Here is a 144179-nt window from a genome sequence, read left to right as displayed (position 1 = left end):
GCCAGTCGACCAGATTCTACCAGATCCGCCAGTCGACCAGATTCTCCCAGATCCGCCAGTCGACCAGATTCTCCCAGATCCGCCAGTCGACCAGATTCTCCCAGATCCGCCAGTCGACCAGACTCTTCCAGATCTGCCAGTCGTCCAGACTCTTCCAGATCTGCCAGTCGACCAGACTCTTCCAGATCTGCTCGTCGTCCAGACTCTCCCAGATCCGCCAGTCGACCAGATTCTCCCAGATCCGCCAGTCGACCAGATTCTCCCAGATCCGCCAGTCGACCAGATTCTCCCAGATCCGCCAGTCGACCAGATTCTCCCAGATCCGCCAGTCGACCAGATTCTCCCAGATCCGCCAGTCGACCAGATTCTCCCAGATCCGCCAGTCGACCAGATTCTCCCAGATCCGCCAGTCGACCAGATTCTTCCAGATCTGCTAGTCGACCAGGATCTGCTGAAACCGCCAGCCAGCCAGGTTCTGGTAGTTTCTACTACCTGCCTGGGCTTCCTCTCAGTGCTGAGCTTCTTCTCAGTGCTGAGCTTCCTCTCAGTGCTGAGCTACCCATCTGTCCCGAGTTACCTCTGTCCCGAGCTGTCCCTCTGTCCCATGTTATCATTGTGGTGGGTAACCTATTTAGGGACGTTTAGGAGGGGGATTAAAACTGTCATTGAGTGGGGTCCACTTCCAGCGCCAGAGCCGCCACCGCGGACAGATGCCCACCCAGACCCTCCCCTATAGGTTCAGGTTTTGCGGCCGGAGTCCGCACCTTGGGGGGGGGGTACTGTCACGCCCTGACCATAGTTTACTTTGTATTTTCTATGTTTTGATTGGTCAGGGTGTGATCTGAGTGGGTATTCTATGTTTCATGTCTTGTTTGTCTATTTCTATGTTCAGCCTGATATGGTTCTCAGTCAGAGGCAGGTGTTCGTCATTGTCTCTGATTGGGAACCATATTTAGGTAGCCTGGGTTTCACTGTGTGTTTGTGGGTGATTGTTCCTGTCCTTAGTGTTAGTTTGCACCAGTTTAGGCTGTTTCGGTTTTCATTACGTTTATTATTTTGCACTGTTTGTATTTAGATTCGTGTTGCTATAGTCAATAAACATGGATCGTAATCTACACGCCGCATTTTGGTCCGACTCTCCTTCACATACAGAAAACCGTGACAGTCATACTATAATTGAGAGAGTAGATCTAGCTGGTCTGTCATAATATAATAGAGACAGTAGATCAAGCTGGTCTATCATAATATAATTGAGACAGTAGATCTAGCTCGTCTGTCATAATATAATAGAGACAGTAGATCTATCTTGTCTGTCATAATATATTAGAGACAGTAGATCTAGCTGGTCTGTCATAACATAATAGAGACAGTATATTGAGCTGGTCTGTCATAATATAATAGAGACAGTAAATCTATCTGGTCTGTCATAATATATTAGAGACAGTAGATCTAGCTGGTTTGTCATAATATAATAGAGACAGTAGATCTAGCTGGTTTGTCATAATATAATAGAGACAGTAGATCTAGCTGGTCTGTCATAATATAATAGAGACAGGATATCTAGCTGGTCTGTCATAATATAATAGAGACAGTAGATCTAGCTGGTCTGTCATAATATATTAGAGACAGTAGATCTAGCTGGTCTGCCATAATATAATAGAGACAGTAGATCTGGCTGGTCTGTCATAACATAATAGAGACAGTAGATCTAGCTGGTCTATCATAATATAATAGAGACAGTAGATCTAGCTGGTCTGTCATAATATAATAGAGACACTAGATCTAGCTGGTCTGTCATAATATAATATAGACAGTTGATCTACCTGGTCTATCATAATATAATAGAGACCGTAGATCTAGCTGGCATATCATAATATAATAGAGACAGTAGATCTAGCTGGTCTGACATAATAAAATAGAGACAGTATATCTTGCTGGTCTGTCATAATATAATAGAGACTGTAGTTCTAGCTGGTCTGTCATATTATAATTGAGGCAGTAGATCTAGCTGGTCTGTCATAATATAATAGAGACAGGAGATCTAGCTGGTCTGTCATACTATAATAGAGACAGTATATCTTGCTGGTCTGTCATAATATAATAGAGACAGTAGATCTAGCTGGTCTGTCATAATATAATAGAGACAGTAGATCTAGCTGGTCTGTCATAATATAATAGAGACAGTAGATCTAGCTGGTCTATCATAATATAATAGATAAAGTAGATCTAGCTGGTCCATCATAATATAATAGATACAGTAGATCTAGCTGGACTGTCATATTATAATTAAGGCAGTAGATCTAGCTGGTCTGTCATAATATAATAGAGACAGGAGATCTAGCTGGTCTGTTATAATATAATAGAGACAGTAGATCTAGCTGGTCTGTCATAATATAATAGAGACAGTATGTCTTGCTGGTCTGTCATACTATAATTGAGGCAGTAGATCTTGCTGGTCTGTCATAATAAAATAGAGACAGTAGATATAGCTGGTCTGACATAATATAATAGAGACAGTATATCTTGCTGGTCTGTCATAATATAATAGAGACAGTAGATCTAGCTGGTCTGTCATATTATAATTGAGGCAGTAGATCTAGCTGGTCTGACATAATATAATAGAGACAGTAGATCTAGCTGGTCCATCATAATATAATAGATACAGTAGATCTAGCTGGACTGTCATATTATAATTAAGGCAGTAGATCTAGCTGGTCTGTCATAATATAATAGTGACAGGAGATCTAGCTGGTCTGTCATAATATAATAGAGACAGTAGATCTAGCTGGTCTGTCATATTATAATTGAGGCAGTATATCTTGCTGGTCTGTCATAATATAATAGAGACAGTAGATCTAGCTGGTCTGTCATATTATAATTGAGGCAGTAGATCTAGCTGGTCTGACATAATATAATAGAGACAGTAGATCTAGCTGGTCCATCATAATATAATAGAGACAGTAGATCTAGCTGGTCTGTCATAATATAATAGAGACAGTAGATCTAGCTGGTCTGTCATAATATAATAGAGACAGTAGATCTAGCTGGTCTATCATAATATAATAGATAAAGTATATCTTGCTGGTCTGTCATAATAAAATAGAGACAGTAGATAGAGCTGGTCTGTCATAATATAATAGAGACAGTATATCTTGCTGGTCTGTCATAATATAATAGAGACAGTAGATCTAGCTGGTCTGTCATATTATATTTGAGGCAGTAGATCTAGCTGGTCTGACATAATATAATAGAGACAGTAGATCTAGCTGGTCCATCATAATATAATAGATACAGTAGATCTAGCTGGACTGTCATATTATAATTAAGGCAGTAGATCTAGCTGGTCTGTCATAATATAATAGAGACAGGAGATCTAGCTGGTCTTTTATAATATAATAGAGACAGTAGATCTAGCTGGTCTGTCATAATATAATAGAGACAGTATGTCTTGCTGGTCTGTCATACTATAATAGAGACAGGAGATCTAGCTGGTCTGTTATAATATAATAGAGACAGTAGATCTAGCTGGTCTGTCATAATATAATAGAGACAGTATATCTAGCTGGTCTGTCATACTATAATTGAGAGAGTAGATCTAGCTGGTCTGTCATAATATAATAGAGACAGTAGATCAAGCTGGTCTATCATAATATAATTGAGACAGTAGATCTAGCTGGTCTGTCATAATATAATAGAGACAGTAGATCTATCTTGTCTGTCATAATATATTAGAGACAGTAGATCTAGCTGGTCTGTCATAACATAATAGAGACAGTATATTGAGCTGGTCTGTCATAATATAATAGAGACAGTAAATCTATCTGGTCTGTCATATTATAATAGAGGCAGTATATCTAGCTGGTATATCATAATATAATAGAGACAGGAGATCTAGCTGGTCTGTCATAATATAATAGAGACAGTATATCTTGTTGGTCTGTCATAATATAATAGAGACAGTAGATCTAGCTGGCATATCATAATATAATAGAGACAGTAGATCTAGCTGGTCTGTCATAACATAATAGAGACAGTATATTGAGCTGGTCTGTCATAATATAATAGAGACAGTAAATCTATCTGGTCTGTCATAATATATTAGAGACAGTAGATCTAGCTGGTTTGTCATAATATAATAGAGACAGTAGATCTAGCTGGTCTGTCATAATATAATAGAGACAGCAGATCTAGCTGGTCTGTCATAATATAATAGAGACAGGATATCTAGCTGGTCTGTCATAATATAATAGAGACAGTAGATCTAGCTGGTCTGTCATAATATATTAGAGACAGTAGATCTAGCTGGTCTGCCATAATATAATAGAGACAGTAGATCTAGCTGGTCTGTCATAATATAATAGAGACAGTAGATCTAGCTGGTCTATCATAATATAATAGAGACAGTAGATCTAGCTGGTCTGTCATAATATAATAGAGACAGTAGATCTAGCTGGTCTGTCATACTATAATTGAGGCACTAGATCTAGCTGGTCTGTCATAATATAATATAGACAGTTGATCTACCTGGTCTATCATAATATAATAGAGACCGTAGATCTAGCTGGCATATCATAATATAATAGAGACAGTAGATCTAGCTGGTCTGACATAATAAAATAGAGACAGTATATCTTGCTGGTCTGTCATAATATAATAGAGACTGTAGTTCTAGCTGGTCTGTCATATTATAATTGAGGCAGTAGATCTAGCTGGTCTGTCATAATATAATAGAGACAGGAGATCTAGCTGGTCTGTCATACTATAATAGAGACAGTATATCTTGCTGGTCTGTCATAATATAATAGAGACCGTAGATCTAGCTGGTCTGTCATAATATAATAGAGACAGTAGATCTAGCTGGTCTGTCATAATATAATAGAGACAGTAGATCTAGCTGGTCTATCATAATATAATAGATAAAGTAGATCTAGCTGGTCCATCATAATATAATAGAGACAGTAGATCTAGCTGGACTGTCATATTATAATTAAGGCAGTAGATCTAGCTGGTCTGTCATAATATAATAGAGACAGGAGATCTAGCTGGTCTGTTATAATATAATAGAGACAGTAGATCTAGCTGGTCTGTCATAATATAATAGAGACAGTATGTCTTGCTGGTCTGTCATACTATAATTGAGGCAGTAGATCTTGCTGGTCTGTCATAATAAAATAGAGACAGTAGATATAGCTGGTCTGTCATAATATAATAGAGACAGTATATCTTGCTGGTCTGTCATAATATAATAGAGACAGTAGATCTAGCTGGTCTGTCATATTATAATTGAGGCAGTAGATCTAGCTGGTCTGACATAATATAATAGAGACAGTAGATCTAGCTGGTCCTTCATAATATAATAGATACAGTAGATCTAGCTGGACTGTCATATTATAATTAAGGCAGTAGATCTAGCTGGTCTGTCATAATATAATAGAGACAGGAGATCTAGCTGGTCTGTCATAATATAATAGAGACAGTAGATCTAGCTGGTCTGTCATATTATAATTGAGGCAGTATATCTTGCTGGTCTGTCATAATATAATAGAGACAGTAGATCTAGCTGGTCTGTCATATTATAATTGAGGCAGTAGATCTAGCTGGTCTGACATAATATAATAGAGACAGTAGATCTAGCTGGTCCATCATAATATAATAGATACAGTAGATCTAGCTGGACTGTCATATTATAATTAAGGCAGTAGATCTAGCTGGTCTGTCATAATATAATAGAGACAGGAGATCTAGCTGGTCTGTTATAATATAATAGAGACAGTAGATCTAGCTGGTCTGTCATAATATAATAGAGACAGTATGTCTTGCTGGTCTTTCATACTATAATAGAGACAGGAGATCTAGCTGGTCTGTTATAATATAATAGAGACAGTAGATCTAGCTGGTCTGTCATAATATAATAGAGACAGTATATCTAGCTGGTCTGTCATACTATAATTGAGAGAGTAGATCTAGCTGGTCTGTCATAATATAATAGAGACAGTAGATCAAGCTGGTCTATCATAATATAATTGAGACAGTAGATCTAGCTGGTCTGTCATAATATAATAGAGACAGTAGATCTATCTTGTCTGTCATAATATATTAGAGACAGTAGATCTAGCTGGTCTGTCATAACATAATAGAGACAGTATATTGAGCTGGTCTGTCATAATATAATAGAGACAGTAAATCTATCTGGTCTGTCATATTATAATAGAGGCAGTATATCTAGCTGGTATATCATAATATAATAGAGACAGGAGATCTAGCTGGTCTGTCATAATATAATAGAGACAGTATATCTTGTTGGTCTGTCATAATATAATAGAGACAGTAGATCAAGCTGGTCTGTCATATTATAATTGAGGCACTAGATCTAGCTGGTCCATCATGATATAATAGAGACAGTAGATTTAGCTGGTCTGTCATAATATAATAGAGACAGTAGATCTAGCTGGTCTGTCAAATTAGAATAGAGACAGTAGATCTAGAAGGTCTATTATAATATAATAGAGACTGTAGATCTAGCTGGTCTGTCATAATATAATAGAGACAGTAGATCTAGCTGGTCTGCCATAATATAATAGAGACAGTAGATCTAGCTGGTCTGTCATAACATAATAGAGACAGTATATTGAGCTGGTGTGTTATAATATAATAGAGACAGTATATCTATCTGGTCTGTCATAATATATTAGAGACAGTAGATCTAGCTGGTCATTCATAAAATAATCGAGACAGTAGATCTAGCTGTTCTGTCATAATATAACAGAGACAGTAGATCTAGCTGGTCTGTCATAATATAATAGAGACAGTATGTCTTGCTGGTCTGTCATACTATAATTGAGGCAGTAGATCTTGCTGGTCTGTCATAATAAAATAGAGACAGTAGATATAGCTGGTCTGACATAATATAATAGAGACAGTATATCTTGCTGGTCTGTCATAATATAATAGAGACAGTAGATCTAGCTGGTCTGTCATATTATAATTGAGGCAGTAGATCTAGCTGGTCTGACATAATATAATAGAGACAGTAGATCTAGCTGGTCCATCATAATATAATAGATACAGTAGATCTAGCTGGACTGTCATATTATAATTAAGGCAGTAGATCTTGCTGGTCTGTCATAATATAATAGAGACAGGAGATCTAGCTGGTCTGTCATAATATAATAGAGACAGTAGATCTAGCTGGTCTGTCATATTATAATTGAGGCAGTATATCTTGCTGGTCTGTCATAATATAATAGAGACAGTAGATCTAGCTGGTCTGTCATATTATAATTGAGGCAGTAGATCTAGCTGGTCTGACATAATATAATAGAGACAGTAGATCTAGCTGGTCCATCATAATATAATAGAGACAGTAGATCTAGCTGGTCTGTCATAATATAATAGAGACAGTAGATCTAGCTGGTCTGTCATAATATAATAGAGACAGTAGATCTAGCTGGTCTATCATAATATAATAGATAAAGTATATCTTGCTGGTCTGTCATAATAAAATAGAGACAGTAGATATAGCTGGTCTGTCATAATATAATAGAGACAGTATATCTTGCTGGTCTGTCATAATATAATAGAGACAGTAGATCTAGCTGGTCTGTCATATTATATTTGAGGCAGTAGATCTAGCTGGTCTGACATAATATAATAGAGACAGTAGATCTAGCTGGTCCATCATAATATAATAGATACAGTAGATCTAGCTGGACTGTCATATTATAATTAAGGCAGTAGATCTAGCTGGTCTGTCATAATATAATAGAGACAGGAGATCTAGCTGGTCTTTTATAATATAATAGAGACAGTAGATCTAGCTGGTCTGTCATAATATAATAGAGACAGTATATCTAGCTGGTCTGTCATACTATAATTGAGAGAGTAGATCTAGCTGGTCTGTCATAATATAATAGAGACAGTAGATCAAGCTGGTCTATCATAATATAATTGAGACAGTAGATCTAGCTGGTCTGTCATAATATAATAGAGACAGTAGATCTATCTTGTCTGTCATATTATATTAGAGACAGTAGATCTAGCTGGTCTGTCATAACATAATAGAGACAGTATATTGAGCTGGTCTGTCATAATATAATAGAGACAGTAAATCTATCTGGTCTGTCATATTATAATAGAGGCAGTATATCTAGCTGGTATATCATAATATAATAGAGACAGGAGATCTAGCTGGTCTGTCATAATATAATAGAGACAGTATATCTTGTTGGTCTGTCATAATATAATAGAGACAGTAGATCTAGCTGGCATATCATAATATAATAGAGACAGTAGATCTAGCTGGTCTGTCATAACATAATAGAGACAGTATATTGAGCTGGTCTGTCATAATATAATAGAGACAGTAAATCTATCTGGTCTGTCATAATATATTAGAGACAGTAGATCTAGCTGGTTTGTCATAATATAATAGAGACAGTAGATCTAGCTGGTCTGTCATAATATAATAGAGACAGTAGATCTAGCTGGTCTGTCATAATATAATAGAGACAGGATATCTAGCTGGTCTGTCATAATATAATAGAGACAGTAGATCTAGCTGATCTGTCATAATATATTAGAGACAGTAGATCTAGCTGGTCTGCCATAATATAATAGAGACAGTAGATCTAGCTGGTCTGTCATAATATAATAGAGACAGTAGATCTAGCTGGTCTATCATAATATAATAGAGACAGTAGATCTAGCTGGTCTGTCATAATATAATAGAGACAGTAGATCTAGCTGGTCTGTCATACTATAATTGAGGCACTAGATCTAGCTGGTCTGTCATAATATAATATAGACAGTTGATCTACCTGGTCTATCATAATATAATAGAGACCGTAGATCTAGCTGGCATATCATAATATAATAGAGACAGTAGATCTAGCTGGTCTGACATAATAAAATAGAGACAGTATATCTTGCTGGTCTGTCATAATATAATAGAGACTGTAGTTCTAGCTGGTCTGTCATATTATAATTGAGGCAGTAGATCTAGCTGGTCTGTCATAATATAATAGAGACAGTATATCTAGCTGGTCTGTCATACTATAATTGAGAGAGTAGATCTAGCTGGTCTGTCATAATATAATAGAGACAGTAGATCAAGCTGGTCTATCATAATATAATTGAGACAGTAGATCTAGCTGGTCTGTCATAATATAATAGAGACAGTAGATCTATCTTGTCTGTCATAATATATTAGAGACAGTAGATCTAGCTGGTCTGTCATAACATAATAGAGACAGTATATTGAGCTGGTCTGTCATAATATAATAGAGACAGTAAATCTTTCTGGTCTGTCATATTATAATAGAGGCAGTATATCTAGCTGGTATATCATAATATAATAGAGACAGGAGATCTAGCTGGTCTGTCATAATATAATAGAGACAGTATATCTTGTTGGTCTGTCATAATATAATAGAGACAGTAGATCAAGCTGGTCTGTCATATTATAATTGAGGCACTAGATCTAGCTGGTCCATCATGATATAATAGAGACAGTAGATTTAGGTGGTCTGTCATAATATAATAGAGAGAGTAGATCTAGCTGGTCTGTCAAATTAGAATAGAGACAGTAGATCTAGAAGGTCTATTATAATATAATAGAGACTGTAGATCTAGCTGGTCTGTCATAATATAATAGAGACAGTAGATCTAGCTGGTCTGCCATAATATAATAGAGACAGTAGATCTAGCTGGTCTGTCATAACATAATAGAGACAGTATATTGAGCTGGTGTGTTATAATATAATAGAGACAGTATATCTATCTGGTCTGTCATAATATATTAGAGACAGTAGATCTAGCTGGTCATTCATAAAATAATCGAGACAGTAGATCTAGCTGTTCTGCCATAAAATAACAGAGACAGTAGATCTAGCTGGTCTGTCATAATATAATAGAGACAGTATGTCTTGCTGGTCTGTCATACTATAATTGAGGCAGTAGATCTTGCTGGTCTGTCATAATAAAATAGAGACAGTAGATATAGCTGGTCTGACATAATATAATAGAGACAGTATATCTTGCTGGTCTGTCATAATATAATAGAGACAGTAGATCTAGCTGGTCTGTCATATTATAATTGAGGCAGTAGATCTAGCTGGTCTGACATAATATAATAGAGACAGTAGATCTAGCTGGTCCATCATAATATAATAGATACAGTAGATCTAGCTGGACTGTCATATTATAATTAAGGCAGTAGATCTAGCTGGTCTGTCATAATATAATAGAGACAGGAGATCTAGCTGGTCTGTCATAATATAATAGAGACAGTAGATCTAGCTGGTCTGTCATATTATAATTGAGGCAGTATATCTTGCTGGTCTGTCATAATATAATAGAGACAGTAGATCTAGCTGGTCTGTCATATTATAATTGAGGCAGTAGATCTAGCTGGTCTGACATAATATAATAGAGACAGTAGATCTAGCTGGTCCATCATAATATAATAGAGACAGTAGATCTAGCTGGTCTGTCATAATATAATAGAGACAGTAGATCTAGCTGGTCTGTCATAATATAATAGAGACAGTAGATCTAGCTGGTCTATCATAATATAATAGATAAAGTATATCTTGCTGGTCTGTCATAATAAAATAGAGACAGTAGATATAGCTGGTCTGTCATAATATAATAGAGACAGTATATCTTGCTGGTCTGTCATAATATAATAGAGACAGTAGATCTAGCTGGTCTGTCATATTATATTTGAGGCAGTAGATCTAGCTGGTCTGACATAATATAATAGAGACAGTAGATCTAGCTGGTCCATTATAATATAATAGATACAGTAGATCTAGCTGGACTGTCATATTATAATTAAGGCAGTAGATCTAGCTGGTCTGTCATAATATAATAGAGACAGGAGATCTAGCTGGTCTTTTATAATATAATAGAGACAGTAGATCTAGCTGGTCTGTCATAATATAATAGAGACAGTATGTCTTGCTGGTCTGTCATACTATAATAGAGACAGGAGATCTAGCTGGTCTGTTATAATATAATAGAGACAGTAGATCTAGCTGGTCTGTCATAATATAATAGAGACAGTATATCTAGCTGGTCTGTCATACTATAATTGAGAGAGTAGATCTAGCTGGTCTGTCATAATATAATAGAGACAGTAGATCTATCTTGTCTGTCATAATATATTAGAGACAGTAGATCTAGCTGGTCTGTCATAACATAATAGAGACAGTATATTGAGCTGGTCTGTCATAATATAATAGAGACAGTAAATCTATCTGGTCTGTCATATTATAATAGAGGCAGTATATCTAGCTGGTATATCATAATATAATAGAGACAGGAGATCTAGCTGGTCTGTCATAATATAATAGAGACAGTATATCTTGTTGGTCTGTCATAATACAATAGAGACAGTAGATCTAGCTGGCATATCATAATATAATAGAGACAGTAGATCTAGCTGGTCTGTCATAATATAATAGAGACAGTAGATCTATCTTGTCTGTCATAATATATTAGAGACAGTAGATCTAGCTGGTCTGTCATAACATAATAGAGACAGTATATTGAGCTGGTCTGTCATAATATAATAGAGACAGTAAATCTATCTGGTCTGTCATATTATAATAGAGGCAGTATATCTAGCTGGTATATCATAATATAATAGAGACAGGAGATCTAGCTGGTCTGTCATAATATAATAGAGACAGTATATCTTGTTGGTCTGTCATAATATAATAGAGACAGTAGATCTAGCTGGCATATCATAATATAATAGAGACAGTAGATCTAGCTGGTCTGTCATAACATAATAGAGACAGTATATTGAGCTGGTCTGTCATAATATAATAGAGACAGTAAATCTATCTGGTCTGTCATAATATATTAGAGACAGTAGATCTAGCTGGTTTGTCATAATATAATAGAGACAGTAGATCTAGCTGGTCTGTCATAATATAATAGAGACAGTAGATCTAGCTGGTCTGTCATAATATAATAGAGACAGGATATCTAGCTGGTCTGTCATAATATAATAGAGACAGTAGATCTAGCTGGTCTGTCATAATATATTAGAGACAGTAGATCTAGCTGGTCTGCCATAATATAATAGAGACAGTAGATCTAGCTGGTCTGTCATAATATAATAGAGACAGTAGATCTAGCTGGTCTGTCATAATATAATAGAGACAGTAGATCTATCTTGTCTGTCATAATATATTAGAGACAGTAGATCTAGCTGGTCTGTCATAACATAATAGAGACAGTATATTGAGCTGGTCTGTCATAATATAATAGAGACAGTAAATCTATCTGGTCTGTCATATTATAATAGAGGCAGTATATCTAGCTGGTATATCATAATATAATAGAGACAGGAGATCTAGCTGGTCTGTCATAATATAATAGAGACAGTATATCTTGTTGGTCTGTCATAATATAATAGAGACAGTAGATCTAGCTGGCATATCATAATATAATAGAGACAGTAGATCTAGCTGGTCTGTCATAATATAATAGAGACAGTAGATCTATCTTGTCTGTCATAATATATTAGAGACAGTAGATCTAGCTGGTCTGTCATAACATAATAGAGACAGTATATTGAGCTGGTCTGTCATAATATAATAGAGACAGTAAATCTATCTGGTCTGTCATATTATAATAGAGGCAGTATATCTAGCTGGTATATCATAATATAATAGAGACAGGAGATCTAGCTGGTCTGTCATAATATAATAGAGACAGTATATCTTGTTGGTCTGTCATAATATAATAGAGACAGTAGATCTAGCTGGCATATCATAATATAATAGAGACAGTAGATCTAGCTGGTCTGTCATAACATAATAGAGACAGTATATTGAGCTGGTCTGTCATAATATAATAGAGACAGTAAATCTATCTGGTCTGTCATAATATATTAGAGACAGTAGATCTAGCTGGTTTGTCATAATATAATAGAGACAGTAGATCTAGCTGGTCTGTCATAATATAATAGAGACAGTAGATCTAGCTGGTCTGTCATAATATAATAGAGACAGGATATCTAGCTGGTCTGTCATAATATAATAGAGACAGTAGATCTAGCTGGTCTGTCATAATATATTAGAGACAGTAGATCTAGCTGGTCTGCCATAATATAATAGAGACAGTAGATCTAGCTGGTCTGTCATAATATAATAGAGACAGTAGATCTAGCTGGTCTATCATAATATAATAGAGACAGTAGATCTAGCTGGTCTGTCATAATATAATAGAGACAGTAGATCTAGCTGGTCTGTCATACTATAATTGAGGCACTAGATCTAGCTGGTCTGTCATAAAATAATCGAGACAGTAGATCTAGCTGTTCTGTCATAATATAACAGAGACAGTAGATCTAGCTGGTCTGTCATAATATAATAGAGACAGTATGTCTTGCTGGTCTGTCATACTATAATTGAGGCAGTAGATCTTGCTGGTCTGTCATAATAAAATAGAGACAGTAGATATAGCTGGTCTGACATAATATAATAGAGACAGTATATCTTGCTGGTCTGTCATAATATAATAGAGACAGTAGATCTAGCTGGTCTGTCATATTATAATTGAGGCAGTAGATCTAGCTGGTCTGACATAATATAATAGAGACAGTAGATCTAGCTGGTCCATCATAATATAATAGATACAGTAGATCTAGCTGGACTGTCATATTATAATTAAGGCAGTAGATCTAGCTGGTCTGTCATAATATAATAGAGACAGGAGATCTAGCTGGTCTGTCATAATATAATAGAGACAGTAGATCTAGCTGGTCTGTCATATTATAATTGAGGCAGTATATCTTGCTGGTCTGTCATAATATAATAGAGACAGTAGATCTAGCTGGTCTGTCATATTATAATTGAGGCAGTAGATCTAGCTGGTCTGACATAATATAATAGAGACAGTAGATCTAGCTGGTCCATCATAATATAATAGAGACAGTAGATCTAGCTGGTCTGTCATAATATAATAGAGACAGTAGATCTAGCTGGTCTGTCATAATATAATAGAGACAGTAGATCTAGCTGGTCTATCATAATATAATAGATAAAGTATATCTTGCTGGTCTGTCATAATAAAATAGAGACAGTATATCTTGCTGGTCTGTCATAATATAATAGAGACAGTAGATCTAGCTGGTCTGTCATATTATATTTGAGGCAGTAGATCTAGCTGGTCTGACATAATATAATAGAGACAGTAGATCTAGCTGGTCCATTATAATATAATAGATACAGTAGATCTAGCTGGACTGTCATATTATAATTAAGGCAGTAGATTTAGCTGGTCTGTCATAATATAATAGAGACAGGAGATCTAGCTGGTCTTTTATAATATAATAGAGACAGTAGATCTAGCTGGTCTGTCATAATATAATAGAGACAGTATGTCTTGCTGGTCTGTCATACTATAATAGAGACAGGAGATCTAGCTGGTCTGTTATAATATAATAGAGACAGTAGATCTAGCTGGTCTGTCATAATATAATAGAGACAGTATATCTAGCTGGTCTGTCATACTATAATTGAGAGAGTAGATCTAGCTGGTCTGTCATAATATAATAGAGACAGTAGATCTATCTTGTCTGTCATAATATATTAGAGACAGTAGATCTAGCTGGTCTGTCATAACATAATAGAGACAGTATATTGAGCTGGTCTGTCATAATATAATAGAGACAGTAAATCTATCTGGTCTGTCATATTATAATAGAGGCAGTATATCTAGCTGGTATATCATAATATAATAGAGACAGGAGATCTAGCTGGTCTGTCATAATATAATAGAGACAGTATATCTTGTTGGTCTGTCATATATAATAGAGACAGTAGATCTAGCTGGCATATCATAATATAATAGAGACAGTAGATCTAGCTGGTCTGTCATAATATAATAGAGACAGTAGATCTATCTTGTCTGTCATAATATATTAGAGACAGTAGATCTAGCTGGTCTGTCATAACATAATAGAGACAGTATATTGAGCTGGTCTGTCATAATATAATAGAGACAGTAAATCTATCTGGTCTGTCATATTATAATAGAGGCAGTATATCTAGCTGGTATATCATAATATAATAGAGACAGGAGATCTAGCTGGTCTGTCATAATATAATAGAGACAGTATATCTTGTTGGTCTGTCATAATATAATAGAGACAGTAGATCTAGCTGGCATATCATAATATAATAGAGACAGTAGATCTAGCTGGTCTGTCATAACATAATAGAGACAGTATATTGAGCTGGTCTGTCATAATATAATAGAGACAGTAAATCTATCTGGTCTGTCATAATATATTAGAGACAGTAGATCTAGCTGGTTTGTCATAATATAATAGAGACAGTAGATCTAGCTGGTCTGTCATAATATAATAGAGACAGTAGATCTAGCTGGTCTGTCATAATATAATAGAGACAGGATATCTAGCTGGTCTGTCATAATATAATAGAGACAGTAGATCTAGCTGGTCTGTCATAATATATTAGAGACAGTAGATCTAGCTGGTCTGCCATAATATAATAGAGACAGTAGATCTAGCTGGTCTGTCATAATATAATAGAGACAGTAGATCTAGCTGGTCTATCATAATATAATAGAGACAGTAGATCTAGCTGGTCTGTCATAATATAATAGAGACAGTAGATCTAGCTGGTCTGTCATACTATAATTGAGGCACTAGATCTAGCTGGTCTGTCATAAAATAATCGAGACAGTAGATCTAGCTGTTCTGTCATAATATAACAGAGACAGTAGATCTAGCTGGTCTGTCATAATATAATAGAGACAGTATGTCTTGCTGGTCTGTCATACTATAATTGAGGCAGTAGATCTTGCTGGTCTGTCATAATAAAATAGAGACAGTAGATATAGCTGGTCTGACATAATATAATAGAGACAGTATATCTTGCTGGTCTGTCATAATATAATAGAGACAGTAGATCTAGCTGGTCTGTCATATTATAATTGAGGCAGTAGATCTAGCTGGTCTGACATAATATAATAGAGACAGTAGATCTAGCTGGTCCATCATAATATAATAGATACAGTAGATCTAGCTGGACTGTCATATTATAATTAAGGCAGTAGATCTAGCTGGTCTGTCATAATATAATAGAGACAGGAGATCTAGCTGGTCTGTCATAATATAATAGAGACAGTAGATCTAGCTGGTCTGTCATATTATAATTGAGGCAGTATATCTTGCTGGTCTGTCATAATATAATAGAGACAGTAGATCTAGCTGGTCTGTCATATTATAATTGAGGCAGTAGATCTAGCTGGTCTGACATAATATAATAGAGACAGTAGATCTAGCTGGTCCATCATAATATAATAGAGACAGTAGATCTAGCTGGTCTGTCATAATATAATAGAGACAGTAGATCTAGCTGGTCTGTCATAATATAATAGAGACAGTAGATCTAGCTGGTCTATCATAATATAATAGATAAAGTATATCTTGCTGGTCTGTCATAATAAAATAGAGACAGTAGATATAGCTGGTCTGTCATAATATAATAGAGACAGTATATCTTGCTGGTCTGTCATAATATAATAGAGACAGTAGATCTAGCTGGTCTGTCATATTATATTTGAGGCAGTAGATCTAGCTGGTCTGACATAATATAATAGAGACAGTAGATCTAGCTGGTCCATCATAATATAATAGATACAGTAGATCTAGCTGGACTGTCATATTATAATTAAGGCAGTAGATCTAGCTGGTCTGTCATAATATAATAGAGACAGGAGATCTAGCTGGTCTTTTATAATATAATAGAGACAGTAGATCTAGCTGGTCTGTCATAATATAATAGAGACAGTATGTCTTGCTGGTCTGTCATACTATAATAGAGTCAGGAGATCTAGCTGGTCTGTTATAATATAATAGAGACAGTAGATCTAGCTGGTCTGTCATAATATAATAGAGACAGTATATCTAGCTGGTCTGTCATACTATAATTGAGAGAGTAGATCTAGCTGGTCTGTCATAATATAATAGAGACAGTAGATCTATCTTGTCTGTCATAATATATTAGAGACAGTAGATCTAGCTGGTCTGTCATAACATAATAGAGACAGTATATTGAGCTGGTCTGTCATAATATAATAGAGACAGTAAATCTATCTGGTCTGTCATATTATAATAGAGGCAGTATATCTAGCTGGTATATCATAATATAATAGAGACAGGAGATCTAGCTGGTCTGTCATAATATAATAGAGACAGTATATCTTGTTGGTCTGTCATAATATAATAGAGACAGTAGATCTAGCTGGCATATCATAATATAATAGAGACAGTAGATCTAGCTGGTCTGTCATAATATAATAGAGACAGTAGATCTATCTTGTCTGTCATAATATATTAGAGACAGTAGATCTAGCTGGTCTGTCATAACATAATAGAGACAGTATATTGAGCTGGTCTGTCATAATATAATAGAGACAGTAAATCTATCTGGTCTGTCATATTATAATAGAGGCAGTATATCTAGCTGGCATATCATAATATAATAGAGACAGTAGATCTAGCTGGTCTGTCATAACATAATAGAGACAGTATATTGAGGTGGTCTGTCATAATATAATAGAGACAGTAAATCTATCTGGTCTGTCATAATATATTAGAGACAGTAGATCTAGCTGGTTTGTCATAATATAATAGAGACAGTAGATCTAGCTGGTCTGTCATAATATAATAGAGACAGTAGATCTAGCTGGTCTGTCATAATATAATAGAGACAGGATATCTAGCTGGTCTGTCATAATATAATAGAGACAGTAGATCTAGCTGGTCTGTCATAATATATTAGAGACAGTAGATCTAGCTGGTCTGCCATAATATAATAGAGACAGTAGATCTAGCTGGTCTGTCATAATATAATAGAGACAGTAGATCTAGCTGGTCTATCATAATATAATAGAGACAGTAGATCTAGCTGGTCTGTCATAATATAATAGAGACAGTAGATCTAGCTGGTCTGTCATACTATAATTGAGGCACTAGATCTAGCTGGTCTGTCATAATATAATATAGACAGTTGATCTACCTGGTCTATCATAATATAATAGAGACCGTAGATCTAGCTGGCATATCATAATATAATAGAGACAGTAGATCTAGCTGGTCTGACATAATAAAATAGAGACAGTATATCTTGCTGGTCTGTCATAATATAATAGAGACTGTAGTTCTAGCTGGTCTGTCATATTATAATTGAGGCAGTAGATCTAGCTGGTCTGTCATAATATAATAGAGACAGGAGATCTAGCTGGTCTGTCATACTATAATAGAGACAGTATATCTTGCTGGTCTGTCATAATATAATAGAGACAGTAGATCTAGCTGGTCTGTCATAATATAATAGAGACAGTAGATCTAGCTGGTCTGTCATAATATAATAGAGACAGTAGATCTAGCTGGTCTATCATAATATAATAGATAAAGTAGATCTAGCTGGTCCATCATAATATAATAGAGACAGTAGATCTAGCTGGACTGTCATATTATAATTAAGGCAGTAGATCTAGCTGGTCTGTCATAATATAATAGAGACAGGAGATATCTAGCTGGTCTGTTATAATATTATAGAGACAGTAGATCTAGCTGGTCTGTCATAATATAATAGAGACAGTATGTCTTGCTGGTCTGTCATACTATAATTGAGGCAGTAGATCTTGCTGGTCTGTCATAATAAAATAGAGACAGTAGATCTAGCTGGTCTGTCATAATATAATAGAGACAGTAGATCTAGCTGGTCTGTCATAATATAATAGAGACAGTAGATCTAGCTGGTCTATCATAATATAATAGATAAAGTAGATCTAGCTGGTCCATCATAATATAATAGAGACAGTAGATCTAGCTGGACTGTCATATTATAATTAAGGCAGTAGATCTAGCTGGTCTGTCATAATATAATAGAGACAGGAGATATCTAGCTGGTCTGTTATAATATAATAGAGACAGTAGATCTAGCTGGTCTGTCATAATATAATAGAGACAGTATGTCTTGCTGGTCTGTCATACTATAATTGAGGCAGTAGATCTTGCTGGTCTGTCATAATAAAATTGAGACAGTAGATATAGCTGGTCTGTCATAATATAATAGAGACAGTATATCTTGCTGGTCTGTCATAATATAATAGAGACAGTAGATCTAGCTGGTCTGTCATATTATAATTGAGGCAGTAGATCTAGCTGGTCTGACATAATATAATAGAGACAGTAGATCTAGCTGGTCCTTCATAATATAATAGATACAGTAGATCTAGCTGGACTGTCATATTATAATTAAGGCAGTAGATCTAGCTGGTCTGTCATAATATAATAGAGACAGGAGATCTAGCTGGTCTGTCATATTATAATTGAGGCAGTATATCTTGCTGGTCTGTCATAATATAATAGAGACAGTAGATCTAGCTGGTCTGTCATATTATAATTGAGGCAGTAGATCTAGCTGGTCTGACATAATATAATAGAGACAGTAGATCTAGCTGGTCTATCATAATATAATAGAGACAGTAGATCTAGCTGGTCTGTCATAATATAATAGAGACAGTAGATCTAGCTGGTCTGTCATAATATAATAGAGACAGTAGATCTAGCTGGTCTATCATAATATAATAGATAAAGTATATCTTGCTGGTCTGTCATAATAAAATAGAGACAGTAGATATAGCTGGTCTGTCATAATATAATAGAGACAGTATATCTTGCTGGTCTGTCATAATATAATAGAGACAGTAGATCTAGCTGGTCTGTCATATTATAATTGAAGCAGTAGATCTAGCTGGTCTGACATAATATAATAGAGACAGTAGATCTAGCTGGTCCATCATAATATAATAGATACAGTAGATCTAGCTGGACTGTCATATTATAATTAAGGCAGTAGATCTAGCTGGTCTGTCATAATATAATAGAGACAGGAGATCTAGCTGGTCTGTTATAATATAATAGAGACAGTAGATCTAGCTGGTCTGTCATAATATAATAGAGACAGTATGTCTTAATGGTCTGTCATACTATAATAGAGACAGGACATCTAGCTGGTCTGTTATAATATAATAGAGACAGTAGATCTAGCTGGTCTGTCATAATATAATAGAGACAGTATATCTATCTGGTCTGTCATACTATAATTGAGAGAGTAGATCTAGCTGGTCTGTCATAATATAATAGAGACAGTAGATCAAGCTGGTCTATCATAATATAATTGAGACAGTAGATCTAGCTGGTCTGTCATAATATAATAGAGACAGTAGATCTATCTTGTCTGTCATAATATATTAGAGACAGTAGATCTAGCTGGTCTGTCATAACATAATAGAGACAGTATATTGAGCTGGTCTGTCATAATATAATAGAGACAGTAAATCTATCTGGTCTGTCATAATATATTAGAGACAGTAGATCTAGCTGGTTTGTCATAATATAATAGAGACAGTAGATCTAGCTGGTCTGTCATAATATAATAGAGACAGTAGATCTAGCTGGTCTGTCATAATATAATAGAGACAGGATATCTAGCTGGTCTGTCATAATATAATAGAGACAGTAGATCTAGCTGGTCTGTCATAATCTATTAGAGACAGTAGATCTAGCTGGTCTGCCATAATATAATAGAGACAGTAGATCTAGCTGGTCTGTCATAATATAATAGAGACAGTAGATCTAGCTGGTCTATCATAATATAATAGAGACAGTAGATCTAGCTGGTCTGTCATAATATAATAGAGACAGTAGATCTAGCTGGTCTGTCATACTATAATTGAGGCACTAGATCTAGCTGGTCTGTCATAATAAAATATAGACAGTTGATCTACCTGGTCTATCATAATATAATAGAGACCGTAGATCTAGCTGGTATATCATAATATAATAGAGACAGTAGATCTAGCTGGTCTGACATAATAAAATAGAGACAGTATATCTTGCTGGTCTGTCATAATATAATAGAGACAGTATATCTAGCTGGTCTGTCATACTATAATTGAGAGAGTAGATCTAGCTGGTCTGTCATAATATAATAGAGACAGTAGATCTATCTTGTCTGTCATAATATATTAGAGACAGTAGATCTAGCTGGTCTGTCATAACATAATAGAGACAGTATATTGAGCTGGTCTGTCATACTATAATAGAGACAGTAAATCTATCTGGTCTGTCATATTATAATAGAGGCAGTATATCTAGCTGGTATATCATAATATAATAGAGACAGGAGATCTAGCTGGTCTGTCATAATATAATAGAGACAGTATATCTTGTTGGTCTGTCATAATATAATAGAGACAGTAGATCTAGCTGGCATATCATAATATAATAGAGACAGTAGATCTAGCTGGTCTGTCATAATATAATAGAGACAGTAGATCTATCTTGTCTGTCATAATATATTAGAGACAGTAGATCTAGCTGGTCTGTCATAACATAATAGAGACAGTATATTGAGCTGGTCTGTCATAATATAATAGAGACAGTAAATCTATCTGGTCTGTCATATTATAATAGAGGCAGTATATCTAGCTGGCATATCATAATATAATAGAGACAGTAGATCTAGCTGGTCTGTCATAACATAATAGAGACAGTATATTGAGGTGGTCTGTCATAATATAATAGAGACAGTAAATCTATCTGGTCTGTCATAATATATTAGAGACAGTAGATCTAGCTGGTTTGTCATAATATAATAGAGACAGTAGATCTAGCTGGTCTGTCATAATATAATAGAGACAGTAGATCTAGCTGGTCTGTCATAATATAATAGAGACAGGATATCTAGCTGGTCTGTCATAATATAATAGAGACAGTAGATCTAGCTGGTCTGTCATAATATATTAGAGACAGTAGATCTAGCTGGTCTGCCATAATATAATAGAGACAGTAGATCTAGCTGGTCTGTCATAATATAATAGAGACAGTAGATCTAGCTGGTCTATCATAATATAATAGAGACAGTAGATCTAGCTGGTCTGTCATAATATAATAGAGACAGTAGATCTAGCTGGTCTGTCATACTATAATTGAGGCACTAGATCTAGCTGGTCTGTCATAATATAATATAGACAGTTGATCTACCTGGTCTATCATAATATAATAGAGACCGTAGATCTAGCTGGCATATCATAATATAATAGAGACAGTAGATCTAGCTGGTCTGACATAATAAAATAGAGACAGTATATCTTGCTGGTCTGTCATAATATAATAGAGACTGTAGTTCTAGCTGGTCTGTCATATTATAATTGAGGCAGTAGATCTAGCTGGTCTGTCATAATATAATAGAGACAGGAGATCTAGCTGGTCTGTCATACTATAATAGAGACAGTATATCTTGCTGGTCTGTCATAATATAATAGAGACAGTAGATCTAGCTGGTCTGTCATAATATAATAGAGACAGTAGATCTAGCTGGTCTGTCATAATATAATAGAGACAGTAGATCTAGCTGGTCTATCATAATATAATAGATAAAGTAGATCTAGCTGGTCCATCATAATATAATAGAGACAGTAGATCTAGCTGGACTGTCATATTATAATTAAGGCAGTAGATCTAGCTGGTCTGTCATAATATAATAGAGACAGGAGATATCTAGCTGGTCTGTTATAATATTATAGAGACAGTAGATCTAGCTGGTCTGTCATAATATAATAGAGACAGTATGTCTTGCTGGTCTGTCATACTATAATTGAGGCAGTAGATCTTGCTGGTCTGTCATAATAAAATAGAGACAGTAGATCTAGCTGGTCTGTCATAATATAATAGAGACAGTAGATCTAGCTGGTCTGTCATAATATAATAGAGACAGTAGATCTAGCTGGTCTATCATAATATAATAGATAAAGTAGATCTAGCTGGTCCATCATAATATAATAGAGACAGTAGATCTAGCTGGACTGTCATATTATAATTAAGGCAGTAGATCTAGCTGGTCTGTCATAATATAATAGAGACAGGAGATATCTAGCTGGTCTGTTATAATATAATAGAGACAGTAGATCTAGCTGGTCTGTCATAATATAATAGAGACAGTATGTCTTGCTGGTCTGTCATACTATAATTGAGGCAGTAGATCTTGCTGGTCTGTCATAATAAAATTGAGACAGTAGATATAGCTGGTCTGTCATAATATAATAGAGACAGTATATCTTGCTGGTCTGTCATAATATAATAGAGACAGTAGATCTAGCTGGTCTGTCATATTATAATTGAGGCAGTAGATCTAGCTGGTCTGACATAATATAATAGAGACAGTAGATCTAGCTGGTCCTTCATAATATAATAGATACAGTAGATCTAGCTGGACTGTCATATTATAATTAAGGCAGTAGATCTAGCTGGTCTGTCATAATATAATAGAGACAGGAGATCTAGCTGGTCTGTCATATTATAATTGAGGCAGTATATCTTGCTGGTCTGTCATAATATAATAGAGACAGTAGATCTAGCTGGTCTGTCATATTATAATTGAGGCAGTAGATCTAGCTGGTCTGACATAATATAATAGAGACAGTAGATCTAGCTGGTCTATCATAATATAATAGAGACAGTAGATCTAGCTGGTCTATCATAATATAATAGATAAAGTATATCTTGCTGGTCTGTCATAATAAAATAGAGACAGTAGATATAGCTGGTCTGTCATAATATAATAGAGACAGTATATCTTGCTGGTCTGTCATAATATAATAGAGACAGTAGATCTAGCTGGTCTGTCATATTATAATTGAAGCAGTAGATCTAGCTGGTCTGACATAATATAATAGAGACAGTAGATCTAGCTGGTCCATCATAATATAATAGATACAGTAGATCTAGCTGGACTGTCATATTATAATTAAGGCAGTAGATCTAGCTGGTCTGTCATAATATAATAGAGACAGGAGATCTAGCTGGTCTGTTATAATATAATAGAGACAGTAGATCTAGCTGGTCTGTCATAATATAATAGAGACAGTATGTCTTAATGGTCTGTCATACTATAATAGAGACAGGACATCTAGCTGGTCTGTTATAATATAATAGAGACAGTAGATCTAGCTGGTCTGTCATAATATAATAGAGACAGTATATCTATCTGGTCTGTCATACTATAATTGAGAGAGTAGATCTAGCTGGTCTGTCATAATATAATAGAGACAGTAGATCAAGCTGGTCTATCATAATATAATTGAGACAGTAGATCTAGCTGGTCTGTCATAATATAATAGAGACAGTAGATCTATCTTGTCTGTCATAATATATTAGAGACAGTAGATCTAGCTGGTCTGTCATAACATAATAGAGACAGTATATTGAGCTGGTCTGTCATAATATAATAGAGACAGTAAAACTATCTGGTCTGTCATAATATATTAGAGACAGTAGATCTAGCTGGTTTGTCATAATATAATAGAGACAGTAGATCTAGCTGGTCTGTCATAATATAATAGAGACAGTAGATCTAGCTGGTCTGTCATAATATAATAGAGACAGGATATCTAGCTGGTCTGTCATAATATAATAGAGACAGTAGATCTAGCTGGTCTGTCATAATCTATTAGAGACAGTAGATCTAGCTGGTCTGCCATAATATAATAGAGACAGTAGATCTAGCTGGTCTGTCATAATATAATAGAGACAGTAGATCTAGCTGGTCTATCATAATATAATAGAGACAGTAGATCTAGCTGGTCTGTCATAATATAATAGAGACAGTAGATCTAGCTGGTCTGTCATACTATAATTGAGGCACTAGATCTAGCTGGTCTGTCATAATAAAATATAGACAGTTGATCTACCTGGTCTATCATAATATAATAGAGACCGTAGATCTAGCTGGTATATCATAATATAATAGAGACAGTAGATCTAGCTGGTCTGACATAATAAAATAGAGACAGTATATCTTGCTGGTCTGTCATAATATAATAGAGACTGTAGTTCTAGCTGGTCTGTCATATTATAATTGAGGCAGTAGATCTAGCTGGTCTGTCATACTATAATAGAGACAGTAGATCTAGCTGGTCTGTCATACTATAATTGAGGCACTAGATCTAGCTGGTCTGTCATAATAAAATATAGACAGTTGATCTACCTGGTCTATCATGATATCATAGAGACCGTAGATCTAGCTGGTATATCATAATATAATAGAGACAGTAGATCTAGCTGGTCTGACATAATAAAATAGAGACAGTATATCTTGCTGGTCTGTCATAATATAATAGAGACTGTAGTTCTAGCTGGTCTGTCATATTATAATTGAGGCAGTAGATCTAGCTGGTCTGTCATAATATAATAGAGACAGGAGATCTAGCTGGTCTGTCATACTATAATAGAGACAGTATATCTTGCTGGTCTGTCATAATATAATAGAGACAGTAGATCTAGCTGGTCTGTCATAATATAATAGAGACAGTAGATCTAGCTGGTCTGTCATAATATAATAGAGACAGTAGATCTAGCTGGTCTATCATAATATAATAGATAAAGTAGATCTAGCTGGTCCATCATAATGTAATAGATACAGTAGATCTAGCTGGACTGTCATATTATAATTAAGGCAGTAGAGCTAGCTGGTCTGTCATAATATAATAGAGACAGGAGATCTAGCTGGTCTGTTATAATATAATAGAGACAGTAGATCTAGCTGGTCTGTCATAATATAATAGAGACAGTATGTCTTGCTGGTCTGTCATACTATAATTGAGGCAGTAGATCTTGCTGGTCTGTCATAATAAAATAGAGACAGTAGATATAGCTGGTCTGTCATAATATAATAGAGACAGTATATCTTGCTGGTCTGTCATAATATAATAGAGACAGTAGATCTAGCTGGTCTGTCATATTATAATTGAGGCAGTAGATCTAGCTGGTCTGACATAATATAATAGAGACAGTAGATCTAGCTGGTCCATCATAATATAATAGATACAGTAGATCTAGCTGGACTGTCATATTATAATTAAGGCAGTAGATCTAGCTGGTCTGTCATAATATAATAGAGACAGGAGATCTAGCTGGTCTGTCATAATATAATAGAGACAGTAGATCTAGCTGGTCTGTCATATTATAATTGAGGCAGTATATCTTGCTGGTCTGTCATAATATAATAGAGACAGTAGATCTAGCTGGTCTGTCATATTATAATTGAGGCAGTAGATCTAGCTGGTCTGACATAATATAATAGAGACAGTAGATCTAGCTGGTCCATCATAATATAATAGAGACAGTAGATCTATCTTGTCTGTCATAATATATTAGAGACAGTAGATCTAGCTGGTCTGTCATAACATAATAGAGACAGTATATTGAGCTGGTCTGTCATAATATAATAGAGACAGTAAATCTATCTGGTCTGTCATAATATATTAGAGACAGTAGATCTAGCTGGTTTGTCATAATATAATAGAGACAGTAGATCTAGCTGGTCTGTCATAATATAATAGAGACAGTAGATCTAGCTGGTCTGTCATAATATAATAGAGACAGGATATCTAGCTGGTCTGTCATAATATAATAGAGACAGTAGATCTAGCTGGTCTGTCATAATCTATTAGAGACAGTAGATCTAGCTGGTCTGCCATAATATAATAGAGACAGTAGATCTAGCTGGTCTGTCATAATATAATAGAGACAGTAGATCTAGCTGGTCTATCATAATATAATAGAGACAGTAGATCTAGCTGGTCTGTCATAATATAATAGAGACAGTAGATCTAGCTGGTCTGTCATACTATAATTGAGGCACTAGATCTAGCTGGTCTGTCATAATAAAATATAGACAGTTGATCTACCTGGTCTATCATAATATAATAGAGACCGTAGATCTAGCTGGTATATCATAATATAATAGAGACAGTAGATCTAGCTGGTCTGACATAATAAAATAGAGACAGTATATCTTGCTGGTCTGTCATAATATAATAGAGACTGTAGTTCTAGCTGGTCTGTCATATTATAATTGAGGCAGTAGATCTAGCTGGTCTGTCATACTATAATAGAGACAGTAGATCTAGCTGGTCTGTCATACTATAATTGAGGCACTAGATCTAGCTGGTCTGTCATAATAAAATATAGACAGTTGATCTACCTGGTCTATCATAATATCATAGAGACCGTAGATCTAGCTGGTATATCATAATATAATAGAGACAGTAGATCTAGCTGGTCTGACATAATAAAATAGAGACAGTATATCTTGCTGGTCTGTCATAATATAATAGAGACTGTAGTTCTAGCTGGTCTGTCATATTATAATTGAGGCAGTAGATCTAGCTGGTCTGTCATAATATAATAGAGACAGGAGATCTAGCTGGTCTGTCATACTATAATAGAGACAGTATATCTTGCTGGTCTGTCATAATATAATAGAGACAGTAGATCTAGCTGGTCTGTCATAATATAATAGAGACAGTAGATCTAGCTGGTCTGTCATAATATAATAGAGACAGTAGATCTAGCTGGTCTATCATAATATAATAGATAAAGTAGATCTAGCTGGTCCATCATAATGTAATAGATACAGTAGATCTAGCTGGACTGTCATATTATAATTAAGGCAGTAGAGCTAGCTGGTCTGTCATAATATAATAGAGACAGGAGATCTAGCTGGTCTGTTATAATATAATAGAGACAGTAGATCTAGCTGGTCTGTCATAATATAATAGAGACAGTATGTCTTGCTGGTCTGTCATACTATAATTGAGGCAGTAGATCTTGCTGGTCTGTCATAATAAAATAGAGACAGTAGATATAGCTGGTCTGTCATAATATAATAGAGACAGTATATCTTGCTGGTCTGTCATAATATAATAGAGACAGTAGATCTAGCTGGTCTGTCATATTATAATTGAGGCAGTAGATCTAGCTGGTCTGACATAATATAATAGAGACAGTAGATCTAGCTGGTCCATCATAATATAATAGATACAGTAGATCTAGCTGGACTGTCATATTATAATTAAGGCAGTAGATCTAGCTGGTCTGTCATAATATAATAGAGACAGGAGATCTAGCTGGTCTGTCATAATATAATAGAGACAGTAGATCTAGCTGGTCTGTCATATTATAATTGAGGCAGTATATCTTGCTGGTCTGTCATAATATAATAGAGACAGTAGATCTAGCTGGTCTGTCATATTATAATTGAGGCAGTAGATCTAGCTGGTCTGACATAATATAATAGAGACAGTAGATCTAGCTGGTCCATCATAATATAATAGAGACAGTAGATCTAGCTGGTCTGTCATAATATAATAGAGACAGTAGATCTAGCTGGTCTGTCATAATATAATAGAGACAGTAGATCTAGCTGGTCTATCATAATATAATAGATAAAGTATATCTTGCTGGTCTGTCATAATAAAATAGAGACAGTAGATATAGCTGGTCTGTCATAATATAATAGAGACAGTATATCTTGCTGGTCTGTCATAATATAATAGAGACAGTAGATCTAGCTGGTCTGTCATATTATAATTGAGGCAGTAGATCTAGCTGGTCTGACATAATATAATAGAGACAGTAGATCTAGCTGGTCCATCATAATATAATAGATACAGTAGATCTAGCTGGACTGTCATATTATAATTAAGGCAGTAGATCTAGCTGGTCTGTCATAATATAATAGAGACAGGAGATCTAGCTGGTCTGTTATAATATAATAGAGACAGTAGATCTAGCTGGTCTGTCATAATATAATAGAGGACAGTATGTCTTGCTGGTCTGTCATACTATAATAGAGACAGGAGATCTAGCTGGTCTGTTATAATATAATAGAGACAGTAGATCTAGCTGGTCTGTCATAATATAATAAAGACAGTATATCTAGCTGGTCTGTCATACTATAATTGAGAGAGTAGATCTAGCTGGTCTGTCATAATATAATAGAGACAGTAGATCAAGCTGGTCTATCATAATATAATTGAGACAGTAGATCTAGCTGGTCTGTCATAATATAATAGAGACAGTAGATCTATCTTGTCTGTCATAATATATTAGAGACAGTAGATCTAGCTGGTCTGTCATAACATAATAGAGACAGTATATTGAGCTGGTCTGTCATAATATAATAGAGACAGTAAATTTATCTGGTCTGTCATAATATATTAGAGACAGTAGATCTAGCTGGTTTGTCATAATATAATAGAGACAGTAGATCTAGCTGGTCTGTCATAATATAATAGAGACAGTAGATCTAGCTGGTCTGTCATAATATAATAGAGACAGGATATCTAGCTGGTCTGTCATAATATAATAGAGACAGTAGATCTAGCTGGTCTGTCATAATATATTAGAGACAGTAGATCTAGCTGGTCTGCCATAATATAATAGAGACAGTAGATCTAGCTGGTCTGTCATAATATAATAGAGACAGTAGATCTAGCTGGTCTATCATAATATAATAGAGACAGTAGATCTAGCTGGTCTGTCATAATATAATAGAGACAGTAGATCTAGCTGGTCTGTCATACTATAATTGAGGCACTAGATCTAGCTGGTCTGTCATAATATAATATAGACAGTGGATCTACCTGGTCTATCATAATATAATAGAGACCGTAGATCTAGCTGGTATATCATAATATAATAGAGACAGTAGATCTAGCTGGTCTGACATAATAAAATAGAGACAGTATATCTTGCTGGTCTGTCATAATATAATAGAGACTGTAGTTCTAGCTGGTCTGTCATACTATAATTGAGGCAGTAGATCTAGCTGGTCTGTCATAATATAATTGAGGCAGTAGATCTAGCTGGTCTGTCATACTATAATAGAGACAGTATATATTGCTGGTCTGTCATAATATAATAGAGACAGTAGATCTAGCTGGTCTGTCATAATATAATAGAGACAGTAGATCTAGCTGGTCTGTCATAATATAATAGAGACAGTAGATCTAGCTGGTCTATCATAATATAATAGATAAAGTAGATCTAGCTGGTCCATCATAATATAATAGATACAGTAGATCTAGCTGGACTGTCATATTATAATTAAGGAAGTAGATCTAGCTGGTCTGTCATAATATAATAGAGACAGGAGATCTAGCTGGTCTGTTATAATATAATAGAGACAGTAGATCTAGCTGGTCTGTCATAATATAATAGAGACAGTATGTCTTGCTGGTCTGTCATACTATAATTGAGGCAGTAGATCTTGCTGGTCTGTCATAATAAAATAGAGACAGTAGATATAGCTGGTCTGTCATAATATAATAGAGACAGTATATCTTGCTGGTCTGTCATAATATAATAGAGACAGTAGATCTAGCTGGTCTGTCATATTATAATTGAGGCAGTAGATCTAGCTGGTCTGACATAATATAATAGAGACAGTAGATCTAGCTAGTCCATCATAATATAATAGATACAGTAGATCTAGCTGGACTGTCATATTATAATTAAGGCAGTAGATCTAGCTGGTCTGTCATAATATAATAGAGACAGGAGATCTAGCTGGTCTGTTATAATATAATAGAGACAGTAGATCTAGCTGGTCTGTCATAATATAATAGAGACAGTATGTCTTGCTGGTCTGTCATACTATAATAGAGACAGGAGATCTAGCTGGTCTGTTATAATATAATAGAGACAGTAGATCTAGCTGGTCTGTCATAATATAATAGAGACAGTATATCTAGCTGGTCTGTCATACTATAATTGAGAGAGTAGATCTAGCTGGTCTGTCATATAATAATAGAGACAGTAGATCAAGCTGGTCTATCATAATATAATTGAGACAGTAGATCTAGCTGGTCTGTCATAATATAATAGAGACAGTAGATCTATCTTGTCTGTCATAATATATTAGAGACAGTAGATCTAGCTGGTCTGTCATAACATAATAGAGACAGTATATTGAGCTGGTCTGTCATGATATAATAGAGACAGTAAATCTATCTGGTCTGTCATAATATATTAGAGACAGTAGATCTAGCTGGTCTGTCATAATATAATAGAGACAGTAGATCTAGCTGGTCTGTCATAATATAATAGAGACAGTAGATCTAGCTGGTCTGTGTCACGTTCTGACCTCTATTTCCTTTGTTTTTGTATTTATTTAGTATGGTCAGGGCGTGAGTTGGGTGGGCAGTCTATGTTTGTTTTTCTATGTTTTGGTCTAGTTCTATGTTCGGCCTGATATGGTTCTCAATCAGAGGCAGGTGTCCGTCATTGTCTCTGATTGGGAACCATATTTAGGTAGCCTGGGTTTCACTGTGTGTTTGTGGGTGATTGTTCCTGTTTTTGTGTTTGCACCAGACAGGGCTGTTTTGAGTTCTCACGTTTCTTGTTTTTTTCCGTTAGTTTGTTCATGTATAGTGTCGTCAATAAATACAATGAACAACCACCACGCTGCGCTTTGGTCCGCTTCTCTTCCTCCTACAGACGAACGCCCTTACAGAATCACCCACCACAACAGGACCAAGCGGTGTGGTAATGGGCAAAGGAAAAAGCAGCAGCAGGAGCAGCGCGAGGAGGTATGGACATGGGAGGACGAATTAGACGGAGGAGGACCCTGGGCTCAGCCAGGAGAATATCGCCGTCCCAAAGAAGAACTGGAGGCGGCGAAAGCGGAGAGGCGCTGGTATGAGGAGGCAGCGCGGCGTCGTGGATGGAAGCCCGGGAGTCAGCCCCAAAAATTTCTTGGGGGGGGGCTAACAGGGAGTATGGCTACGCCAGGTAGGAGACCTGAGCCAACTTCCTGTGGTTACCGGGGGGCTAGAGAGACCGGGCAGGCACCGTGTTATGCTGTGGAGCGCACGGTGTCCCCAGTGCGGGTGCACAGCCCGGTGCGGTACATTCCAGCTCCGCGTATCGGCCGGGCTAGAGTGGGCATCGAGCCAAGTGCCATGAAGCCGGCTCTACGCATCTGGTCTCCAGTGCGTCTCCTTGGGCCGGCTTACATGGCACCAGCCTTGCGCACGGTGTCCCCGGTTCGCCTGCATAGCCCAGTGCGGGCTATTCCACCTCGCCGCACTGGCAGGGCGACCGGGACCATTCAACCGGGTAAGGTTGGGCAGGCTCGATGCTCAAGAGCTCCAGTGCGCCTGCACGGCCCGGTCTATCCGTCATCACCTCCACACCCCAGCCCTCCGGTGGCAGCTCCCCGTACCAGGCTGTCTCTCCGGCCCATCCGTCCAGAGCCTTCCTCCTCTCCAGCTCTGCCGGAGCCTCCCGCCTGTCCGGCGCCTCTGCCGGAGCCTCCCGCCTGTCCGGCGCCTCTGCCGGAGCCTCCCGCCTGTCCGGCGCCTCTGCCGGAGCCTCCCGCCTGTCCGGCGCCGCTGCCGGAGCCTCCCGCCTGTCCGGCGCCGCTGCCGGAGCCTCCCGCCTGTCCGGCGCCTCTGCCGGAGCCTCCCGCCTGTCCGGCGCCTCTGCCGGAGCCTCCCGCCTGTCCGGCGCCTCTGCCGGAGCCTCCCGCCTGTCCGGCGCCTCTGCCGGAGCCTCCCGCCTGTCCGGCGCCTCTGCCGGAGCCTCCCGCCTGTCCGGCGCCTCTGCCGGAGCCTCCCGCCTGTCCGGCGCCTCTGCCGGAGCCTCCCGCCTGTCCGGCGCCTCTGCCGGAGCTTCCCGTCTGCCCGGCGCCTCTGCCAGAGCTTCGCGTCTGCCCGGCGCCATCGGAGCTTCCCGTCTTCCCAGCGCCGCCAGCGCCGCCCGTCTGCCCAGCGCCGCCAGCGCCGCCCGTCTGCCCAGCGCCGCCAGTGCCGCCCGTCTGCCCAGCGCCGTCAGTGCCGCCCGTCTGCCCAGCGCCGCCAGTGCCGCCCGTCTGCCCAGCGCCGCCAGTGCCGCCCGTCTGCCAGGAGCCGCCAATGCCGCCCGTCAGCCAGGGGCCGCCAGTGCCGCCAGTCAGCCAGGGGCCGCCAGTGCCGCCAGTCAGCCAGGGGCCGCCAGTGCCGCCAGTCAACCAGGGGCCACCAGTGCCGCCAGTCAGCCCAGCGCCGCCAGTCAACCAGGGGCCGCCAGTGCCGCCAGTCAGCCAGGGGCCGCCAGTCAGCCAGGGGCCGCCAGTGCCGCCAGTCAGCCAGGGGCCGCTAGAGCCCCTCCGCCCGGAGCAGCTGTCCCTCCGCCCCGAGCAGCTGTCCCTCTGTCCCGAGCAGCTGTCCCTCTGTCCCGAGCAGCTGTCCCTCTGTCCCGAGCAGCTGTCCCTCTGTCCCGAGCAGCTGTCCCTCTGTCCCGAGAAGCTGCCCCTCTGTCCCAAGCAGCCCCTCTGTCCAGTGGGGTCATTGAGAGGGGTGGGCATGGTGAGTAAGCCACGGAGGCGGACAATAAGGCGGACTGAGACAATGGCGAAGTGGGGTCCGCGTCCCGCGCCAGAGCCGCCACCGCGGACAGACGCCCACCCAGACCCTCCCCTATAGGTCAAGGTTTTGCGGCCGGAGTCCGCACCTTTGGGGGGGGGTACTGTCACGTTCTGACCTCTATTTCCTTTGTTTTTTTATTTATTTAGTATGGTCAGGGCGTGAGTTGGGTGGGCAGTCTATGTTTGTTTTTCTATGTTTTGGTCTAGTTCTATGTTCGGCCTGATATGGTTCTCAATCAGAGGCAGGTGTCCGTCATTGTCTCTGATTGGGAACCATATTTAGGTAGCCTGGGTTTCACTGTGTGTTTGTGGGTGATTGTTCCTGTTTTTGTGTTTGCACCAGACAGGGCTGTTTTGAGTTCTCACGTTTCTTGTTTTTTTCCGTTAGTTTGTTCATGTATAGTGTCGTCAATAAATACAATGAACAACCACCACGCTGCGCTTTGGTCCGCTTCTCTTCCTCCTACAGACGAACGCCCTTACAGTCTGTCATAATATAATAGAGACAGGATATCTAGCTGGTCTGTCATAATATAATAGAGACAGTAGATCTAGCTGGTCTGTCATAATATAATAGAGACAGTATATCTTGCTGGTCTGTCATAATATAATAGAGACAGTAGATCTAGCTGGTCTGTCATATTATAAATGAGGCAGTAGATCTAACTGCTCTGTCATAATATAATAGAGACAGTAGATCTAGCTGGTCCATCATAATATAATAGAGACAGTAGATTTAGCTGGTCTGTCATAATATAATAGAGACAGTAGATCTAGCTGGTCTGCCATAATATAATAGAGACAGTAGATCTAGCTGGTCTGTCATAACATACTAGAGACAGTATAATAGAGATCTAGCTGGTCTGCCATAATATAATAGAGACAGTAGATCTAGCTGGTCTGCCATAATATAATAGAGACAGTAGATCTATCTGGTCTGTCATAATATAATAGAGACAGTAGATCTATCTGGTCTGTCATAATATAATAGATACAGTAGATCTAGCTGGACTGTCATATTATAATTAAGGCAGTAGATCTAGCTGGTCTGTCATAATATAATTAAGGCAGTAGATCTAGCTGGTCTGTCATAATATAATTGAGGCAGTAGATCTAGCTGGTCTGTCATTCTATAATAGAGACAGTATATATTGCTGGTCTGTCATAATATAATAGAGACAGTAGATCTAGCTGGTCTGTCATAATATAATAGAGACAGTAGATCTAGCTGGTCTGTCATAATATAATAGAGACAGTAGATCTAGCTGGTCTATCATAATATAATAGATAAAGTAGATCTAGCTGGTCCATCATAATATAATAGATACAGTAGATCTAGCTGGACTGTCATATTATAATTAAGGCAGTAGATCTAGCTGGTCTGTCATAATATAATAGAGACAGGAGATCTAGCTGGTCTGTTATAATATAATAGAGACAGTAGATCTAGCTGGTCTGTCATAATATAATAGAGACAGTATGTCTTGCTGGTCTGTCATACTATAATTGAGGCAGTAGATCTTGCTGGTCTGTCATAATAAAATAGAGACAGTAGATATAGCTGGTCTGTCATAATATAATAGAGACAGTATATCTTGCTGGTCTGTCATAATATAATAGAGACAGTAGATCTAGCTGGTCTGTCATATTATAATTGAGGCAGTAGATCTAGCTGGTCTGACATAATATAATAGAGACAGTAGATCTAGCTGGTCCATCATAATATAATAGATACAGTAGATCTAGCTGGACTGTCATATTATAATTAAGGCAGTAGATCTAGCTGGTCTGTCATAATATAATAGAGACAGGAGATCTAGCTGGTCTGTTATAATATAATAGAGACAGTAGATCTAGCTGGTCTGTCATAATATAATAGAGACAGTATGTCTTGCTGGTCTGTCATACTATAATAGAGACAGGAGATCTAGCTGGTCTGTTATAATATAATAGAGACAGTAGATCTAGCTGGTCTGTCATAATATAATAGAGACAGTATATCTAGCTGGTCTGTCATACTATAATTGAGAGAGTAGATCTAGCTGGTCTGTCATATAATAATAGAGACAGTAGATCAAGCTGGTCTATCATAATATAATTGAGACAGTAGATCTAGCTGGTCTGTCATAATATAATAGAGACAGTAGATCTATCTTGTCTGTCATAATATATTAGAGACAGTAGATCTAGCTGGTCTGTCATAACATAATAGAGACAGTATATTGAGCTGGTCTGTCATAATATAATAGAGACAGTAAATCTATCTGGTCTGTCATAATATATTAGAGACAGTAGATCTAGCTGGTCTGTCATAATATAATAGAGACAGTAGATCTAGCTGGTCTGTCATAATATAATAGAGACAGTAGATCTAGCTGGTCTGTCATAATATAATAGAGACAGGATATCTAGCTGGTCTGTCATAATATAATAGAGACAGTAGATCTAGCTGGTCTGTCATAATATAATAGAGACAGTATATCTTGCTGGTCTGTCATAATATAATAGAGACAGTAGATCTAGCTGGTCTGTCATATTATAAATGAGGCAGTAGATCTAACTGCTCTGTCATAATATAATAGAGACAGTAGATCTAGCTGGTCCATCATAATATAATAGAGACAGTAGATTTAGCTGGTCTGTCATAATATAATAGAGACAGTAGATCTAGCTGGTCTGCCATAATATAATAGAGACAGTAGATCTAGCTGGTCTGTCATAACATACTAGAGACAGTATAATAGAGATCTAGCTGGTCTGCCATAATATAATAGAGACAGTAGATCTAGCTGGTCTGCCATAATATAATAGAGACAGTAGATCTATCTGGTCTGTCATAATATAATAGAGACAGTAGATCTATCTGGTCTTTCATAATATATTAGAGACATTAGATCTAGCTGGTCTGTCATAATATAATAGAGACAGTAGATCTAGCTGGTCTGTCATAATATAATAGAGACTGGAGATCTAGCTGGTCTGTCATTATATAATATAGACAGTAAATCTAGCTGGTCTATCATAATATAATAGATAAAGTATATCTTGCTGGTCTGTCATAATAAAATAAAGACAGTAGATTTAGCTGGTCTGTCATAATATAATAGAAACAGTATATCTTGCTGGTCTGTCATAATATAATAGAGACAGTAGATCTAGCTGGTCTGTCATAATATAATAGAGACAGTAGATCTAGCTGGTCTATCATAATATAATATAGACAGTATATCTTGCTGGTCTGTCATAATATAATAGAGACAGTAGATCTAGATGGTCTGTCATATTATAATTGAGGAAGCAGATCTAGCTGGTCTGTCAAATTATAATAGAGACAGGAGATCTAGCTGGTCTGTCATACTATAATAGAGATAGTATATCTTGCTGGTCTGTCATAATATAATAGAGACAGTAGATCTAGCTGGTCTGTCATATTATAATTGAGGCAGTAGATCTAACTGGTCTGTCATAATATAATAGAGACAGTAGATCTAGTTGGTCTATCATAATATAATAGAGGCAGTATATTGAGCTGCTCTGTCATAATATAACTGAGACAGTAGATCTAACAGGTCTGTCATATTATAATAGAGGGAGAAGATCTAGCTGGTCTGTCATAATATAATAGAGACAGTAGATCTAGCTGGTCTGTCATGATATATTAGAGACAGTAGATCTAGCTGGTCTGCCATAATATAATAGAGACAGTAGATCTAGCTGGTCTGTCATAATATAATAGAGACAGTAGATCTAGCTGGTCTATCATAATATAATAGAGACAGTAGATCTAGCTGGTCTGTCATAATATAATAGAGACAGTAGATCTAGCTGGTCTGTCATACTATAATTGAGGCATTAGATCTAGCTGGTCTGTCATAATATAATATAGACAGTTGATCTACCTGGTCTATCATAATATAATAGAGACCGTAGATCTAGCTGGTATATCATAATATAATAGAGACAGCAGATCTAGCTGGTCTGACATAATAAAATAGAGACAGTATATCTTGCTGGTCTGTCATAATATAATAGAGACTGTAGTTCTAGCTGGTCTGTCATATTATAATTGAGGCAGTAGATCTAGCTGGTCTGTCATAATATAATAGAGACAGGAGATCTAGCTGGTCTGTCATACTATAATTGAGGCAGTAGATCTAGCTGGTCTATCATAATATAATAGAGACAGTAGATCTAGCTGATCTGTCATAATATAATAGAGACAGGAGATCTAGCTGGTCTGTCATAATATAATAGAGACAGTAGATCTAGCTGGTCTGCCATAATATAATAGAGACAGTAGATCTAGCTGGTCTGTCATAATATAATAGAGACAGTATATCTAGCTGGTCTGTCATACTATAATTGAGAGAGTAGATCTAGCTGGTCTGTCATATAATAATAGAGACAGTAGATCAAGCTGGTCTATCATAATATAATTGAGACAGTAGATCTAGCTGGTCTGTCATAATATAATAGAGACAGTAGATCTATCTTGTCTGTCATAATATATTAGAGACAGTAGATCTAGCTGGTCTGTCATAACATAATAGAGACAGTATATTGAGCTGGTCTGTCATAATATAATAGAGACAGTAAATCTATCTGGTCTGTCATAATATATTAGACACAGTAGATCTAGCTGGTCTGTCATAATATAATAGAGACAGTAGATCTAGCTGGTCTGTCATAATATAATAGAGACAGTATATCTTGCTGGTCTGTCATAATATAATAGAGACAGTAGATCTAGCTGGTCTGTCATATTATAAATGAGGCAGTAGATCTAACTGCTCTGTCATAATATAATAGAGACAGTAGATCTAGCTGGTCCATCATAATATAATAGAGACAGTAGATTTAGCTGGTCTGTCATAATATAATAGAGACAGTAGATCTAGCTGGTCTGCCATAATATAATAGAGACAGTAGATCTTGCTGGTCTGTCATAACATACTAGAGACAGTATAATAGAGATCTAGCTGGTCTGCCATAATATAATAGAGACAGTAGATCTAGCTGGTCTGCCATAATATAATAGAGACAGTAGATCTATCTGGTCTGTCATAATATAATAGAGACAGTAGATCTATCTGGTCTGTCATAATATATTAGAGACATTAGATCTAGCTGGTCTGTCATAATATAATAGAGACAGTAGATCTAGCTGGTCTGTCATAATATAATAGAGACTGGAGATCTAGCTGGTCTGTCATTATATAATATAGACAGTAAATCTAGCTGGTCTATCATAATATAATAGATAAAGTATATCTTGCTGGTCTGTCATAATAAAATAGAGACAGTAGATTTAGCTGGTCTGTCATAATATAATAGAAACAGTATATCTTGCTGGTCTGTCATAATATAATAGAGACAGTAGATCTAGCTGGTCTGTCATAATATAATAGAGACAGTAGATCTAGCTGGTCTATCATAATATAATATAGACAGTATATCTTGCTGGTCTGTCATAATATAATAGAGACAGTAGATCTAGATGGTCTGTCATATTATAATTGAGGAAGCAGATCTAGCTGGTCTGTCAAATTATAATAGAGACAGGAGATCTAGCTGGTCTGTCATACTATAATAGAGATAGTATATCTTGCTGGTCTGTCATAATATAATAGAGACAGTAGATCTAGCTGGTCTGTCATATTATAATTGAGGCAGTAGATCTAACTGGTCTGTCATAATATAATAGAGACAGTAGATCTAGCTGGTCTATCATAATATAATAGAGGCAGTATATTGAGCTGCTCTGTCATAATATAACTGAGACAGTAGATCTAACAGGTCTGTCATATTATAATAGAGGGAGAAGATCTAGCTGGTCTGTCATAATATAATAGAGACAGTAGATCTAGCTGGTCTGTCATGATATATTAGAGACAGTAGATCTAGCTGGTCTGCCATAATATAATAGAGACAGTAGATCTAGCTGGTCTGTCATAATATAATAGAGACAGTAGATCTAGCTGGTCTATCATAATATAATAGAGACAGTAGATCTAGCTGGTCTGTCATAATATAATAGAGACAGTAGATCTAGCTCGTCTGTCATACTATAATTGAGGCATTAGATCTAGCTGGTCTGTCATAATATAATATAGACAGTTGATCTACCTGGTCTATCATAATATAATAGAGACCGTAGATCTAGCTGGTATATCATAATATAATAGAGACAGCAGATCTAGCTGGTCTGACATAATAAAATAGAGACAGTATATCTTGCTGGTCTGTCATAATATAATAGAGACTGTAGTTCTAGCTGGTCTGTCATATTATAATTGAGGCAGTAGATCTAGCTGGTCTGTCATAATATAATAGAGACAGGAGATCTAGCTGGTCTGTCATACTATAATTGAGGCAGTAGATCTAGCTGGTCTATCATAATATAATAGAGACAGTAGATCTAGCTGGTCTGCCATAATATAATAGAGACAGTAGATCTAGCTGGTCTGTCATAACATACTAGAGACAGTATAATAGAGATCTAGCTGGTCTGCCATAATATAATAGAGACAGTAGATCTAGCTGGTCTGCCATAATATAATAGAGACAGTAGATCTATCTGGTCTGTCATAATATAATAGAGACAGTAGATCTATCTGGTCTGTCATAATATATTAGAGACATTAGATCTAGCTGGTCTGTCATAATATAATAGAGACAGTAGATCTAGCTGGTCTGTCATAATATAATAGAGACTGGAGATCTAGCTGGTCTGTCATTATATAATATAGACAGTAAATCTAGCTGGTCTATCATAATATAATAGATAAAGTATATCTTGCTGGTCTGTCATAATAAAATAGAGACAGTAGATTTAGCTGGTCTGTCATAATATAATAGAAACAGTATATCTTGCTGGTCTGTCATAATATAATAGAGACAGTAGATCTAGCTGGTCTGTCATAATATAATAGAGACAGTAGATCTAGCTGGTCTATCATAATATAATATAGACAGTATATCTTGCTGGTCTGTCATAATATAATAGAGACAGTAGATCTAGATGGTCTGTCATATTATAATTGAGGAAGCAGATCTAGCTGGTCTGTCAAATTATAATAGAGACAGGAGATCTAGCTGGTCTGTCATACTATAATAGAGATAGTATATCTTGCTGGTCTGTCATAATATAATAGAGACAGTAGATCTAGCTGGTCTGTCATAATATAATAGAGACAGTAGATCTAGCTGGTCTATCATAATATAATATAGACAGTATATCTTGCTGGTCTATCATAATATAATAGAGGCAGTATATTGAGCTGCTCTGTCATAATATAACTGAGACAGTAGATCTAACAGGTCTGTCATATTATAATAGAGGGAGAAGATCTAGCTGGTCTGTCATAATATAATAGAGACAGTAGATCTAGCTGGTCTGTCATGATATATTAGAGACAGTAGATCTAGCTGGTCTGCCATAATATAATAGAGACAGTAGATCTAGCTGGTCTGTCATAATATAATAGAGACAGTAGATCTAGCTGGTCTATCATAATATAATAGAGACAGTAGATCTAGCTGGTCTGTCATAATATAATAGAGACAGTAGATCTAGCTCGTCTGTCATACTATAATTGAGGCATTAGATCTAGCTGGTCTGTCATAATATAATATAGACAGTTGATCTACCTGGTCTATCATAATATAATAGAGACCGTAGATCTAGCTGGTATATCATAATATAATAGAGACAGCAGATCTAGCTGGTCTGACATAATAAAATAGAGACAGTATATCTTGCTGGTCTGTCATAATATAATAGAGACTGTAGTTCTAGCTGGTCTGTCATATTATAATTGAGGCAGTAGATCTAGCTGGTCTGTCATAATATAATAGAGACAGGAGATCTAGCTGGTCTGTCATACTATAATTGAGGCAGTAGATCTAGCTGGTCTATCATAATATAATAGAGACAGTAGATCTAGCTGATCTGTCATAATATAATAGAGACAGGAGATCTAGCTGGTCTGTCATAATATAATAGAGACAGTAGATCTAGCTGGTCTGTCGTAATATAATAGAGACAGTATATCTTGCTGGTCTGTCATAATATAATAGAGACAGTAGATCTTACGGTCTGTCATATTATAATAGAGGCAGTATATCTAGCTGGTATATCATAATATAATAGAGACAGTAGATCTAGCTGGTCTGTCATAATATAATAGAGACAGTAGATCTAGCTGGTCTATCATAATATAATAGAGACAGGAGATCTAGCTGGTCTGTCATAATATAATAGAGACAGTATATCTTGTTGGTCTGTCATAATATAATAGAGACAGTAGATCAAGCTGGTCTGTCATATTATAATTGAGGCAGTAGATCTAGCTGGTCCATCATGATATAATAGAGACAGTAGATTTAGCTGGTCTGTCATAATATAATAGAGACAGTATATCTTGCTGGTCTGTCATAATATAATAGAGACAGTAGATCTAGCTGGTCTGTCAAATTATAATAGAGACAGTAGATCTAGAAGGTCTATTATAATATAATAGAGACTGTAGATCTAGCTGGTCTGTCATAATATAATAGAGACAGTAGATCTAGCTGGTCTGTCATAATATATTAGAGACATTAGATCTAGCTGGTCTGTCATAATATAATAGAGACAGTAGATCTAGCTGGTCTGTCATAATATAATAGAGACTGGAGATCTAGCTGGTCTGTCATTATATAATATAGACAGTAAATCTAGCTGGTCTATCATAATATAATAGATAAAGTATATCTTGCTGGTCTGTCATAATAAAATAGAGACAGTAGATTTAGCTGGTCTGTCATAATATAATAGAGACAGTAGATCTAGCTCGTCTGTCATACTATAATTGAGGCATTAGATCTAGCTGGTCTGTCATAATATAATATAGACAGTTGATCTACCTGGTCTATCATAATATAATAGAGACCGTAGATCTAGCTGGTATATCATAATATAATAGAGACAGCAGATCTAGCTGGTCTGACATAATAAAATAGAGACAGTATATCTTGCTGGTCTGTCATAATATAATAGAGACTGTAGTTCTAGCTGGTCTGTCATATTATAATTGAGGCAGTAGATCTAGCTGGTCTGTCATAATATAATAGAGACAGGAGATCTAGCTGGTCTGTCATACTATAATTGAGGCAGTAGATCTAGCTGGTCTATCATAATATAATAGAGACAGTAGATCTAGCTGATCTGTCATAATATAATAGAGACAGGAGATCTAGCTGGTCTGTCATAATATAATAGAGACAGTAGATCTAGCTGGTCTGTCGTAATATAATAGAGACAGTATATCTTGCTGGTCTGTCATAATATAATAGAGACAGTAGATCTTACGGTCTGTCATATTATAATAGAGGCAGTATATCTAGCTGGTATATCATAATATAATAGAGACAGTAGATCTAGCTGGTCTGTCATAATATAATAGAGACAGTAGATCTAGCTGGTCTATCATAATATAATAGAGACAGGAGATCTAGCTGGTCTGTCATAATATAATAGAGACAGTATATCTTGTTGGTCTGTCATAATATAATAGAGACAGTAGATCAAGCTGGTCTGTCATATTATAATTGAGGCAGTAGATCTAGCTGGTCCATCATGATATAATAGAGACAGTAGATTTAGCTGGTCTGTCATAATATAATAGAGACAGTATATCTTGCTGGTCTGTCATAATATAATAGAGACAGTAGATCTAGCTGGTCTGTCAAATTATAATAGAGACAGTAGATCTAGAAGGTCTATTATAATATAATAGAGACTGTAGATCTAGCTGGTCTGTCATAATATAATAGAGACAGTAGATCTAGCTGGTCTGTCATAATATATTAGAGACATTAGATCTAGCTGGTCTGTCATAATATAATAGAGACAGTAGATCTAGCTGGTCTGTCATAATATAATAGAGACTGGAGATCTAGCTGGTCTGTCATTATATAATATAGACAGTAAATCTAGCTGGTCTATCATAATATAATAGATAAAGTATATCTTGCTGGTCTGTCATAATAAAATAGAGACAGTAGATTTAGCTGGTCTGTCATAATATAATAGAAACAGTATATCTTGCTGGTCTGTCATAATATAATAGAGACAGTAGATCTAGCTGGTCTGTCATAATATAATAGAGACAGTAGATCTAGCTGGTCTATCATAATATAATATAGACAGTATATCTTGCTGGTCTGTCATAATATAATAGAGACAGTAGATCTAGATGGTCTGTCATATTATAATTGAGGAAGCAGATCTAGCTGGTCTGTCAAATTATAATAGAGACAGGAGATCTAGCTGGTCTGTCATACTATAATAGAGATAGTATATCTTGCTGGTCTGTCATAATATAATAGAGACAGTAGATCTAGCTGGTCTGTCATATTATAATTGAGGCAGTAGATCTAACTGGTCTGTCATAATATAATAGAGACAGTAGATCTAGCTGGTCTATCATAATATAATAGAGGCAGTATATTGAGCTGCTCTGTCATAATATAACTGAGACAGTAGATCTAACAGGTCTGTCATATTATAATAGAGGGAGAAGATCTAGCTGGTCTGTCATAATATAATAGAGACAGTAGATCTAGCTGGTCTGTCATGATATATTAGAGACAGTAGATCTAGCTGGTCTGCCATAATATAATAGAGACAGTAGATCTAGCTGGTCTGTCATAATATAATAGAGACAGTAGATCTAGCTCGTCTGTCATACTATAATTGAGGCATTAGATCTAGCTGGTCTGTCATAATATAATATAGACAGTTGATCTACCTGGTCTATCATAATATAATAGAGACCGTAGATCTAGCTGGTATATCATAATATAATAGAGACAGCAGATCTAGCTGGTCTGACATAATAAAATAGAGACAGTATATCTTGCTGGTCTGTCATAATATAATAGAGACTGTAGTTCTAGCTGGTCTGTCATATTATAATTGAGGCAGTAGATCTAGCTGGTCTGTCATAATATAATAGAGACAGGAGATCTAGCTGGTCTGTCATACTATAATTGAGGCAGTAGATCTAGCTGGTCTATCATAATATAATAGAGACAGTAGATCTAGCTGATCTGTCATAATATAATAGAGACAGGAGATCTAGCTGGTCTGTCATAATATAATAGAGACAGTAGATCTAGCTGGTCTGTCGTAATATAATAGAGACAGTATATCTTGCTGGTCTGTCATAATATAATAGAGACAGTAGATCTTACGGTCTGTCATATTATAATAGAGGCAGTATATCTAGCTGGTATATCATAATATAATAGAGACAGTAGATCTAGCTGGTCTGTCATAATATAATAGAGACAGTAGATCTAGCTGGTCTATCATAATATAATAGAGACAGGAGATCTAGCTGGTCTGTCATAATATAATAGAGACAGTATATCTTGTTGGTCTGTCATAATATAATAGAGACAGTAGATCAAGCTGGTCTGTCATATTATAATTGAGGCAGTAGATCTAGCTGGTCCATCATGATATAATAGAGACAGTAGATTTAGCTGGTCTGTCATAATATAATAGAGACAGTATATCTTGCTGGTCTGTCATAATATAATAGAGACAGTAGATCTAGCTGGTCTGTCAAATTATAATAGAGACAGTAGATCTAGAAGGTCTATTATAATATAATAGAGACTGTAGATCTAGCTGGTCTGTCATAATATAATAGAGACAGTAGATCTAGCTGGTCTGCCATAATATAATAGAGACAGTAGATCTAGCTGGTCTGTCATAACATAATAGAGACAGTATATTGAGCTGGTATGTTATAATATAATAGAGACAGTAGATCTATCTGGTCTGTCATAATATATTAGAGACAGTAGATCTAGCTGGTCATTCATAATATAATAGAGACAGTAGATCTAGCTGTTCTGTCATAATATAATAGAGACAGTAGATCTAGCTGGTCTGTCATAATAAAATAGAGACAGTAGATTTAGCTGTTCTGTCATAATATAATAGGAACAGTATATCTCGCTGGTCTGTCATAATATAATAGAGACAGTAGATCTAGCTGGTCTATCATAATATAATAGAGACAGTATATATTGCTGGTCTGTCATAATATAATAGAGACAGTAGATCTAGCTGGTCTGTCATATTATAATTGAGGCAGCAGATCTAGCTGGTCTGTCAAATTATAATAGAGACAGTAGATCTAGAAGGTATATTATAATATAATAGAGACTGTAGATCTAGCTGGTCTGTCATAATATAATAGAGACAGTAGATCTAGCTGGTCTGACATATTATAATTGAGGCAGTAGATCTAACTGGTCTGTCATTATATAATAGAGACAGTAGATCTAGCTGGTCTATCATAATATAATAGAGACAGGAGATCTAGCTGGTCTGTCATAATATAATAGAGACAGTAGATCTAGCTGGTCTGTCATAATATAATAGAGACAGTAGATCTAGCTGGTCTGCCAGAATATAATAGAGACATTAGATCTAGCTGGTCTGTCATAACATAATAGAGACAGTATATTGAGCTGGTGTGTTATAATATAATAGAGACAGTAGATCTATCTGGTCTGTCATAATATATTAGATACAGTAGATCTAGCTGGTCATTCATAATATAATAGAGACAGTAGATCTAGCTGGTCTATCATAATATAATAGAGGCAGTATATTGAGCTGCTCTGTCATAATATAACTGAGACAGTAGATCTAACAGGTCTGTCATATTATAATAGAGGGAGAAGATCTAGCTGGTCTGTCATAATATAATAGAGACAGTAGATCTAGCTGGTCTGTCATGATATATTAGAGACAGTAGATCTAGCTGGTCTGCCATAATATAATAGAGACAGTAGATCTAGCTGGTCTGTCATAATATAATAGAGACAGTAGATCTAGCTCGTCTGTCATACTATAATTGAGGCATTAGATCTAGCTGGTCTGTCATAATATAATATAGACAGTTGATCTACCTGGTCTATCATAATATAATAGAGACCGTAGATCTAGCTGGTATATCATAATATAATAGAGACAGCAGATCTAGCTGGTCTGACATAATAAAATAGAGACAGTATATCTTGCTGGTCTGTCATAATATAATAGAGACTGTAGTTCTAGCTGGTCTGTCATATTATAATTGAGGCAGTAGATCTAGCTGGTCTGTCATAATATAATAGAGACAGGAGATCTAGCTGGTCTGTCATACTATAATTGAGGCAGTAGATCTAGCTGGTCTATCATAATATAATAGAGACAGTAGATCTAGCTGATCTGTCATAATATAATAGAGACAGGAGATCTAGCTGGTCTGTCATAATATAATAGAGACAGTAGATCTAGCTGGTCTGTCGTAATATAATAGAGACAGTATATCTTGCTGGTCTGTCATAATATAATAGAGACAGTAGATCTTACGGTCTGTCATATTATAATAGAGGCAGTATATCTAGCTGGTATATCATAATATAATAGAGACAGTAGATCTAGCTGGTCTGTCATAATATAATAGAGACAGTAGATCTAGCTGGTCTATCATAATATAATAGAGACAGGAGATCTAGCTGGTCTGTCATAATATAATAGAGACAGTATATCTTGTTGGTCTGTCATAATATAATAGAGACAGTAGATCAAGCTGGTCTGTCATATTATAATTGAGGCAGTAGATCTAGCTGGTCCATCATGATATAATAGAGACAGTAGATTTAGCTGGTCTGTCATAATATAATAGAGACAGTATATCTTGCTGGTCTGTCATAATATAATAGAGACAGTAGATCTAGCTGGTCTGTCAAATTATAATAGAGACAGTAGATCTAGAAGGTCTATTATAATATAATAGAGACTGTAGATCTAGCTGGTCTGTCATAATATAATAGAGACAGTAGATCTAGCTGGTCTGCCATAATATAATAGAGACAGTAGATCTAGCTGGTCTGTCATAACATAATAGAGACAGTATATTGAGCTGGTATGTTATAATATAATAGAGACAGTAGATCTATCTGGTCTGTCATAATATATTAGAGACAGTAGATCTAGCTGGTCATTCATAATATAATAGAGACAGTAGATCTAGCTGTTCTGTCATAATATAATAGAGACAGTAGATCTAGCTGGTCTGTCATAATAAAATAGAGACAGTAGATTTAGCTGTTCTGTCATAATATAATAGGAACAGTATATCTCGCTGGTCTGTCATAATATAATAGAGACAGTAGATCTAGCTGGTCTATCATAATATAATAGAGACAGTATATATTGCTGGTCTGTCATAATATAATAGAGACAGTAGATCTAGCTGGTCTGTCATATTATAATTGAGGCAGCAGATCTAGCTGGTCTGTCAAATTATAATAGAGACAGTAGATCTAGAAGGTATATTATAATATAATAGAGACTGTAGATCTAGCTGGTCTGTCATAATATAATAGAGACAGTAGATCTAGCTGGTCTGACATATTATAATTGAGGCAGTAGATCTAACTGGTCTGTCATTATATAATAGAGACAGTAGATCTAGCTGGTCTATCATAATATAATAGAGACAGGAGATCTAGCTGGTCTGTCATAATATAATAGAGACAGTAGATCTAGCTGGTCTGTCATAATATAATAGAGACAGTAGATCTAGCTGGTCTGCCAGAATATAATAGAGACATTAGATCTAGCTGGTCTGTCATAACATAATAGAGACAGTATATTGAGCTGGTGTGTTATAATATAATAGAGACAGTAGATCTATCTGGTCTGTCATAATATATTAGATACAGTAGATCTAGCTGGTCATTCATAATATAATAGAGACAGTAGATCTAGCTGGTCTGTCATATTATAATTGAGGCAGCAGATCTAGCTGGTCTGTCATAATATAATAGAGACAGGAGATCTACCTGGTCTGTCATACTATAATAGAGATAGTATTTCTTGCTGGGCTGTCATAATATAATAGAGACAGTAGATCTAGCTGGTCTGTCATATTATAATTGAGGCAGTAGATCTAGCTGGTCTATCATAATATAATAGAGACAGTATATTGAGCTGCTCTGTCATAATATAACTGAGACAGTAGATCTAACAGGTCTGTCATATTATAATAGAGGCAGTAGATCCATCTGGTCTATCATAATATAATAGAGACAGTAGATCTAGCTGGTCTGTCATAATATATTAGAGACAGTAGATCTAGCTGGTCTGTCATACTATAATTGAGGCAGTAGATCTAGCTAGGTCTGTCATACTATAATTGAGGCAGTAGATCTAGCTGGTCTGTCATAATATAATAGAGACAGTAGATCTAGCTGGTCTGTCATAATATAATAGAGACAGGAGATACAGCTGGTCTGTCATAATATAATAGAGACAGTAGATCTAGCTGGTCTGTCATAATAAAATAGAGACAGTAGATTTAGCTGTTCTGTCATAATATAATAGGAACAGTAGATCTAGCTGGTCATTCATAATATAATAGAGACAGTAGATCTAGCTGTTCTGTCATAATATAATAGAGACAGTAGATCTAGCTGGTCTGTCATAATAAAATAGAGACAGTAGATTTAGCTGTTCTGTCATAATATAATAGGAACAGTATATCTCGCTGGTCTGTCATAATATAATAGAGACAGTAGATCTAGCTGGTCTATCATAATATAATAGAGACAGTATATATTGCTGGTCTGTCATAATATAATAGAGACAGTAGATCTAGCTGGTCTGTCATATTATAATTGAGGCAGCAGATCTAGCTGGTCTGTCAAATTATAATAGAGACAGTAGATCTAGAAGGTATATTATAATATAATAGAGACTGTAGATCTAGCTGGTCTGTCATAATATAATAGAGACAGTAGATCTAGCTGGTCTGACATATTATAATTGAGGCAGTAGATCTAACTGGTCTGTCATTATATAATAGAGACAGTAGATCTAGCTGGTCTATCATAATATAATAGAGACAGGAGATCTAGCTGGTCTGTCATAATATAATAGAGACAGTAGATCTAGCTGGTCTGTCATAATATAATAGAGACAGTAGATCTAGCTGGTCTGTCAAATTATAATAGAGACAGTAGATCTAGATGGTCTATTATAATATAATAGAGACTGTAGATCTAGCTGGTCTGTCATAATATAATAGAGACAGTAGATCTAGCTGGTCTGTCAAATTATAATAGAGACAGTAGATCTAGAAGGTCTATTATAATATAATAGAGACTGTAGATCTAGCTGGTCTGTCATAATATAATAGAGACAGTAGATCTAGCTGGTCTGCCAGAATATAATAGAGACATTAGATCTAGCTGGTCTGTCATAACATAATAGAGACAGTATATTGAGCTGGTGTGTTATAATATAATAGAGACAGTAGATCTATCTGGTCTGTCATAATATATTAGATACAGTAGATCTAGCTGGTCATTCATAATATAATAGAGACAGTAGATCTAGCTGGTCTGTCATATTATAATTGAGGCAGCAGATCTAGCTGGTCTGTCATAATAAAATAGAGACAGTAGATTTAGCTGTTCTGTCATAATATAATAGGAACAGTATATCTCGCTGGTCTGTCATAATATAATAGAGACAGTAGATCTAGCTGGTCTATCATAATATAATAGAGACAGTATATATTGCTGGTCTGTCATAATATAATAGAGACAGTAGATCTAGCTGGTCTGTCATATTATAATTGAGGCAGCAGATCTAGCTGGTCTGTCAAATTATAATAGAGACAGTAGATCTAGAAGGTATATTATAATATAATAGAGACTGTAGATCTAGCTGGTCTGTCATAATATAATAGAGACAGTAGATCTAGCTGGTCTGACATATTATAATTGAGGCAGTAGATCTAACTGGTCTGTCATTATATAATAGAGACAGTAGATCTAGCTGGTCTATCATAATATAATAGAGACAGGAGATCTAGCTGGTCTGTCATAATATAATAGAGACAGTAGATCTAGCTGGTCTGTCATAATATAATAGAGACAGTAGATCTAGCTGGTCTGCCAGAATATAATAGAGACATTAGATCTAGCTGGTCTGTCATAACATAATAGAGACAGTATATTGAGCTGGTGTGTTATAATATAATAGAGACAGTAGATCTATCTGGTCTGTCATAATATATTAGATACAGTAGATCTAGCTGGTCATTCATAATATAATAGAGACAGTAGATCTAGCTGGTCTGTCATATTATAATTGAGGCAGCAGATCTAGCTGGTCTGTCATAATATAATAGAGACAGGAGATCTACCTGGTCTGTCATACTATAATAGAGATAGTATTTCTTGCTGGGCTGTCATAATATAATAGAGACAGTAGATCTAGCTGGTCTGTCATATTATAATTGAGGCAGTAGATCTAGCTGGTCTATCATAATATAATAGAGACAGTATATTGAGCTGCTCTGTCATAATATAACTGAGACAGTAGATCTAACAGGTCTGTCATATTATAATAGAGGCAGTAGATCCATCTGGTCTATCATAATATAATAGAGACAGTAGATCTAGCTGGTCTGTCATAATATATTAGAGACAGTAGATCTAGCTGGTCTGTCATACTATAATTGAGGCAGTAGATCTAGCTGGTCTGTCATAATATAATAGAGACAGTAGATCTAGCTGGTCTGTCATAATATAATAGAGACAGGAGATACAGCTGGTCTGTCATAATATAATAGAGACAGTAGATCTAGCTGGTCTGTCATAATAAAATAGAGACAGTAGATTTAGCTGTTCTGTCATAATATAATAGGAACAGTAGATCTAGCTGGTCATTCATAATATAATAGAGACAGTAGATCTAGCTGTTCTGTCATAATATAATAGAGACAGTAGATCTAGCTGGTCTGTCATAATAAAATAGAGACAGTAGATTTAGCTGTTCTGTCATAATATAATAGGAACAGTATATCTCGCTGGTCTGTCATAATATAATAGAGACAGTAGATCTAGCTGGTCTATCATAATATAATAGAGACAGTATATATTGCTGGTCTGTCATAATATAATAGAGACAGTAGATCTAGCTGGTCTGTCAAATTATAATTGAGGCAGCAGATCTAGCTGGTCTGTCAAATTATAATAGAGACAGTAGATCTAGAAGGTATATTATAATATAATAGAGACTGTAGATCTAGCTGGTCTGTCATAATATAATAGAGACAGTAGATCTAGCTGGTCTGACATATTATAATTGAGGCAGTAGATCTAACTGGTCTGTCATTATATAATAGAGACAGTAGATCTAGCTGGTCTATCATAATATAATAGAGACAGGAGATCTAGCTGGTCTGTCATAATATAATAGAGACAGTAGATCTAGCTGGTCTGTCATAATATAATAGAGACAGTAGATCTAGCTGGTCTGTCAAATTATAATAGAGACAGTAGATCTAGATGGTCTATTATAATATAATAGAGACTGTAGATCTAGCTGGTCTGTCATAATATAATAGAGACAGTAGATCTAGCTGGTCTGTCAAATTATAATAGAGACAGTAGATCTAGAAGGTCTATTATAATATAATAGAGACTGTAGATCTAGCTGGTCTGTCATAATATAATAGAGACAGTAGATCTAGCTGGTCTGCCAGAATATAATAGAGACATTAGATCTAGCTGGTCTGTCATAACATAATAGAGACAGTATATTGAGCTGGTGTGTTATAATATAATAGAGACAGTAGATCTATCTGGTCTGTCATAATATATTAGATACAGTAGATCTAGCTGGTCATTCATAATATAATAGAGACAGTAGATCTAGCTGGTCTGTCATATTATAATTGAGGCAGCAGATCTAGCTGGTCTGTCATAATATAATAGAGACAGGAGATCTACCTGGTCTGTCATACTATAATAGAGATAGTATTTCTTGCTGGGCTGTCATAATATAATAGAGACAGTAGATCTAGCTGGTCTGTCATATTATAATTGAGGCAGTAGATCTAGCTGGTCTATCATAATATAATAGAGACAGTATATTGAGCTGCTCTGTCATAATATAACTGAGACAGTAGATCTAACAGGTCTGTCATATTATAATAGAGGCAGTAGATCCATCTGGTCTATTATAATATAATAGAGACAGTAGATCTAGCTGGTCTGTCATAATATATTAGAGACAGTAGATCTAGCTGGTCTGTCATACTATAATTGAGGCAGTAGATCTAGCTGGTCTGTCATACTATAATTGAGGCAGTAGATCTAGCTGGTCTGTCATAATATAATAGAGACAGTAGATCTAGCTGGTCTGTCATAATATAATAGAGACAGGAGATACAGCTGGTCTGTCATAATATAATAGAGACAGTAGATCAAGCTGGTCTGTCATATTATAATTGAGGCAGTAGATCTAACTGGTCTGTCATAATATAATAGAGACAGTAGATCTAGCTGGTCTGTCATATTATAATTGAGGCAGTAGATCTAGCTGGTCTGTCATTATATAATAGAGACAGTAGATCTAGCTGGTCTATCATAATATAATAGTTAAAGTATATCTTGCTGGTCTGTCATAATAAAATAGAGGCAGTAGATATAGCTGGTCTGTCATACAATAATTGAGGCAGTAGATCTAGCTGGTCTATCATAATATAATAGAGACAGTAGATCTAGCTGATCTGTCATAATATAATAGAGACAGGAGATCTAGCTGGTCTGTCATAATATAATAGAGACAGTATATCTTGTTGGTCTGTCATAATATAATAGAGACAGTAGATCAAGCTGGTCTGTCATATTATAATTGAGGCAGTAGATCTAGCTGGTCTATCATAATATAATAGAGACAGTAGATCTAGCTGGTCTGTCATAATATAATAGAGACAGGCGATCTAGCTGGTCTGTCATAATATAATAGAGACAGTAGATCTAGCTGGTCTGTCATAATATAATAGAGACAGGAGATCTAGCTGGTCTGTCATAATATAATAGAGACAGTAGATCTAGCTGGTCTGTCATAATATAATAGAGACAGGAGATCTAGCTGGTCTGTCATAATATAATAGAGACAGTAGATCTAGCTGGTCTGTCATAATATAATAGAGACAGTAGATCAAGCTGGTCTGTCGTATTATAATTGAGGCAGTAGATCTAGCTGGTCTATCATAATATAATTGAGACAGTAGATCTAGCTGGTCTGTCATAATATAATAGAGACAGTAGATCTATCTGGTCTGTCATAATATATTAGAGACAGTAGATCTAGCTGGTCTGTCATAACATAATAGAGACAGTATATTGAGCTGGTCTGTCATAATATAATAGAGACAGTAGATCTATCTGGTCTGTCATAATATATTAGAGACAGTAGATCTAGCTGGTCTGTCATACTATAATTGAGACAGTAGATCTAGCTGGTCTGTCATATTATAATTGAGGCAGTAGATCTAGCTGGTCTATCATAATATAATAGAGACAGTAGATCTAGCTGGTCTGTCATAATATAATAGAGACAGGCGATCTAGCTGGTCTGTCATAATATAATAGAGACAGTAGATCTAGCTGGTCTGTCATAATATAATAGAGACAGGAGATCTAGCTGGTCTGTCATAATATAATAGAGACAGTAGATCTAGCTGGTCTGTCATAATATAATAGAGACAGGAGATCTAGCTGGTCTGTCATAATATAATAGAGACAGTAGATCTAGCTGGTCTGTCATAATATAATAGAGACAGTAGATCAAGCTGGTCTGTCATATTATAATTGAGGCAGTAGATCTAGCTGGTCTATCATAATATAATTGAGACAGTAGATCTAGCTGGTCTGTCATAATATAATAGAGACAGTAGATCTATCTGGTCTGTCATAATATATTAGAGACAGTAGATCTAGCTGGTCTGTCATAACATAATAGAGACAGTATATTGAGCTGGTCTGTCATAATATAATAGAGACAGTAGATCTATCTGGTCTGTCATAATATATTAGAGACAGTAGATCTAGCTGGTCTGTCATACTATAATTGAGACAGTAGATCTAGCTGGTCTGTCATAATATAATAGAGACAGGAGATCTAGCTGGTCTGTCATAATATAATAGAGACAGTAGATCTAGCTGGTCTGTCATAATATTATAGAGACAGTATATCTTGCTGGTCTGTCATAATATAATAGAGACAGTAGATCTAGCTGGTCTGTCATATTATAATTGAGGCAGTAGATCTAACTGGTCTGTCATAATATAATAGAGACAGTATATCTAGCTGGTCCATCATGATATAATAGAGACAGTAGATTTAGCTGGTCTGTCATAATATAATAGAGACAGTATATCTTGCTGGTCTGTCATAATATAATAGAGACAGTAGATCTAGCTGGTCGGTCAAATTATAATAGAGACAGTAGATCTAGAAGGTCTATTATAATATAATAGAGACTGTAGATCTAGCTGGTCTGTCATAATATAATAGAGACAGTAGATCTAGCTGGTCTGCCATAATATAATAGAGACAGTAGATCTAGCTGGTCTGTCATAACATAATAGAGACAGTAGATCTAGCTGGTCTGTCATAATATAATAGAGACAGGAGATCTAGTTGGTCTGTCATAATATAATAGAGATAGTAGATCTAGCTGGTCTGTCATAATATAATAGAGACAGGAGATCTAGCTGGTCTGTCATAATATAATAGAGACAGTAGATCTAGCTGGTCTGTCATAATATAATAGAGACAGTAGATCAAGCTGGTCTGTCATATTATAATTGAGGCAGTAGATCTAGCTGGTCTATCATAATATAATTGAGACAGTAGATCTAGCTGGTCTGTCATAATATAATAGAGACAGTAGATCTATCTGGTCTGTCATAATATATTAGAGACAGTAGATCTAGCTGGTCTGTCATAACATAATAGAGACAGTATATTGAGCTGGTCTGTCATAATATAATAGAGACAGTAGATCTATCTGGTCTGTCATAATATATTAGAGACAGTAGATCTAGCTGGTCTGTCATACTATAATTGAGACAGTAGATCTAGCTGGTCTGTCATAATATAATAGAGACAGGAGATCTAGCTGGTCTGTCATAATATAATAGAGACAGTAGATCTAGCTGGTCTGTCATAATATTATAGAGACAGTATATCTTGCTGGTCTGTCATAATATAATAGAGACAGTAGATCTAGCTGGTCTGTCATATTATAATTGAGGCAGTAGATCTAACTGGTCTGTCATAATATAATAGAGACAGTATATCTAGCTGGTCCATCATGATATAATAGAGACAGTAGATTTAGCTGGTCTGTCATAATATAATAGAGACAGTATATCTTGCTGGTCTGTCATAATATAATAGAGACAGTAGATCTAGCTGGTCGGTCAAATTATAATAGAGACAGTAGATCTAGAAGGTCTATTATAATATAATAGAGACTGTAGATCTAGCTGGTCTGTCATAATATAATAGAGACAGTAGATCTAGCTGGTCTGCCATAATATAATAGAGACAGTAGATCTAGCTGGTCTGTCATAACATAATAGAGACAGTATATTGAGCTGGTGTGTTATAATATAATAGAGACAGTAGATCTATCTGGTCTGTCATAATATATTAGAGACAGTAGATCTAGCTGGTCATTCATAATATAATAGAGACAGTAGATCTAGCTGTTCTGTCATAATATAATAGAGACAGTAGATCTAGCTGGTCTGTCATAACATAATAGAGACATGAGATCTAGCTGGTCTGTCATTATATAATAGAGACAGTAGATCTAGCTGGTCTATCATAATATAATAGTTAAAGTATATCTTGCTGGTCTGTCATAATAAAATAGAGACAGTAGATTTAGCTTGTCTGTCATAATATAATAGAAACAGTATATCTTGCTGGTCTGTCATAATATAATAGAGACAGTAGATCTAGCTGGTCTATCATAATATAATAGAGACAGTATATCTTGCAGGTCTGTCATAATATAATAGAGACAGTAGATCTAGCTGGTCTGTCATATTATAATTGAGGCAGCAGATCTAGCTGGTCTGTCAAATTATAATAGAGACAGTAGATCTAGAAGGTATATTATAATATAATAGAGACTGTAGATCTAGCTGGTCTTTCATAATATAATAGAGACAGTAGATCTAGTTGGTCTGACATATTATAATTGCGGCAGTAGATCTAACTGGTCTGTCATTATATAATAGAGACAGTAGATCTAGCTGGTCTATCATAATATAATAGAGACAGGAGATCTAGCTGGTCTGTCATAATATAATAGAGACAGTAGATCTAGCTGGTCTGTCATAATATAATAGAGACAGTAGATCTAGCTGGTCTGTCAAATTATGATAGAGACAGTAGATCTAGATGGTCTATTATAATATAATAGAGACTGTAGATCTAGCTGGTCTGTCATAATATAATAGAGACAGTAGATCTAGCTGGTCTGTCAAATTATAATAGAGACAGTAGATCTAGAAGGTCTATTATAATATAATAGAGACTGTAGATCTAGCTGGTCTGTCATAATATAATAGAGACAGTAGATCTAGCTGGTCTGCCAGAATATAATAGAGACATTAGATCTAGCTGGTCTGTCATAACATAATAGAGACAGTATATTGAGCTGGTGTGTTATAATATAATAGAGACAGTAGATCTATCTGGTCTGTCATAATATATTAGATACAGTAGATCTAGCTGGTCATTCATAATATAATAGAGACAGTAGATCTAGCTGGTCTGTCATATTATAATTGAGGCAGCAGATCTAGCTGGTCTGTCATAATATAATAGAGACAGGAGATCTACCTGGTCTGTCATACTATAATAGAGATAGTATTTCTTGCTGGTCTGTCATAATATAATAGAGACAGTAGATCTAGCTGGTCTGTCATATTATAATTGAGGCAGTAGATCTAACTGGTCTGTAATAATATAATAGATACAGTAGATCTAGCTGGTCTATCATAATATAATAGAGACAGTATATTGAGCTGCTCTGTCATAATATAACTGAGACAGTAGATCTAACAGGTCTGTCATATTATAATAGAGGCAGTAGATCTATCTGGTCTATCATAATATAATAGAGACAGTAGATCTAGCTGGTCTGTCATAATATATTAGAGACAGTAGATCTAGCTGGTCTGCCATAATATAATAGAGACAGTAGATCTAGCTGGTCTGTCATAATATAATAGAGACAGTAGATCTAGCTGGTCTGTCATACTATAATTGAGGCAGTAGATCTAGCTGGTCTTTCATACCATAATTGAGGCAGTAGATCTAGCTGGTCTGTCATAATATAATAGAGACACTAGAACTAGCTGGTCTGTCATATTATAATAGAGGCAGTAGATCTAGCTGGTCTGTCATAATATAATAGAGACAGTAGATCTAGGTGGTCTGTCATAATATAATAGAGACAGGAGATACAGCTGGTCTGTCATAATATAATAGAGACAGTAGATCAAGCTGGTCTGTCATATTATAATTGAGGCAGTAGATCTAACTGGTCTGTCATAATATAATAGAGACAGTAGATCTAGCTGGTCTGTCATATTATAATTGAGGCAGTAGATCTAGCTGGTCTGTCATTATATAATAGAGACAGTAGATCTAGCTGGTCTATCATAATATAATAGTTAAAGTATATCTTGCTGGTCTGTCATAATAAAATAGAGACAGTAGATATAGCTGGTCTGTCATACAATAATTGAGGCAGTAGATCTAGCTGGTCTATCATAATATAATAGAGACAGTAGATCTAGCTGATCTGTCATAATATAATAGAGACAGGAGATCTAGCTGGTCTGTCATAATATAATAGAGACAGTAGATCTAGCTGGTCTGTCGTAATATAATAGAGACAGTATATCTTGCTGGTCTGTCATAATATAATAGAGACAGTAGATCTTACGGTCTGTCATATTATAATAGAGGCAGTATATCTAGCTGGTATATCATAATATAATAGAGACAGTAGATCTAGCTGGTCTGTCATAATATAATAGAGACAGTAGATCTAGCTGGTCTATCATAATATAATAGAGACAGATCTAGCTGGTCTGTCATAATATAATAGAGACAGTATATCTTGTTGGTCTGTCATAATATAATAGAGACAGTAGATATAGCTGGTCTGTCATACAATAATTGAGGCAGTAGATCTAGCTGGTCTATCATAATATAATAGAGACAGTAGATCTAGCTGATCTGTCATAATATAATAGAGACAGGAGATCTAGCTGGTCTGTCATAATATAATAGAGACAGTAGATCTTACGGTCTGTCATATTATAATAGAGGCAGTATATCTAGCTGGTATATCATAATATAATAGAGACAGTAGATCTAGCTGGTCTGTCATAATATAATAGAGACAGTAGATCTTACGGTCTGTCATATTATAATAGAGGCAGTATATCTAGCTGGTATATCATAATATAATAGAGACAGTAGATCTAGCTGGTCTGTCATAATATAATAGAGACAGTAGATCTAGCTGGTCTATCATAATATAATAGAGACAGATCTAGCTGGTCTGTCATAATATAATAGAGACAGTATATCTTGTTGGTCTGTCATAATATAATAGAGACAGTAGATCAAGCTGGTCTGTCATATCATAATTAAGGCAGTAGATCTAGCTGGTCTATCATAATATAATAGAGACAGTAGATCTAGCTGGTCTGTCATAATATAATAGAGACAGGCGATCTAGCTGGTCTGTCATAATATAATAGAGACAGTAGATCTAGCTGGTCTGTCAAAATATAATAGAGACAGTAGATCTAGCTGGTCTGTCATAATATAATAGAGACAGTAGATCTAGCTGGTCTATCATAATATAATTGAGACAGTAGATCTAGCTGGTCTGTCATAATATAATAGAGACAGTAGATCTATCTGGTCTGTCATAATATATTAGAGACAGTAGATCTAGCTGGTCTGTCATAATATAATAGAGACAGTAGATCTATCTGGGCTGTCATAATATAATAGAGACAGGAGATCTAGCTGGTCTGTCATAATATAATAGAGACAGTAGATCTAGCTGGTCTGTCATAATATAATAGAGACAGTAAATCTTGCTGGTCTGTCATAATATAATAGAGACAGTAGATCTAGCTGGTCTGTCATATTATAATTGAGGCAGTAGATCTAACTGGTCTGTCATAATATAATAGAGACAGTATATCTTGTTGGACTGTCATAATATAATAGAGACAGTAGATCAAGCTGGTCTGTCATATCATAATTAAGGCAGTAGATCTAGCTGGTCTATCATAATATAATAGAGACAGTAGATCTAGCTGGTCTGTCATAATATAATAGAGACAGGCGATCTAGCTGGTCTGTCATAATATAATAGAGACAGTAGATCTAGCTGGTCTGTCATAATATAATAGAGACAGTAGATCTAGCTGGTCTGTCATAATATAATAGAGACAGTAGATCTAGCTGGTCTATCATAATATAATTGAGACAGTAGATCTAGCTGGTCTGTCATAATATAATAGAGACAGGCGATCTAGCTGGTTTGTCATAATATAATAGAGACAGTAGATCTAGCTGGTCTGTCATACTATAATAGAGACAGTAGATCTAGCTGGTCTGTCATAATATAATAGAGACAGTAGATCTAGCTGGTCTATCATAATATAATTGAGACAGTAGATCTAGCTGGTCTGTCATAATATAATAGAGACAGTAGATCTATCTGGTCTGTCATAATATATTAGAGACAGTAGATCTAGCTGGTCTGTCATAATATAATAGAGACAGTAGATCTATCTGGGCTGTCATAATATAATAGAGACAGGAGATCTAGCTGGTCTGTCATAATATAATAGAGACAGTAGATCTAGCTGGTCTGTCATAATATAATAGAGACAGTATATCTTGCTGGTCTGTCATAATATAATAGAGACAGTAGATCTAGCTGGTCTGTCATATTATAATTGAGGCAGTAGATCTAACTGGTCTGTCATAATATAATATAGACAGTAGATCTAGCTGGTCCATCATGATATAATAGAGACAGTAGATTTAGCTGGTCTGTCATAATATAATAGAGACAGTATATCTTGCTGGTCTGTCATAATATAATAGAGACAGTAGATCTAGCTGGTCTGTCAAATTATAATAGAGACAGTAGATCTAGAAGGTCTATTATAATATAATAGAGACTGTAGATCTAGCTGGTCTGTCATAATATAATAGAGACAGTAGATCTAGCTGGTCTGCCATAATATAATAGAGACAGTAGATCTAGCTGGTCTGTCATAACACAATAGAGACAGTATATTGCGCTGGTGTGTTATAATATAATAGAGACAGTAGATCTATCTGGTCTGTCATAATATATTAGAGACAGTAGATCTAGCTGGTCATTCATAATATAATAGAGACAGTAGATCTAGCTGGTCTGTCATAACATAATAGAGACATGAGATCTAGCTGGTCTGTCATTATATAATAGAGACAGTAGATCTAGCTGGTCTATCATAATATAATAGTTAAAGTATATCTTGCTGGTCTGTCATAATAAAATAGAGACAGTAGATTTAGCTGTTCTGTCATAATATAATAGAAACAGTATATCTTGCTGGTCTGTCATAATATAATAGAGACAGTAGATCTAGCTGGTCTATCATAATATAATAGAGACAGTATATCTTGCTGGTCTGTCATAATATAATAGAGACAGTAGATCTAGCTGGTCTGTCATATTATAATTGAGGCATCAGATCTAGCTGGTCTGTCAAATTATAATAGAGACTGTAGATCTAGAAGGTATATTATAATATAATAGAGACTGTAGATCTAGCTGGTCTGTCATAATATAATAGAGACAGTAGATCTAGCTGGTCTGACATATTATAATTGAGGCATTAGATCTAACTGGTCTGTCATTATATAATAGAGACAGTAGATCTAGCTGGTCTATCATAATATAATAGAGACAAGAGATCTAGCTGGTCTGTCATAATATAATAGAGACAGTAGATCTAGCTGGTCTGTCATAATATAATAGAGACAGTAGATCTAGCTGGTCTGTCGAATTATAATAGAGACAGTAGATCTAGATGGTCTATTATAATATAATAGAGACTGTAGATCTAGCTGGTCTGTCATAATATAATAGAGACAGTAGATCTAGCTGGTCTGTCAAATTATAATAGAGACAGTAGATCTAGAAGGTCTATTATAATATAATAGAGACTGTAGATCTAGCTGGTCTGTCATAATATAATAGAGACAGTAGATCTAGCTGGTCTGCCAGAATATAATAGAGACATTAGATCTAGCTGGTCTGTCATAACATAATAGAGACAGTATATTGAGCTGGTGTGTTATAATATAATAGAGACAGTAGATCTATCTGGTCTGTCATAATATATTAGATACAGTAGATCTAGCTGGTCATTCATAATATAATAGAGACAGTAGATCTAGCTGGTCTGTCATATTATAATTGAGGCAGCAGATCTAGCTGGTCTGTCATAATATAATAGAGACAGGAGATCTAGCTGGTCTGTCATAATATAATAGAGACAGTAGATCTAGCTGGTCTATCATAATATAATAGTTAAAGTATATCTTGCTGGTCTGTCATAATAAAATAGAGACAGTAGATATAGCTGGTCTGTCATACAATAATTGAGGAGGTAGATCTAGCTGGTCTATCATAATATAATAGATACAGTAGATCAAGCTGGTCTGTCATATTATAATTGAGGCAGTAGATCTAGCTGGTCTGTCATCATATAATAGAGACAGTAGATCTAGCTGGTCTATCATAATATAATAGTTAAAGTATATCTTGCTGGTCTGTCATAATAAAATAGAGACAGTAGATATAGCTGGTCTGTCATACAATAATTGAGGCAGTAGATCTAGCTGGTCTATCATAATATAATAGAGACAGTAGATCTAGCTGATCTGTCATAATATAATAGAGACAGGAGATCTAGCTTGTCTGTAATAATGTAATAGAGACAGTAGATCTAGCTGGTCTGTCGTAATATAATAGAGACAGTATATCTTGCTGGTCTGTCATAATATAATAGAGACAGTAGATCTAGCTGGTCTGTCATAATATAATAGAGACAGTAGATCTAGCTGGTCTATCATAATATAATTGAGACAGTAGATCTAGCTGGTCTGTCATAATATAATAGAGACAGTAGATCTATCTGGTCTGTCATAATATATTAGATACAGTAGATCTAGCTGGTCATTCATAATATAATAGAGACAGTAGATCTAGCTGGTCTGTCATATTATAATTGAGGCAGCAGATCTAGCTGGTCTGTCATAATATAATAGAGACAGGAGATCTAGCTGGTCTGTCATACTATAATAGAGATAGTATTTCTTGCTGGTCTGTCATAATATAATAGAGACAGTAGATCTAGCTGGTCTGTCATAATATATTAGATACAGTAGATCTAGCTGGTCATTCATAATATAATAGAGACAGTAGATCTAGCTGGTCTGTCATATTATAATTGAGGCAGCAGATCTAGCTGGTCTGTCATAATATAATAGAGACAGGAGATCTAGCTGGTCTGTCATAATATAATAGAGACAGTAGATCTAGCTGGTCTGTCATAATATTATAGAGACAGTATATCTTGCTGGTCTGTCATAATATAATAGAGACAGTAGATCTAGCTGGTCTATCATAATATAATAGTTAAAGTATATCTTGCTGGTCTGTCATAATAAAATAGAGACAGTAGATTTAGCTGTTCTGTCATAATATAATAGAAACAGTATATCTTGCTGGTCTGTCATAATATAATAGAGACAGTAGATCTAGCTGGTCTATCATAATATAATAGAGACAGTATATCTTGCTGGTCTGTCATAATATAATAGAGACAGTAGATCTAGCTGGTCTGTCATATTATAATTGAGGCAGCAGATCTAGCTGGTCTGTCAAATTATAATAGAGACTGTAGATCTAGAAGGTATATTATAATATAATAGAGACTGTAGATCTAGCTGGTCTGTCATAATATAATAGAGACAGTAGATCTAGCTGGTCTGACATATTATAATTGAGGCATTAGATCTAACTGGTCTGTCATTATATAATAGAGACAGTAGATCTAGCTGGTCTATCATAATATAATAGAGACAAGAGATCTAGCTGGTCTGTCATAATATAATAGAGACAGTAGATCTAGCTGGTCTGTCATAATATAATAGAGACAGTAGATCTAGCTGGTCTGTCAAATTATAATAGAGACAGTAGATCTAGATGGTCTATTATAATATAATAGAGACTGTAGATCTAGCTGGTCTGTCATAATATAATAGAGACAGTAGATCTAGCTGGTCTGTCAAATTATAATAGAGACAGTAGATCTAGAAGGTCTATTATAATATAATAGAGACTGTAGATCTAGCTGGTCTGTCATAATATAATAGAGACAGTAGATCTAGCTGGTCTGCCAGAATATAATAGAGACATTAGATCTAGCTGGTCTGTCATAACATAATAGAGACAGTATATTGAGCTGGTGTGTTATAATATAATAGAGACAGTAGATCTATCTGGTCTGTCATAATATATTAGATACAGTAGATCTAGCTGGTCATTCATAATATAATAGAGACAGTAGATCTAGCTGGTCTGTCATATTATAATTGAGGCAGCAGATCTAGCTGGTCTGTCATAATATAATAGAGACAGGAGATCTAGCTGGTCTGTCATAATATAATAGAGACAGTAGATCTAGCTGGTCTGTCATAATATTATAGAGACAGTAGATCTAGCTGGTCTGTCATTATATAATAGAGACAGTAGATCTAGCTGGTCTATCATAATATAATAGTTAAAGTATATCTTGCTGGTCTGTCATAATAAAATAGAGACAGTAGATATAGCTGGTCTGTCATACAATAATTGAGGCAGTAGATCTAGCTGGTCTATCATAATATAATAGAGACAGTAGATCTAGCTGATCTGTCATAATATAATAGAGACAGGAGATCTAGCTGGTCTGTCATAATGTAATAGAGACAGTAGATCTAGCTGGTCTGTCGTAATATAATAGAGACAGTATATCTTGCTGGTCTGTCATAATATAATAGAGACAGTAGATCTTACGGTCTGTCATATTATAATAGAGGCAGTATATCTAGCTGGTATATCATAATATAATAGAGACAGTAGATCTAGCTGGTCTGTTATAATATAATAGAGACAGTAGATCTAGCTGGTCTATCATAATATAATAGAGACAGGAGATCTAGCTGGTCTGTCATAATATAATAGAGACAGTATATCTTGTTGGTCTGTCATAATATAATAGAGACAGTAGATCAAGCTGGTCTGTCATATCATAATTAAGGCAGTAGATCTAGCTGGTCTATCATAATATAATAGAGACAGTAGATCTAGCTGGTCTGTCATAATATAATAGAGACAGGCGATCTAGCTGGTCTGTCATAATATAATAGAGACAGTAGATCTAGCTGGTCTGTCATAATATAATAGAGACAGTAGATCTAGCTGGTCTGTCATAATATAATAGAGACAGTAGATCTAGCTGGTCTATCATAATATAATTGAGACAGTAGATCTAGCTGGTCTGTCATAATATAATAGAGACAGTAGATCTATCTGGTCTGTCATAATATATTAGATACAGTAGATCTAGCTGGTCATTCATAATATAATAGAGACAGTAGATCTAGCTGGTCTGTCATATTATAATTGAGGCAGCAGATCTAGCTGGTCTGTCATAATATAATAGAGACTGTAGATCTAGAAGGTATATTATAATATAATAGAGACTGTAGATCTAGCTGGTCTGTCATAATATAATAGAGACAGTAGATCTAGCTGGTCTGACATATTATAATTGAGGCATTAGATCTAACTGGTCTGTCATTATATAATAGAGACAGTAGATCTAGCTGGTCTATCATAATATAATAGAGACAAGAGATCTAGCTGGTCTGTCATAATATAATAGAGACAGTAGATCTAGCTGGTCTGTCATAATATAATAGAGACAGTAGATCTAGCTGGTCTGTCAAATTATAATAGAGACAGTAGATCTAGATGGTCTATTATAATATAATAGAGACTGTAGATCTAGCTGGTCTGTCATAATATAATAGAGACAGTAGATCTAGCTGGTCTGCCAGAATATAATAGAGACATTAGATCTAGCTGGTCTGTCATAACATAATAGAGACAGTATATTGAGCTGGTGTGTTATAATATAATAGAGACAGTAGATCTATCTGGTCTGTCATAATATATTAGATACAGTAGATCTAGCTGGTCATTCATAATATAATAGAGACAGTAGATCTAGCTGGTCTGTCATATTATAATTGAGGCAGCAGATCTAGCTGGTCTGTCATAATATAATAGAGACAGGAGATCTAGCTGGTCTGTCATAATATAATAGAGACAATAGATCTAGCTGGTCTGTCATAATATTATAGAGACAGTATATCTTGCTGGTCTGTCATAATATAATAGAGACAGTAGATCTAGCTGGTCTATCATAATATAATAGTTAAAGTATATCTTGCTGGTCTGTCATAATAAAATAGAGACAGTAGATATAGCTGGTCTGTCATACAATAATTGAGGAGGTAGATCTAGCTGGTCTATCATAATATAATAGAGACAGTAGATCAAGCTGGTCTGTCATATTATAATTGAGGCAGTAGATCTAACTGGTCTGTCATAATATAATAGAGACAGTAGATCTAGCTGGTCTGTCATATTATAATTGAGGCAGTAGATCTAGCTGGTCTGTCATTATATAATAGAGACAGTAGATCTAGCTGGTCTATCATAATATAATAGTTAAAGTATATCTTGCTGGTCTGTCATAATAAAATAGAGACAGTAGATATAGCTGGTCTGTCATACAATAATTGAGGCAGTAGATCTAGCTGGTCTATCATAATATAATAGAGACAGTAGATCTAGCTGATCTGTCATAATATAATAGAGACAGGAGATCTAGCTGGTCTGTCGTAATATAATAGAGACAGTATATCTTGCTGGTCTGTCATAATATAATAGAGACAGTAGATCTTACGGTCTGTCATATTATAATAGAGGCAGTATATCTAGCTGGTATATCATAATATAATAGAGACAGTAGATCTAGCTGGTCTGTTATAATATAATAGAGACAGTAGATCTAGCTGGTCTATCATAATATAATAGAGACAGGAGATCTAGCTGGTCTGTCATAATATAATAGAGACAGTATATCTTGTTGGTCTGTCATAATATAATAGAGACAGTAGATCAAGCTGGTCTGTCATATCATAATTAAGGCAGTAGATCTAGCTGGTCTATCATAATATAATAGAGACAGTAGATCTAGCTGGTCTGTCATAATATAATAGAGACAGGCGATCTAGCTGGTCTGTCATAATATAATAGAGACAGTAGATCTAGCTGGTCTGTCATAATATAATAGAGACAGTAGATCTAGCTGGTCTGTCATAATATAATAGAGACAGTAGATCTAGCTGGTCTATCATAATATAATTGAGACAGTAGATCTAGCTGGTCTGTCATAATATAATAGAGACAGTAGATCTATCTGGTCTGTCATAATATATTAGATACAGTAGATCTAGCTGGTCATTCATAATATAATAGAGACAGTAGATCTAGCTGGTCTGTCATATTATAATTGAGGCAGCAGATCTAGCTGGTCTGTCATAATATAATAGAGACAGGAGATCTACCTGGTCTGTCATACTATAATAGAGATAGTATTTCTTGCTGGTCTGTCATAATATAATAGAGACAGTAGATCTAGCTGGTCTGTCATATTATAATTGAGGCAGTAGATCTAACTGGTCTGTAATAATATAATAGATACAGTAGATCTAGCTGGTCTATCATAATATAATAGAGACAGTATATTGAGCTGCTCTGTCATAATATAACTGAGACAGTAGATCTAACAGGTCTGTCATATTATAATAGAGGCAGTAGATCTATCTGGTCTATCATAATATAATAGAGACAGTAGATCTAGCTGGTCTGTCATAATATATTAGAGACAGTAGATCTAGCTGGTCTGCCATAATATAATAGAGACAGTAGATCTAGCCGGTCTGTCATAATATAATAGAGACAGTAGATCTAGCTGGTCTGTCATACTATAATTGAGGCAGTAGATTTAGCTGGTCTGTCATACCATAATTGAGGCAGTAGATCTAGCTGGTCTGTCATAATATAATAGAGACACTAGAACTAGCTGGTCTGTCATATTATAATAGAGGCAGTAGATCTAGCTGGTCTGTCATAATATAATAGAGACAGTAGATCTAGGTGGTCTGTCATAATATAATAGAGACAGGAGATACAGCTGGTCTGTCATAATATAATAGAGACAGTAGATCTAGCTGGTCTGTCATATTATAATTGAGGGAGTAGATCTAACTGGTCTGTCATAATATAATAGAGACAGTAGATCTAGCTGGTCTGTCATATTATAATTGAGGAAGTAGATCTAGCTGGTCTGTCATTATATAATAGAGACAGTAGATCTAGCTGGTCTATCATAATATAATAGTTAAAGTATATCTTGCTGGTCTGTCATAATAAAATAGAGACAGTAGATATAGCTGGTCTGTCATACAATAATTGAGGCAGTAGATCTAGCTGGTCTATCATAATATAATAGAGACAGTAGATCTAGCTGATCTGTCATAATATAATAGAGACAGGAGATCTAGCTGGTCTGTCATAATATAATAGAGACAGTAGATCTAGCTGGTCTGTCGTAATATAATAGAGACAGTATATCTTGCTGGTCTGTCATAATATAATAGAGACAGTAGATCTTACGGTCTGTCATATTATAATAGAGGCAGTATATCTAGCTGGTATATCATAATATAATAGAGACAGTAGATCTAGCTGGTCTGTCATAATATAATAGAGACAGTAGATCTAGCTGGTCTATCATAATATAATAGAGACAGTAGATCTAGCTGGTCTATCATAATATAATTGAGACAGTAGATCTTGCTGGTCTGTCATAATAAAATAGAGACAGTAGATATAGCTGGTCTGTCATACAATAATTGAGGCAGTAGATCTAGCTGGTCTATCATAATATAATAGAGACAGTAGATCTAGCTGATCTGTCATAATATAATAGAGACAGGAGATCTAGCTGGTCTGTCATAATATAATAGAGACAGTAGATCTAGCTGGTCTGTCGTAATATAATAGAGACAGTATATCTTGCTGGTCTGTCATAATATAATAGAGACAGTAGATCTTACGGTCTGTCATATTATAATAGAGGCAGTATATCTAGCTGGTATATCATAATATAATAGAGACAGTAGATCTAGCTGGTCTGTCATAATATAATAGAGACAGTAGATCTAGCTGGTCTGTCATAATATAATAGAGACAGTAGATCTAGCTGGTCTATCATAATATAATTGAGACAGTAGATCTAGCTGGTCTGTCATAATATAATAGAGACAGTAGATCTATCTGGTCTGTCATAATATATTAGAGACAATAGATCTAGCTGGTCTGTCATAATATAATAGAGACAGTAGATCTATCTGGGCTGTCATAATATAATAGAGACAGGAGATCTAGCTGGTCTGTCATAATATAATAGAGACAGGAGATCTAGCTGGTCTGTCATAATATAATAGAGACAGTATATCTTGCTGGTCTGTCATAATATAATAGAGACAGTAGATCTAGCTGGTCTGTCATATTATAATTGAGGCAGTAGATCTAACTGGTCTGTCATAATATAATAGAGACAGCGATCTAGCTGGTCTGTCATAATATAATAGAGACAGTAGATCTAGCTGGTCTGTCATAATATAATAGAGACAGTATATCTTGCTGGTCTGTCATAATATAATAGAGACAGTAGATCTAGCTGGTCTGTCAAATTATAATAGAGACAGTAGATCTAGAAGGTCTATTATAATATAATAGAGACTGTAGATCTAGCTGGTCTGTCATAATATAATAGAGACAGTAGATCTAGCTGGTCTGCCATAATATAATAGAGACAGTAGATCTAGCTGGTCTGTCATAACACAATAGAGACAGTATATTGAGCTGGTGTGTTATAATATAATAGAGACAGTAGATCTATCTGGTCTGTCATAATATATTAGAGACAGTAGATCTAGCTGGTCATTCATAATATAATAGAGACAGTAGATCTAGCTGTTCTGTCATAATATAATAGAGACAGTAGATCTAGCTGGTCTGTCATAACATAATAGAGACATGAGATCTAGCTGGTCTGTCATTATATAATAGAGACAGTAGATCTAGCTGGTCTATCATAATATAATAGTTAAAGTATATCTTGCTGGTCTGTCATAATAAAATAGAGACAGTAGATTTAGCTGTTCTGTCATAATATAATAGAAACAGTATATCTTGCTGGTCTGTCATAATATAATAGAGACAGTAGATCTAGCTGGTCTATCATAATATAATAGAGACAGTATATCTTGCTGGTCTGTCATAATATAATAGAGACAGTAGATCTAGCTGGTCTGCCAGAATATAATAGAGACATTAGATCTAGCTGGTCTGTCATAACATAATAGAGACAGTATATTGAGCTGGTGTGTTATAATATAATAGAGACAGTAGATCTATCTGGTCTGTCATAATATATTAGATACAGTAGATCTAGCTGGTCATTCATAATATAATAGAGACAGTAGATCTAGCTGGTCTGTCATATTATAATTGAGGCAGCAGATCTAGCTGGTCTGTCATAATATAATAGAGACAGGAGATCTACCTGGTCTGTCATACTATAATAGAGATAGTATTTCTTGCTGGTCTGTCATAATATAATAGAGACAGTAGATCTAGCTGGTCTGTCATATTATAATTGAGGCAGTAGATCTAACTGGTCTGTAATAATATAATAGATACAGTAGATCTAGCTGGTCTATCATAATATAATAGAGACAGTATATTGAGCTGCTCTGTCATAATATAACTGAGACAGTAGATCTAACAGGTCTGTCATATTATAATAGAGGCAGTAGCTCTATCTGGTCTATCATAATATAATAGAGACAGTAGATCTAGCTGGTCTGTCATAATATATTAGAGACAGTAGATCTAGCTGGTCTGCCATAATATAATAGAGACAGTAGATCTAGCTGGTCTGTCATAATATAATAGAGACAGGAGATACAGCTGGTCCTTCATAATATAATAGAGACAGTAGATCAAGCTGGTCTATCATAATATAATTGAGACAGTAGATCTAGCTGGTCTGTCATAATATAATAGAGACAGTAGATCTATCTGGTCTGTCATAATATATTAGAGACAGTAGATCAAGCTGGTCTGTCATATTATAATTGAGGCAGTAGATCTAACTGGTCTGTCATAATATAATAGAGACAGTAGATCTAGCTGGTCTGTCATATTATAATTGAGGCAGTAGATCTAGCTGGTCTGTCATACTATAATTGAGGCAGTAGATCTAGCTGGTCTGTCATACTATAATTGAGGCAGTAGATCTAGCTGGTCTGTCATAATATAATAGAGACACTAGAACTAGCTGGTCTGTCATATTATAATAGAGGCAGTACATCTAGCTGGTCTGTCATAATATAATAGAGACAGTAGATCTAGCTGGTCTGTCATAATATAATAGAGACAGGAGATACAGCTGGTCTGTCATAATATAATAGAGACAGTAGATCAAGCTGGTCTGTCATATTATAATTGAGGCAGTAGATCTAACTGGTCTGTCATAATATAATAGAGACAGTAGATCTAGCTGGTCTGTCATATTATAATTGAGGCAGTAGATCTAGCTGGTCTGTCATTATATAATAGAGACAGTAGATCTAGCTGGTCTATCATAATATAATAGTTAAAGTATATCTTGCTGGTCTGTCATAATAAAATAGAGACAGTAGATATAGCTGGTCTGTCATACAATAATTGAGGCAGTAGATCTAGCTGGTCTATCATAATATAATAGAGACAGTAGATCTAGCTGATCTGTCATAATATAATAGAGACAGGAGATCTAGCTGGTCTGTCGTAATATAATAGAGACAGTATATCTTGCTGGTCTGTCATAATATAATAGAGACAGTAGATCTTACGGTCTGTCATATTATAATAGAGGCAGTATATCTAGCTGGTATATCATAATATAATAGAGACAGTAGATCTAGCTGGTCTGTCATAATATAATAGAGACAGTAGATCTAGCTGGTCTATCATAATATAATAGAGACAGGAGATCTAGCTGGTCTGTCATAATATAATAGAGACAGTATATCTTGTTGGTCTGTCATATTATAATAGAGACAGTAGATCAAGCTGGTCTGTCATATCATAATTAAGGCAGTAGATCTAGCTGGTCTATCATAATATAATAGAGACAGTAGATCTAGCTGGTCTGTCATAATATAATAGAGACAGGCGATCTAGCTGGTCTGTCATAATATAATAGAGACAGTAGATCTAGCTGGTCTGTCATAATATAATAGAGACAGTAGATCTAGCTGGTCTATCATAATATAATAGAGACAGGAGATCTAGCTGGTCTGTCATAATATAATAGAGACAGTATATCTTGTTGGTCTGTCATATTATAATAGAGACAGTAGATCAAGCTGGTCTGTCATATCATAATTAAGGCAGTAGATCTAGCTGGTCTATCATAATATAATAGAGACAGTAGATCTAGCTGGTCTGTCATAATATAATAGAGACAGGCGATCTAGCTGGTCTGTCATAATATAATAGAGACAGTAGATCTAGCTGGTCTGTCATAATATAATAGAGACAGTAGATCTAGCTGGTCTGTCATAATATAATAGAGACAGTAGATCTAGCTGGTCTATCATAATATAATTGAGACAGTAGATCTAGCTGGTCTGTCATAATATAATAGAGACAGTAGATCTATCTGGTCTGTCATAATATATTAGAGACAGTAGATCTAGCTGGTCTGTCATAATATAATAGAGAGAGTAGATCTATCTGGGCTGTCATAATATAATAGAGACAGGAGATCTAGCTGGTCTGTCATAATATAATAGAGACAGTAGATCTAGCTGGTCTGTCATAATATAATAGAGACAGTATATCTTGCTGGTCTGTCATAATATAATAGAGACAGTAGATCTAGCTGGTCTGTCATATTATAATTGAGGCAGTAGATCTAACCGGTCTGTCATAATATAATAGAGACAGTAGATCTAGCTGGTCCATCATGATATAATAGAGACAGTAGATTTAGCTGGTCTGTCATAATATAATAGAGACAGTATATCTTGCTGGTCTGTCATAATATAATAGAGACAGTAGATCTAGCTGGTCTGTCAAATTATAATAGAGACAGTAGATCTAGAAGGTCTATTATAATATAATAGTGACTGTAGATCTAGCTGGTCTGTCATAATATAATAGAGACAGTAGATCTAGCTGGTCTGCCATAATATAATAGAGACAGTAGATCTAGCTGGTCTGTCATAACACAATAGAGACAGTATATTGAGCTGGTGTGTTATAATATAATAGAGACAGTAGATCTATCTGGTCTGTCATAATATATTAGAGACACTAGATCTAGCTGGTCATTCATAATATAATAGAGACAGTAGATCTAGCTGGTCTATCATAATATAATAGTTAAAGTATATCTTGCTGGTCTGTCATAATAAAATAGAGACAGTAGATTTAGCTGTTCTGTCATAATATAATAGAAACAGTATATCTTGCTGGTCTGTCATAATATAATAGAGACAGTAGATCTAGCTGGTCTATCATAATATAATAGAGACAGTATATCTTGCTGGTCTGTCATAATATAATAGAGACAGTAGATCTAGCTGGTCTGTCATATTATAATTGAGGCAGCAGATCTAGCTGGTCTGTCAAATTATAATAGAGACTGTAGATCTAGAAGGTATATTATAATATAATAGAGACTGTAGATCTAGCTGGTCTGTCATAATATAATAGAGACAGTAGATCTAGCTGGTCTGACATATTATAATTGAGGCATTAGATCTAACTGGTCTGTCATTATAAAATAGAGACAGTAGATCTAGCTGGTCTATCATAATATAATAGAGACAGGAGATCTAGCTGGTCTGTCATAATATAATAGAGACAGTAGATCTAGCTGGTCTGTCATAATATAATAGAGACAGTAGATCTAGCTGGTCTGTCAAATTATAATAGAGACAGTAGATCTAGATGGTCTATTATAATATAATAGAGACTGTAGATCTAGCTGGTCTGTCATAATATAATAGAGACAGTAGATCTAGCTGGTCTGTCAAATTATAATAGAGACAGTAGATCTAGAAGGTCTATTATAATATAATAGAGACTGTAGATCTAGCTGGTCTGTCATAATATAATAGAGACAGTAGATCTAGCTGGTCTGCCAGAATATAATAGAGACATTAGATCTAGCTGGTCTGTCATAACATAATAGAGACAGTATATTGAGCTGGTGTGTTATAATATAATAGAGACAGTAGATCTATCTGGTCTGTCATAATATATCAGATACAGTAGATCTAGCTGGTCATTCATAATATAATAGAGACAGTAGATCTAGCTGGTCTGTCATATTATAATTGAGGCAGCAGATCTAGCTGGTCTGTCATAATATAATAGAGACAGGAGATCTAGCTGGTCTGTCATAATATAATAGAGACAGTAGATCTAGCTGGTCTGTCATAATATTATAGAGACAGTATATCTTGCTGGTCTGTCATAATATAATAGAGACAGTAGATCTAGCTGGTCTGTCATATTATAATTGAGGCAGTAGATCTAACTGGTCTGTCATAATATAATAGAGACAGTAGATCTAGCTGGTCCATCATGATATAATAGAGACAGTAGATTTAGCTGGTCTGTCATAATATAATAGAGACAGTATATCTTGCTGGTCTGTCATAATATAATAGAGACAGTAGATCTAGCTGGTCTGTCATATTATAATTGAGGCAGTAGATCTAACTGGTCTGTAATAATATAATAGATACAGTAGATCTAGCTGGTCTATCATAATATAATAGAGACAGTATATTGAGCTGCTCTGTCATAATATAACTGAGACAGTAGATCTAACAGGTCTGTCATATTATAATAGAGGCAGTAGCTCTATCTGGTCTATCATAATATAATAGAGACAGTAGATCTAGCTGGTCTGTCATAATATATTAGAGACAGTAGATCTAGCTGGTCTGCCATAATATAATAGAGACAGTAGATCTAGCTGGTCTGTCATAATATAATAGAGACAGTAGATCTAGCTGGTCTGTCATACTATAATTGAGGCAGTAGATCTAGCTGGTCTGTCATACTATAATTGAGGCAGTAGATCTAGCTGGTCTGTCATAATATAATAGAGACACTAGAACTAGCTGGTCTGTCATATTATAATAGAGGCAGTAGATCTAGCTGGTCTGTCATAATATAATAGAGACAGTAGATCTAGCTGGTCTGTCATAATATAATAGAGACAGGAGATACAGCTGGTCTGTCATAATATAATAGAGACAGTAGATCAAGCTGGTCTGTCATATTATAATTGAGGCAGTTGATCTAACTGGTCTGTCATAATATAATAGAGACAGTAGATCTAGCTGGTCTGTCATATTATAATTGAGGCAGTAGATCTAGCTGGTCTGTCATTATATAATAGAGACAGTAGATCTAGCTGGTCTATCATAATATAATAGTTAAAGTATATCTTGCTGGTCTGTCATAATAAAATAGAGACAGTAGATATAGCTGGTCTGTCATACAATAATTGAGGCAGTAGATCTAGCTGGTCTATCATAATATAATAGAGACAGTAGATCTAGCTGATCTGTCATAATATAATAGAGACAGGAGATCTAGCTGGTCTGTCGTAATATAATAGAGACAGTATATCTTGCTGGTCTGTCATAATATAATAGAGACAGTAGATCTTACGGTCTGTCATATTATAATAGAGGCAGTATATCTAGCTGGTATATCATAATATAATAGAGACAGTAGATCTAGCTGGTCTGTCATAATATAATAGAGACAGTAGATCTAGCTGGTCTATCATAATATAATAGAGACAGGAGATCTAGCTGGTCTGTCATAATATAATAGAGACAGTATATCTTGTTGGTCTGTCATATTATAATAGAGACAGTAGATCAAGCTCGTCTGTCATATCATAATTAAGGCAGTAGATCTAGCTGGTCTATCATAATATAATAGAGACAGTAGATCTAGCTGGTCTGTCATAATATAATAGAGACAGGCGATCTAGCTGGTCTGTCATAATATAATAGAGACAGTAGATCTAGCTGGTCTGTCATAATATAATAGAGACAGTAGATCTAGCTGGTCTATCATAATATAATAGAGACAGGAGATCTAGCTGGTCTGTCATAATATAATAGAGACAGTATATCTTGTTGGTCTGTCATATTATAATAGAGACAGTAGATCAAGCTGGTCTGTCATATCATAATTAAGGCAGTAGATCTAGCTGGTCTATCATAATATAATAGAGACAGTAGATCTAGCTGGTCTGTCATAATATAATAGAGACAGGCGATCTAGCTGGTCTGTCATAATATAATAGAGACAGTAGATCTAGCTGGTCTGTCATAATATAATAGAGACAGTAGATCTAGCTGGTCTGTCATAATATAATAGAGACAGTAGATCTAGCTGGTCTATCATAATATAATTGAGACAGTAGATCTAGCTGGTCTGTCATAATATAATAGAGACAGTATATCTTGCTGGTCTGTCATAATATAATAGAGACAGTAGATCTAGCTGGTCTGTCATATTATAATTGAGGCAGTAGATCTAACTGGTCTGTAATAATATAATAGATACAGTAGATCTAGCTGGTCTATCATAATATAATAGAGACAGTATATTGAGCTGCTCTGTCATAATATAACTGAGACAGTAGATCTAACAGGTCTGTCATATTATAATAGAGGCAGTAGCTCTATCTGGTCTATCATAATATAATAGAGACAGTAGATCTAGCTGGTCTGTCATAATATATTAGAGACAGTAGATCTAGCTGGTCTGCCATAATATAATAGAGACAGTAGATCTAGCTGGTCTGTCATAATATAATAGAGACAGTAGATCTAGCTGGTCTGTCATACTATAATTGAGGCAGTAGATCTAGCTGGTCTGTCATACTATAATTGAGGCAGTAGATCTAGCTGGTCTGTCATAATATAATAGAGACACTAGAACTAGCTGGTCTGTCATATTATAATAGAGGCAGTAGATCTAGCTGGTCTGTCATAATATAATAGAGACAGTAGATCTAGCTGGTCTGTCATAATATAATAGAGACAGGAGATACAGCTGGTCTGTCATAATATAATAGAGACAGTAGATCAAGCTGGTCTGTCATATTATAATTGAGGCAGTTGATCTAACTGGTCTGTCATAATATAATAGAGACAGTAGATCTAGCTGGTCTGTCATATTATAATTGAGGCAGTAGATCTAGCTGGTCTGTCATTATATAATAGAGACAGTAGATCTAGCTGGTCTATCATAATATAATAGTTAAAGTATATCTTGCTGGTCTGTCATAATAAAATAGAGACAGTAGATATAGCTGGTCTGTCATACAATAATTGAGGCAGTAGATCTAGCTGGTCTATCATAATATAATAGAGACAGTAGATCTAGCTGATCTGTCATAATATAATAGAGACAGGAGATCTAGCTGGTCTGTCGTAATATAATAGAGACAGTATATCTTGCTGGTCTGTCATAATATAATAGAGACAGTAGATCTTACGGTCTGTCATATTATAATAGAGGCAGTATATCTAGCTGGTATATCATAATATAATAGAGACAGTAGATCTAGCTGGTCTGTCATAATATAATAGAGACAGTAGATCTAGCTGGTCTATCATAATATAATAGAGACAGGAGATCTAGCTGGTCTGTCATAATATAATAGAGACAGTATATCTTGTTGGTCTGTCATATTATAATAGAGACAGTAGATCAAGCTCGTCTGTCATATCATAATTAAGGCAGTAGATCTAGCTGGTCTATCATAATATAATAGAGACAGTAGATCTAGCTGGTCTGTCATAATATAATAGAGACAGGCGATCTAGCTGGTCTGTCATAATATAATAGAGACAGTAGATCTAGCTGGTCTGTCATAATATAATAGAGACAGTAGATCTAGCTGGTCTATCATAATATAATAGAGACAGGAGATCTAGCTGGTCTGTCATAATATAATAGAGACAGTATATCTTGTTGGTCTGTCATATTATAATAGAGACAGTAGATCAAGCTGGTCTGTCATATCATAATTAAGGCAGTAGATCTAGCTGGTCTATCATAATATAATAGAGACAGTAGATCTAGCTGGTCTGTCATAATATAATAGAGACAGGCGATCTAGCTGGTCTGTCATAATATAATAGAGACAGTAGATCTAGCTGGTCTGTCATAATATAATAGAGACAGTAGATCTAGCTGGTCTGTCATAATATAATAGAGACAGTAGATCTAGCTGGTCTATCATAATATAATTGAGACAGTAGATCTAGCTGGTCTGTCATAATATAATAGAGACAGTAGATCTATCTGGTCTGTCATAATATATTAGAGACAGTAGATCTAGCTGGTCTGTCATAATATAATAGAGACAGTAGATCTATCTGGGCTGTCATAATATAATAGAGACAGGAGATCTAGCTGGTCTGTCATAATATAATAGAGACAGTAGATCTAGCTGGTCTGTCATAATATAATAGAGACAGTATATCTTGCTGGTCTGTCATAATATAATAGAGACAGTAGATCTAGCTGGTCTGTCATATTATAATTGAGGCAGTAGATCTAACCGGTCTGTCATAATATAATAGAGACAGTAGATCTAGCTGGTCCATCATGATATAATAGAGACAGTAGATTTAGCTGGTCTGTCATAATATAATAGAGACAGTATATCTTGCTGGTCTGTCATAATATAATAGAGACAGTAGATCTAGCTGGTCTGTCAAATTATAATAGAGACAGTAGATCTAGAAGGTCTATTATAATATAATAGAGACTGTAGATCTAGCTGGTCTGTCATAATATAATAGAGACAGTAGATCTAGCTGGTCTGCCATAATATAATAGAGACAGTAGATCTAGCTGGTCTGTCATAACACAATAGAGACAGTATATTGAGCTGGTGTGTTATAATATAATAGAGACAGTAGATCTATCTGGTCTGTCATAATATATTAGAGACACTAGATCTAGCTGGTCATTCATAATATAATAGAGACAGTAGATCTAGCTGGTCTATCATAATATAATAGTTAAAGTATATCTTGCTGGTCTGTCATAATAAAATAGAGACAGTAGATTTAGCTGTTCTGTCATAATATAATAGAAACAGTATATCTTGCTGGTCTGTCATAATATAATAGAGACAGTAGATCTAGCTGGTCTATCATAATATAATAGAGACAGTATATTTTGCTGGTCTGTCATAATATAATAGAGACAGTAGATCTAGCTGGTCTGTCATATTATAATTGAGGCAGCAGATCTAGCTGGTCTGTCAAATTATAATAGAGACTGTAGATCTAGAAGGTATATTATAATATAATAGAGACTGTAGATCTAGCTGGTCTGTCATAATATAATAGAGACAGTAGATCTAGCTGGTCTGACATATTATAATTGAGGCATTAGATCTAACTGGTCTGTCATTATAAAATAGAGACAGTAGATCTAGCTGGTCTATCATAATATAATAGAGACAGGAGATCTAGCTGGTCTGTCATAATATAATAGAGACAGTAGATCTAGCTGGTCTGTCATAATATAATAGAGACAGTAGATCTAGCTGGTCTGTCAAATTATAATAGAGACAGTAGATCTAGATGGTCTATTATAATATAATAGAGACTGTAGATCTAGCTGGTCTGTCATAATATAATAGAGACAGTAGATCTAGCTGGTCTGTCAAATTATAATAGAGACAGTAGATCTAGAAGGTCTATTATAATATAATAGAGACTGTAGATCTAGCTGGTCTGTCATAATATAATAGAGACAGTAGATCTAGCTGGTCTGCCAGAATATAATAGAGACATTAGATCTAGCTGGTCTGTCATAACATAATAGAGACAGTATATTGAGCTGGTGTGTTATAATATAATAGAGACAGTAGATCTATCTGGTCTGTCATAATATATCAGATACAGTAGATCTAGCTGGTCATTCATAATATAATAGAGACAGTAGATCTAGCTGGTCTGTCATATTATAATTGAGGCAGCAGATCTAGCTGGTCTGTCATAATATAATAGAGACAGGAGATCTAGCTGGTCTGTCATAATATAATAGAGACAGTAGATCTAGCTGGTCTGTCATAATATTATAGAGACAGTATATCTTGCTGGTCTGTCATAATATAATAGAGACAGTAGATCTAGCTGGTCTGTCATATTATAATTGAGGCAGTAGATCTAACTGGTCTGTCATAATATAATAGAGACAGTAGATCTAGCTGGTCCATCATGATATAATAGAGACAGTAGATTTAGCTGGTCTGTCATAATATAATAGAGACAGTATATCTTGCTGGTCTGTCATAATATAATAGAGACAGTAGATCTAGCTGGTCTGTCATATTATAATTGAGGCAGTAGATCTAACTGGTCTGTAATAATATAATAGATACAGTAGATCTAGCTGGTCTATCATAATATAATAGAGACAGTATATTGAGCTGCTCTGTCATAATATAACTGAGACAGTATATCTAACTGGTCTGTCATAATATAATAGAGACAGTAGATCTAGCTGGTCTGTCATATTATAATTGAGGCAGTAGATCTAGCTGGTCTGTCATTATATAATAGAGACAGTAGATCTAGCTGGTCTATCATAATATAATAGTTAAAGTATATCTTGCTGGTCTGTCATAATAAAATAGAGACAGTAGATATAGCTGGTCTGTCATACAATAATTGAGGCAGTAGATCTAGCTGGTCTATCATAATATAATAGAGACAGTAGATCTAGCTGATCTGTCATAATATAATAGAGACATGAGATCTAGCTGGTCTGTCGTAATATAATAGAGACAGTATATCTTGCTGGTCTGTCATAATATAATAGAGACAGTAGATCTTATGGTCTGTCATATTATAATAGAGGCAGTATATCTAGCTGGTATATCATAATATAATAGAGACAGTAGATCTAGCTGGTCTGTCATAATATAATAGAGACAGTAGATCTAGCTGGTCTATCATAATATAATAGAGACAGGAGATCTAGCTGGTCTGTCATAATATAATAGAGACAGTATATCTTGTTGGTCTGTCATATTATAATAGAGACAGTAGATCAAGCTGGTCTGTCATATCATAATTAAGGCAGTAGATCTAGCTGGTCTATCATAATATAATAGAGACAGTAGATCTAGCTGGTCTGTCATAATATAATAGAGACAGGCGATCTAGCTGGTCTGTCATAATATAATAGAGACAGTAGATCTAGCTGGTCTGTCATAATATAATAGAGACAGTAGATCTAGCTGGTCTGTCATAATATAATAGAGACAGTAGATCTAGCTGGTCTATCATAACATAATTGAGACAGTAGATCTAGCTGGTCTGTCATAATATAATAGAGACAGTAGATCTATCTGGTCTGTCATAATATATTAGAGACAGTAGATCAAGCTGGTCTGTCATATTATAATTGAGGCAGTAGATCTAACTGGTCTGTCATAATATAATAGAGACAGTAGATCTAGCTGGTCTGTCATATTATAATTGAGGCAGTAGATCTAGCTGGTCTGTCATAATATAATAGAGACAGTAGATCTAGCTGGTCTGTCATATTATAATTGAGGCAGTAGATCTAGCTGGTCTGTCATTATATAATAGAGACAGTAGATCTAGCTGGTCTATCATAATATAATAGTTAAAGTATATCTTGCTGGTCTGTCATAATAAAATAGAGACAGTAGATATAGCTGGTCTGTCATACAATAATTGAGGCAGTAGATCTAGCTGGTCTATCATAATATAATAGAGACAGTAGATCTAGCTGATCTGTCATAATATAATAGAGACAGAAGATCTAGCTGGTCTGTCGTAATATAATAGAGACAGTATATCTTGCTGGTCTGTCATAATATAATAGAGACAGTAGATCTTACGGTCTGTCATATTATAATAGAGGCAGTATATCTAGCTGGTATATCATAATATAATAGAGACAGTAGATCTAGCTGGTCTGTCATAATATAATAGAGACAGTAGATCTAGCTGGTCTATCATAATATAATAGAGACAGGAGATCTAGCTGGTCTGTCATAATATAATAGAGACAGTATATCTTGTTGGTCTGTCATATTATAATAGAGACAGTAGATCAAGCTGGTCTGTCATATCATAATTAAGGCAGTAGATCTAGCTGGTCTATCATAATATAATAGAGACAGTAGATCTAGCTGGTCTGTCATAATATAATAGAGACAGGCGATCTAGCTGGTCTGTCATAATATAATAGAGACAGTAGATCTAGCTGGTCTGTCATAATATAATAGAGACAGTAGATCTAGCTGGTCTATCATAATATAATAGAGACAGGAGATCTAGCTGGTCTGTCATAATATAATAGAGACAGTATATCTTGTTGGTCTGTCATATTATAATAGAGACAGTAGATCAAGCTGGTCTGTCATATCATAATTAAGGCAGTAGATCTAGCTGGTCTATCATAATATAATAGAGACAGTAGATCTAGCTGGTCTGTCATAATATAATAGAGACAGGCGATCTAGCTGGTCTGTCATAATATAATAGAGACAGTAGATCTAGCTGGTCTGTCATAATATAATAGAGACAGTAGATCTAGCTGGTCTGTGATAATATAATAGAGACAGTAGATCTAGCTGGTCTATCATAATATAATTGAGACAGTAGATCTAGCTGGTCTGTCATAATATAATAGAGACAGTAGATCTAGCTGGTCCATCATGATATAATAGAGACAGTAGATTTAGCTGGTCTGTCATAATATAATAGAGACAGTATATCTTGCTGGTCTGTCATAATATAATAGAGACAGTAGATCTAGCTGGTCTGTCAAATTATAATAGAGACAGTAGATCTAGAAGGTCTATTATAATATAATAGAGACTGTAGATCTAGCTGGTCTGTCATAATATAATAGAGACAGTAGATCTAGCTGGTCTGCCATAATATAATAGAGACAGTAGATCTAGCTGGTCTGTCATAACACAATAGAGACAGTATATTGAGCTGGTGTGTTATAATATAATAGAGACAGTAGATCTATCTGGTCTGTCATAATATATTAGAGACACTAGATCTAGCTGGTCATTCATAATATAATAGAGACAGTAGATCTAGCTGGTCTATCATAATATAATAGTTAAAGTATATCTTGCTGGTCTGTCATAATAAAATAGAGACAGTAGATTTAGCTGTTCTGTCATAATATAATAGAAACAGTATATCTTGCTGGTCTGTCATAATATAATAGAGACAGTAGATCTAGCTGGTCTATCATAATATAATAGAGACAGTATATCTTGCTGGTCTGTCATAATATAATAGAGACAGTAGATCTAGCTGGTCTGTCATATTATAATTGAGGCAGCAGATCTAGCTGGTCTGTCAAATTATAATAGAGACTGTAGATCTAGAAGGTATATTATAATATAATAGAGACTGTAGATCTAGCTGGTCTGTCATAATATAATAGAGACAGTAGATCTAGCTGGTCTGACATATTATAATTGAGGCATTAGATCTAACTGGTCTGTCATTATAAAATAGAGACAGTAGATCTAGCTGGTCTATCATAATATAATAGAGACAGGAGATCTAGCTGGTCTGTCATAATATAATAGAGACAGTAGATCTAGCTGGTCTGTCATAGTATAATAGAGACAGTAGATCTAGCTGGTCTGTCAAATTATAATAGAGACAGTAGATCTAGATGGTCTATTATAATATAATAGAGACTGTAGATCTAGCTGGTCTGTCATAATATAATAGAGACAGTAGATCTAGCTGGTCTGTCAAATTATAATAGAGACAGTAGATCTAGAAGGTCTATTATAATATAATAGAGACTGTAGATCTAGCTGGTCTGTCATAATATAATAGAGACAGTAGATCTAGCTGGTCTGCCAGAATATAATAGAGACATTAGATCTAGCTGGTCTGTCATAACATAATAGAGACAGTATATTGAGCTGGTGTGTTATAATATAATAGAGACAGTAGATCTATCTGGTCTGTCATAATATATCAGATACAGTAGATCTAGCTGGTCATTCATAATATAATAGAGACAGTAGATCTAGCTGGTCTGTCATATTATCATTGAGGCAGCAGATCTAGCTGGTCTGTCATAATATAATAGAGACAGGAGATCTAGCTGGTCTGTCATAATATAATAGAGACAGTAGATCTAGCTGGTCTGTCATAATATTATAGAGACAGTATATCTTGCTGGTCTGTCATAATATAATAGAGACAGTAGATCTAGCTGGTCTGTCATATTATAATTGAGGCAGTAGATCTAACTGGTCTGTCATAATATAATAGAGACAGTAGATCTAGCTGGTCCATCATGATATAATAGAGACAGTAGATTTAGCTGGTCTGTCATAATATAATAGAGACAGTATATCTTGCTGGTATGTCATAATATAATAGAGACAGTAGATCTAGAAGGTCTATTATAATATAATAGAGACTGTAGATCTAGCTGGTCTGTCATAATATAATAGAGACAGTAGATCTAGCTGGTCTGTCATAACATAATAGAGACAGTATATTGAGCTGTTGTGTTATAATATAATAGAGACAGTAGATCTAGCTGGTCTGTCATAACATAATAGAGACAGTATTTTGAGCTGGTGTGTTATAATATAATAGAGACAGTAGATCTATCTGGTCTGTCATAATATATTAGAGACAGTAGATCTAGCTGGTCATTCATAATATAATAGAGACAGTAGATCTAGCTGTTCTGTCATAATATAATAGAGACAGTAGATCTAGCTGGTCTGTCATTATATAATAGAGACAGTAGATCTAGCTGGTCTATCATAATATAATAGTTAAAGTATATCTTGCTGGTCTGTCATAATAAAATAGAGACAGTAGATTTAGCTGTTCTGTCATAATATAATAGAAACAGTATATCTTGCTGGTCTGTCATAATATAATAGAGACAGTAGATCTAGCTGGTCTATCATAATATAATAGAGACAGTATATCTTGCTGGTCTGTCATAATATAATAGAGACAGTAGATCTAGCTGGTCTGTCATATTTTAATTGAGGCAGCAGATCTAGCTGGTCTGTCAAATTATAATAGAGACAGTAGATCTAGAAGGTATATTATAATATAATAGAGACTGTAGATCTAGCTGGTCTTTCATAATATAATAGAGACAGTAGATCTAGTTGGTCTGACATATTATAATTGAGGCAGTAGATCTAACTGGTCTGTCATTATATAATAGAGACAGTAGATCTAGCTGGTCTATCATAATATAATAGAGACAGGAGATCTAGCTGTTCTGTCATAATATAATAGAGACAGTAGATCTAGCTGGTCTGTCATAATATAATAGAGACAGTAGATCTAGCTGGTCTGTCAAATTATAATAGAGACAGTAGATCTAGATGGTCTATTATAATATAATAGAGACTGTAGATCTAGCTGGTCTGTCATAATATAATAGAGACAGTAGATCTAGCTGGTCTGTCAAATTATAATAGAGACAGTAGATCTAGAAGGTCTATTATAATATAATAGAGACTGTAGATCTAGCTGGTCTGTCATAATATAATAGAGACAGTAGATCTAGCTGGTCTGCCAGAATATAATAGAGACATTAGATCCAGCTGGTCTGTCATAACATAATAGAGACAGTATATTGAGCTGGTGTGTTATAATATAATAGAGACAGTAGATCTATCTGGTCTGTCATAATATATTAGATACAGTAGATCTAGCTGGTCATTCATAATATAATAGAGACAGTAGATCTAGCTGGTCTGTCATATTATAATTGAGGCAGCAGATCTAGCTGGTCTGTCATAATATAATAGAGACAGGAGATCTACCTGGTCTGTCATACTATAATAGAGATAGTATTTCTTGCTGGTCTGTCATAATATAATAGAGACAGTAGATCTAGCTGGTCTGTCATATTATAATTGAGGCAGTAGATCTAACTGGTCTGTAATAATATAATAGATACAGTAGATCTAGCTGGTCTATCATAATATAATAGAGACAGTATATTGAGCTGCTCTGTCATAATATAACTGAGACAGTAGATCTAACAGGTCTGTCATATTATAATAGAGGCAGTAGATCTATCTGGTCTATCATAATATAATAGAGACAGTAGATCTAGCTGGTCTGTCATAATATATTAGAGACAGTAGATCTAGCTGGTCTGCCATAATATAATAGAGACAGTAGATCTAGCTGGTCTGTCATAATATAATAGAGACAGTAGATCTAGCTGGTCTGTCATACTATAATTGAGGCAGTAGATCTAGCTGGTCTGTCATACTATAATTGAGGCAGTAGATCTAGCTGGTCTGTCATAATATAATAGAGACACTAGAACTAGCTGGTCTGTCATATTATAATAGAGGCAGTAGATCTAGCTGGTCTGTCATAATATAATAGAGACAGGAGATACAGCTGGTCTGTCATAATATAATAGAGACAGTAGATCAAGCTGGTCTGTCATATTATAATTGAGGCAGTAGATCTAACTGGTCTGTCATAATATAATAGAGACAGTAGATCTAGCTGGTCTGTCATATTATAATTGAGGCAGTAGATCTAGCTGGTCTGTCATAATATAATAGAGACAGTAGATCTAGCTGGTCTGTCAAATTATAATAGAGACAGTAGATCTAGAAGGTCTATTATAATATAATAGAGACTGTAGATCTAGCTGGTCTGTCATAATATAATAGAGACAGTAGATCTAGCTGGTCTGCCATAATATAATAGAGACAGTCGATCTAGCTGGTCTGTCATAACACAATAGAGACAGTATATTGAGCTGGTGTGTTATAATATAATAGAGACAGTAGATCTATCTGGTCTGTCATAATATATTAGAGACAGTAGATCTAGCTGGTCATTCATAATATAATAGAGACAGTAGATCTAGCTGGTCTATCATAATATAATAGTTAAAGTATATCTTGCTGGTCTGTCATAATAAAATAGAGACAGTAGATTTAGCTGTTCTGTCATAATATAATAGAAACAGTATATCTTGCTGGTCTGTCATAATATAATAGAGACAGTAGATCTAGCTGGTCTATCATAATATAATAGAGACAGTATATCTTGCTGGTCTGTCATAATATAATAGAGACAGTAGATCTAGCTGGTCTGTCATATTATAATTGAGGCAGCAGATCTAGCTGGTCTGTCAAATTATAATAGAGACTGTAGATCTAGAAGGTATATTATAATATAATAGAGACTGTAGATCTAGCTGGTCTGTCATAATATAATAGAGACAGTAGATCTAGCTGGTCTGACATATTATAATTGAGGCATTAGATCTAACTGGTCTGTCATTATAAAATAGAGACAGTAGATCTAGCTGGTCTATCATAATATAATAGAGACAGGAGATCTAGCTGGTCTGTCATAATATAATAGAGACAGTAGATCTAGCTGGTCTGTCATAATATAATAGAGACAGTAGATCTAGCTGGTCTGTCAAATTATAATAGAGACAGTAGATCTAGATGGTCTATTATAATATAATAGAGACTGTAGATCTAGCTGGTCTGTCATAATATAATAGAGACAGTAGATCTAGCTGGTCTGTCAAATTATAATAGAGACAGTAGATCTAGAAGGTCTATTATAATATAATAGAGACTGTAGATCTAGCTGGTCTGTCATAATATAATAGAGACAGTAGATCTAGCTGGTCTGCCAGAATATAATAGAGACATTAGATCTAGCTGGTCTGTCATAACATAATAGAGACAGTATATTGAGCTGGTGTGTTATAATATAATAGAGACAGTAGATCTATCTGGTCTGTCATAATATATTAGATACAGTAGATCTAGCTGGTCATTCATAATATAATAGAGACAGTAGATCTAGCTGGTCTGTCATATTATAATTGAGGCAGCAGATCTAGCTGGTCTGTCATAATATAATAGAGACAGGAGATCTAGCTGGTCTGTCATAATATAATAGAGACAGTAGATCTAGCTGGTCTGTCATAATATTATAGAGACAGTATATCTTGCTGGTCTTTCATAATATAATAGAGACAGTAGATCTAGCTGGTCTGTCATATTATAATTGAGGCAGTAGATCTAACTGGTCCATCATGATATAATAGAGACAGTAGATTTAGCTGGTCTGTCATAATATAATAGAGACAGTATATCTTGCTGGTCTGTCATAATATAATAGAGACAGTAGATCTAGAAGGTCTATTATAATATAATAGAGACTGTAGATCTAGCTGGTCTGTCATAATATAATAGAGACAGTAGATCTAGCTGGTCTGTCATAACATAATAGAGACAGTATATTGAGCTGGTGTGTTATAATATAATAGAGACAGTAGATCTAGCTGGTCTGTCATAACATAATAGAGACAGTATATTGAGCTGGTGTGTTATAATATAATAGAGACAGTAGATCTATCTGGTCTGTCATAATATATTAGAGACAGTAGATCTAGCTGGTCATTCATAATATAATAGAGACAGTAGATCTAGCTGTTCTGTCATAATATAATAGAGACAGTAGATCTAGCTGGTCTGTCATTATATAATAGAGACAGTAGATCTAGCTGGTCTATCATAATATAATAGTTAAAGTATATCTTGCTGGTCTGTCATAATAAAATAGAGACAGTAGATTTAGCTGGTCTATCATAATATAATAGAGACAGTATATCTTGCTGGTCTGTCATAATATAATAGAGACAGTAGATCTAGCTGGTCTGTCATATTATAATTGAGGCAGCAGATCTAGCTGGTCTGTCAAATTATAATAGAGACAGTAGATCTAGAAGGTATATTATAATATAATAGAGACTGTAGATCTAGCTGGTCTTTCATAATATAATAGAGACAGTAGATCTAGTTGGTCTGACATATTATAATTGAGGCAGTAGATCTAACTGGTCTGTCATTATATAATAGAGACAGTAGATCTAGCTGGTCTATCATAATATAATAGAGACAGGAGATCTAGCTGTTCTGTCATAATATAATAGAGACAGTAGATCTAGCTGGTCTGTCATAATATAATAGAGACAGTAGATCTAGCTGGTCTGTCAAATTATAATAGAGACAGTAGATCTAGATGGTCTATTATAATATAATAGAGACTGTAGATCTAGCTGGTCTGTCATAATATAATAGAGACAGTAGATCTAGCTGGTCTGTCAAATTATAATAGAGACAGTAGATCTAGAAGGTCTATTATAATATAATAGAGACTGTAGATCTAGCTGGTCTGTCATAATATAATAGAGACAGTAGATCTAGCTGGTCTACCAGAATATAATAGAGACATTAGATCCAGCTGGTCTGTCATAACATAATAGAGACAGTATATTGAGCTGGTGTGTTATAATATAATAGAGACAGTAGATCTATCTGGTCTGTCATAATATATTAGATACAGTAGATCTAGCTGGTCATTCATAATATAATAGAGACAGTAGATCTAGCTGGTCTGTCATATTATAATTGAGGCAGCAGATCTAGCTGGTCTGTCATAATATAATAGAGACAGGAGATCTACCTGGTCTGTCATACTATAATAGAGATAGTATTTCTTGCTGGTCTGTCATAATATAATAGAGACAGTAGATCTAGCTGGTCTGTCATATTATAATTGAGGCAGTAGATCTAACTGGTCTGTAATAATATAATAGATACAGTAGATCTAGCTGGTCTATCATAATATAATAGAGACAGTATATTGAGCTGCTCTGTCATAATATAACTGAGACAGTAGATCTAACAGGTCTGTCATATTATAATAGAGGCAGTAGATCTATCTGGTCTATCATAATATAATAGAGACAGTAGATCTAGCTGGTCTGTCATAATATATTAGAGACAGTAGATCTAGCTGGTCTGCCATAATATAATAGAGACAGTAGATCTAGCTGGTCTGTCATAATATAATAGAGACAGTAGATCTAGCTGGTCTGTCATACTATAATTGAGGCAGTAGATCTAGCTGGTCTGTCATACTATAATTGAGGCAGTAGATCTAGCTGGTCTGTCATAATATAATAGAGACACTAGAACTAGCTGGTCTGTCATATTATAATAGAGGCAGTAGATCTAGCTGGTCTGTCATAATATAATAGAGACAGTAGATCTAGCTGGTCTGTCATAATATAATAGAGACAGGAGATACAGCTGGTCTGTCATAATATAATAGAGACAGTAGATCAAGCTGGTCTGTCATATTATAATTGAGGCAGTAGATCTAACTGGTCTGTCATAATATAATAGAGACAGTAGATCTAGCTGGTCTGTCATATTATAATTGAGGCAGTAGATCTAGCTGGTCTGTCATTATATAATAGAGACAGTAGATCTAGCTGGTCTATCATAATATAATAGTTAAAGTATATCTTGCTGGTCTGCCATAATATAATAGAGACAGTAGATCTAGCTGGTCTGTCATAATATAATAGAGACAGGAGATACAGCTGGTCTGTCATAATATAATAGAGACAGTAGATATAGCTGGTCTGTCATACAATAATTGAGGCAGTAGATCTAGCTGGTCTATCATAATATAATAGAGACAGTAGATCTAGCTGATCTGTCATAATATAATAGAGACAGGAGATCTAGCTGGTCTGTCATAATATAATAGAGACAGTAGATCTAGCTGGTCTGTCGTAATATAATAGAGACAGTATATCTTGCTGGTCTGTCATAATATAATAGAGACAGTAGATCTTACGGTCTGTCATATTATAATAGAGGCAGTATATCTAGCTGGTATATCATAATATCATAGAGACAGTAGATCTTACGGTCTGTCATATTATAATAGAGGCAGTATATCTAGCTGGTCTGTCATAATATAATAGAGACAGTATATCTTGTTGGTCTGTCATAATATAATAGAGACAGTAGATCAAGCTGGTCTGTCATATTGAGGCAGTAGATCTAGCTGGTCTATCATAATATAATAGAGACAGTAGATCTAGCTGGTCTGTCATAATATAATAGAGACAGGCGATCTAGCTTGTCTGTCATAATATAATAGAGACAGTAAATCTAGCTGGTCTGTCATAATATAATAGAGACAGTAGATCTAGCTGGTCTGTCATAATATAATAGAGACAGTAGATCTAGCTGGTCTATCATAATATAATTGAGACAGTAGATCTAGCTGGTCTGTCATAATATAATAGAGACAGTAGATCTATCTGGTCTGTCATAATATATTAGAGACAGTAGATCTAGCTGGTCTGTCATAATATAATAGAGACAGGAGATCTACCTGGTCTGTCATACTATAATAGAGATAGTATTTCTTGCTGGTCTGTCATAATATAATAGAGACAGTAGATCTAGCTGGTCTGTCATATTATAATTGAGGCAGTAGATCTAACTGGTCTGTAATAATATAATAGATACAGTAGATCTAGCTGGTCTATCATAATATAATAGAGACAGTATATTGAGCTGCTCTGTCATAATATAACTGAGACAGTAGATCTAACAGGTCTGTCATATTATAATAGAGGCAGTAGATCTATCTGGTCTATCATAATATAATAGAGACAGTAGATCTAGCTGGTCTGTCATAATATATTAGAGACAGTAGATCTAGCTGGTCTGCCATAATATAATAGAGACAGTAGATCTAGCTGGTCTGTCATAATATAATAGAGACAGTAGATCTAGCTGGTCTGTCATACTATAATTGAGGCAGTAGATCTAGCTGGTCTGTCATAGTATAATTGAGGCAGTAGATCTAGCTGGTCTGTCATAATATAATAGAGACACTAGAACTAGCTGGTCTGTCATATTATAATAGAGGCAGTAGATCTAGCTGGTCTGTCATAATATAATAGAGACAGGAGATACAGCTGGTCTGTCATAATATAATAGAGACAGTAGATCAAGCTGGTCTGTCATATTATAATTGAGGCAGTAGATCTAACTGGTCTGTCATAATATAATAGAGACAGTAGATCTAGCTGGTCTGTCATATTATAATTGAGGCAGTAGATCTAGCTGGTCTGTCATAATATAATAGAGACAGTAGATCTAGCTGGTCTGTCAAATTATAATAGAGACAGTAGATCTAGAAGGTCTATTATAATATAATAGAGACTGTAGATCTAGCTGGTCTGTCATAATATAATAGAGACAGTAGATCTAGCTGGTCTGCCATAATATAATAGAGACAGTAGATCTAGCTGGTCTGTCATAACACAATAGAGACAGTATATTGAGCTGGTGTGTTATAATATAATAGAGACAGTAGATCTATCTGGTCTGTCATAATATATTAGAGACAGTAGATCTAGCTGGTCATTCATAATATAATAGAGACAGTAGATCTAGCTGGTCTATCATAATATAATAGTTAAAGTATATCTTGCTGGTCTGTCATAATAAAATAGAGACAGTAGAATTAGCTGTTCTGTCATAATATAATAGAAACAGTATATCTTGCTGGTCTGTCATAATATAATAGAGACAGTAGATCTAGCTGGTCTATCATAATATAATAGAGACAGTATATCTTGCTGGTCTGTCATAATATAATAGAGACAGTAGATCTAGCTGGTCTGTCATATTATAATTGAGGCAGCAGATCTAGCTGGTCTGTCAAATTATAATAGAGACTGTAGATCTAGAAGGTATATTATAATATAATAGAGACTGTAGATCTAGCTGGTCTGTCATAATATAATAGAGACAGTAGATCTAGCTGGTCTGACATATTATAATTGAGGCATTAGATCTAACTGGTCTGTCATTATAAAATAGAGACAGTAGATCTAGCTGGTCTATCATAATATAATAGAGACAGGAGATCTAGCTGGTCTGTCATAATATAATAGAGACAGTAGATCTAGCTGGTCTGTCATAATATAATAGAGACAGTAGATCTAGCTGGTCTGTCAAATTATAATAGAGACAGTAGATCTAGATGGTCTATTATAATATAATAGAGACTGTAGATCTAGCTGGTCTGTCATAATATAATAGAGACAGTAGATCTAGCTGGTCTGTCAAATTATAATAGAGACAGTAGATCTAGAAGGTCTATTATAATATAATAGAGACTGTAGATCTAGCTGGTCTGTCATAATATAATAGAGACAGTAGATCTAGCTGGTCTGCCAGAATATAATAGAGACATTAGTTCTAGCTGGTCTGTCATAACATAATAGAGACAGTATATTGAGCTGGTGTGTTATAATATAATAGAGACAGTAGATCTATCTGGTCTGTCATAATATATTAGATACAGTAGATCTAGCTGGTCATTCATAATATAATAGAGACAGTAGATCTAGCTGGTCTGTCATATTATAATTGAGGCAGCAGATCTAGCTGGTCTGTCATAATATAATAGAGACAGGAGATCTAGCTGGTCTGTCATAATATAATAGAGACAGTAGATCTAGCTGGTCTGTCATAATATTATAGAGACAGTATATCTTGCTGGTCTGTCATAATATAATAGAGACAGTAGATCTAGCTGGTCTGTCATATTATAATTGAGGCAGTAGATCTAACTGGTCTGTCATAATATAATAGAGACAGTAGATCTAGCTGGTCCATCATGATATAATAGAGACAGTAGATTTAGCTGGTCTGTCATAATATAATAGAGACAGTATATCTTGCTGGTCTGTCATAATATAATAGAGACAGTAGATCTAGAAGGTCTATTATAATATAATAGAGACTGTAGATCTAGCTGGTCTGTCATAATATAATAGAGACAGTAGATCTAGCTGGTCTGTCATAACATAATAGAGACAGTATATTGAGCTGGTGTGTTATAATATAATAGAGACAGTAGATCTAGCTGGTCTGTCATAACATAATAGAGACAGTATATTGAGCTGGTGTGTTATAATATAATAGAGACAGTAGATCTATCTGGTCTGTCATAATATATTAGAGACAGTAGATCTAGCTGGTCATTCATAATATAATAGAGACAGTAGATCTAGCTGTTCTGTCATAATATAATAGAGACAGTAGATCTAGCTGGTCTGTCATTATATAATAGAGACAGTAGATCTAGCTGGTCTATCATAATATAATAGTTAAAGTATATCTTGCTGGTCTGTCATAATAAAATAGAGACAGTAGATTTAGCTGGTCTATCATAATATAATAGAGACAGTATATCTTGCTGGTCTGTCATAATATAATAGAGACAGTAGATCTAGCTGGTCTGTCATATTATAATTGAGGCAGCAGATCTAGCTGGTCTGTCAAATTATAATAGAGACAGTAGATCTAGAAGGTATATTATAATATAATAGAGACTGTAGATCTAGCTGGTCTTTCATAATATAATAGAGACAGTTGATCTAGTTGGTCTGACATATTATAATTGAGGCAGTAGATCTAACTGGTCTGTCATTATATAATAGAGACAGTAGATCTAGCTGGTCTATCATAATATAATAGAGACAGGAGATCTAGCTGTTCTGTCATAATATAATAGAGACAGTAGATCTAGCTGGTCTGTCATAATATAATAGAGACAGTAGATCTAGCTGGTCTGTCAAATTATAATAGAGACAGTAGATCTAGATGGTCTATTATAATATAATAGAGACTGTAGATCTAGCTGGTCTGTCATAATATAATAGAGACAGTAGATCTAGCTGGTCTGTCAAATTATAATAGAGACAGTAGATCTAGAAGGTCTATTATAATATAATAGAGACTGTAGATCTAGCTGGTCTGTCATAATATAGTAGAGACAGTAGATCTAGCTGGTCTACCAGAATATAATAGAGACATTAGATCCAGCTGGTCTGTCATAACATAATAGAGACAGTATATTGAGCTGGTGTGTTATAATATAATAGAGACAGTAGATCTATCTGGTCTGTCATAATATATTAGATACAGTAGATCTAGCTGGTCATTCATAATATAATAGAGACAGTAGATCTAGCTGGTCTGTCATATTATAATTGAGGCAGCAGATCTAGCTGGTCTGTCATAATATAATAGAGACAGGAGATCTACCTGGTCTGTCATACTATAATAGAGATAGTATTTCTTGCTGGTCTGTCATAATATAATAGAGACAGTAGATCTAGCTGGTCTGTCATATTATAATTGAGGCAGTAGATCTAACTGGTCTGTAATAATATAATAGATACAGTAGATCTAGCTGGTCTATCATAATATAATAGAGACAGTATATTGAGCTGCTCTGTCATAATATAACTGAGACAGTAGATCTAACAGGTCTGTCATATTATAATAGAGGCAGTATATCTATCTGGTCTATCATAATATAATAGAGACAGTAGATCTAGCTGGTCTGTCATAATATATTAGAGACAGTAGATCTAGCTGGTCTGCCATAATATAATAGAGACAGTAGATCTAGCTGGTCTGTCATAATATAATAGAGACAGTAGATCTAGCTGGTCTGTCATACTATAATTGAGGCAGTAGATCTAGCTGGTCTGTCATACTATAATTGAGGCAGTAGATCTAGCTGGTCTGTCATAATATAATAGAGACACTAGAACTAGCTGGTCTGTCATATTATAATAGAGGCAGTAGATCTAGCTGGTCTGTCATAATATAATAGAGACAGTAGATCTAGCTGGTCTGTCATAATATAATAGAGACAGGAGATACAGCTGGTCTGTCATAATATAATAGAGACAGTAGATCAAGCTGGTCTGTCATATTATAATTGAGGCAGTAGATCTAACTGGTCTGTCATAATATAATAGAGACAGTAGATCTAGCTGGTCTGTCATATTATAATTGAGGCAGTAGATCTAGCTGGTCTGTCATTATATAATAGAGACAGTAGATCTAGCTGGTCTATCATAATATAATAGTTAAAGTATATCTTGCTGGTCTGTCATAATAAAATAGAGACAGTAGATATAGCTGGTCTGTCATACAATAATTGAGGCAGTAGATCTAGCTGGTCTATCATAATATAATAGAGACAGTAGATCTAGCTGATCTGTCATAATATAATAGAGACAGGAGATCTAGCTGGTCTGTCATAATATAATAGAGACAGTAGATCTAGCTGGTCTGTCGTAATATAATAGAGACAGTATATCTTGCTGGTCTGTCATAATATAATAGAGACAGTAGATCTTACGGTCTGTCATATTATAATAGAGGCAGTATATCTAGCTGGTATATCATAATATAATAGAGACAGTAGATCTTACGGTCTGTCATATTATAATAGAGGCAGTATATCTAGCTGGTCTGTCATAATATAATAGAGACAGTATATCTTGTTGGTCTGTCATAATATAATAGAGACAGTAGATCAAGCTGGTCTGTCATATTGAGGCAGTAGATCTAGCTGGTCTATCATAATATAATAGAGACAGTAGATCTAGCTGGTCTGTCATAATATAATAGAGACAGGCGATCTAGCTTGTCTGTCATAATATAATAGAGACAGTAAATCTAGCTGGTCTGTCATAATATAATAGAGACAGTAGATCTAGCTGGTCTGTCATAATATAATAGAGACAGTAGATCTAGCTGGTCTATCATAATATAATTGAGACAGTAGATCTAGCTGGTCTGTCATAATATAATAGAGACAGTAGATCTATCTGGTCTGTCATAATATATTAGAGACAGTAGATCTAGCTGGTCTGTCATAACATAATAGAGACAGTATATTGAGCTGGTCTGTCATAATATAATAGAGACAGTAGATCTATCTGGTCTGTCATAATATATTAGAGACAGTAGATCTAGCTGGTCTGTCATACTATAATTGAGACAGTAGATCTAGCTGGGCTGTCATAATATAATAGAGACAGGAGATCTAGCTGGTCTGTCATAATGTAATAGTGACAGTAGATCTAGCTGGTCTGTCATAATATAATAGAGACAGTATATCTTGCTGGTCTGTCATAATATAATAGAGACAGTAGATCTAGCTGGTCTGTCATATTATAATTGAGGCAGTAGATCTAACTGGTCTGTCATAATATAATAGAGACAGTAGATCTAGCTGGTCCATCATGATATAATAGAGACAGTAGATTTAGCTGGTCTGTCATAATATAATAGAGACAGTATATCTTGCTGGTCTGTCATAATATAATAGAGACAGTAGATCTAGCTGGTCTGTCAAATTATAATAGAGACAGTAGATCTAGAAGGTCTATTATAATATAATAGAGACTGTAGATCTAGCTGGTCTGTCATAATATAATAGAGACAGTAGATCTAGCTGGTCTGCCATAATATAATAGAGACAGTAGATCTAGCTGGTCTGTCATAACACAATAGAGACAGTATATTGAGCTGGTGTCTTATAATATAATAGAGACAGTAGATCTATCTGGTCTGTCATAATATATTAGAGACAGTAGATCTAGCTGGTCATTCATAATATAATAGAGACAGTATATCTTGATGGTCTGTCATAATATAATAGAGACAGTAGATCTAGCTGGTCTGTCATATTATAATTGAGGCAGCAGATCTAGCTGGTCTGTCAAATTATAATAGAGACAGTAGATCTAGATGGTCTATTATAATATAATAGAGACTGTAGATCTAGCTGGTCTGTCATAATATAATAGAGACAGTAGATCTAGCTGGTCTGTCAGAATATAATAGAGACAGTATATTGAGCTGGTGTGTTATAATATAATAGAGACAGTAGATCTAGAAGGTATATTATAATATAATAGAGACTGTAGATCTAGCTGGTCTGTCATAATATAATAGAGACAGTAGATCTAGCTGGTCTGACATATTATAATTGAGGCATTAGATCTAACTGGTCTGTCATTATATAATAGAGACAGTAGATCTAGCTGGTCTATCATAATATAATAGAGACAGGAGATCTAGCTGGTCTGTCATAATATAATAGAGACAGTAGATCTAGCTGGTCTGTCATAATATAATAGAGACAGTAGATCTAGCTGGTCTGTCAAATTATAATAGAGAGAGTAGATCTAGATGGTCTATTATAATGTAATAGAGACTGTAGATCTAGCTGGTCTGTCATAATATAATAGAGACAGTAGATCTAGCTGGTCTGTCAAATTATAATAGAGACAGTAGATCTAGAAGGTCTATTATAATATAATAGAGACTGTAGATCTAGCTGGTCTGTCATAATATAATAGAGACAGTAGATCTAGCTGGTCTGCCAGAATATAATAGAGACATTAGATCTAGCTGGTCTGTCATAACATAATAGAGACAGTATATTGAGCTGGTGTGTTATAATATAATAGAGACAGTAGATCTATCTGGTCTGTCATAATATATTAGATACAGTAGATCTAGCTGGTCATTCATAATATAATAGAGACAGTAGATCTAGCTGGTCTGTCATATTATAATTGAGGCAGCAGATCTAGCTGGTCTGTCATAATATAATAGAGACAGGAGATCTACCTGGTCTGTCATACTATAATAGAGATAGTATTTCTTGCTGGTCTGTCATAATATAATAGAGACAGTAGATCTAGCTGGTCTGCAATATTATAATTGAGACAGTAGATCTAACCTGTCTGTCATAATATAATATATACAGTAGATCTAGCTGGTCTATCATAATATAATAGAGACAGTATATTGAGCTGCTCTGTCATAATATAACTGAGACAGTAGATCTAACAGGTCTGTCATATTATAATAGAGGCAGTAGATCTATCTGGTCTATTATAATATAATAGAGACAGTAGATCTAGCTGGTCTGTCATAATATATTAGAGACAGTAGATCTAGCTGGTCTGCCATAATATAATAGAGACAGTAGATCTAGCTGGTCTGTCATAATATAATAGAGACAGTAGATCTAGCTGGTCTATCATAATATAATAGAGACAGTAGATTTAGCTGGTCTGTCATAATATAATAGAGACAGTAGATCTAGCTGGTCTGTCATGCTATAATTGAGGCAGTAGATCTAGCTGGTCTGTCATTATATAATATAGACATTTGATCTACCTGGTCTATCATAGTATAATAGAGACAGTAGATCTAGCTGGTGTATCATAATATAATAGAGACAGTAGATCTAGCTGGTCTGACATAATAAAATAGAGACAGAATATCTTGCTGGTCTGTCATAATATAATAGAGACTGTTGTTCTAGCTGGACTGTCATATTATAATTGAGGCAGTAGATCTAGCTGGTCTGTCATAATATAATAGAGATAGGAGATCTAGCTGGTCTGTCATACTATAATAGAGACAGTATATCTTGCTGGTCTGTCATAATATAATATAGACAGTAGATCTAGCTGGTCTGTCATAATATAATAGAGAAAGTAGATCTAGCTGGTCTGTCATAATATAATAGAGACAAGAGATCTTGCTGGTCTGTCATAATATAATATAGACAGTAGATGTACCTTGTCTATCATAATATAATAGAGACAGTATATCTAGCTGGTATATCATAATATAACAGAGACATTAGATCTAACAGGTCTGTCACATTATAATAGAGGAAGTAGATCTAGCTGGTCTGTCATAATATAATAGAGACAGTAGATCTAGCTGGTCTGTCATAATATAATAGAGACAGTAGATATATCTGGTCTGTCATATTATAATAGAGGCAGTAGATCTAGCTGGTCTGTCATAATATAATAGAGACAGTAGATCTAGCTGGTCTGTCATAATATAATAGAGACAGGCGATCTAGCTGGTCTGTCATAATATAATAGAGACAGTATATCTAGCTGGTCTATCATAATATAATAGAGACAGTAGATCTAGCTGATCTGTCATAATATAATAGAGACAGTAGATCTAGCTGGTCTGTCATAATATAATAGAGACAGGCGATCTAGCTGGTCTGTCATAATATAATAGAGACAGTAGATCTAGCTTGTCTGTCATAATATAATAGAGACAGTAGATCTAGCTGGTCTGTCATAATATAATAGAGACAGTAGATCTAGCTGGTCTATCATAATATAATTGAGACAGTAGATCTAGCTGGTCTGTCATGATATAATAGAGACAGTAGATCTATCTGGTCTGTCATAATATATTAGAGACAGTAGATCTAGCTGGTCTGTCATAACATAATAGAGACAGAATATTGAGCTGGTCTGTCATAATATAATAGAGACAGTAGATCTATCTGGTCTGTCATAATATATTAGAGACAGTAGATCTAGCTGGTAAGTCATACTATAATTGAGACAGTAGATCTAGCTGGTCTGTCATAATATAATAGAGACAGGAGATCTAGCTGGTCTGTCATAATATAATAGAGACAGTAGATCTAGCTGGTCTGTCATAATATAATAGAGACAGTATATCTTGCTGGTCTGTCATAATATAATAGAGACAGTAGATCTAGCTGGTCTGTCATATTATAATTGAGGCAGTAGATCTAACTGGTCTGTCATAATATAATAGAGACAGTAGATCTAGCTGGTCCATCATGATATAATGGAGACAGTAGATTTAGCTGGTCTGTCATAATATAATAGAGACAGTATATCTTGCTGGTCTGTCATAATATAATAGAGACAGTAGATCTAGCTGGTCTGTCAAATTATAATAGAGACAGTAGATCTAGAAGGTCTATTATAATATAATAGAGACTGTAGATCTAGCTGGTCTGTCATAATATAATAGAGGCAGTAGATCTAGCTGGTCTGCCATAATATAATAGAGACAGTAGATCTAGCTGGTCTGTCATAACATAATAGAGACAGTATATTGAGCTGGTGTGTTATAATATAATAGAGACAGTAGATCTATCTGGTCTGTCATAATATATTAGAGACAGTAGATCTAGCTGGTCATTCATAATTTAATAGAGACAGTAGATCTAGCTGTTCTGTCATAATATAAGAGACAGTAGATCTAGCTGGTCTGTCATAACATAATAGAGACATGAGATCTAGCTGGTCTGTCATTATATAATAGAGACAGTAGATCTAGCTGGTCTATCATAATATAATAGTTAAAGTATATCTTGCTGGTCTGTCATAATAAAATAGAGACAGTAGATTTAGCTGTTCTGTCATAATATAATAGAAACAGTATATCTTGCTGGTCTGTCATAATATAATAGAGACAGTAGATCTAGCTGGTCTATCATAATATAATAGAAACAGTATATCTTGCTGGTCTGTCATAATATAATAGAGACAGTAGATCTAGCTGGTCTGTCATATTATAATTGAGGCAGCAGATCTAGCTGGTCTGTCAAATTATAATAGAGACAGTAGATCTAGAAGGTATATTATAATATAATAGAGACTGTAGATCTAGCTGGTCTGTCATAATATAATAGAGACAGTAGATCTAGCTGGTCTGACATATTATAATTGAGGCATTAGATCTAACTGGTCTGTCATTATATAATAGAGACAGTAGATCTAGCTGGTCTATCATAATATAATAGAGACAGGAGATCTAGCTGGTCTGTCATAATATAATAGAGACAGTAGATCTAGCTGGTCTGTCATAATATAATAGAGACAGTAGATCTAGCTGGTCTGTCAAATTATAATAGAGACAGTAGATCTAGATGGTCTATTATAATATAATAGAGACTGTAGATCTAGCTGGTCTGTCATAATATAATAGAGACAGTAGATCTAGCTGGTCTGTCAAATTATAATAGAGACAGTAGATCTAGAAGGTCTATTATAATATAATAGAGACCTTAGATCTAGCTGGTCTGTCATAATATAATAGAGACAGTAGATCTAGCTGGTCTGCCAGAATATAATAGAGACATTAGATCTAGCTGGTCTGTCATAACATAATAGAGACAGTATATTGAGCTGGTGTGTTATAATATAATAGAGACAGTAGATCTATCTGGTCTGTCATAATATATTAGATACAGTAGATCTAGCTGGTCATTCATAATATAATAGAGACAGTAGATCTAGCTGGTCTGTCATATTATAATTGAGGCAGCAGATCTAGCTGGTCTGTCATAATATAATAGAGACAGGAGATCTACCTGGTCTGTCATACTATAATAGAGATAGTATTTCTTGCTGGTCTGTCATAATATAATAGAGACAGTAGATCTAGCTGGTCTGTCATATTATAATTGAGGCAGTAGATCTAACTGGTCTGTCATAATATAATAGATACAGTAGATCTAGCTGGTCTATCATAATATAATAGAGACAGTATATTGAGCTGCTCTGTCATAATATAACTGAGACAGTAGATCTAACAGGTCTGTCATATTATAATAGAGGCAGTAGATCTATCTGGTCTATCATAATATAATAGAGACAGTAGATCTAGCTGGTCTGTCATAATATATTAGAGACAGTAGATCTAGCTGGTCTGCCATAATATAATAGAGACAGTAGATCTAGCTGGTCTGTCATAATATAATAGAGACAGTAGATCTAGCTGGTCTATCATAATATAATAGAGACAGTAGATTTAGCTGGTCTGTCATAATATAATAGAGACAGTAGATCTAGCTGGTCTGTCATGCTATAATTGAGGCAGTAGATCTAGCTGGTCTGTCATTATATAATATAGACATTTGATCTACCTGGTCTATCATAGTATAATAGAGACAGTAGATCTAGCTGGTGTATCATAATATAATAGAGACAGTAGATCTAGCTGGTCTGACATAATAAAATAGAGACAGAATATCTTGCTGGTCTGTCATAATATAATAGAGACTGTTGTTCTAGCTGGACTGTCATATTATAATTGAGGCAGTAGATCTAGCTGGTCTGTCATAATATAATAGAGATAGGAGATCTAGCTGGTCTGTCATACTATAATAGAGACAGTATATCTTGCTGGTATGTCATAATATAATATAGAAAGTAGATCTAGCTGGTCTGTCATAATATAATAGAGACAAGAGATCTTGCTGGTCTGTCATAATATAATATAGACAGTAGATGTACCTTGTCTATCATAATATAATAGAGACAGTATATCTAGCTGGTGTATCATAATATAACAGAGACATTAGATCTAACAGGTCTGTCATATTATAATAGAGGAAGTAGATCTAGCTGGTCTGTCATAATATAATAGAGACAGTAGATCTAGCTGGTCTGTCATAATATAATAGAGACAGTAGATATATCTGGTCTGTCATATTATAATAGAGGCAGTAGATCTAGCTGGTCTGTCATAATATAATAGAGACATTAGATCTAGCTGGTCTGTCATAATATAGTAGAGACAGTAGATCTAGCTGGTCTGTCATAATATAATAGAGACAGTATATCTTGCTGGTCTGTCAAAATATAATAGAGACAGTAGATCTAGCTGGTCTGTCATAATATAATAGAGACAGGAGATACAGCTGGTCTGTCATAATATAATAGAGACAGTTGATATAGCTGTTCTGTCATAATATAATAGAGACAGTATATTGAGCTGGTCTGTCATAATATAACAGAGACATTAGATCAAACAGGTCTGTCATATTATAATAGAGGCAGTAGATCTAGCTGGTCTGTCATAATATAATAGAGACAGTAGATCTAGCTGGTCTGTCATAATATAATAGAGACAGTATATCTAGCTGGTCTATCATAATATAATAGAGACAGTAGATCTAGCTGATCTGTCATAATATAATAGAGACAGTAGATCTAGCTGGTCTGTCATAATATATTAGAGACAGTAGATCTAGCTGGTCTGTCATAACATAATAGAGACAGTATATTGAGCTGGTCTGTCATAATATAATAGAGACAGTAGATCTAGCTGGTCTGTCATAACATAATAGAGACAATATATTGAGCTGGTCTGTCATAATATAATAGAGACAGTAGATCTATCTGGTCTGTCATAATATATAAGAGACAGTAGATCTAGCTGGTAAGTCATAATATAATAGAGACAGTAGATCTAGCTGGTCTGTCATATTATAATTGAGGCAGTAGATCTAACTGGTCTGTCATAATATAATAGAGACAGTAGATCTAGCTGGTCCATCATGATATAATAGAGACAGTAGATTTAGCTGGTCTGTCATAATATAATAGAGACAGTATATCTTGCTGGTCTGTCATAATATAATAGAGACAGTAGATCTAGCTGGTCTGTCAAATTATAATAGAGACAGTAGATCTAGAAGGTCTATTATAATATAATAGAGACTGTAGATCTAGCTGGTCTGTCATAATATAATAGAGACAGTAGATCTAGCTGGTCTGCCATAATATAATAGAGACAGTAGATCTAGCTGGTCTGTCATAACATAATAGAGACAGTATATTGAGCTGGTGTGTTATAATATAATAGAGACAGTAGATCTATCTAGTCTGTCATAATATATTAGAGACAGTAGATCTAGCTGGTCATTCATAATATAATAGAGACAGTAGATCTAGCTGTTCTGTCATAATATAAGAGACAGTAGATCTAGCTGGTCTGTCATAACATAATAGAGACATGAGATCTAGCTGGTCTGTCATTATATAATAGAGACAGTAGATCTAGCTGGTCTATCATAATATAATAGTTAAAGTATATCTTGCTGGTCTGTCATAATAAAATAGAGACAGTAGATTTAGCTGTTCTGTCATAATATAATAGAAACAGTATATCTTGCTGGTCTGTCATAATATAATAGAGACAGTAGATCTAGCTGGTCTATCATAATATAATAGAAACAGTATATCTTGCTGGTCTGTCATAATATAATAGAGACAGTAGATCTAGCTGGTCTGTCATATTATAATTGAGGCAGCAGATCTAGCTGGTCTGTCAAATTATAATAGAGACAGTAGATCTAGAAGGTATATTATAATATAATAGAGACTGTAGATCTAGCTGGTATGTCATAATATAATAGAGACAGTAGATCTAGCTGGTCTGACATATTATAATTGAGGCAGTAGATCTAACTTGTCTGTCATTATATAATAGAGACAGTAGATCTAGCTGGTCTATCATAAAATAATAGAGACAGGAGATCTAGCTGGTCTGTCATAATATAATAGAGACAGTAGATCTAGCTGGTCTGTCATAATATAATAGAGACATTAGATCTAGCTGGTCTGTCAAATTATAATAGAGACAGTAGATCTAGATGGTCTATTATAATATAATAGAGACTGTAGATCTAGCTGGTCTGTCATAGTATAATAGAGACAGTAGATCTAGCTGGTCTGTCAAATTATAATAGAGAGAGTAGATCTAGAAGGTCTATTATAATATAATAGAGACTGTAGATCTAGCTGGTCTGTCATAATATAATAGAGACAGTAGATCTAGCTGGTCTGCCAGAATATAATACACACATTAGATCTAGCTGGTCTGTCATAACATAATAGAGACAGTATATTGAGCTGGTGTGTTATAATATAATAGAGACAGTAGATCTATCTGGTCTGTCATAATATATTAGATACAGTAGATCTAGCTGGTCATTCATAATATAATAGAGACAGTAGATCTAGCTGGTCTGTCATATTATAATTGAGGCAGCAGATCTAGCTGGTCTGTCATAATATAATAGAGACAGGAGATCTACCTGGTCTGTCATACTATAATAGAGATAGTATTTCTTGCTGGTCTGTCATAATATAATAGAGACAGTAGATCTAGCTGGTCTGTCATATTATAATTGAGGCGGTAGATCTAGCTGGTCTGTCATAATATAATAGAGATAGGAGATCTAGCTGGTCTGTCATACTATAATAGAGACAGTATATCTTGCTGGTCTGTCATAATATAATAGAGACAGTAGATCTAGCTGGTCTGTCATAATATAATAGAGAAAGTAGATCTAGCTGGTCTGTCATAATATAATAGAGACAAGAGATCTTGCTGGTCTGTCATAATATACAATAGACAGTAGATGTACCTTGTCTATCATAATATAATAGAGACAGTATATCTAGCTGGTATATCATAATATTACAGAGACATTAGATCTAACAGGTCTGTCATATTATAATAGAGGCAGTAGATCTAGCTGGTCTGTCATAATATAACAGAGACAGTAGATCTAGCTGGTCTGTCATAATATAATAGAGACAGTAGATATATCTGGTCTGTCATATTATAATAGAGGCAGTAGATCTAGCTGGTCTGTCATAATATAATAGAGACATTAGATCTAGCTGGTCTGTCATAATATAGTAGAGACAGTAGATCTAGCTGGTCTGTCATAATATAATAGAGACAGTAGATCTAGCTGGTCTGTCATAATATAATAGAGACAGGAGATATAGCTGGTCTGTCAAAATATAATAGAGACAGTAGATCTAGCTGGTCTGTCATAATATAATAGAGACAGGAGATACAGCTGGTCTGTCATAATATAATAGAGCCAGTAGATATAGCTGTTCTGTCATAATATAATAGAGACAGTAGATCTAGCTGGTCTGTCATAATATAATAGAGACAGTATATCTAGCTGGTCTATCATAATATAATAGAGACAGTAGATATATCTGGTCTGTTATAATATAATAGAGGCAGTAGATCTAGCTGGTCTGTCATAATATAATAGAGACAGTAGATCTAGCTGGTCTGTCATAATATAGTAGAGACAGTATATCTTGCTGGTCTGTCATAATATAATAGAGACAGTAGATATAGCTAGTCTGTCATTATATAATAGAGACAGTAGATCTAGCTGGTCTATCAAAATATAATGGAGACAGTAGATCTAGCTGGTCTGTCATAATATAATAGAGACAGTATATCTTGCTGGTCTGTCATATTATAATTGATGCAGTAGATCTAACTGGTCTGTCATAATATAATAGAGACAGTAGATCTAGCTGGTCTGCCATATTATAATTGAGGCAGTAGATCTAGCTGGTCTGTCATAATATAATAGAGAGTAGATTTAGCTGGTCTGTCATATTATAATAGAGACAGTAGATCTTGCTGGTCTGTCATAACATAATAGAGACAGTAGATCTAGCTGGTCTGTCATAATATAATAGAGACAGTAGACCTAGCTGGTCTATCATAATATAATAGAGACAGTAGATCTAGCAGGTCTGTCATAATATAATAGAGACAATAGATCTAGCTGGTCTGTCATATTATAATAGAGACAGTAGATCTTGCTGGTCTGTCATAACATAATAGAGACAGTAGATCTAGCTGGTCTGTCATAAGATAATAGAGACAGTAGACCTAGCTGGTCTATCATAATATAATAGAGACAGTAGATCTAGCAGGTCTGTCATAATATAATAGAGACAATAGATCTAGCTGGTCTGTCATATTATAATTGAGGCAGCAGATCTAGCTGGTCTGTCATAATATAATAGAGACAGGAGATCTAGATGGTCTGTCATTCTATAATAGAGATAGTATATCTTGCTGGTCTGTCATAATATAATAGAGACAGGAGATCTAGATGGTCTGTCATTCTATAATAGAGATAGTATATCTTGATGGTCTGTCATATTATAATTGAGGCAGTCGATCTAGCTGGTCTGTCATAATATAATAGAGACAGTAGATCTAGCTGGTCTGTCATAATATAATAGAGACAGTAGATCTAGCTAGTCTGTCATTATATAATAGAGACAGTAGATCTAGCTGGTCTATCATAATATAGTAGAGACAGTAGATCTAGCTGGTCTGTCATAAGATAATAGAGACAGTATATCTTGATGGTCTGTCATAATATAATAGAGACAGTATATTGAGCTGCTCTGTCATAATATAACTGATACAGTAGATCTTACAGGTCTGTCATATTATAATAGAGGCAGTAGATCTAGCTGGTCTGTCATAATATAATAGAGACAGTAGATCTAGCTGGTCTGTCATAATATAATAGAGACAGTAGATCTAGCTGGTCATCATAATATAATAGAGACAGTAGATCAAGCTGGTCTGTCATATTATAATTGAGGCAGTAGATCTAACTGGTCTGTCATAATATAATAGAGACATTAGATCTAGCTGGTCTGCCATATTATAATTGAGGCAGTAGATCTAACTGGTCTGTCATAATATAATAGAGACAGGAGATCTAACTGGTCTGTCATACTATAATAGAGATAGTATATCTTGCTGGTCTGTCATAATATAATAGAGACAGAAGATCTAGCTGGTCTGTCATATTATAATTGAGGCAGTAGATCTAACTGGTCTGTCATAATATAATAGAGACAGTAGATCTAGCTGGTCTATCATAATATAATAGAGACAGTATATTGAGCTGCTCTGTCATAATATAACTGGGACAGTAGATCTAACAGGTCTGTCATATTATAATAGAGGCAGTAGATCTAGCTGGTCTGTCATAATATAATAGAGACAGTAGATCTAGCTGGTCTATCATAATATAATAGAGACAGTATATTGAGCTGCTCTGTCATAATATAACTGAGACAGTAGATCTAACAGGTCTGTCATATTATAATAGAGGCAGTAGATCTAGCTGGTCTGTCATAATATAATAGAGACAGTAGATCTAGCTGGTCTGTCATAATATATTAGAGACAGTAGATCTAGCTGGTGTGCCATAATATAATAGAGACAATAAATCTAGCTGGTCTGTCATAATATAATAGAGACAGTAAATCTAGCTGGTGTATCATAATATAATAGAGACAGTAGATCTAGCTGGTCTGTCATAATTTAATGGAGACAGTATATGTAGCTGGTCTGTCATAATATAACATTGGCAGTAGATCTTGCTGGTCTGTCATAATATAATAGAGATTGTAGATGTAGCTGGTCTGCCATAATACAATAGAGACAGTAGATTTAGCTGGTCTGTCATAAAATTATTGAGACAGTAGATCTAGCTTGTCTGTCATAATATAATAGAGACAGTAGATTTAGCTTGTCTGTCATAATATAATAGAGATAGGAGATCTAGCTGGTCTGTCATATTATAATAGAGACAGTATATCTTGCTGGTCTGTCATAATATAATAGAGACAGTAGATCTAGCTGGTCTGTCATAATATAATAGAGAAAGTAGATCTAGCTGGTCTGTCATAATATAATAGAGACAAGAGATCTTGCTGGTCTGTCATAATATACAATAGACAGTAGATGTACCTTGTCTATCATAATATAATAGAGACAGTATATCTAGCTGGTATATCATAATATTACAGAGACATTAGATCTAACAGGTCTGTCATATTATAATAGAGGCAGTAGATCTAGCTGGTCTGTCATAATATAATAGAGACAGTAGATCTAGCTGGTCTGTCATAATATAATAGAGACAGTAGATATATCTGGTCTGTCATATTATAATAGAGGCAGTAGATCTAGCTGGTCTGTCATAATATAATAGAGACATTAGATCTAGCTGGTCTGTCATAATATAGTAGAGACAGTAGATCTAGCTGGTCTGTCATAATATAATAGAGACAGTAGATCTAGCTGGTCTGTCATAATATAATAGAGACAGGAGATATAGCTGGTCTGTCAAAATATAATAGAGACAGTAGATCTAGCTGGTCTGTCATAATATAATAGAGACAGGAGATACAGCTGGTCTGTCATAATATAATAGAGCCAGTAGATATAGCTGTTCTGTCATAATATAATAGAGACAGTAGATCTAGCTGGTCTGTCATAATATAATAGAGACAGTATATCTAGCTGGTCTATCATAATATAATAGAGACAGTAGATATATCTGGTCTGTTATAATATAATAGAGGCAGTAGATCTAGCTGGTCTGTCATAATATAATAGAGACAGTAGATCTAGCTGGTCTGTCATAATATAGTAGAGACAGTATATCTTGCTGGTCTGACATAATATAATAGAGACAGTAGATATAGCTAGTCTGTCATTATATAATAGAGACAGTAGATCTAGCTGGTCTATCAAAATATAATAGAGACAGTAGATCTAGCTGGTCTGTCATAATATAATAGAGACAGTATATCTTGCTGGTCTGTCATAAAATAATAGAGACAGTAGATCAAGCTGGTCTTTCATATTATAATTGATGCAGTAGATCTAACTGGTCTGTCATAATATAATAGAGACAGTAGATCTAGCTGGTCTGCCATATTATAATTGAGGCAGTAGATCTAGCTGGTCTGTCATAATATAATAGAGAGTAGATTTAGCTGGTCTGTCATATTATAATAGAGACAGTAGATCTTGCTGGTCTGTCATAACATAATAGAGACAGTAGATCTAGCTGGTCTGTCATAATATAATAGAGACAGTAGACCTAGCTGGTCTATCATAATATAATAGAGACAGTAGATCTAGCAGGTCTGTCATAATATAATAGAGACAATAGATCTAGCTGGTCTGTCATATTATAATTGAGGCAGCAGATCTAGCTGGTCTGTCATAATATAATAGAGACAGGAGATCTAGATGGTCTGTCATTCTATAATAGAGATAGTATATCTTGCTGGTCTGTCATAATATAATAGAGACAGGAGATCTAGATGGTCTGTCATTCTATAATAGAGATAGTATATCTTGATGGTCTGTCATAATATAATAGAGACAGTAGATCTAGCTGGTCTGTCATATTATAATTGAGGCAGTCGATCTAGCTGGTCTGTCATAATATAATAGAGACAGTAGATCTAGCTAGTCTGTCATTATATAATAGAGACAGTAGATCTAGCTGGTCTATCATAATATAGTAGAGACAGTAGATCTAGCTGGTCTGTCATAAGATAATAGAGACAGTATATCTTGCTGGTCTGTCATAATATAATAGAGACAGTATATTGAGCTGCTCTGTCATAATATAACTGATACAGTAGATCTTACAGGTCTGTCATATTATAATAGAGGCAGTAGATCTAGCTGGTCTGTCATAATATAATAGAGACAGGAGATCTAGCTGGTCTGTCATATTATAATTGAGGAAGTAGATCTAGCTGGTCTGTCATAATATAATAGAGACAGGAGATCTAGCTGGTCTGTCATAAGATAATAGAGACAGTATATCTTGCTGGTCTGTCATAATATAATAGAGACAGTATATTGAGCTGCTCTGTCATAATATAACTGATACAGTAGATCTTACAGGTCTGTCATATTATAATAGAGGCAGTAGATCTAGCTGGTCTGTCATAATATAATAGAGACAGTAGATCTAGCTGGTCTGTCATAATATAATAGAGACAGTAGATCTAGCTGGTCATCATAATATAATAGAGACAGGAGATCTAGCTGGTCTGTCATATTATAATTGAGGAAGTAGATCTAGCTGGTCTGTCATAATATAATAGAGACAGGAGATATAGCTGGTCTGTCATAAGATAATAGAGACAGTAGATCTAGCTGGTCTGTCATAATATAATAGAGACAGTATATCTTGCTGGTCTGTCATAATATAATAGAGACAGTAGATCAAGCTGGTCTGTCATATTATAATTGAGGCAGTAGATCTAACTGGTCTGTCATAATATAATAGAGACAGTAGATCTAGCTGGTCTGCCATATTATAATTGAGGCAGTAGATCTAACTGGTCTGTCATAATATAATAGAGACAGGAGATCTAACTGGTCTGTCATACTATAATAGAGATAGTATATCTTGCTGGTCTGTCATAATATAATAGAGACAGTAGATCTAGCTGGTCTGTCATATTATAATTGAGGCAGTAGATCTAACTGGTCTGTCATAATATAATAGAGACAGTAGATCTAGCTGGTCTATCATAATATAATAGAGACAGTATATTGAGCTGCTCTGTCATAATATAACTGAGACAGTAGATCTAACAGGTCTGTCATATTATAATAGAGGCAGTAGATCTAGCTGGTCTGTCATAATATAATAGAGACAGTAGATCTAGCTGGTCTATCATAATATAATAGAGACAGTATATTGAGCTGCTCTGTCATAATATAACTGAGACAGTAGATCTAACAGGTCTGTCATATTATAATAGAGGCAGTAGATCTAGCTGGTCTGTCATAATATAATAGAGACAGTAGATCTAGCTGGTCTGTCATAATATATTAGAGACAGTAGATCTAGCTGGTGTGCCATAATATAATAGAGACAATAAATCTAGCTGGTCTGTCATAATATAATAGAGACAGTAAATCTAGCTGGTGTATCATAATATAATAGAGACAGTAGATCTAGCTGGTCTGTCATAATTTAATGGAGACAGTATATGTAGCTGGTCTGTCATAATATAACATTGGCAGTAGATCTTGCTGGTCTGTCATAATTTAATAGAGATTGTAGATGTAGCTGGTCTGCCATAATACAATAGAGACAGTAGATTTAGCTGGTCTGTCATAAAATTATTGAGACAGTAGATCTAGCTTGTCTGTCATAATATAATAGAGACAGTAGATTTAGCTTGTCTGTCATAATATAATAGAGATAGGAGATCTAGCTGGTCTGTCATATTATAATAGAGACAGTATATCTTGCTGGTCTGTCATAATATAATAGAGACAGTAGATCTAGCTGGTCTGTCATAATATAATAGAGAAAGTAGATCTAGCTGGTCTGTCATAATATAATAGAGACAAGAGATCTTGCTGGTCTGTCATAATATACAATAGACAGTAGATGTACCTTGTCTATCATAATATAATAGAGACATTATATCTAGCTGGTATATCATAATATTACAGAGACATTAGATCTAACAGGTCTGTCATATTATAATAGAGGCAGTAGATCTAGCTGGTCTGTCATAATATAATAGAGACAGTAGATCTAGCTGGTCTGTCATAATATAATAGAGACAGTAGATATATCTGGTCTGTCATATTATAATAGAGGCAGTAGATCTAGCTGGTCTGTCATAATATAATAGAGACATTAGATCTAGCTGGTCTGTCATAATATAGTAGAGACAGTAGATCTAGCTGGTCTGTCATAATATAATAGAGACAGTAGATCTAGCTGGTCTGTCATAATATAATAGAGACAGGAGATATAGCTGGTCTGTCAAAATATAATAGAGACAGTAGATCTAGCTGGTCTGTCATAATATAATAGAGACAGGAGATACAGCTGGTCTGTCATAATATAATAGAGCCAGTAGATATAGCTGTTCAGTCATAATATAATAGAGACAGTAGATCTAGCTGGTCTGTCATAATATAATAGAGACAGTATATCTAGCTGGTCTATCATAATATAATAGAGACAGTAGATATATCTGGTCTGTTATAATATAATAGAGGCAGTAGATCTAGCTGGTCTGTCATAATATAATAGAGACAGTAGATCTAGCTGGTCTGTCATAATATAGTAGAGACAGTATATCTTGCTGGTCTGTCATAATATAATAGAGACAGTAGATATAGCTAGTCTGTCATTATATAATAGAGACAGTAGATCTAGCTGGTCTATCAAAATATAATAGAGACAGTAGATCTAGCTGGTCTGTCATAATATAATAGAGACAGTATATCTTGCTGGTCTGTCATAATATAATAGAGACAGTAGATCAAGCTGGTCTTTCATATTATAATTGATGCAGTAGATCTAACTGGTCTGTCATAATATAATAGAGACAGGAGATCTAACTGGTCTGTCATACTATAATAGAGATAGTATATCTTGCTGGTCTGTCATAATATAATAGAGACAGTAGATCTAGCTGGTCTGTCATATTATAATTGAGGCAGTAGATCTAACTGGTCTGTCATAATATAATAGAGACAGTAGATCTAGCTGGTCTATCATAATATAATAGAGACAGTATATTGAGCTGCTCTGTCATAATATAACTGAGACAGTAGATCTAACAGGTCTGTCATATTATAATAGAGGCAGTAGATCTAGCTGGTCTGTCATAATATAATAGAGACAGTAGATCTAGCTGGTCTATCATAATATAATAGAGACAGTATATTGAGCTGCTCTGTCATAATATAACTGAGACAGTAGATCTAACAGGTCTGTCATATTATAATAGAGGCAGTAGATCTAGCTGGTCTGTCATAATATAATAGAGACAGTAGATCTAGCTGGTCTGTCATAATATATTAGAGACAGTAGATCTAGCTGGTGTGCCATAATATAATAGAGACAATAAATCTAGCTGGTCTGTCATAATATAATAGAGACAGTAAATCTAGCTGGTGTATCATAATATAATAGAGACAGTAGATCTAGCTGGTCTGTCATAATTTAATGGAGACAGTATATGTAGCTGGTCTGTCATAATATAACATTGGCAGTAGATCTTGCTGGTCTGTCATAATTTAATAGAGATTGTAGATGTAGCTGGTCTGCCATAATACAATAGAGACAGTAGATTTAGCTGGTCTGTCATAAAATTATTGAGACAGTAGATCTAGCTTGTCTGTCATAATATAATAGAGACAGTAGATTTAGCTTGTCTGTCATAATATAATAGAGATAGGAGATCTAGCTGGTCTGTCATATTATAATAGAGACAGTATATCTTGCTGGTCTGTCATAATATAATAGAGACAGTAGATCTAGCTGGTCTGTCATAATATAATAGAGAAAGTAGATCTAGCTGGTCTGTCATAATATAATAGAGACAAGAGATCTTGCTGGTCTGTCATAATACACAATAGACAGTAGATGTACCTTGTCTATCATAATATAATAGAGACATTATATCTAGCTGGTATATCATAATATTACAGAGACATTAGATCTAACAGGTCTGTCATATTATAATAGAGGCAGTAGATCTAGCTGGTCTGTCATAATATAATAGAGACAGTAGATCTAGCTGGTCTGTCATAATATAATAGAGACAGTAGATATATCTGGTCTGTCATATTATAATAGAGGCAGTAGATCTAGCTGGTCTGTCATAATATAATAGAGACATTAGATCTAGCTGGTCTGTCATAATATAGTAGAGACAGTAGATCTAGCTGGTCTGTCATAATATAATAGAGACAGTAGATCTAGCTGGTCTGTCATAATATAATAGAGACAGGAGATATAGCTGGTCTGTCAAAATATAATAGAGACAGTAGATCTAGCTGGTCTGTCATAATATAATAGAGACAGGAGATACAGCTGGTCTGTCATAATATAATAGAGCCAGTAGATATAGCTGTTCAGTCATAATATAATAGAGACAGTAGATCTAGCTGGTCTGTCATAATATAATAGAGACAGTATATCTAGCTGGTCTATCATAATATAATAGAGACAGTAGATATATCTGGTCTGTTATAATATAATAGAGGCAGTAGATCTAGCTGGTCTGTCATAATATAATAGAGACAGTAGATCTAGCTGGTCTGTCATAATATAGTAGAGACAGTATATCTTGCTGGTCTGTCATAATATAATAGAGACAGTAGATATAGCTAGTCTGTCATTATATAATAGAGACAGTAGATCTAGCTGGTCTATCAAAATATAATAGAGACAGTAGATCTAGCTGGTCTGTCATAATATAATAGAGACAGTATATCTTGCTGGTCTGTCATAATATAATAGAGACAGTAGATCAAGCTGGTCTTTCATATTATAATTGATGCAGTAGATCTAACTGGTCTGTCATAATATAATAGAGACAGTAGATCTAGCTGGTCTGCCATATTATAATTGAGGCAGTAGATCTAGCTGGTCTGTCATAATATAATAGAGAGTAGATTTAGCTGGTCTGTCATATTATAATAGAGACAGTAGATCTTGCTGGTCTGTCATAACATAATAGAGACAGTAGATCTAGCTGGTCTGTCATAATATAATAGAGACAGTAGACCTAGCTGGTCTATCATAATATAATAGAGACAGTAGATCTAGCAGGTCTGTCATAATATAATAGAGACAATAGATCTAGCTGGTCTGTCATATTATAATTGAGGCAGCAGATCTAGCTGGTCTGTCATAATATAATAGAGACAGGAGATCTAGATGGTCTGTCATTCTATAATAGAGATAGTATATCTTGCTGGTCTGTCATAATATAATAGAGACAGGAGATCTAGATGGTCTGTCATTCTATAATAGAGATAGTATATCTTGATGGTCTGTCATAATATAATAGAGACAGTAGATCTAGCTGGTCTGTCATATTATAATTGAGGCAGTCGATCTAGCTGGTCTGTCATAATATAATAGAGACAGTAGATCTAGCTAGTCTGTCATTATATAATAGAGACAGTAGATCTAGCTGGTCTATCATAATATAGTAGAGACAGTAGATCTAGCTGGTCTGTCATAAGATAATAGAGACAGTATATCTTGCTGGTCTGTCATAATATAATAGAGACAGTATATTGAGCTGCTCTGTCATAATATAACTGATACAGTAGATCTTACAGGTCTGTCATATTATAATAGAGGCAGTAGATCTAGCTGGTCTGTCATAATATAATAGAGACAGTAGATCTAGCTGGTCTGTCATAATATAATAGAGACAGTAGATCTAGCTGGTCATCATAATATAATAGAGACAGGAGATCTAGCTGGTCTGTCATATTATAATTGAGGAAGTAGATCTAGCTGGTCTGTCATAATATAATAGAGACAGGAGATATAGCTGGTCTGTCATAAGATAATAGAGACAGTAGATCTAGCTGGTCTGTCATAATATAATAGAGACAGTATATCTTGCTGGTCTGTCATAATATAATAGAGACAGTAGATCAAGCTGGTCTGTCATATTATAATTGAGGCAGTAGATCTAACTGGTCTGTCATAATATAATAGAGACAGTAGATCTAGCTGGTCTGCCATATTATAATTGAGGCAGTAGATCTAACTGGTCTGTCATAATATAATAGAGACAGGAGATCTAACTGGTCTGTCATACTATAATAGAGATAGTATATCTTGCTGGTCTGTCATAATATAATAGAGACAGTAGATCTAGCTGGTCTGTCATATTATAATTGAGGCAGTAGATCTAACTGGTCTGTCATAATATAATAGAGACAGTAGATCTAGCTGGTCTATCATAATATAATTGAGACAGTATATTGAGCTGCTCTGTCATAATATAACTGAGACAGTAGATCTAACAGGTCTGTCATATTATAATAGAGGCAGTAGATCTAGCTGGTCTGTCATAATATAATAGAGACAGTAGATCTAGCTGGTCTGTCATAATATATTAGAGACAGTAGATCTAGCTGGTGTGCCATAATATAATAGAGACAGTAAATCTAGCTGGTCTGTCATAATATAATAGAGACAGTAAATCTAGCTGGTGTATCATAATATAATAGAGACAGTAGATCTAGCTGGTCTGTCATAATTTAATGGAGACAGTATATGTAGCTGGTCTGTCATAATATAACATTGGCAGTAGATCTTGCTGGTCTGTCATAATTTAATAGAGATTGTAGATGTAGCTGGTCTGCCATAATACAATAGAGACAGTAGATTTAGCTGGTCTGTCATAAAATTATTGAGACAGTAGATCTAGCTTGTCTGTCATAATATAATAGAGACAGTAGATTTAGCTTGTCTGTCATAATAGAGACAGTAGATTTAGCTGGTCTGTCATATTATAATAGAGACAGTAGATCTAGCTGGTCTGTCCTAAAATAGTAGAGACAGTAGATCTAGCTGGTATAGCATGAAATAGTAGAGACAGTAGATCTGTCTCTACTATAGTATACCGCATTATCTACAAAGATAATTCTCTTTGATTATAAACACAGCCGTGTATATCCCCCCCTCGTTTAGCTCAGGTAACTGAGCTAAATGACTATCGCCTCGAAGCACTCACTTCTGTCATCATGAAGTACTTTGAGAGACTAGTCAAGGATCATATCACCTCTACCTTACCTGAAACCCTAGACCCACTTCAATGTGCTTACCGCACCAATAGAGCCACAGACGACGCAATCGCAATCACACAGCACACTGCCCTAACCCATCTGGACAAGAAGAAAACCTATGTAAGAATGCTGTTTCTTCGATTACAGCTCAGCATTTAACACCATAGTACCCTCCATACTCTACATTGAGCTCGAGACCCTGGGTCTCGACTCCGCCCTGTGCAACTGGACTGTCTGACGGGCAGTCCCCAGATGGTGAAGGTAGGAAACAACATCTCCACCCGCTGTTCCTCAACGTTCTCAGCCCTCTCCTGTACTCCCTGTTCACCCATGACTGGGTGGTCATGCACGCCTACAACTCAATATCATCAAGTTGCAGACGACACTACAGTGGTAGGCTTGATTACCAACAACGACGAGACGGCCTACAGAGAGGAGGTGAGGGCCCTCGGAGTGTGGTGTCAGGAAAATAACCTCACACTCAATGTCAACAAAACAAAGGAGATGATCGTGGACCTCAGGAAACAGCAGAGGGAGCACCCCCTTATCCATATCGACGGGACAGTAGTGGAGAAGGTGGAAAGTTTGAAGTTCCTCGGCGTACACTTCGCCCACAACCGTAAGGCTCTCCAGAGGGTAGTGAGGTCTGCACAACGCATCACCGGGGGCAAACTACCTGCCCTCCAGGACACCCACAGCACCCGATGTCACAGGAAGGCCAAAAAGATCATCAAGGACAACAACCACCCTGGCCACTGTCTCTTCACCCCGCTATCATCCAAAAGGCGAGGTCAGTACGGGTGCATCAAAGCTGGGACCGAGAGATGGAAAAACAACTTCTATCTCAAGGCCATCAGGCTGTTAAACAGTCATCACTAACATTGAGTGGCTGCTGCCAACATACAGACTCAATCTCTAGCAAATAATATTTATTTTTTCCCTCCTTCAGTGTGGGATCTTGTCTTTGTTTGAGTGCGTGTAATTTGCATGACGAAGCTTTTCATGCGTTGTATTGTTTGTTTATTCTTGGTGGAACATTTAAATAAAATAATGTTTGCCTACAACGCTGCACCTTGGTCTCCTTCCGACGACAAACGTTACAGATAACCTGAGTAGAGACGAGAGAATGGCTCTTAAGGACTTAAAGTCAGATCCTTCGATTATCATTAAAAAAATGGGGAAAAGGAGGAGGAATTTGTATACATAACAAATGTGACTGTGTGAATGAATGTCGCCGACAACTATCTAAAAGGTGACTTCTATCGCAAACTGAATTATTACCCTACCCTAGATTTCCAGCGTAATATCTCATCCACAGTGAAAAGCTGTTTGGAATCAGGACAAACCACCAAAAAATAAGTTCAATTTCTGTGTGTGAAATTTCCCAAGATACCAACTTTCTATACAGTCACTAAATTACACAAACAAGTGTCTCCTCCCCCAGGTAGACCCATTGTCTCCTCCCCCAGGTAGACCCATTGTCTCCTCCCCCAGGTAGACCCATTGTCTCCTCCCCCAGGTAGACCCATTGTCTCCCCCTCCAGGTAGACCCATTGTCTCCCCCTCCAGGTAGACCCATTGTCTCCCCCTCCAGGTAGACCCATTGTCTCCCCCTCCAGGTAGACCCATTGTCTCCCCCTCCAGGTAGACCCATTGTCTCCCCCTCCAGGTAGACCCATTGTCTCCTCCCCCAGGTAGACCCATTGTCTCCTCCCCCAGGTAGACCCACTGTCTCCTCCTCCAGGTAAACCCATTGAAGCAGCAACTGACTCTGGGACATGTCTAAGTTTGTGGATTACCACATTAAACCGATGGTTGAGAATCTCCCATCTTATGTCAAAGACACTAGTCACATGATCTCATTGATAGAGGGCTCAGGAAGGATTCCAGAGGGCTCCCTGCTGGCCACTTTTGATGTGGAGAACTTGTACACTAACATCCCACACACACTGGAGGCTTGCAGGCGCTGCAACACATCCTTCAGCAGAGAGACTCTACCCTTGTTGTAACGACTGTTGGTGGAAGAAGGTGAGGACCAAGGTGCAGCAACACTTCCTTCAGCAGAAAGACTCTACCCTTGTTGTAACGACTGCTGGTGGAAGAAGGTGAGGACCAAGGTGCAGCAACACTTCCTTTAGCAGAGAGACTCTACCCCTGTTGTAACGACTGTTGGTGGAAGAAGGTGAGGACCAAGGTGCAGCAACACTTCCTTCAGCAGAGAAACTCTACCCTTGTTGTAACGACTGTTGGTGGAAGATGGTGCGGACCAAGGTGCAGGTACGTGTTCATCCTTTTATTAATGGAACTGAACACGGATTAACAAAACAACAAAGAGAACAACACCCGAAACAGTTCTCTCTGGTGCAGACACAAAAACAGAACGCAACTACCCACAACACCCATGTGGGTAAGAGCTACCTAAGTATGGTTCTCAATCAGAGACAACGATAGACAGCTGTCCCTGATAGAGAACAACACCCGAAACAGTTCTCTCTGGTGCAGAAACACACAAACAGAAAGCAACTACCCACAACACCCATGTGGGCAAGAGCTACCTAAGTATGGTTCTCAATCAGAGACAACGATAGACAGCTGTCCCTGATAGAGAACAACACCCGAAACAGTTCTCTCTGGTGCAGAAACACAAAAACAGAGAGCAACTACCCACAACACCCATGTGGGCAAGAGCTACCTAAGTATGGTTCCCAATCAGAGACAACGATAGACAGCTGTCCCTGATTGAGAACCATACCCGGCCAAAAACAAAGAAATACAAAAACATAGGAAAAAGGAACATAGAATGCCCACCCTAGTCACACCCTGGCCTAACCAAAATAGAGAAGAAAAGCCTCTCTATGGCCAGGGCGTGACACTTGTTCCATCCAGTGATTGCATCTTACATCTTACTGAACTGCTATTATCCAATAACTACTTTGTCTTTGAGTCAGACGTTTACCTTCATATTCGGGTTGTACCCATGGGCTCCCCTTTTCCCCCCAACTATGCAAACCTGTATGTGGGACAATTTGAGGAAGAAATCATTTACGAAACAGAGACACATCCCCTAGTTTCTAAAATCCTCCCATGGAAGAGATACATAGATGATGTCTTTGTGCTCTGGGAAGGAAGTCAGCAGGAACTAAATGAATTCCAAACTCTACTAAATGAGAGCTCTGAATACCTCAAGTTCACCATGCAGACTGATGAGAGAAAAATAAACTACCTGGACTTATGGATCATCAAATAGAATGATGCATTACACACAGACTTATACACAAAGCCCACAGACTGCAATACCGTGCTATGTGTGGATAGTTTGCATCCCCTTCCCCTCAAGAATTGGTCCACCATATAGCCAGTTATGCAGTGTTAAACGAATATGTGGCCACCAGACAGATTTTGACAGCAATGCTAATAAAATGAAAGATCAATTCAAAATGAGATGCTACAGGAACAAAACACTTGATGTTGAAATGATTAAAATATCCTAGATAAGCCTACCCGATGTTGGGAAAGCCCAGAGACAGAGTCCCCCTCAGCAGTCTCTCCACATCCGCCCTGGTCCAGGCCGACCACCAGGAGATGTTGAGCTGATCAAGAAGCAGACAGACATGTTTGAGTTCCAGGAGAAATCCCTCCCTCTAGTGGCCAGAAGGTGGAAAAGCAGCACTCTCTTTTCTGAACATGCTGTAAAACCAGAGATTAAATTCAGTTGACTTTATAGTTGTATATTAAGACTTATAAAAGCCTCTCTCTTTCTATTTCTCTCTCTCTATCTCCCATTGTGGGGAAATAGCACATTGTTCTGATGTGTTTCACCACCTTCACATTGTACATATGTCATTCCCACATCTAAAGACCTGTAACAATGAAAGATACGTGTTGGTCTGTCCAGGACAGTAACCTTAGCAACCCACAGAGGAGTATGTGAGTATAGTGAGTTGAGATCTGTCACCATGTTTAAAGAAACACACTTTTCAGAACACTTGTGCCTCATAAATTGTGATTATTGTGGCGACAAACACTTGAATCGTAAGGATGCCAACAGCAATTTCACTTGTTTCTTGACAATGCCTCCAAACCGCCTTTAGCAGTGAACATGATTATAAATCCAGTACCGTAGCCCTTTTCTTGCACACAGTAAAGTTGGACTGGGTTTAACACAACTGTAAATGAATGTCATGTGTTTCTAAACAGAAAGCAGAGAGGACACTTTAAACGCTGACACGGTGCTCAGTTAGATTTCTCTTTTCTTTAGCACTTGATACATGAGCCAAATGAAGTCATACATTGACCACAGAATCCACTCAGCAAATGTTACAGAAAGTATGTCTTGCACTGTAATGATTCTCCATTACACTGTCATATCTGTGTTCTACACAATACATTTATACATCCTGTAGTGTTTGCTCATGTTCTTTCCCCTAGTAATGATCAGATCAGATAAAAACCAGACTGACACTTTAACATTTTAGGACTGGAGATGTGCATCTCTGTTATAATGAACAAAATCCCAAGCAGTGATTGGCACAAGGTCCTCTGGTAGGTATAATGGTACAATGGTTTGACCTTTGAAGACCAAGGTCATCTGACAGTAGCACATCCTTGGTATCAGATTGTGAATGTCTATCCCAATGAGTTTGATCTCCTCCTTGATGATTGTACTGTAACTTTAACATTTCATTTAGATTTTTAATGAGAACCAGTTGAAATGCACTTTATCCTAAAGGTCTATTATGTTAACTGTTGCTGAACACAAAGGTGAAAAGGTCAGGGCAGCTCCCAGTCCTGGTGTTCTGTCCTCTCCATGGATTCTGGCTTTCATTCTCTCATTCCCAGTGAGGGAACACACCTTGTCTGAAGGTTGCTCCTATTCAGTCTAGTATTCATACAGTGTCTCTGGGTGTTATAATGGGTGGACATGGAATGCATGAGTCTACACATGGAACCCAAGACTGAGATGAGCCTGGTTTGAGTATCTTTGATAAGAGGAACAAGTGACGTGTGGATGAGTGTAATTGTTTTGGTCACATTAAACCCAAGGATGGGTGGAAGAGCATATGACCTCACACATCGTAGGTGGTATTGCAACACAAGAATAAACTGAAAGGGAATGAACTGTTACAATGAAGAGTAAATGTCACTGAGAATAGGTTTAGGTTTTCCACCCCGTTTAGTGTGTCTGAGTGTAAATAGAGAGGAGTACTCTCTCTTACTGTAACTCCTAACCAGAACTCTGTTGCTTTTCTGTTTCCAGCATCTCTTCTGCTGACCGACTAACACTCATGGTTGTGGATGGACGGTTACCATGTAGGCTACTGTATTGTAAAGTGACACCCTTTATGTCTGTTCTCTAGATGATGACCAGTTTTGTGTAGAAATGAACACATTTTAATGCTGATACATCAGTCCGAAGAGAGAAACAGGATGCCAGATTATGAGATGTGAATCTTTGCAGATTAACTCAATAAAAGTGATGACAGATTGGCTGTTTGATGGTGAATGTGGTTTGTGACATTAATGTAGGATTTATTTATGAATTTAAACTGGGTGGTTCGAACACTGAATGTTGATTGGCTGACCGCTGTGGTAAAACAAAACTTAAAAAACAGGTATGACAAAACATTTATCTTTACTGCTGTAAATCCATTGGTAACCAGTTTATAATAACAATAAGGCACCTCTGGGGTTCGTTGTATACGGCCAATATTCCGCGGCTAAGGTATATTGGCCATATACTCTACATTGCTTTCATGCCTTGAGAACAGCCCTTAGCTGTGGTATATTGGCCACATACCACACCTCCTCGGGCCTTATTGCTGAAATATAAATAGATGTTAAACTTAGGTCAAACTTTTCAGGTAGCCTTCCACAAGCTTCCCACAATAAGTTGGGTGAATTTTGTCCCATTCCTGCTGACAGAGTTCGTGTAACTGAGTCAGGGTTGCAGGACTTGCTGAAATATGAATAGATGTTAATCAAAGGGATTCTGATGAGATTCAAGCATTATTGGTTTTTCCCTGATTTGAATCCTTCTCTTCTCAGTTGTTGGATGAGAGATGTATGAATGTTGCTTAGGAAGTCATCTATGGGAGGGAAAGAGAATCAATCCATTTATAAAGTGTTGGCACTAATTCTCCAAAGAGGTCTACCATTGTAATCGACAACAGCATCAGACACCCTAATTCTCCAAAGAGGTCTACCATTGTAATAGACAACAGCATCAGACACCCTAATTCTCGGCTGTCGCATATACTGTAGGAGGTCATTCTAAATAACAATTTGTTCTTAACGGACTTGCCTAGTTAAATAAAGGTTAAATAAAACAATAACAAAGTAATAATACTAGGACATACTTTATAAAACAGCACGTTTGAAGTCAGATTGTCATGAAAAATGACTTTGTGAACAAAATATGAATATGAACTCATTTTCATTGCAATGTTTGAGGTCTGACAAAACCGGATATTTTTTGTTGTTTTGACTTGTTTTCATTTTATTCAAATAAATGCCGTAAATAACAATATTTTTATTTGTAATTTGGGAGAAATGTTGTCAGTAGTACATAGAATAAAACTAAAATTTTAATTTTACCAAAACTGGTAACTATAAATAGTAAAACCAGAGAAACTGATCATTTTGCAGTGGTCTCTTCATTTTTTCCAGCTGAACATATATGGACGAGTGATGTCAGAGCGGCATGGACTGAGATACAGTAGAATACAGTATACAGTATATACACATGAGATGAGTAATGCCAGATATGTAAACATTATTACATAGGTATTCCTCTTATCCAGATGGGATAGGGCAGTGTGCAGAGTGATGGCGATTGCATCGTCTGTAGATTGTCGAGGAAATTTCCTCTATTTACCAAATCATGAGAGCAAACCACACACAAGTCAGTTAGTTATCAAAGTCCATCTTTAATTATATGAGCTCTATCACAACCCTGTGACTCTCAGATCAATTCAGTGTCTATCAATGAATTCTCTGAGAGTCCCTTCCACATTTCAATTGAGATCCTTTATAGCAAAGACACACAGGATAAGACAGCATCGTCATAATTCATCGTTCAGCTTTGTCTCCTTTCTCAAACTCAGAACCATAAACCAATCCTCCATATCAACAGGCATATATCAAATCCATCCTATCTTGACAAGATCACAGAGACACACTGACTGGCACACAGACATTGTGGAGCCAAGAGATACACGCTTGACCTCTCCCCTCTCAAACAACTTAGTCTTGACATAGAACAGATATTGCAACCCGGCCACAGTATTATACAAAAATAACATTCTGATGAGAAGTAACTTACAAACATATGATGAATATAAAACATCTTACCCATGTTACCAACTAATTCTGATTATTCCCCAACAAGATCTATTGGGGTGGTAAGCAAATTGAAGTGGGTCTAGGATGACAGGTACAGTAGAGGTGATATGATCTGTGACTAATCTCTCAATGCACTTCATGATGCCAGCGGCGCGTCAGGGTAGCCTAGTTGTTAGAGTGTTGGACTAGTAACCGTAAAGGTTGCAAGTTCATATCCCTGAGCTGACAAGGTACAAATCTGTCGTTCTGCCCCTGAACAGGCCGTTAACACACTGTTCCTAGGCTGTCATTGAAAATAAGAGTTTGTTCTTAACTGACTTGCCTAGTAAAATAAAAAATTAACAGAGGTGAGTGCTACGGGCGACAGTACTTTAGTTCAGTTACCTTTGCTTTCTTGGGTACAGGAACAATGGTAGCCATCTTGAAGCATGTGGGGTCGACAGACTGGGATATGGAGAAATTAAATTTGTCCGTAAACACACCAGCCATCTGGTCTGAGCATGCTCTGAGGACTCAGCTAGGGCTTCCGTCTGGGCCGGCAGCTTTGCAAGGGTTAACATTTTAAATATTTCACTCATGTCGGCCACAGAGAAGGAGAGCCCACTGTCACGAACCGGCTCAAAGTTTGTAACAAAAAAGGAGACAACGTGGTGATAAGGAATAACGCTAAGGAACTTGAGGCTTTCCACTTTCTCCACCATTGATGTGGATACGGGGATGATTGAGTTGGAGGCGTGCATGTCTGTACTCCCTGTTCATGGGTGAAAAAACATTAGTATTTTTTAATCCTTTATTTATACAGGTTATTCTCATTGAGATCTTGAAAATAAAGGAGGGTGCACACTCTAGGAGCTCAGATGCAAAAATTAAATGACCAACGTTTCGACAGCCAAGCTGTCTTCATCAGGGTATAATCACAAACACTGCGGGATGACTCGTTTATATAGTGTCAAAAGACACAGGTGTCTGTAATCATGGCCAAGAGTGGCCTAATATCATTGGTTAATAATCAAATATTAAAATGTCATACAAAGAACAGCAAACAACAACTGGATAGCATGCGATCATAGATTAATTTGACTACACAAGCTTACAAACAATTACAATGGCAAAGTCACATTAATCACAAGAATGGCTTCAGATCAAAGTCTACGTTGAGACCGAAGGGCGCAAGGGTCTTTAAGTTAAAGATCCAGGCAGCCTCTCGTTTTGACAATAAATTATCAAGGTCACACCCTCTCCTAGGGAGGGTGAGATGTTCGATGCCAATATAACGCAGAGACGAAATCGAGTGGCCTGCCTCCAAGAAGTGGGCCGCAACTGGATAAGTAAAGTTTTTACACCTAATGGTGCTACGATGCTCCTAATGGTGCTACGATGCTCCTAATGGTGCTACGATGCTCCTAATGGTGCTACGATGCTCCTAATGGTGCTACGATGCTCCTAATGGTGCTACGATGCTCCTAATGGTGCTACGATGCTCTCGTACTTTTAATTCGCGCTTTGTTTTACCTACATAATTTTTACCACAAGGACAAGTTATAAGATAAATAACTGCCTTAGTGGAGCACGTAATAACACCTTTTATTGGGATCGATTTCCCTGTTTGTGGGTGTTTGGGTACATTTATAAGTGCCATTGCATTGAGCACAGCCATTACACTTGTAATTTCCATCCAGTAGGGGCGCAAATAGACATTCAGAAATATCTTGGGGTGGTAAATCAGAGTGTACCAATTGGTCTGAGATTTCTGCCCCACGAGAATACGACCAAGGGAAGGTCCGAAAACACATTACCGAGACGATCATCGGATTTTAGGATGTGCAAATGTTTGTGAATAATTCCCTTAATTTGTTCAGAGCACTTTGAATAGCGGGCAGTTAGAACACAAGAATGCGGCTTTTTGCGAGACTGAAAAAGGTCATGTCTCGTTTTGTTTTGAATTTTCTCAATGGCAATATTAATCTGATCATTCTTGTAGCCCCTCCCCTTGAACTTTCTTTGCGTCTCAGCCATATTTCTGTCGAAATCTGAATAAAAATTAACATCTGCTGTTTCAATAAGATCCCCAATGTTGTTGATATACAAAATGAACAACAGTGGGCCCAAAATAGAACCTTGCGGAACACCTGAGCACACCTCTATGAACTCCACATATTACACATTGTGAACGATTTGATAGGTAATTTATAAACCAATCTAGAGCATGACCAGTAATTCCACAACATTTTAACCTTTGCACTAACACAGCATGGTCCACGGTGTCAAATGCCTTCGACAATCAATAAAAACAGACACACAATGTAACTTCTTATCAAGAGCACAGTGGATGTCATTTAAAACCTTCAATGTTGCTGAAACAGTGCTATGGCCAGACCTAAAACCTGATTGCATTCCATTTAAGAAGTTGTTTTCTTGGAAGTAGGTCTTTAGCTGCCTACTAACTAAGGACTCCAGTACCGTTGACAGGACAGACAATTTTGATACGGGTACTAAAATGTCTGTGATCAAAACAATCCTGAAGTGTTGATTAGTCCTTAGCACAGTTGCTTCCTGTTTGAGTTTCTGCCTATAGGAAGGGAAGAGCAAAATAGAGTTGTGGACAGATTTGCCAAAAGGAGGGCGGGGGAGGGCCTTGAATACTTGAGAATACTGTTACGGGGCACCCTAGTGGTGTAGTGGTCTAAGGCACTGCATCGCAGTGATAGCTGTGCCACTAGAGATTCTGGGCGACGGGGATGTCCTTGTCCCATCGCACACTAGTGTCTCCTGTGGCAGGCCGGGTACAGTGCACGCTGACACGGTCGCCAGGTGCACGGTGTTTCCTCCGTCACATTGGTGCGGCTGGCTTCCGGGTTAAGTGGGCATTGTGTCAAGAAGCAGTGCGGCCTCTCCTGAGTCCGTATGTTGCAGCCCCGAGACAAGACTGGAACTACCAATTGGACTCCATGAAGTTGGGGAGAAAAAGGGGGTAAAAAACTAAAAAAAGAGAGAGAATACTGTTATGTTGAAGGAACGAGATCAACTAAATTCTTTATAAACTGCTGGGGTGTTTATTAGCTACAACTCTCCTCACATTAATAACAGGAAGCAGATACGGTGGCTCCCATAGGACAGATAATGTGAGTCAAAGGGAACACACAACAATAAAACACAAGGGCTGAATAGTGAACATAACAACTGTTTATTATTGATTCTCATGACAACACAATGTTGCTTTACTTTGTTTGTCAATGATGTAATTGTAAACAAACACTGTACGACCTCAAAACGTGGTTACAACTAATGTTGATATCATGGATGGTCAGTCCTTACATCCACAGCTCTATCTATGCATTTGAGTGGTTAAAACTAATGTTGATATCATGGATGGTCAGTCCTCACATCCACAGCTCTATCTATGCATTTGAGTGGTTCCATTTCTCCAGCCCCATCCCTCCAGCCTCATCCCAAATCAGTGCCAGGGGGGCTACTCCTTTTTATAAACTACAGATTTAACCCACATTGTTATAAAAAAAACGTTTCAAAGTTAATCACGCTGATTGTATTAGAATTTTTCTTATAATCTGTGCTGTTTTGCACCATGGAAATATTGCATTGAGAGCCGAAACAAATCATATAGATAGAAGACTGGATGATCAAGTCAAAGAAAAAATATCCTACAATCTGCAAGGCACCCAAACTGTCAAATGTGAGTTCTCAGTGAAACAAATCTTTAGTTCTGTTATTTATCAGATCATTACATTATCAACCTTAGTGTGCATTTGTGAGCTTTGTACTCTCCCATGGTCCTGGTCATTATAATAGAAATGGTAATGTACAGTAGGTGTTATCAGGCCTTTGTGATAAGGTCAAGCATTTGATGAATTAAAAGGTACAATGTTCTCATTTGCTATGCTTTCTTTATTGATTAACAGAATGATCAGTGTTACACAGGAATCATTTTAATTGTATTACTTTACTCAGGTTTTTCAAAATAATATCTGACTAACAAAATGCAATATGAAACCTTACAACCCCTTGGTATATTCAGAAGACTTAAACTGCTGCTAAAATATCATTTATATAATTCAATTGTTAATTGATTGAAAACAACATTAAAGAAAACTTTCTAAATTATCTCTGACAGTGACTTTATTACATAAAAGATAACATTGAGTATCAGAAAAATATTTTAAAATTAAACTGATATATTGCCATGCAAAAGCTAATATCTGGCCAAATTTTGGGGCTGATTCTACCTCTCCAACTCAGGTTTTTATTTGCCATACCAGAGGTAGAGGGGCACACCACTGTTGCCAGCATTCAGATTTTTATCGATGAGGATCAAGCCGGCCTCGTCATAAGGGCCAGTTACATCAGGGTTGGATGTAACGGTCAAGGCCTTGATAGGGAGAGATCCATCTTTCTTGAACCAGACATACACTGGCTGACCGCATGTTCCCTCATTGAGGTTAACATTCACCACGGTGAAACCACGCTCCTCTGGGATGGAATCCTGCTCATGGTTGATGCATGCATTCATCTCAGTGATCCCGCCGCCCACTGTGGTGGATTGACGGTACCAGAGGAAGATGGGTTTTCCTCCAGAACCTCTATTGAGATCTTCATCCAGCCGGATATAGCCCTCGCTGGAAAGGTTGATGTGTTGTTGGAATGAGGTGGCGGCAGCAAAGTCACAGATGTAGGTCTTACTCTTTCTCTTCAACCAGAGGGTGATGAAATCTCCTGAGTTACTGCGGTTCAGATTGCATGGTAACCTTTCCCAGCCGAGCTTGAATTGGTGGGCCTCTTCTTTCTCATTAGTGGTGAGGAAGAGATCTTCAATGGGAATGTCATACTTAGGGCTTGCACCACTAGAGTACCACAGCTGGATGACGTCTCCTTGTGTTCCAGGGTTGAGGTTTTCTGGGAGCTCAGTGAACCCTGCTTTTTTCAGGACATCTTTCATTTCATCAGTGAATGAAAACTGGACTCTGGTGATGGGTTTCCCAGTGCCCTTTTTGTACCACATGTAAACTCTGGTGGTGGATGAAGTGCCTTTGTTGAGGTTAACATTTATCTTGTCATAGTCTTGGTCATGAAGCTGTTGGTCCATTCCAGGGGTAGTGGAGATGGCAATTTCTGTGATGTATTTAGAAGCCATTTTGTGTTGTTGGAGACAAGTGTCTGTAAAGTGAGAATACATCGTGACATTGGTCAACACATCATATGAAGCATGAAATGACACACTAAATACACCAAAGACCAGGACATTTGATAAGTATAAAATATGAAGGAATTAGCGGCCAGCTTTACAAAGTATATTCTCCAGGGGTCATAAAGGGGAAACAAGGCTTGATAAAATGAAGACTTCAAGGATGCACTAAAACACCCTAAACAGATACTAAAACACCCTAAACAGATACTTAAACACCCTAAACAGATACTAAAACAGACATTTGTTCTCGGCTGAGTCAAATGATTCATTATAATGATGTGAAATGAATTGGTTAACTGATCCAACATCACTAAAGCACGTATTCACACATCAGGAGTGGTAACAACACCCCCTAGAGGACAGCATTAGTCATGTATTTGTTTTCCACTTACATTAATTATGATCCAAATTGAACACTGATTCTTTGATCATCTGAATCAGGTGTTATGGTGTTAGTGGAACAAGAGAAACCCATGTATCCCACCACCAACCTGCCCTTTATAGTAACACAGACATACTCATATACACATCAGAACCTTTCATTGGAAGTCATTTCTTTACCTGCGATGTTGAGTTCTTCCTCTGTTCTGGAGTGTCTTCTCTGGGAGATAGTGTCTTCTCTGGGAGATAGTGTCTTCTCTGGGAGATAGTGTCTTCTCTGGGAGAATGTGTCTTCTCTGGGAGAAAGTGTCTTCTCTGGGAGATAGTGTCTTCTCTGGGAGAATGTGTCTTCTCTGGGAGAAAGTGTCTTCTCTGGGAGATAGTGTCTTCTCTGGGAGAATGTGTCTTCTCTGGGAGATAGTGTCTTCTCTGGGAGAATGTGTCTTCTCTGGGAGAATGTGTCTTCTCTGGGAGAAAGTATCTTCTCTGGGAGAAAGTGTCACATCGAAGAGCTGAATTTCTCTTTTATACACTTTCTCCAGTTAAGTTGGCAAATGATTCACCATTCAGAGTTCTCCAGAATTCGTATTCCTAGGAACTTTATCTTTCCTCCTCCTCAGACTACACCCTTCCCTAGTCATATCTCAACCTGTCCGTCCATTACCCAGTTCATGTCTCCTTTTGACCCTGACCTTAAAGTAGGAATCCATAGAGGTGAAACTGCCACTTCAGTTTGCGATATTATAACAAAGATGTTAATTCAAACAACAAAAACAAAATGATGATCGGACATCATTCCACATGATTACCTGAACAATAGAACAGCAGAGTATGTAGTTAAATGTTCTATTTGTTATTTATATATATTGTTTTAGAAGGTAGATCATATTTAATATTGCAGATAGATAGTGGCTTCTCTCAGTGTAATTGTCTGCATCATTTCCAATCCCCCATGTATATATTTATATTATATTGATGTATTATTTTGCCCCTGACCCTACCACCCCTCCCCACATTATAGTAAACTAATGGACATCAACACTTAGGCTTCTACTACCATCTAATACATACTATATACATGTTACACACTATATACATGTTACATACTATATACATGTTACATACTATATACATGTTACAATATATGTACATGTTACATACTATATATATGTTACATACTATATACATGTTACATACTATATACATGTTACATACTAGATACATGTTACATACTATATACATGTTACATACTATATACATGTTACATACTATATACATGTTACATACTATATACATGTTACATACTAGATACATGTTACATACTATATACATGTTACATACTATATACATGTTACATACTATATACATGTTACATACTAGATACATGTTACATACTATATACATGTTACATACTATATACATGTTACAATATATGTACATGTTACATACTATATATATGTTACATACTATATACACACTATATACATGTTACATTCTATATACATGTTACATACTATATACATGTTACATACTATATACATGTTACACACTATATACACTATCCTACCGATCCTCGACTTCGGCTATGTCATCTACAAAATTGCTTCCAACACTCTATTCAGCAAACTGGATGCAGTTTATCACAGTGCCATCAAAGCACCTTATACCGCCCACCACTGCGACTTGTATGCTCTAGTCGGCTGGCCCTCGCTACATATTCGTCGGCAGACCCACTGGCTCCAGGTCATCTACAAGTCCATGCTAGGTAAAGCTCCGCCTTATCTCAGTTCACTGGTCACGATGGCAACACCCATCCGTAGCACGCGCTCCAGCAGGTGTATCTCACTGATCATCCCTAAAGCCAACACCTCATTTGGTCGCCTTTCATTCCAGTTCTCTTCTGCCTGTGACTGGAACGAATTGCAAAAATCGCTGAAGTTGGAGACTTTTATCTCCCTCACCAACTTCAAACATCTGCTATCTGAGCAGCTAACCGAGCGCTGCAGCTGTACATAGTCTATCGGTTAACAGCCCACCAATTTTTACCTACCTAATCCCCATAGTGTTTTTATTTATTTACTTTTCTGCTCTTTTGCACACCAATATCTCTACCTGTACATGACCATCTGATCATTTATCACTCCAGTGTCAATCTGCAAAATTGTAATTATTCGCCTACCTCCTCATGCCTTTTGCACACAATGCATATAGACTCCCCTTTTTTTCTACTGTGTTACTGACTTGTTAATTGTTTACTCCATGTGTAACTCTGTGTTGTCTGTTCACACTGCTATGCTTTATCTTGGCCAGGTCGCAGTTGCAAATGAGAACTTGTTCTCAACTAGCCTACCTGGTTAAATAAAGGTGAAATAAAAATAAAAATAAAATAAATACACACTATATACATTTTACATACTATATACATGTTACATACTATGTACATGTTACATACTATATACATGTTACATACTATATACATGTTAGACACAGTAGATTTTATATTAAGTATTTTTTAAGTATATTAAGTATTTTTTTGTCTATCTCTGAAAACCATCCAGTTAGGATGAGTACAACCCCAAGAACACCATCCCAACCGTGAAGCATGGAGGTGGAAACATCATTCTTTGGGGATGCTTTTCTGCAAAGGGGACAGGACGACTGCACCGTTTTGAGGGGAGGATGGATGGGGCCATGTATCGCGAGATCTTGGCCAATAACCTCCGTCCCTCAGTAAGAGCATTGAAGATGGGTCGTAGCTGGGTCTTCCAGCATGACAATGACCCAAAACACACAGCCAGGGCAACTAAGGAGTGGCTCCATAAGAAGCATCTCAGGGTCCTGGAGTGGCCTAGCCAGTATCCAGACCTGAACCCAATAGAAAATCTTTGGAGGGAGCTGAAAGTCCGTAATGCCCAGCGAAGGCCCCGAAACCTGAAGGATCTGGAGAAGGTCTGTATGGAGGAGTGGGCCAAAATCCCTGCTGCAGTGTGTGCAAACCTGGTCAAGAACTACAGGAAACGTATGATCTCCGTATTTGCAAACAAAGGTTTCTGAACCAAATATTAAGTTTTGCTTTTCTGATGTATCAAATGCTTATGTCATGCAATAAAATGCAAATTAATTACTTTCAAATTATACAATGTGATTTTCTGGATTTTTGTTTTAGATTCCGGCTCTCACAGTTGAAGTGTACCTATGATAAAAAAAATACAGACCTCTACATGCTTTGTAAGTAGGAAAACCTGCAAAATCGGCAGTGTTTCAAATACTTGTTCTCCCCACTGTATATGGGGGATACAACCATCCCAGCTCTGCAGATTTTGCTGCGAAGAGTCAGAATCATTAGATCACTTATTTTGGTACTGCCCAAATGTGGCATCACAGTCAATCGATCAATATTATTTTCAATATTAAATATAACATTATATTGGTTGAGAGAATGTTGTATAATTATAAAAAATGAAAAACTCTTACGTTTTGAATCCGGGGTCATTTTATGTATCAGTTCATAAATCATAAAGGAATTGATATATTGGACTCTCTTCCCAACAATTTTGCAACCTGGTCTATTTTTATTTGTTACAATTTTCTTGAACCAATTTTGTTTCTTAACCCTTAGTCTAAAATGTTTGGAGCCCTGCAGAAATCCAGTAAAAAAATAATCCCCATAAAATCTGTCTGTTTAGGCTAGAGATGTCACGTGCATTGGATGTGTCTCAATCCACCACATCAGCCGATGTTGCAATTCCGTATCTTTACTGAAAAGTGTCAGAGCAAGAGTGGTGCTTGTCAGACCAGGAGACATCCTGAAAACCTGTCTCGTCATTAAAACATCTGTAGCGTCCGAACGGTTCGGTCTACAAACCAATATGACCAACAAACTAACACGACCTACAAACTAATACGACCTACAAACTAATATGACCTACAAACTAATATGACCTACAAACTAATATGACCACTCTATGCAAAATGTCACCGGAGTCATCTAAAGCGAACCGTTACCCTTTTAAAAAATGAGTATGGTGGTAGTTTTGTGCCTAGTTTTGCATTAAAAAATATATATATATATACAGTGCCTTGCGAAAGTATTCGGCCCCCTTGAACTTTGCGACCTTTTGCCACATTTCAGGCTTCAAACATAAAGATATAAAACTGTATTTTTTTGTGAAGAATCAACAACAAGTGGGACACAATCATGAAGTGGAACGACATTTATTGGATATTTCAAACTTTTTTAATAAATCAAAAACAGAAAAATTGGGCGTGCAAAATTATTCAGCCCCTTTACTTTCAGTGCAGCAAACTCTCTCCAGAAGTTCAGTGAGGATCTCTGAATGATCCAATGTTGACCTAAATGACTAATGATGATAAATACAATCCACCTGTGTGTAATCAAGTCTCCGTATAAATGCACCTGCACTGTGATAGTCTCAGAGGTCCGTTAAAAGCGCAGAGAGCATCATGAAGAACAAGGAACACACCAGGCAGGTCCGAGATACTGTTGTGAAGAAGTTTAAAGCCGGATTTGGATACAAAAAGATTTCCCAAGCTTTAAACATCCCAAGGAGCACTGTGCAAGCGATAATATTGAAATGGAAGGAGTATCAGACCACTGCAAATCTACCAAGACCTGGCCGTCCCTCTAAACTTTCAACTCATACAAGGAGAAGACTGATCAGAGATGCAGCCAAGAGGCCCATGATCACTCTGGATGAACTGCAGAGATCTACAGCTGAGGTGGGAGACTCTGTCCATAGGACAACAATCAGTCGTGTATTGCACAAATCTGGCCTTTATGGAAGAGTGGCAAGAAGAAAGCCATTTCTTAAAGATATCCATAAAAAGTGTCGTTTAAAGTTTGCCACAAGCCACCTGGGAGACACACCAAACATGTGGAAGAAGGTGCTCTGGTCAGATGAAACCAAAATTGAACTTTTTGGCAACAATGCAAAACGTTATGTTTGGCGTAAAAGCAACACAGCTGAACACACCATCCCCACTGTCAAACATGATGGTGGCAGCATCATGGTTTGGGCCTGCTTTTCTTCAGTAGGGACAGGGAAGATGGTTAAAATTGATGGGAAGATGGCTGGAGCCAAACACAGGACCATTCTGGAAGAAAACCTGATGGAGTCTGCAAAAGATCTGAGACTGGGACGGAGATTTGTCTTCCAACAAGACAATCATCCAAAACATAAAGCAAAATCTACAATGGAATGGTTCAAAAATAAACATATCCAGGTGTTAGAATGGCCAAGTCAAAGTCCAGACCTGAATCCAATCGAGAATCTGTGGAAAGAACTGAAAACTGCTGTTCACAAATGCTCTCCATCCAACCTCACTGAGCTCAAGCTGTTTTGCAAGGAGGAATGGGAAAAAATGTCAGTCTCTCGATGTGCAAAACTGATAGAGACATACCCCAAGCGACTTACAGCTGTAATCGCAGCAAAAGGTGGCGCTACAAAGTATTGAGTTAAGGGGGCTGAATAATTTTGCACGCCCAATTTTTCAGTTTTTGATTTGTTAAAAAAGTTTTAAATATCCAATAAATGTCGTTCCACTTCATGATTGTGTCCCACTTGTTGTTGATTCTTCACAAAAAAATACAGTTTTATATCTTTATGTTTGAAGCCTGAAATGTGGCAAAAGGTCGCAAAGTTCAAGGGGGCCGAATACTTTCGCAAGGCACTGTATATACTGTAACCCCACACATCCTGTGCCAGACCTTAGGCCCCAAATACAAAGAACTTTGTTTTGTTCAGTACTTAGGAAATGTGTTGTTACTTAGTTTCCACCTTGAACTAGGGGAGTTAACAATCTCCCCCTAGGAGGAGGTGACTGACGCACAGACACTGTGGAGACAAGTGATTGGTTCCCATTACTCACACCATGGTACTCACGCCAGGGCAACAATGTTTCCTTCTGACCTCCTTTGCCCTATTCTCTTTCTGATATTCTGCATAGCAACAGCGACATGTGATAGACAAACCTGACTTCTCCCCTCTCAGGTCCCCAGGTGACTGAGGCTCATATGAGGGAGGAAGAGCAACACCAGACTCAGAAAGGAGACATTCTAATGACAAGAGATCACCAGACTCAGAAAGGAGACATTCTAATGACAAGAGATCACCAGACTCAGAAAGGAGACATTCTAATGACAAGAGATCACCAGACTCAGAAAGGAGACATTCTAATGACAAGAGATCACCAGACTCAGAAAGGAGACATTCTAATGACAAGAGATCACCAGACTCAGAAAGGAGACATTCTAATGACAAGAGATCACCAGACTCAGAAAGGAGACATTCTAATGACAAGAGATCACCAGACTCAGAAAGGAGACATTCTAATGACAAGAGATCACCAGACTCAGAAAGGAGACATTCTAATGACAAGAGATCACCAGACTCAGAAAGGAGACATTCTAATGACAAGAGATCACCAGACTCAGAAAGGAGACATTCTAATGACAAGAGATCAACAGTTCAATCATATCAGCATATTCTGCAGATTAGACATATTAATTACCTTTGTTACTTAGCTAATTCTGATTTCTCCACCACAACCGAAAGACCTTCTCAAATTCAATAGCTAAATGATCCATGGTAAGCCCATCTTAAAACGATTAATCTCAACCCCCATTTGCTTTATATTGCAATATTTTATTACAGTGATCAGGTAATGAATATGTATTTTGAATATGAGTTTTCTTCACAATAAAGTTGTTAATATTCTATAAACATAAACTATTATTTCAATCACTAGATGGAGCCTATGCTGTCATTAAGGTGTGTTGTTACAATGTTAACTAGTGTGAAGCTAACCTCTTTATAACAGGGTCATGCTAGTTAGACAGAAAACAGATGGAGGCACTTCCAAACTGGAGATACTATCTGAACTTGTCCAGTGGTTGTTCTGTATATATTGTTGTCTTTGGTGTATTTCTATGCTACTAAGCTGCTGTTTAGTTTCATTGTTGTGTAATAGTGAGATGCAGCGCTGCCTTGGAAAAGAGACCTTGATCATCTTGGACACTACAAGCTGCTGTTTAGTTGAATTGTTGTGTAATAGTGAGATGCAGCGCTGCCTTGGAAAAGAGACCAGGATCATCTTGGACACTACAAACTGCCGTTGACAGATCAACTTAGTGACAACAAATCAAATCAAAATCAAATCAAATGTATTTATATAGCCCTTCGTACATCAGCTGATATCTCAAAGTGCTGTACAGAAACCCAGCCTAAAACCCCAAACAGCAAGCAATGCAGGTGTAGAAGCACGGTGGCTAGGAAAAACTCCCTAGAAAGGCCAAAACCTTGGAAGAAACCTAGAGAGGAACCAGGCTATGTGGGGTGGCCAGTCCTCTTCTGGCTGTGCCGGGTGGAGATTATAACAGAACATGGCCAAGATGTTCAAATGTTCATAAATGACCAGCATGGTCGAATAATAATAAGGCAGAACAGTTGAAACTGGAGCAGCAGCACGGCCAGGTGGACTGGGGACAGCAAGGAGTCATCATGTCAGGTAGTCCTGGGGCATGGTCCTAGGGCTCAGGTCCTCCGAGAGAGAGAAAGAAAGAGAGAAGGAGAGAATTAGAGAACGCACACTTAGATTCACACAGGACACCGAATAGGACAGGAGAAGTACTCCAGATATAACAAACTGAACCTAGCCCCCCGACACATAAACTACTGCAGCATAAATACTGGAGGCTGAGACAGGAGGGGTCAGGAGACACTGTGGCCCCATCCGAGGACACCCCGGACAGGGCCAAACAACACCTGATATTGAAACACCACATACAAAATAATCATACAAACTTGGTTCCTTCTCTCTTTCGTGTGCAAATGAAACAATCTTGGTCATGCATTTTTACATTTCAAATGGTCTACATTAAATATTAAGTAAAACACTGCAATGACAAAGCACAGCTTTCAAGTACATTAGATCACTTGTTTTGGGATTGCCCATACATAGCTTTTTCTTGGTTCCATGTTCAGGAATGGCAGAAGAATTGCAACATTTACCTGGAGCTAACTCTGCATGTAGCACTGCTGGGTGATTTGAAGGTCATTGTCAATTTATAAATAGTATAATAATACTCTTATGAAAAGTGATCATCTTTGCAATCTGTAGAAACTTGAGTGATAGATGGGAGAGGTTGAGGGTAGATTTAAATAAAATAATAACTCATGTAAAAAATGTGTGTAAAACACTAAACATATTGTACCTGTCAAAAGTTTGGACACACCTACTCATTCAAGGGCTTTTTGTTATTTTTACTCTTTTCTAACTTGTAGAATAATAGTGAAGACATAAAAACGATGAAATAACACATATGGAATCATGTAGAAACCAAAAAAGTGTTAAACAAATCAAAATATATATTTGGCATTTTCTCAACCAGCTTCAAGAGGTAGTCACCTGGAATGCATTTCAATTAACCGATGTGCCTTGTTAAGTTAATTTGTGGAATGTCTTTCCGTTGAGTTGTGACTAGGTAGGGGTGGTATACAGAAGATAGCCCTATTTGAAAGAAAAACCCTGGAATGAGTAGGTGTGTCAACTTTTGACTGGTACTGTATATATATGGGGAATTGCAAACTATGATGCAGACAGTTACATTGATAGAAGCAACAATCTGCAATATTAAAGATGATCTGCCTCTAAAACAAACATGTAGAAATAAAACCATAGTACATTGTTGTTCTATTGTGCAATCATATGGAATGATGTCCGGGAAAAATATAGTGTTTGAAGTCACATCTTTGTTGTAGTGTGTGTGTGTGTGTGTGTGTGTGTTTGTGTGTGTGTGTGTGTGTGTGTGTGTGTGTGTGTGTGTGTGTGTGTGTGTGTGTGTGTGTGTGTGTGTGTGTGTGTGTGTGTGTGTGTGTGTGTGTGTGTGTGTGTGTGTGAAAGGCATTGACCTGCAGTTCCCGAGATAGAGACACGGACTATTCATAGTGTTTAAAGAATTCTAGTGAAGTAACCCTGTTGGACCACACTATCTGAAGATCTCCGGGTTCAGTGAATCATCACTTCTACCTCTAATCAAATCAAATAAAATCAAATAAAATTTTATTTGTCACATACACATGGTTAGCAGATGTTAATGCGAGTGTAGAGAAATGCTTGTGCTTCTAGTTCCGACAATGCAGTAATAACTAACGAGTAATCTAACCTAACAATTCCAAAACTACTACCTTATACACTCAAGTGTAAAGGGATAAAGAATATGTACATAAAGATATATGAATGAGTGATGGTACAGAACGGCATAGGCAAGATGCAGTAGATGGTATCGAGTACAGTATATACATATGAGATGAGTAATGTAGGGTATGTAAACAAAGTGGCAAAGTTTAAAGTGGCTAGTGATACATGTATTACATAAAGATGTAGTAGATGATATAGAGTACAGTATATACGTAAACATATGAGATGAATAATGTAGGGTATGTAAACATTATATTAAGTAGCATTGTTTAAATTGGCTAGTGATATATTTTCCATCAATTTCCATCAATCCCATTATTTAAGTGGCTGGAGTTGAGTCAGTGTGTTGGCAGCAGACACTAAATGTTAGTGGTGGCTGTTTAACAGTCTGATGGCCTTGAGATAGAAGCTGTTTTTCAGTCTCTCGGTCCCTGCTTTGATGCACCTGTACTGACCTCGCCTTCTGGATGATAGCGGGTGAACAGGCAGTGGCTCGGGTGGTTGTACTTGATGATCTTTATGGCATTCCTGTGACATCGGGTGGTGTAGGTGTCCTGGAGGGCAGGTAGTTTGCCCCCGGTGATGCGTTGTGCAGACCTCACTACCCTCTGGAGAGCCTTACGGTTGTGGGCGGCTCGGTTGCCATACCAGGCGGTGATACAGCCCGACAGGATATTCTCGATAGTGCATCTGTAGAAGTTTGTGAGTGCTTTTGCTGACAAGCCAAATTTCTTCAGCCTCCTGAGGTTGAAAAGGCGCTGCTGCGCCTTCTTCACGATGCTGTCTGTGTGGGTGGACCAATTCAGTTTGTCCGTGATGTGTACGCCTGTCACGCCCTGACCATAGTTTACTTTGTATTTTCTATGTTTTGGTTGGTCAGGGTGTGATCTGAGTGGGCATTCTATGTTACATGTCTAGTTTGTCCAGTTCTATGTTCGGCCTGATATGGTTCTCAATCAGAGGCAGGTGTTCGTCATTGTCTCTGATTGGGAACCATATTTAGGTAGCCTGGGTTTCACTGTGTGTTTGTGGGTGATTGTTCCTGTCTATGTGTTTTCACCAGATAGGCTGTTTAGGTTTTCGTTACGTTCATTACGTTCTTTATTTTGTAGTATTTGTATTGATTCGTGTTTTACATTTGTTCATTAAAACATGGATCGCAATCTACACGCTGCATTTTGGTCCGACTCTCCTTCGCATCAAGAAAACCGTTACAGAATCACCCACCACCAACGGACCAAGCAGCGTGTCAACAGGCAGCAACAGCAGCGTAAAGAGGAATGGACATGGGAGGACGTTTTGGATGGCAAGGGCTGTTACACTTGGGAGGAGATACTGGCTGGAAGAGATCGCCTCCCATGGGAACAGGTGGAGGCACTTAGGAGAGCTGAGGCAGCCGGAGAGAGGAGCCGGCGATATGAGGGAACACGGCTGGCAAGGAAGCCCGAGAGGCAGCCCCAAAAATTTCTTGGGGGGGGGCTAACAGGGAGTATGGCTACGCCAGGTAGGAGACCTGCGCAAACTCCCTGTGCTTACCGGGGGGCTAGAGAGACCGGACAGGCACCGTGTTATGCAGTGGTGCGCACGGTGTCTCCAGTGCGGGTGCATAGCCCGGTGCGGTATATTCCAGCTCCGCGTGTCTGCCGGGCTAGATTGAGCGTCGAGCCTAATGCCATGAAGCCGGCTCTACGCAGCTGGTCCCCAGTGCGTCTCCTTGGGCCGGCTTACATGGCACCAGCCTTGCGCTCGGTGTCTCCGGTTCGCCTACATAGCCCAGTGCGGGCTATTCCACCTCTCCGCACTGACAGGGCGACCGTGAGCATTCAACCAGGTAAGGTTGGGCAGGCTCGGTGCTCAAGAGCTCCAGTGCGCCTGCACGGTCCGGTTTTTCCAGTACCACCTCCACACCCCAGCCCTCCGGTAGCAGCTCCCCGCACCAGGCTTCCTGTGCGTGTCCTCGGCCCAGTACCACCAGTGCCAGCACCACGCATCAGGCCTACAGTGCGCCTCGCCTGTCCAGCGCTGTCGGAGCCTTCCTCCTCTCCAGCGCTGTCGGAGTCTCCCGCCTGTTTAGCGCTGTCAGAGCTTTCCGCCTCTACAGCGCTGCCGGAGTCTCCCGCCTGTTCAGAACTGCCAGTTAGCATAGAGCTGCCAGTTAGCATAGAGCTGCCAGTTAGCTTAGAGCTGCCAGTTAGCAAGGAGCTGCCAGTTAGCAAGGAGCTGCCAGTCTGCAAGGAGCTGCCAGTCTGCATGGAGCTGCCAGTCTGCATAGAGCTGCCAGTCTGCATGGAGCTGCCAGTCTGCAAGGAGCCGCCAGAGCTGCCTGTCTGCAGGATGCCGCCAAAGCTGCCAGTCTGCAAGGAGCCGCCAGAGCTGCCAGTCTGCAAGGAGCCGCCAGAGCTGCCAGTTAGCATGGAGCAGCCAGGGCCGCCAGTCAGCATGGAGCAGCCAGGGCCGCCAGTCAGCATGGAGCAGCCAGGGCCGCCAGTCAGCATGGAGCAGCCAGGGCCGCCAGTCAGCATGGAGCAGCCAGTCAGCATGGAGCAGCCAGTCAGCATGGAGCAGCCAGAGCAGCCAGTCAGCATGGAGCAGCCAGAGCTGCCAGTCAGCATGGAGCAGCCAGTCAGCATGGAGCAGCCAGAGCTGCCAGTCAGCATGGAGCAGCCAGTCAGCATGGAGCAGCCAGAGCTACCAGTCATCATGGAGCAGCCAGTCAGCATGGAGCAGCCAGAGCTGCCAGTCGACCAGACTCTTCCAGAGCTGCCAGTCGACCAGACTCTTCCAGAGCTGCCAGTCGACCAGACTCTTCCAGATCTGCCAGTCGTCCAGACTCTTCCAGATCTGCCAGTCGTCCAGACTCTTCCAGATCTGCCAGTCGTCCAGACTCTTCCAGATCTGCCAGTCGTCCAGACTCTTCCAGATCTGCCAGTCGTCCAGACTCTTCCAGATCTGCCAGTCGTCCAGACTCTTCCAGATCTGCCAGCCGTCCAGACTCTTCCAGATCTGCCAGTCGACCAGACTCTTCCAGATCTGCCAGTCGACCAGACTCTTCCAGATCTGCCAGTCGACCAGACTCTTCCAGATCTGCCAGTCGTCCAGACTCTCTCAGATCTGCCAGTCGACCAGATTCTCCCAGATCCGCCAGTCGACCAGATTCTCCCAGATCCGCCAGTCGACCAGATTCTTCCAGATCTGCTAGTCGACCAGGATCTGCTGAAACCGCCAGCCAGCCAGGTTCTGGTAGTTTCTACTACCTGCCTGGGCTTCCTCTCAGTGCTGAGCTTCTTCTCAGTGCTGAGCTTCCTCTCAGTGCTGAGCTACCCATCTGTCCCGAGTTACCTCTGTCCCGAGCTGTCCCTCTGTCCCATGTTATCATTGTGGTGGGTAACCTATTTAGGGACGTTTAGGAGGGGGATTAAAACTGTCATGGAGTGGGGTCCACGTCCAGCGCCAGAGCCGCCACCGCGGACAGATGCCCACCCAGACCCTCCCCTATAGGTTCAGGTTTTGCGGCCGGAGTCCGCACCTTGGGGGGGGGGGTACTGTCACGCCCTGACCATAGTTTACTTTGTATTTTCTATGTTTTGGTTGGTCAGGGTGTGATCTGAGTGGGCATTCTATGTTACATGTCTAGTTTGTCCAGTTCTATGTTCGGCCTGATATGGTTCTCAATCAGAGGCAGGTGTTCGTCATTGTCTCTGATTGGGAACCATATTTAGGTAGCCTGGGTTTCACTGTGTGTTTGTGGGTGATTGTTCCTGTCTATGTGTTTTCACCAGATAGGCTGTTTAGGTTTTCGTTACGTTCATTACGTTCTTTATTTTGTAGTATTTGTATTGATTCGTGTTTTACATTTGTTCATTAAAACATGGATCGCAATCTACACGCTGCATTTTGGTCCGACTCTCCTTCGCATCAAGAAAACCGTTACAACGCCAAGGAACTTAAAACTTACTACCCTCTCCACTACTGTTCCATCGATGTGGATAGGGGGGTGCTCCCTCTGCTGTTTCCTGAAGTCCACAATCATCTCCTTTGTTTTGTTGACGTTGAGTGTGAGGTTATTTTCCTGACACCACACTCCGAGGGCCCTCACTTCCTCCCTGTGGGCCTTCTCGTCGTTGTTGGTAATCAAGCCTACCACTGTTGTGTCGTCCGTAAACTTGATGATTGAGTTTGTCAGGGCAGCTCCCAGTCCTGGTGTTCTGTCCTCTCCATGGATTCTGGCTTTCATTCTCTCATTCCCAGTGAGGGAACACACCTTGTCTGAAGGTTGCTCCTATTCAGTCTAGTATTCATACAGTGTCTCTGGGTATTATAATGGGTGGACATGGAATGCATGAGTCTACACATGGAACCCAAGACTGAGATGAGCCTGGTTTGAGTATCTTTGATAAGAGGAACAAGTGACGTGTGGATGAGTGTAATTGTTTTGGTCACATTAAACCCAAGGATGGGTGGAAGAGCATATGACCTCACACATCGTAGGTGGTATTGCAACACAAGAACATTCTTTACATTGTTAAGAGTGAAAGGGAATGAACTGTTAAAATGAAGAGTAAATGACATGATAATAATTAGGCAAAGACTCAGATTCTGCAACATGTTTGTTGTTCTTTATTCAGAGAACGCTCTAAAGTCAACCACAATCTTTATACCCCCACCCCCACACACCCCCACAACCCCACACCCCCACACCCCCACACACACACACCCTCACCCACACCCCCACACCCCCACACACCCCCACACACCCCCACAACCCCACACACACA

The sequence above is a fragment of the Oncorhynchus clarkii genome, chromosome 26, assembly GCF_045791955.1.
Source record: "Oncorhynchus clarkii lewisi isolate Uvic-CL-2024 chromosome 26, UVic_Ocla_1.0, whole genome shotgun sequence".
Lineage (NCBI taxonomy): Eukaryota > Metazoa > Chordata > Actinopteri > Salmoniformes > Salmonidae > Oncorhynchus > Oncorhynchus clarkii.
This window is presented reverse-complemented; position numbering follows the sequence as displayed.